Genomic DNA, 144,179 nt, shown 5'->3' on the forward strand with positions numbered 1-144,179 from the left:
CTCCAAAAAAATTGTTCAGAACGAATTACTATAGCATATAGCTTCCATATAAACTGAACACATAGTTACTAAGAGAAATGCACCTGTGAAGGGTATTTAGCTTCGGTGCAACCGAAGTTAACGTTTTTTCTTTTTTTTTCATTAATTTCACTTTCACATAGGCGTTTCACACTTTCGTCTCTCAACTTATCAAGACTTAGCTTTATTTTAGGCTTACTTTTTTTAACTCTTTTTATGTATACAGTTTTAAATCAATCTACTTATTATAAAAAATGTGACTAGACAAAAATAAACATATAAAGTCAGGTACAATTCATGAATATTAATTACATTAAAAATATAACATTTGAGCAATTCACAACCTGTCGTACAGCATCATAAAATCGTAAAATTATAAAAAAACAAACGTAAAAATTTATAATTTTACGATTTTATGATGCTGTACGACAGGTTGTGAATTGAACAATTGACAATATATGTCAAAACAATCAACTGGAAACTATTTAAACAAAAACCAAAATAAATATAAAAAAATAAGGTACAATTCCATTGTATGTATACATTAACAATACAAGTCAAAACAATCCACCTTTAATTATTTGAACAAAAACTAAAATAAATACAAAAAAATCGGGTACATAGTTTTTACACAAATATTATATAAATATTTTTTTATAAAATTGGAAACATTTAATAATATATTGATACAATAATTAATATTTTGGACAAAACTGATTAAATTTAATATTTAGGACTATTATTAATTTTAAAACCTAACACGGCAACACACTATGGCAGATTTGAGGAATTTTAACATTTTAGTAGTAGAATATTTGGGGGCAACCCGAACCAAGTGCCTAATTTGTAGTAGAATATTTAGGGGCAACCCGTACCAAGTGCCTAATTTGTAGTAGATTTTTGCGTATGTGTTAGTGAAAAATGAAGGATTGGTTACTTGTAGGTTTATACAATGCACTTGTTTTCAGTTTTTTGTATTCTAGACCCTAAATGAATAATATGTATATATTGTATAGTTTATTAATATTCCGTTCACAAATTTTAAATTTCAAACTAAATTGAATATCACCTGATTGTTCTTGTTCGCATTGCCAACAGAATTAATTTTTAAGCGAACATATGAAATAAGTCAAGTACGTTTTATTTGTCCATGATTTAGCTATTAGCTTATGATGGCTAAATAAAACACGGCTGTTGAATATGTGCATCCATGTGACTTTTGTATTTTCAACAAAAATCAATTCTCATTCTCACGCAATTTATCGCGCTGATCCTTCAATTTATCCCACTTATGAATCACGTTCAGTTTTCAGTTGATCGCTTTTATTCTTTAACGAAGCTACAATTTCGGCAATGCGACTTTGCACAACATCCGTTTCCGTCGTAAATTGTCAAATAAATTCTTATCCTCTGCATATGTATATGCAGTAAAAGGAAGACACAAAGAAATGAAATTAGGAAGTGAACGAATGAAATAATTAAAATATTGAAAAACATTTAAACTGAACTAAATCGAATATTATAGTAATGTATAATAAAAATACTATCAGGCATGTGCTGCAATTCGTTTTCGCATGAAATTGTCATCGAAAACATGGCAACAAGTGCTGAATTTCTCTGTTCGTTTTCGTTTTCGAATTCGCCATTTTTTTTCGTTTTGAAATCGGTCGGTTGTGTCCACACGAAAAATATAATATATTTGATAGTGAAAAGTTAGAAAAATTACAATACTGATTATATTTTGTTAAAATGTATAAGAAATCGCTTACTTTTAGGGGCAAGCATAAAACACAATCACAAGATGAACAATGATGTTACGAGCTTTTGAATGTACCAAATTGCATTTTTTCACCGATGTTCCAACATCTGGATTGCGATATGGTGTGAGCATGTTTGTTTTTAAAGCATAGCCAGAGTCCCCCAACAACTATCATAATTAGATGATAAAGATCGCTTTATAGTACTTCATAAATTAAAAATAAGAGAATCATGACTTGCCCCGGGTGACACGCATCTACAGCATTTACAACCATTTTATAGTCGCATACCTGTAAACATCCCAATTGGTTGTATGCACTGGTAATTATTTAACTTATTATCATTGCACTGATGCTAAAACAGTCTTTTCTATTTAAGTACAAATGTTCATTATCACGAGGTTTTAACAATTTGATGTGCGTTCCGTCGACGCAACCAAATACTCTAGGAATCCTAAATTTGTTATAAAATATGTTGTTTCTTTTCTCTTTACTGGCGTAGACACCGCTTACGCGGTTATAGCCGAGTTAACAACAGCGCGCCAATCGTTCCTTCTTTCAGCAATTCGACGCCAATTCGAGATACCAAGTGCAACCAAAATTGTTATTCAATGTCAGTTGTTTGACTATCAGCTGTTTCTAATTTAAGTTCGAACCAGAACAAAATCAAGTGAATTTCATCAGATCTAAAATCAATTCGTGCGATTTGCTATTTCGGTATCAAAATGGAATCGCGCGATTTCCAGCACATCGCTGAAACAGGCATTACAAAGTTTTCAAAACTTCAGTATAAGTAATATGTTTCGAAAACACCCTTTCATCATTATCCAAATGACCTTGTTCACCATCGCTACTGATATAAAATTTGAACGTAAAATTGACCATGTATGTGAAAATGGGCGAAATTGAACTTCAAGCACGCCTCTTTCCATATAACACAGTTTTAAATGCCTTTTGATCCTTTCACTTTCCAGTACACAAATCAAGATATAATTAATTAATAATTAATTCCTTTAAAGTATGCCACTTTATTACAAAAAATTGTCTGTTCAAGCACCTAGTTTTGATCGAAAATATCGGTGAAAGTATCGAGTCAGCTATGTATGGGATATACAATTGAAATCCAGAGAGACAATAAGAATTATGTGTATCAAAAATGGGTTGAATTGGCTCAAAACTTCCCTTATATAAAGATTTTCGAACTTCTAGATGACTTTATGCTGCATTTATCGGCCAATATTTGAGTTATCTCAATGAAAATTGCAGAACATGTTTTAATCATATATCAGTATATCCTTGTGCCTAAAAAGATAAAAAACTTGATCTAGCCCCATATAACTATTACCAGGATTTTCGAACATCCGGCCGGCTTTACTCAAGGTGCCTTAATGAAAGCCATGGATTTTTTTTTCTTTTGAGGCATGATAATACTTTCGTTTTTCTAACAAATCTTTTGCCAAATTTGTCGGCCAGTATATGAGTTTTATAGAGTATGATTCTTCCAAGTTGAGAGAGTATTAAATATTCGGTTGCACCTGAACTTTGCTTATTTACTTGATATATATTCTGAACTGGATTTTCTATCAGCTTTATGGCCAGTTTAAAACATTATGGAGTGTCTTTTCACCAATCCAAAGTGGAAACAAATGCACAGGAAATACATCGAAAATAAAAGGAATTAAATTTACGAATTATAGCCGTTTGCGTCAATGTATTCCATCAACCTACATACATGGGATGACAAGCAAAACACATTTGCTCTTGTAACATGGGACTGAATTTCACGAATAACTTTATCAATAACAATTACGCTGTTCATTAGTTTCGCTATCATAAAGATCATTAAATAAATACGCTTCTTCAAAAGGATCAAAAATATCGAGATCAGCATATTCTGGCATTATTTTAGGTGTAGGCAAACCTAGTGAAGAACTAAATAAGGAAGGTACTATCTTCTATAAGAGAGAACTACAGGCGTACGTCGATGACATCGATATCATTGGCCACAACATCCGCGCCGTTAGTTCTGCTTTCTCCAGAATGGATAAGGAAGCGAAGCAAATGGATCTGGTAGTGAACGAGGGCAAGACGAATTGTCTCGTCATCAAACAAACAGTCATCCCCCATAGCGACTAAGCTCCCACGTCACTGTTGACTGTCATAACTTCTAGATAAGATAAGACAGACGATCTTGGAACCACTATTAACACCAACAACAATGTCAGCCTCGAAATCCGAAGCTGAATAACTCTTACCAACAGGTGCTACTTTGTACTGAGTAGACAATTGAGAAGTAAAGTCCGCTCTCGACGAACGAAAACAAAACTCTATAAGTCACTCATTATTCCCGTCCCGTTATATGATGCAGAGCCATGGACGATGACATCTGCAGGGTCGACGTTACGAGTTTTCGAGAAAAAGGTTCTACGTCAGTAATGAAGAAGAAGAGAAAGACAAACCAAGTGACGTACATGCAATATTATATGATAACAAAATATACTCCATTTCCAATAATGCTCTATCGATCTAACAACTACACTACAACGAAAATCTTCGCATATTTAAGGCAGAAATAATTGCAAACAATTTACGCATTTGTTTTGCTGAATTAAATGTCACAACTTCATTCAGACAAACTCTCCACTCATTATCGTTGGACGCAATTCTTCTATCAACATCCTTCGATAAATGTGCTATGAACAATTCCATTGTATGTATGCACGAACATCTTCATATGATTTTGACTCTTTTACATGCAACAAACGCAATCTTAAATGGAATAGCTTGATTTCTTTTTCTTTTCGTCTTATACAGAACAGCGTCAAAATGTACTACTGTATACAACGGTATTACGCGTAAAGGAGAAATAATATCGACCAATGAAAACACCCCACCGCGCTTATAATTAATGTTGTCATTAATTTTCCGGCATACATTTTTGCCTGTGCTCCTGTTGACGTTCATGCGAAAAAAGAACGTTGATCACGTCTGCACGTGTTCTTTCCAACGGTATAAAGTGAAAAATGGGAACTCAAACTTTTTGTTAGCGCAATTATTGGGTAGATTTTTCGTAGATGACTTTATAGTCGTACATACATATACATATATGTCTCCAGTGCTACCAATCACATTGTGTCATACCATATAACTAGTATGCAAAATTAAATTCGGGAAGTTGAAAAAAAGTTCAAAAATGAGTGAAAATATGAAGGAATTCGCTATATTTTGAAATTTTTGTATAAAAAAGGGAAGAATGCCACGCAAGCTATTAATGAAATTTGTGAAGTTTAAGGAGACGATGCTGCATCAGTCCGTGTAGCACAATGGTTCAATCGCTTCCGTTCTGAAAATTTCGAAACTTGGATTTACACTAATGAAAGTTTTACACTGATGGAATAATGTCTCCAGCGGAAAAAAGGCGAAAGTGGTCGACCAAAATAGTACATATTTGTTTTTTTGTTTATTATTATAAATATAAAAAAGATAAGTTGAATTTGTATAGGGGTTTCAAAATGCGTCGGATCCCAAAAAAGCTGTTAGCGCATGAAGCTTTTTCAAGCAGATAGTACAGATCACTAAATTCTCAGTGATAGACCATCAATTGTTTGCCAATTATCTTTCAAGAAATCAGGAAAACCAACCAGAGAAGACGAATCTGTTCCTCACGACAATGCGAGCTCTCATACATCGCCTGAATCAACCGTATTTTTGAGCACTTGAAACATCGATTTGATGAGTAAAGCACCGTAAAGTGTTGACATGGCATCGAACGACTTCTTTTTATTCCCGTACGAATAAAATAAACAAGGTCAACGATTTGCGACATCTGAATTCATAACCTGTGTTCATAACGCAGATACCTCAATCAAAGTGGCAAAAGTGCTTCGGCAATTGGTTCAAACGTATGAGAAAGTGTATATATCTTAATTAAAATTTATTTTTCTTCTCTAATCCTATGATTCTTTTTCCCATTCTAAAAGAATTACGTCATAAGATGGCGGCGTAGTGCAAGTAATACTTGTCGTAATCTTGTCTTCTATTATTTTTGCATATATCGACAATATCTTTGTAGCAAAAACTGCTAAAGCAATTAATTATGACTATGAAGCATCGTTTGCCTATTCAGAGGTAAAATAATTTTAACAAGAATAATGACTGAAATATAAAATGATATCTGAGCTTCCAAGAAAAATCTATCAAATTATATGATTCAATTCTTCTGACACATTTATAATTAACGCCACATTTTTATTACGTCCAGTTATTTTTGTGAACACAGATAAACTAGGTTTGGTATCATTGTATTTTTAATTAAACTGTTATTTTTTATAATAAAAATTAGCATATACATTGTATTAAAACTGCATCTCTTTAGTATTATGAAAATATTATGCACTTTTGTAGCTAAATGTTGCGTCATAAACATAATTTTTATAGCCTATTTCTTACAAATACATTTACAATAATATGCTTTTTTTGCTTTCGTCACAATCTTTATAATATTCATAATCATTGATTATCTCCTTTTTATATTAAAACACATTTATATAAATATGCAGGTTATCTACACTTCTTTCAATAACTTTTCCGTATAGCACCTTGGTATCACGTTCTTTATACATAATTTATTTTATTCTTTCTTAAAACTTCATCAATATTGTTTTAACACCTAATAAATTTCGAACGCTGTCGTTGTATTTAATTAAAACAACTTTTGAAGCGCAAATGTTTATTTTTTCCCCAGCGCACAAAAGTTGCAAACACGTTGCTCTTTCCAAGAAATCTGACATCTTAAGTTCCCTCATCAGACTTTTGTGTGCGGAAGATGCTGGTGAAGAAGATGGATATATCTAAACACGAAAAATATAAAACATGTTTCAGAATTTTAATGATATTTAAACAAATAATAAATTACCTTGTTCAAAAGTGTATCTTTAGATTTGACTTTTAGTAAATTGCACAAATCACTCAATAAAACCCATTTGTCAGTTCCTTCATCTTTTAGTAAATATAAGGGTGGTAGTAAAATATCAGCTTCTTCAAATTCAAATATTTCACCCTCACTATCTGAGTTCTCCACTAAAAATTCCGGTTTGTTGTCATTGTACAATCGAACGGAGTTGAATCGATCAATATTGTCAAGCACGACTGCACAACTTTCCATTTTAGTCTTACAATTATTGCCCACCTCTACAAATGAATTTAATTGTTTTTTGTTCGTTATCGAATTAGATACTGAACTTTTTCTAAGAGCTCTGCTCATATCACATGTAAAATTCGGCGCTCCTCCGAATATATCATAACCATATATTGACGAATCTGTAATTAAGAATTTACATATATATTATTTTATTTGTTTTAAGTCGCTTTGACGGCGATTAAATTTCTAGTAATATACCGTAAAGTAGAAAATTTTAATGTTAAAAAATATATAAATTTTGTATGAGATTTTTTAAATAATGTACATAATTTTAATGTTTTAATAGTTGGTAAGCTTTCTTCGGAGGATGGGGTCATGTGTAGAAGTTCACGCAAGTGAGGAAAGTTCTCTGATCGCCATTCACTTGGGAGTGGCCAGAAACGATTCTTTTACATATGACTCAAGCAGCTCACGACTTCCGGTCTTTGACGAAGTATCCTCTGGGTAGCCTAAGAACATCCGTTCGAAGGTGAGCTAAAGTGAGAAGGCGAAACACCCCTGCATAGGGTTGTGCGCTGGGTTTGGGACCCGCCACGTAAAAAGCTCACCCCAATGAAAAACCAACAGCAGCCTCGGATGAGAGACCCCCCTTTTGATGACGACCATGGCAAATGAAAGAAGGACTATGAATTAAGGGCATGCACCTGGAATGTCCGGTCCCTTAATTGGGAAGGTGCCGCTGCCCAGCTGGTTGATGTCCTCGTAAAATCAAAGGCTGACATCACCGCCGTCCAAGAAATGCGATGGACGGGACAAGGACAGAGACGAGTAGGTCCTTGTGACATTTACTACAGTGGCCATATAAAGGAGCGCAAGTTTGGTGTGGGATTCGTGGTGGGAGAGAGACTCCGTCGCCGAGTACTATCATTCACTCCGGTGAATGAACGTCTAGCCACAATCCGCATCAAAGCGAGGTTCTTCAACATATCGCTGATCTGCGCCCACGCTCCGACGGATGAGAAGGACGATGTGACCAAAGATACCTTTTATGAGTGCTTGGAACGCACTTATGAGAGATGCCCCCGCCACGATGTCAAAATCGTGCTTGGCGACTTCAACGCCAGGGTGGGCAAAGAAGGTATCTTTGGCACTACGGTCGGTAAATTCAGCCTCCACGAGGAAACATCCCCAAATGGGTTGAGGCTGATCGACTTCGCCGGGGCCCGAAATATGGTTATCTGTAGTACTAGATTCCAGCACAAAAAAATTCATCAAGCTACCTGGCTGTCTCCGGATCGAAAAACTACCAACCAGATCGATCATGTTGTGATAGACGGAAGACACGTCTCCAGTGTTTTGGATGTGCGTGCGCTCCGAGGTCCTAACATCGACTCGGACCACTATCTTGTTGCAGCCAAGATTCGCACCCGCCTCTGTGCAGCAAAAAACGCACCCCAACAAACACAAGGAAGGTTCGACGTCGAAAAGCTGCAATCACAACAGACTGCCGAACGATTTTCTACTCGGCTTGCACTCCTGCTCTCTGAGAGCACTCATCAACAACTCGGTATAAGGGAACTGTGGGACGGCATTTCAAACTCCTTACGTACAGCTGCATCCGAAACCCTTGGTTTTCGGAAAGTGCAAAAGAACAACTGGTACGACGAGGAGTGCCGCGCCGCAGCGGAGAGAAAACAGGCTGCCTACCTCGCAACGTTACGATCGACCACAACACGTGCGGGATGGGATAGATACCGAGAATTGAAGAAGGAAGCGAGACGCATCTGCAGACAGAAAAAGAAAGAGGCCGAAATGCGTGAGTATGAAGAGCTTGATAAGCTGGCCGATAGGGGTAATGCTCGAAAATTCTACGAAAAAATGCGGCGGCTTACAGAAGGTTTCAAGACCGGAGCATACTCTTGTAGAACCCCCAAAGGTGATCTAGTCACTGATGCCCAGAGTATACTTAAATTATGGAGGGAACACTTCTCCAGCCTGCTGAATGGCAGTGAACGCACAACACCAGGAGAAGGAGAACCCGATTCCCCAATCGATGACGATGGAGCAGACGTTCCATTGCCCGACCAAGAAGAAGTTCGAATAGCAATTGCCCGCCTGAAGAACAACAAAGCGGCAGGGGCCGACGGATTGCCGGCCGAGCTATTCAAACACGGCGGCGAAGAACTGATAAGGAGCATGCATCAGCTTCTTTGTAAAATATGGTCGGACGAAAGCATGCCCAACGATTGGAATTTAAGTGTGCTATGCCCAATCCATAAAAAAGGAGACCCCACAATCTGCGCCAACTACCGTGGGATTAGCCTCCTCAACATCGCATATAAGGTTCTATCGAGCGTATTGTGTGAAAGATTAAAGCCCACCGTCAACAAACTGATTGGACCTTATCAGTGTGGCTTCAGACCTGGAAAATCAACAACCGACCAGATATTCACCATGCGCCAAATCTTGGAAAAGACCACGAAAAGGAGCTGCCTTTATGCCGCGATGTCTGAATTTGGTATCCCCGCAAAACTAATACGGCTGTGTAAACTGACGTTGAGCAACACCAAAAGCTCCGTCAGGATCGGGAAGGACCTCTCCGAGCCGTTCGATACCAAACGAGGTTTCAGACAAGGCGATTCCCTATCGTGCGACTTCTTCAACCTGCTTCTGGAGAAAATAGTATGAGCTGCAGAACTAAACAGAGAAGGTACCATCTTCTATAAGAGTGTACAGCTGCTGGCGTATGCCGACGATATTGATATCATCGGCCTCAACACCCGCGCCGTTAGTTCTGCTTTCTCCAGGCTGGACAAGGAAGCACAGAAAATGGGTTTGGCAGTGAACGAGGGCAAGACGAAATATCTCCTGTCATCAAACAAACAGTCGTCGCACTCGCGACTTGGCTCTCACGTCACTGTTGACAGTCATAACTTTGAAGTCGTAGATAATTTCGTCTATCTTGGAACAAGCGTAAACACCACCAACAATGTCAGCCTAGAAATCCAACGCAGGATAACTCTTGCCAACAGGTGCTACTTCGGACTGAGTAGGCAATTGAAAAGTAAAGTCCTCTCTCGACGAACAAAAGCCAAACTCTATAAGTCGCTCATAATTCCCGTCCTGCTATATGGTGCAGAGGCTTGGACGTTGTCAACAACTGATGAGTCGACGTTGCGAGTTTTCGAGAGAAAAGTTCTGCGAAAGATTTATGGTCCTTTGCGCGTTGGCCACGGCGAATATCGCATTCGATGGAACGATGAGCTGTACGAGATATACGACGACATTGACATAGTTCAGCGAATTAAAAGACAGCGGCTACGCTGGCTAGGTCATGTTGTCCGAATGGACGAAAACACTCCAGCTCTGAAAGTATTCGACGCTGTACCCGCCGGGGGAAGCAGAGGAAGAGGAAGACTTCCACTCCGTTGGAAGGACCAAGTGGAGAAGGACCTGGCTACGCTTGGAATATCCAATTGACGTAGCGAAAAGGAGAAACGACTGGCGCGCTGTTGTTAACTCGGCTATAATCGCGTAAGCGGTGTCTACGCCAATTAAGAAGAAGAAGAAGCTTTCTTTTTTGACAGACTTGAGTAGATAACTTGTTTCAAAAAATTTAGAGCTTAAGTTTTCTCAAATATTTAGGATTTTATATGGAATATGTATCTTTGACTAGAACTCGGCTTAGATATCTACGAGCTTCGCAGTTCAAGAGACTAGATGACGTATCAATTTTCACAACACTGGGTTCAATGCACCGGAACTGACCCGGCCAAGGACTGTTATTTCGGAGATCTAACCCCTTTAGATCGGTAAGTCTTAGTTAAGCTTGTCGCCACCGAATCCCCCTGACTCGTGCTGGTATTTAGTCCACCCCGGGACCGAAGGAATTTTTCTACTGTGTTTACGCTAAAAGACATCATCCAAACTTCACCTTGGTCAGGATGGAGCCATCTTAAGACCTGGTCAAGCCTTAAGACACAAAGGAAGTGGACCAAAAGTTAGGTGGCCATATGTTGCCATCGCACTACTGCAACATTAGCCTCTATGGCTGTGCAGCCTGCACCTAGTTCGCGCACTGCGCCGCCACTTCAACCGAGTGCCCAACATGAGGGCCTCAACGGTCGTCAATAGGAACTCAAATAGTCAACATGACTTCCATTCTGATCTGTCCCCCCAACCTTCATCTCGTTCTAATTGGAATATTACATCAGTCAAGTGCAATTCTTGTAATGGCTGGTGTCACCTGACGTGTTCCGGCCTAAGCACCACACGAGAGTGGAGTGTTTCGTATGTTGCCCCGTGCTGCAGGAGTCTGAACCCGCAACACTCAACAATAGCGTCGCCAACTAATACCACAGTGCGGAAACCGCCCCAGGATCACCCACGGACACCCGCGACAAACTCGTATCTTACAATTTAACTGCAATGGACTCCAGAGAAAAATCGAGGAGATAGTTGCATTTATGAGGCGGATACGTGTATCGATAGCTGCGATTCAAGAAACCAAGTTAAACAGCAGCTCAGATCTACTGAGTTGTGTCGGTTTTAACGTCTTACGTACAGATCGCGAGCGAGATGATGGCGGAGGCCTAGCCTTATGTTGGTGTTGTGCAGTATCAACACTGTGCAATATCGTTTAATCGATGGAGACATCGCCCGCCCCTAGAATGTCAAGATATACCTATCCGGTCAGGCCAATACGAGCGCACGATATTTAATATATACATCCCGCCAGTTACATTTTACCCTATAGGATATCACCCGAATATATGTAGGTGCGCTACTTCATGGTGAAAACCGTTTGGTACCAGGCGACTTTAACGCGCGCCACGATAGCTGGCGGAACAGATAGACGATTCGAAATTCTGAATGACGAAACCCCCACCAGAATTATGGGCACCTGTAATAGCTCGATCGAGAAATCTCACGATCCAAAATCCATTGGCCTTGATCGAATCAACATGCTGATGGGAAAGCATCTAGACTCGACGAGAGTAAGTTTTCTCACCAAGGTCCTCAACCTGACGTTGACCACTTTTCAAATACCCGACGTGTGGAAAGTCTGAAAAATGGTCTCACTACTGAAACCTGAGAAACTCGCGAACAAAGAGGAGTCCTATCGTCCGATAACTCTCCTCTCCCCTGTAGTGAAGACACTTGAGGCTTGGTACTCCTGACCTTCACTCACCACCTGAACCTAGCGATTCAACAGCATGGCTTCCGAAAAGTGCACAGTACCACCACAGCACTTAGCGTCATAAGCTCCTAGATAGTTCTTGGCCTTAACCAGAAACAACCCAGTGAGAGAACGATTCTCCTAGCATTGGACTTGTCAAAAGTCTTTGACCCAGTCAGTCACACAACGCTTCTACAGAACATTGAAAAAACTACGCTCCCTCCAGGACTGAAGAGGAGGACCATGAACTACTTGAGCGGTCGTCAGTCATCCGTACAATTTTGAGGTAAAAACTCAAAACTGGGACGTCGGGCAATGGAATCGATGGCATGCGTTCAAAGGTAAAAAGCTATCTCTGCGACCTTTCTTGCTTCCTCTCTAAAACTTAACACTCTCCCCCACTTAATGGGATATTCAAAAAAAAAAAAAATCTTTTTCAACTGCCCTCAGAAAACTTTTCCATCTTGGAAGAAATTTAGAGGCCGGGAGCGAAAGAAATAATTGATTAAAGGGAAATTGCTATTGTTTATAGTTATATCTTTAAACATCATCCGCAAATTTTTTAGATACGAAATATTTTATATTCTGCTTTTGGGAAGCAATTGCGATGCATCTCGCATATGCATTTGCCGGACGGGGGGCAGGATGCAGGTCGCGATTTCTATCTCAAATAAAAAATTCAATGGTATTCATATTTGTTAATAACTTATCTTCTATTTAAACTAAGAAAATTCTAAAAAAAAAATAGTGTACAATTTTTTAAAAATTAAAAAAAAAAACCGGTTTTTGAGCAAAAAAAAATTTACATTATGTTGTTTAAAAATAAAATTCAAACCAAAATAAATAGAACATAATTTAATGCCAAAGATAATAAACTCTGCCCCAATTCCATACGATGTTTAGTTTTTTTTCTATCCTGCCCGCCAATTAAGAAATATCGAAATAATGAAAAACCGAGAAATCGCGGTTCAAAGTTTTCGCTTTCTGCCCAAGCGCTCATATAATTGCTAACCTATTACACTAGCTTCGACAATATTTCGAATTATCGTCTATAACTTTGAGGATATAGTATCTATGGCAAAACTTCCTGTTCGCATACTCCTCCTAGATGGCTTGCCCGATTTCAATGAAATTTTCAGGGGTGATTGGGGTCTGTTTGGAGGGTGCACATAAGAAATTTAATGTGTGTATCATTGCACGTTGTGCAAAAAAAAAAAACAAAAAACGAAACAACTGGCGGATGTTTACAATTAATAAAAAGCATTGACATCGCATGTTGATCGTTTTTGCCTGTCATTCGTTCTTTCTATGGATGACTGTCAAGCTAACAAGACATACAGAACGTAAGTGTTCCGAATGCACTCAGTGTATCAAAAAAAATGTTTCAACATTGTGTGTATTTTTCTCAAATTTCAACGTGATTAACATTCTGCGTACAACACAAAGCAAGTGAGTATTGTTGTGGTTTCATATGTGATGCCATGCGGTTCGATTGTCGCTTGAAAATGCGCGGTGTGTGTAAAACATTGTGTGTTTTTTCCAGATTTAATTCCATCGATTTGCTACTTATTCGAACCGATTTTGTGTTTTCTGCTGACCGTGCAACACACAAAAAGCAAGTTAGTATTGTTATTGTTTCGTAAGTGCTTCCATGCGGTTCGCAAATACACTTGTTGGGTCTTATTGCATACGCGTGTGTTGGTAAAATACATAGTTTAAGATGTAGTTTTAGGTTCATTTTTATTTATGTACTTCAAATATGCATACTCTAGCACGACCACCGGGGACAACACTAACTACCTTTTTCGAGTTGTGTGAAAACGATGAATTTGCAAGAACATTGCTATATTCCGAAATACCACAATATTTCACTTGGAATCCATCATCGAAAACATTTCAACGACGAAAGCAAGGGGAGCGTGTTGACGGTTATCCAAATGTCCGTAAAACCGATGCCTTAAGACGTATTTACACCATCCATCCGAACAACACCGAATGTTTTTATTTGCGTCTGCTATTAGTCAACGTGCGCGGACCAAATTCATTTGCTGATTTGAAAACTGTTGACGGTCAGTTGTGTGCGACGTATCGTGAAGCATGTCAGCGATTGCATTTGTTAGAAGATGATATGCATTGGGACACCGCACTTCATGCCGCATCACTCACATCTCATCCAAAACAAATACGCGTACTATTCGCCATAATAACATCTACATGCCTTCCGTCAAATCCGCAATAACTGTAGAATAAGTACAAAGACTGCATGACCGAGGACTTATTAATTTTGGCGCGTAATCGAGCATCGGACGCAGACTTGCTATATACATTACAAATGTATAATTCTGCTTTGATATTGGTTGAAGATCTGTGCCTTACAATTGCGAATAAGGCATTAGCGCAACTTGGCATTACTGCGCCCAATCATTGACCATGAGCTTCAACAACAACACGATTGCAATGAATTGCGTGCTTTCATACAAGCTAACATTACCAAATTGAATATTCAGCAGAAAAATGACTATGATAAGATTATACGAGCGGTTGACAATAACGCCGGTGGATTCTACTTTCTTGATAAATTGCGCTGGCAATTGCTTCGTCAGGCATCGCTGCTACTCTACTTGATGGCGGCCGAACAGCACATTCTGCGTTGAAATTACCGTTGAACATCCAAGTCGTTGAAACACCAACGTGCAACATATCGAGGAATTTAACAATGGCAAAAGTTTTGCGAGGAGCTGGAATAGTTCTATGGGATGAGTGCCCAATGGCTAACAAAAAGTCATTAGAAGCATTCAATAGAACAATGCAAGATTTACGCCAAAAGTAACAAATTTTTGGCGGAGCATTAGTCTTATTATCCGGCGATTTTCGGCAAACTTTGTCAGTCATTCCTCGATCAACTCCTGCCGATGAAATAAACGTATGTTTAAAATCGTCAGTTTTGTGGAGACATGACTCTTACCATCAACATGCGAGTCCAATTGCAAAATGATCGATCCGCAGCGGCGTTTTCGAAGCAGTTGTTGGACATTGGCGAAGGCAAAATACCAATCGATGATACCGGTTTGATCACATTGCCGAACATCTTTCGTACACTTTTACAATCGAAAGAAGAATTGATTGAAAGTGTATTTCCGAATATTGTTCAACACTATCAACGCCATGATTATTTAGTGAATGCGCAATATTGGCACCAGAAATGTACACGTCAACGAAATCAATTTTGCCATTCAAGAAAAACTGCCAGGATAAGCTACAACATATATGTACATCGATTGATAGCGTTTTAAATCAAGATGAAGTAGTCAATTATCCAACTGAATTCTTGAATTCTTTGGATCCCCCCGGTCTGCCACCGCATCGTTTGGACCTGAAAGTCGGTTGACCCATTATACTTCTACGAAATCTGAAGCCAGCGACTTTGTGTAATGGCACAAGACTTTCAGTCAAAAAATTGTGGCCAAATTTCATTGAAGCAACAATACTAAATCGCAAGGCAGCAGGTGAAGTTGTACTCTTACCACGCATTCCCATGATTCCAACGGACATGCCGTTTGAATTTAAGCGCTTGCAGTTCCCAGTATGTCTTGCCTTTGCGATGACCATCAACAAATCGCAAGGGCAAACGTTTCAAGTGTGCGGCGTCAATTTGGAGGAACCGTGCTTCTCCCACGGCCAATTGTTCGTCGCATGCTCGAGAGTGGGAACACCAAGGTGCTTATTCATTTACGCGGCAGGTGGAAAAACCAAAAATGTTGTATACCAATATGTTTTATAAATGAGTAACAGTTTTACAACAATAAATAAAACACAAAGTAAAAGCCCTTAAGAGTTTTAATCGATTTAGGTGTAGCGAAACGCACAGGGTAACAGCTAGTTCTTAGATAATTTTTAAAGAGATCTGAGCTAAAAAAAATCGATTTTTTGTAGCTTCTAGCAGGATCCTCCCTTAAAGAAAGATAATGCATAAATACGTGTTCGACGGACTTTTATGATTTTTCTTAGATCGAGTGTTTTTAGATTAAAAGTCGTAAATACTAATTTATTTAAAATGTCTAAGAAAAAAGGGTTCAGGTAAGTTTTTAGCAAATTAAAGCCCAAATGCTCGCACTTCTTGACTATGGGGAAATCGTGAATAGATTAAAATCAAGTTTGGTATCATATTAACTTATTTTAAAAGCTTCCTGAGTTTTATTACCATATTTTACTTATGGTCAGCGAAAATTATACTTAAATCATCCTCAAATGAGGTATATGTTTTAGAGTCAAGGGGGAAAGTCGGAAATCATTCTATTGGAGGCAGAGAAATGAAAGAACTGATTGCATTAATTCTTGACTTTGCTCAGATATACTTGAGATCTTAGAGGACCCTGTTCACACGTTGCTACAGGTAACATATGCATTAATTATGAACTATTCAATACAATCAATTGTATTTATTAATAAAAATAAAAACGTTATTTCCGATGTAAGAATCCACGGCGTTAAAATTTGAACATTACGTCCAAATTTGAAAATGATTGATGAGTAATTTTTAAAGTTATTAGTTGATAACATTAGATATAAATAAAGATGGTAGATCATTCTTCATTTATTAAAATAATATTTATAGTTTTTAATTATAACAATTTTCAAACTCAATTTAATTCAGGTCTATTCGTATCGTACAATCTAATGTGGCAAGAGGATCGTTTCTCTTTTAAATTTTCCAGTCAAAATAGTTGCTACAATAATATTTCCTGTCATCTTTTTAATTCCCAATCGTGTACCGTTGCATACTTGAGGTGGATTAAAATTAGGCTGAACAATATATGTATGTATGGTGAAACATTTTTCAACCCAAGATTATGTGTTGTTTTTATATATCTAGATAATTTAATTTTCATCAACAACAGTAGCGAATGATTTAAAATACATCTGTTAGCATGGCAACAGTTTTTGTATCTGGAAAATAATTTCGTCAACATCTACGCTAATGTAACCAAATTACTGAGCCAGTTATGATCCAACCATTTAATTTTTATTTTCAAGAATGTGGTATTAATTAATTAATTTTGTCGTGAAGAAATTGTCTGGCATCTATGTATTTGGCTGTAGCTCGATAATATTTCTGAGCCATTATGATCATTTCCAATTATAGTTGAACTTTTTATCAACACTACATCTATTCTGCTATTTTTAATGTTAGATGTAACTTTCTGTTTGTAATAAATGCCAGTGCGTCGCAAACTATCAATGCGATTTTCTGTTGCGTTATTAAATATGTCTTATCGGTTCCACGTGGTGCATGCTAAAAACAAACAGAATTGTTCAGTAGCAACATTCAGTATAATTCATGTACTGTGAATACTTCCAACGTTGAACGTGTTATTATAACGCAGTCTTTAATACAACAACGCGAAGTTTAGTTACAGAATGCAAGGCTTATATTAGAGTTTAACTTAGTATAATAAACAAAAACTATGCTAGTATTTTGTTTGCCTTCCTTTGGACAGGAACTCACTTAATCTTCAAGGCACGAATTTTACATTTTTCTAAATTCTGGAGAGATTTTACTCATTCTTCAATCAAGGTCTTTTTGGATCGTGCTTCCTTGAAATGTTTTCCTACCTGATTTTTCATTCAAGGTGCTTTCAGGATTTAGGTCTGGGGACTGCATAGGGTTATCCAGAGCTTGTGGTGTTCAACATACCAGGCACTTACTAACAATTTTAGATTTATGGTTAGGATCAATGCTTTTGAAAGATCCAATTCTCTGTTAGTCCAAATTTTTCAATATCAGGAGCTCTGTTACTTCTCAAAATCCCATACATAATTATTTTTTTCATCGCGGATTCCCAATACTAGATGCTGTCATACATCCCCAAACCGTAACTGACCCTCCACCGTGCTTTACGCTGTTGGTAACACACTATCATCAAAGTCTATATTTTTCGATCTAAATTTTTCGAATTTTCATTAGAGTACAAAATGTTTTCCGAGAAGTTTGTAGTCTCATTCATAGACGTTTAAGCAAAATTTCAAACGGTTCTGTAGATTCTTGTTGATTACACACCTTTTTTCGTGGTACTCGTCGATACAGACTACTTCTGCTCAAAGTTTCCCTGATTGTTCTAGCTTTTATAGGCTTACCCGGTGCCTCTACTGTATATTTCGATATTTGAACAGCACTTTAAACCGGATTTGCTTTAATTTTTCGTTCTATCGATCGCGCTTCAATGTCAGCAAGGCGATCTATCAAAAACATTTCTTATTTGCAATGGTTTCTTCCAACAATTTCTCCGATTTCACGCCAAGATTTACCTTACAAATTTAAATTTAATGACTTTCATATTTCAGTGGTTGCTTTCTTACCCATTGCAAAATTTGATGTTTAAATACAAGTGCTATTCGAAAATATTTTTTAATACACTCATTCGCTCCACTAGTAAAAAGTACGCCTCTCCAATTTACATCCAAATCGTTTCAGCCATTATTGAGTTATAAATAGTGCAACTAATGTCAGCCGATCGTTTCTAAATACTGATATTCAGTAAGTTAAGGTTTATGGCATACTAACTGTCAAATCTATTGCCATTGCCGTTGCCAAGTCTGTATGTGGGCATTTGTTATCATAACATAATTATTTGGGAAATTCGAGCTACTATACCGCATGTTTTGAGCTCTTGAACCGTTTACATTTTTATATGGATGAAAAAAATTTAAGTGCAAAATAAAAAAAGTAGAAATGTACTATAATAAGTGTATGTAATTTTTATATACCAATTAAATTAATAAATTTAATATGAGCAATGATAATTTGACTTATGCTTGTAAAAGTTTAAATTTAAGACTTCGCTTATTTCCCAATCCATTTTGTATAATTTTTCTGCAAATTAACAATATTAAACTAAATATTAATTTTTTGGAAAAATAATAGGTTGTCAAAAACGTCTTGCGGTTTTTTCGTTAGTTGGCGCTGAAAGCGCGTAGTTCTAGTTTTATTCGTCGCATCGGGTCATGCTATACCTTTTTGGAAAGCTCATTTCACTCGCTAACAAGTGTTTGATTGATTGTCGTTTCTTTTAAGTCGTTCGTGAGTTATAGCGTCGCAAACATGGAGCAAAATAAAGAGAAAATACGGCATATTTTACAGTACTACTACGATAAAATCAAAAATGCCTCTCAAGCCGCCAATACAATTTGTGCAGTTTATGGACCCGATACAGTTTCCATTTCCACCGCACAACGATGGTTTCAACGTTTTCGTTCTGGTGTAGAGGTGGTCAAAGATGCGCCACACTCCGGAAGGCCCGTCGTCGAAAATTGCGATAAAATCGCTGAATTGGTTGCAAGAGACCGGCATAGTAGCAGCCGTAGCATCGGTCAAGAGCTGGGCATGAGTCATCAAAAATTAATTTCAATAAAAAACAAAAAAAAAAAATTCAATAAAAATACCGCAAGACTTTTTTGACAACCCATTATATTAAATTATTTAGAAAATGTACTCATAATTTATTTTTATTATTTAACACAACCGTCTTAATACTCACGCTACTAAATTTTAAATTACCGAAATGAAACTGCCGTCGATATATGTATATGTAAATGAGCCGTGTTGCCTTTTCGAAATTTTCATAGAAATGAAAACTGATCTGTCACACTGCTGAAGTGACAATTCATTGCCTGCAATATATGGCATACAAATTATTATGGTGTTTAACCGTTAGGCTTGTTGAAAGTTCCCCACTACCTCTGGTTAAGGTCTAATTTTTCTTTAAAGAAAAATTTCGTTGACGTTGACTTCTCACAACACTGAATCGGTTTAAAACATAAACATAATTAAAATTGGGAATAAAAAAGCACGGAAGGAACCACGAAATGAGCTGAGCATTAAATCCTCACGCAAAATTCTAAGGATGTCAGATGATGTATCTGTTTAATTTTATGTAGTGTACAAGTACATATTTTCTTCTTTATTGGCGTAGACACCGCTTACGCGATTATAGCCGAGTTAACAACAGCGCGCCAGTCGTTTCTTCTTTTCGCTACGTGGCGCCAATTGGATATTCCAAGCGAAGCCAGGTCCTTCTCCACCTGGTCCTTCCAGCGGAGTGGAAGTCTTCCTCTTCCTCTGCTCCCCCGGCGGGTACAGCGTCGAATACTTTCATAGCTGGAGTGTTTTCGATATTCGCCGTGGCCAACGCACAAAGGACTATAAATCTTTCGCAGAACTTTTCTCTCGAAAACTCGCAACGTCGACTTATCAGTTGTTGACATCGTCCAGCCTCTCCACCATATAGCAGGACGGGAATAATGAGTGACTTATAGAGTTTGATTTTTGTTTGTCGAGAGAGAACTTTGCTTCTCAATTGCCTACTCAGTCCGAAGTAGCACCTGTTGGCAAGAGTTATCCTGCGTTGGATTTCTAGGTTGACATTGTTGGTGGTGTTTACGCTAGTTCCAAGATAGACGAAATTATCTACGACTTCAAAGTTATGACTGTCAACAGTGACGTGAGAGCCAAGTCGCGAGTGCGACGACTTTTTGTTTGATGACAGGAGATACATACTTCGTCTTGTCCTCGACCACTGCCAGACCCATTTGCATTGCTTCCTTGTCTACTCTGGAGAAAGCAGAACTAACGGCGCAGGTGTTGAGGCCGATGATATCAATAAGTGAGGAAAGTTCTCTGATCGCCATTCACTTGGGAGTGACTAGAAACGATTCTTTTACATATGACTCCAGCAGCTCACGACTTCCGGTCTTTGACAAAGTATCCTCTGGGTAGCCTAAGAACATCCGTTTGAAGGCGAGCTAAAGTGAGAAGGCGAAACATCCCCTCTGCAGGGTTGTGCGCTGAGTTTGGGACCCGCCACGTAAAAAAACACCCCCTATGAAAGGAAGCCTCGGACGAGAAATCCCCCTTTGGTACAAGTACGTATATTATAGAAAATATAGCAGAAGTGCAACCAAACGCTAGTCTCAAGGAAAGATTTAGATTTTGATGAGTTCACGAAATCAATTCTTCATTAATTATAATGATTTCGATAAGAATATGTGTATTAAAACTATTATTGGAAGTTATAAATATGGTGTTACAAATTAAGAAAAGGAATTTAAATTTAGTATATGGTATTTTTAGAGAACTGGAAAAAAATAAATGTTTTTAACCTCAGTCGGAGATAAATCCGCGTCCGTCAAACTACTCTTGCTTTATAATATTAAATTTATATACTAAAGGTCGTTTCCAATGTCTGGTTAGCAGCCTGTCAGTTAAGTTCTGGTAAACTTAACCAAGACACCTTTCCTTAAAGAAAGGCATTAAGAAAACGGTCCCAAGAGTAATATTACTTACCTAAAATCTCCCATGGTCCCCTAAAATGCCAAGGTTTTTTATCTGACTCAACGTTTTGGACATCACTCAAGTGATTATTTAGAAGATCCCTCATAGCAGTACTTGAAGCAAGCATTAAAGGCGTTTGACCTGTTCACAAAATCAGATTTGTATATATAGAATTGAACATATTATAAAAAAATATTAAATATAAAATGTCAACGAACCTGAATACGTAGCGAGCAAAGGATCGGCACCATAAGATAGCAGTAACCTTACAATTTCTTCGTGATCATTTTCACTTGCCTCGTGCAACGGTCGTATGCCTGAATGAGCCGCTTCTGAATGATTCGCACCGTACTGCAAGAGTGTTCTAGCAATCTCAAGCCAACCTTTTGTACAAGCTTCATGTAGCGGGGTATAACCAGCATTATCTTTCTGATCTGGATTCATACCCATACGGTCCAAGCAGTAAACAACAACATCTATGTAACCTAGACGTGCTGCTTTATGCATTGCACTTTGGCCAACGCTTTTGTTTAGCACCCATTTATTTATTTCACGGCACACATCACTCTCGGTCTTCACTTTCTTTTCATACTTTTCTTCCTCCGTTTTCCTATCTAGTTTGGCTAACATTTGCAAATTTTGAGCGGAACTCTGGTTCCCGGATAGAGTTGAATTAGGTTTCTTTTTTTTACGTATGTAATCAAAACCGGAGCTTCCTTTACGCCGCAGATACTTTCCCGGCCGTCTTCTTCTAAAACCAGATGCTGTATTATCTATTTCAGGCGTGGTTCGGTTAGCAACTTTTGAGTTTAGGGACGTATTATCGTCGGTTTCAGGTACACCAATACTTGCCAAGGTGTCGTCCTCATCTTTAATATGTTGGTTCGCTGTCGAAGTTGATGCAGAAACTGAGCCCGGAACAGAATCGTTAATGACAATGTTTAATTGTTGTAAGAATTGTTCGTATTTCTGTTCGAATGTCATTTTGTCATTTCCATCTGACATCTGGGATATTATTTCTGGTGGAGCAGATGCTGGCCGATCATCGCCTACGAAAATCTCTCGAATAATTTCTTTTCGTTGTTGCATTTTAGACTCTGTTCGTGTTTTAGTTTTTAAGACAGTTGTTTCAAAAATACTAAAATGACGTTTCTTTCCATCACTAGATTCTTCGTCAAAATCTTTTTTCACAGGTATAGAAAATAGTTCTGTAACTGAACTCGATTCTGCACTGTGAGAAACATCGCTATGAATTTGGCTCGAAACACCATAATGGTTAACATTTTTTTTATTTTTGGGCTTTGTACTGAAAGCAACGTTTGTATTTATAACACGCGAATGCAGCACATCAATTATTGACCGCCTTTCACGACACAGTTGCTCTTCATGTTGGGTTCTAGTAGTTAATAAAGACTTTTTGCTGATATTTGGTGTTGACTTCTGAAGCAATCTTTCTATAGATTTTGCAAATTTAGTGCTTCGATTAGTACTGGATAGTAAAGAATCTTGTTCACGCTCTAAGTCTGGTAGTGAATTGGCCATTTTCAGATTATGTGGATGATCTATAGTAATTAAGCTGGGAGGAATTTTGAGCGAACGTTTATAACGGTAAGCTTCTAAAAGCAATTGACTTTCTTTATCTTTAGGCTTGCTATTTTGAATATCACTTTTGTCGATAGCCAATGCTGCCTTATTCAATTTCTTACAACTGGAATCAGGTACCTTTTCAGTTTTGCCAGCTTTCCCCGACTTCTCATTTCTAGAACGCAACCGCATTGAAAGTTCGCGATCACAGTGCTTGTTTGAGAGCTCTTTGCAAATTGTCGATGTAGAGCTCTGATTGTTGGCAAATTTCCGCACATACTTTCGTTTGATTGACTTAATTTTGGTAGTGGAATTACGAATAATTTTATCATTGCGCAATACTTTGCTATTCGCCAATTGCAGTTCCATTTCCCGTTTCTGCTTGGAGCGTGTCATTGTGTTTAAACCTACCATTAAATGCACTTTTGTTTTTTTTTCAGCTTTCTTTTCTTCGATGGCTTCTTTATATTTAGAATTATTTTGCATCGACGTTATCGCTTTACCCTTTTCTGTTTGTTTTTCAATGTGCGTAATATTATATGTCTCCTTTTCCCCAATACTCTTTCTGACTAATTTTTGCGCATTATCGGGAAATTTTGATTCATTGATTACAGAGTGGATATTTTTAATAGCATTATTTTGATTTAAATCCGCTAAAGTCGTTATATCCTCTAAATTATGCAGTTTTGGTGATAACTTTTCCTGTATAACTTTGTCATCGTTTCCTTGAACATATGTTTTTGTAGTAATGTTTTTACCGCTATTATTATCATTACTCTCTGAAGAATCGCAGCCGCAATCAGAAAACTGATTTGTATCAGTATGATTGCTTTGTCGAGCTTTAATTTTCTTTAGTGGTTTCTTCGAACGATCCGATTTTCTTTTAATAATTTCATCGTCACTCTCCGAACTGCTTTCCACTTTCAAACGAGCAGCAATACGTTTTTCTTGCTGTAATCTCATTTTCCCCCTTTCTTGTTTACTTATCTTTTTTTGAATAACGATGTTACATGACTGTGAGGAATGGCCTTCCGGGGATTTGCCTGTAAAACGTTCTCCCGTCATGGTACTTTGAACCCTTACGTCAATTATATCACAAGATTTACTACTTTCTGTCGATTCAATACTAACGTTTGATAAATTATTTTCCATTGTTATGTCCCTTGTTTCTAAGTCTTTAATATCATTTGAAGATTTTTGACTCTCTACCCTTAAATCCGTATTCACACTTACAAATCGGCATTTGGCATTACTTTTTCGTGAACTTGTAAGTAACTGTTCCATAAAATCAGTGCATTTATTATTCCAATTGAAATCTAAAATATCAATCGAACCGTATTTTTCTTCTAGACCTGGAATGGACGGCAGCTCAGAGTTAAAAGTCGAACAAATACTTGGTTCTTCTTTTATTTTAATGGACTCTTTAATAGTACTGGGTACGTTTATTGGTGTACTGAAAGTAAAACCTTTCAGTTCCGCTTTAGTTCTAATCCGGGCTGCAATTATTAAATTTGCCTCCGTTTTTATTGGTGCAACTGGAACAGGTTGGGGAATTGTGGGTGGTGGAGTATCCAATGTCGGCGTTAATGGCTCTATTTTACAAATAGGTACATTGTTGTTAACAATTATGGAGTTTTCCCTTTGACAGCATGGAACAATTTCTGCATGTATTGCCTTTTCAACTATTTTCACATCTAGTTCTCTTTCCTCACTTACTACTCGGTCATTTACAGTTATAACCGCCGTTGAAGTGGAAGTTATAGGTGTTATTATAGCTTTCGGTTGAACGATATGCTCCTGATATCTTTGCTTAACGACGGGTTCATTACGTTGAGAATTTGAGTACTCTTGAAGATGGCGCTTACGACCAAGATAATTAGGATTCCGCTGTTCTCGAACTAATGTATTGGATGAAGAATTGGTATTTACTAGAGAAATGGGATCAGCAGTTTTTATAACTCCACCAGAATAAGCTGGCGAAATAGTAAGTTCAGAGCTAGTTCTCGATACGGTCCCCATATTAGTAGCTGGTTTAAAGTGTTCGACTGTTGCAGGCACATTACTACCAATCACTAAAGGTGGTTCAGATTTTATTGTTTTTACTGTCGCAAAAGGATTTGTTTCTACAACACTTGGACGCATCTGACATATTTGTAAGCTTTTTTCCGAAGTTTTAAATACCACAGAATTTGTCTTCAGGTTACTGATTGAAGTTGGGCCCATCCGGGGTGAGATAGCGCAAACTTTAGATGAAATATCAGGGGGAAATTGCTGCAAATTCTGTTTTAATTCTGGTTGTGTTGTAATTAACTTGCAATCAGCAGGCACTATTACTGGCCTTGTAACCTCCGATGAACTGTAGAATTGTTCATTTTGTTGGCTTTCTATTATTTTAGACCCCTCTAATCTCTCATCCGAGTGTAACGCAAAATTTGGCGTGAAATCTACTCTCGGCAGGGTGTGCCTAAAATCAGTTTGGGAATTTTTTAAAATTGCTTGATTATATCGATACTCAGTAGAATCAGCCTTCGTTTTAACTGTACGCATCGATAAATCTAGAGGCGATGGAGTTAACGGCTCCTCTATCTTGATTCTCTGATGCAATTCAGGTAAGTTTGCATCGTTACAAACTTTAGCTATATTGCGTGTAGATATGGGTGGATTTTCCACTAAATACCCATTTTCTATTGACCCAGCCCCATAGTCCTTAGATATTGAGGCATTAATGGGCAGTGATAAACAGCCGTTGTTTATAGGAGCTTCGCTTTGAGATAATTTGTCCACAGGTGAAATTCCTGTCTGACCTGACGCTGAGTTTAAGGCTTTCTTGATTATCTGTAAATCCAATTCTTTTTCCGATGTAGCACTTCTCATTGCGACTACCTGGTTTATAAGTTCCCTGTAATTGGTTTTTTGGACTTGAGTTTTCTTTACAGCATTTTGTTTTGGTCCTTGGTTCGAGAGGTTTGAAATTTGTTTAGATTGCATCTGTGGATCCATCGATTGCGACTGCGATAAAGTTTGGATAGTCAGCGAATGAGAGGGCAGTGGCTTGGAACTCTGGGAATGTCGTTCAAAACCACAATAATTCGGATTTGGATGAACTGCGGCGCTTTCCTGATGTGCACGTGCGGATGACCGATGACTTTCAATTTGACTGTGATGTTGTTGACGAATTAATTGTGTATAATTCGACGGTGATTGTGATTGGCTCTGAGGGGTTAGACTTGTGTGATGCATTTGTATGTGAGATGGCGGCGTTGTGTGCGAAGGTGACGGCGAAGCCGCCACAGCAATAGATGGCGACATATAATTTGTATTATGCGTATTGTTTTCATACTTTATATGCTGTGCTTCATAAAAATATGGTTGAGCTTTGTATCCAGACGAACGGTGAACAGGAGTAGGAGGAGGGGTATTTTGATTTTCCGTACAGAAACTGTTTTTAGTGACTGTCTCTTTTGCTATTTTACTGATTTTGAAATAACCATGCTGTACATTACTTTCACTAAAGCTATTAGTTATACTGTTATAAGGGGAAGTTACGTCTTTACAACAGGTTTCCAAAGGCGAGGACGTTTTATATGGATTAGTATATAAGTCATTATTTTGATGATGCATTGTGTCGCTATAAATTTCTTCTTTATTTTTAAACACTAAATCATGAGTGGGCGTCTTCGTTGGGTGACGAGGAAGTGATAATGAATGCACTTGGGAGGGTGATGGTAAGGCTTTCTGGCTTTTTGAATACTGACTTATAATTTGCGTCTGTTTTGTTATAATCGGTGGCTTTTCTGAGATGGTAGGTATTTCGGCACCTTGCATATAATAATTTTGACTTCGAGACAAATGTGGTCTGACATTGTTCAATAATGTTTCTTGGTGCTGAATATTTAACTGCGACTGTTGCAATGAGTTCTCCTGAACATTATGATGATAACTGTTACCACTACCATGCTGTGAATAATTATTAGTAGAAGGAATTTGCAATTCGTTCAGCTTCACCTCAGAACCATAGCCACGAACTTTAAGTTCTGACTCATGTAAAATTGTTCTTTGCGCATGAATATTACTGAATTTATCCGAACTAAATTGTGGTGTCGACATATATAAGCTCTGATGACTTGTATGCGTGTTGCTGTGATCGCTGTGTGCAAAGATTTGCGGACATTTTCGGGCATAGTTTGGGCTTCCTTGCTGTTCCTTCAAAGCTAATGAGTTACTTGGATTTATAATGGTACTAGCATCCCTTTTGCTGTTATGTATTAAGTCCATTGTTGTTGCAACTGTCTTTTGACTCTGTATAACCTCACTGTATATTGTTGCTTTTTTCGACCCGTGATCAGGAACCGATGCATGGTAACTCACTATATCGTCATATATACTGCCTTTAGGATAATTGCTTATTGCACTTAGAAGTTGATGGTGGTTTTGTTGTAGTTGTTGAGGTGGTAAATTTGTTGCATTGGCGGTATTCGAATGCGTTGGCATTTGTGTAAAGTTTGGCGTCTGCGAATGGTGGTGAGATTGTTGATGCTGAAGTTGTTGCTTGAAATTACAATTCGACTCCAAGGCACAGCTTTTATTAGACACTGAATTTCTTTCTTGTTGCAATCCTACAATACTTCTATTGGTAGGCATTACTTCTGTACCGTATGTTACGTTGCTATTTGAATGGAAAAATTGCCTACCATCGTGTGGATATATTGAATTTTGATTGATTTTATCTCGCGATGAACCTGATTTTTGAAAATCTACTCTTAAAGAGTGTTCTGAATTCCAGGCTCTATCTGCTGCCGATGGACACGCATTGCACGTAATATTATTTGACATGTTTGGGCACCCACAAGATTTATTATTAACAATAACTCTCTCATGCGAATAATATTGAGTATTTGTACGACCATCATTGATTCCTCTAGTAAAATACATTGCACTTTGTCCTTCGTCATCGCCACCAATGACTTCGTGATGTCTATTTGGATCCATAATATTCCTTAAAGAATCTTAAATGATAATAAGTATGTAGACATTAATCAAGTGTTCATCGCAAACAAATGGTATCAATATAGGTTCATAATAAGATCAGAAAAGGCTGGGATTTAGAACAAAATCCACCGATTTGAACTGAGTAGGAGTTATTTTTAAACTATTTAATAAAAAATAAATGATTAGAAACAAATTAATTAAAAATGTAATGTAAAAAATTCATTATAAATCGAAGAAACACGCACTTTATATAGTTGATTTTTTTTATTTTAAATACAAATACATATCTAAAAAAATATAAGTCAGCGGCACCCATATACATATATATGTTTCTTAATCTATCCGAACATATCCAAAATCGGTGGATGCTATTCTAAAATTCCCCCGCATAAAATTTAAAATTCCATTAATTATGATTGAAAATATATACATACATATAATTTCTATTTCAAACAATATATGTATAATGTAAAATTAGAATTTCTAATAAGCCTTGAATTCATTCTATACTCAATATGCTTTTTTAAATTTATAGTTTTTGATATAATTTTTCTTTCTTCCGACACTTTCTTCGGTTTACCCATCGAAAGCTTTGTGCTTGCAGCAAGGCCTTCGAGGCATTATAACTGTTTTTATCTGTATGTGTGTTGAAAACCAGTATTTTATTTCGGTGTGGCGCTTTGCTATGTAAGTTCGAATTTCACTTGCTTTCTTCATATGTAGTGTAGTTTTGTTTCATCAAATTATGTTTTTTTGTTGTAACTTATGTTTTTTTAACAAACGTATTCTACTTCTAACTCTGTGCACTTTTACAACAGGTGTTATTATTGAAAAATGTAATTATAATTTATTCATCTTATTGGCGCTAAAATACGCATTTACATTGTCTTTTTGATTGTATTACCAAGAAAAAACATATAACTAATACTTTGTTGGCCCTTGATCCAAATCGAGGAAACAACTATATTTTGGCAGGATTTTAAAACATAGATTATATATAATACACATATCTTCCGAAAAAATTATTTGTATAACAATAACATTAACAATTGGTATCACTTATACTGCCACAATACTTATTGAATAATCATTATAAAGAACTGTATATATGCACGGGATTTGAGGACGAAACGTTTTTTCTATGAATTATTATTTTTGCTGTTGTATCAGCAGAAAAGATTCCCTAAAAATCCTGGTCGGTTTAGTACACCTGACTGTGTCTGAGAACAGGTTTACATTTTTTTATATTTTGTATTTAGTTTAAATGTTTATATACTATATGTGGTAAATTTTCGGCAATTCAAATGAATTAAATTTGTTACATGATTAACATGAGAAAATCTGTACCTCTTATTTTTCAATAAATACAATATGTATACATAACCATATTTTAAAGAATATTGACGATTTAAACAAGTGTGTATTCCAAATAGCGGTGCTAAATATTAATATCACCTTGCACAGATGAATGTGGTTTACACACATATACTAAAAATTACATGCGTTAATAGCTTACTGAAACAAAGAATGTTCCGATTAATAAAATTTAACACTACACCTTCCCAATAATGGTTTGTTGGTAGGTATTTTTACTCTTGCTTCAACCCGCCACCATCAGCTCTCGACGCAAGTTTTGATTTCCACAACTTTGCTGTGTCAGCAAGGAAGAAGTAGGAAGTAAAGATTACCTATTTTAGTGGTGTTAACAGTGATAATTTTAAATAAAGTCTGATGATCTTCAAATCTTTCTATTATTTTTTTTTTTATTTACTCATTTTGTTTTTAATCCATTGACTAATCATTTTTGTTTTCTTCTTGCTTTCTTTAATTAGAATTCACTTTGCACATTATAGTTGAGTACTTCCACTTTCCTAATTACTCCTTGCTTTGCATTATTTTTCGTTTGCTTTACGACACAATTACATTACAAACCTCGACGACTCGTTTAGCTTTGCATTTACTTTTGAATTGTCTTTGCGTTGGTTTTTCTTTGCTAAGCTGTGCATAGACTTGCTACTGAAGAAAATTCAATGACCAAAAGCAAAAAATTTCTACTTCTACTTGTCTTCTTTGATCGGGTGCTTGCCTGCTTGTCTTGTTGTTTGGCCTACTTTGGCGACGAATTTCACGATTTACTCACGTACGATTGTACTTATTTTAAATACTAAAGCAACAGTAAATAAAACAAATATTATGTACAATACGAATTTTAAACAATATTACAAATTTGTATATATATTATCATTTTCTTTACTTTTTCTTAAAATCACTGCTTCATTTTCACCAAACGAGACAACGACGACGAGATATAAAAATGAAAATGACGACAGTGTTACCAATGTGCGCTTACGTACATCCTAACCGTACAACCCTGTTCGAACTTGGCATTGAAAAGTATACATAAATAATATGGCCTTTAGCTCGAGAATTATTGCAATAGGAAATTAACATTTTAAATTTCTAAACTTTCTAAAAATACTTGTGACTTTTTCCAAATAAAAAATTCTAATATTAGTGAAAATATATTGCATCCAATAGAATACGAAATAAATGCAACAGTGTCGTACGTGGTGAATATAAAATTTGTCAGGGTTGAGGAATTTATTAATTTCGAACACAATAAAAATTTCAAAAACTATTATTGCGACGTTAAACGATTAAGTTGCAATGCACTCAGCCTTGACTCGTTACTTCCAAACTTTAACACTCAAGCACATGGCTGCTAATCAAAGTTTGTGAAAACCGCCCTAACTGTTTGAACTTTAACTCAACTTAACTTTGACATCAATTTTTCCAATTAAGCAAACGAGCCAACACGATACTCGAGTCAAAGCTGCCGATCACTTAATTTTGCAAACATGTCACGGCTACCGAAACCTATTTTAACAGCACGTTGAGAAGTAAAAGCCCTGACAGGCGGCAGCGCTAATATGCATTAGCGGGCTTAATTTACATTTACTTGCGCATTTGACCCATTTAACAGGCGATACCAGTGTGACACTTTCAAAATTTTTTTTTTTTTTTTGCTTTTTCGATAGTTTATATATTCAAAAATATCCTGTGAAATCGGTAAGGTCGTATTTTGAATAGTTTTTGAATGGCAGCGTTCTAAACAGCGACCGCTGAGAGGTGCAAACAGATATAAGTGAAACTTTGAACGCGTTTTTCTCGAAACGAAATTATTCAAAATTGCTGACATCATAACTCAATGAGAAATTGACCGATCGACTTCAAATTAAAACTTGGTATAGTTGAATACATTTGCTATACAATGGACTACGATCTTTTTGATTGGTGGAAAATTGTCATTTTGGCATTAAAACAACGAAATTTCTTTTTGTAAAAAAACGATTTTTTTTCAAATTACGCTATTTTCTTAATTTTTGATATTTTTTAAAGATCGTAGTTCATTGTATAGAAAATATATTTAAGTTTAATAAACATTTTGAATTTTTTTGTTTCAGCTACTCATTCGACCGGAATCATGCCAGCAGTTGAGGCACTTTTTTTTCGGCACCTCCGCTGACAGGACATAACTCCGTAATTTTTAATATTTTTGTAAAAAAAAAAACTTCAATATAGCTAAAATATACTTTATTACGTCCATAGAACGTCGAAACATTCAATTTAGTACTTTCTTTAAAAAAAATTCACGAAAATCGCCTAATTTTTCAAGCGTCACACTGGTATAGCCCCTTAATGCAAGTTTGTAATGCACAAAAATTTCCAGCATTTAGCTGAATTTACCAAATTTGAGTAGGCAACACTGCCCAAAATTGGGTAGTTTCTGCCATTGTTTGGCAGATGTCGCTTGAAATCTGCCGCCTTGTTTGTGTTTACAGCAGGGTTCTCATTTACTACTCCGTAGCAGCAAAATTTCTAAAATTATTGCTATGCTATCGCTACCACTCTCACTTTGCCGGGAGTCACAGCATAGCCTTAGCATAACAATGTAAAGTATGTGCTCTACTCTGCTCCGAGTTTTGTTAGGTAAAAAACTATAGCTGGAGCGGGAGCAAAAAATTAAATTCTCCGCTATGCTCTGGCGTAGCGGTAGCACAGCAGAGCTAATGAAAAATTTCATGTGCTACAGCTCCCGCATGTGTTTGTTGTTTTTTTCTTTTTTGCTATATTCTGTCATTTACAAGTATGGTACGAGTTGGTGTATAAAAGAAAGTCGTTTATAACTCAAGAACGGCTCAACCGATTTGGCTTAAAATTGGTGGGGAGGTAGCTTAGAAGCAGGGTAAGGACATAGGATACATTTTATCTCTTTATGCTAAAATTCAATATCAAGGCACTGCGGATACTTTGCTAGATTATTGGTCAAGGACGCAAATGCATTCATAACAAACCAAACGCGATATCTAACAAAAAGATATGGCGGAATAATTGGAGTGTTGATAAAAAGGTTTATTATGATTTTAGATATACAGAAATCTTTTCGATTCTTTGCAATATTCATTGAAGTATGTACTTATATGCGTACAATTTCAAACTGATTCTTCCTAAAAAATGATAAAATTACTAAATATCGGGAATGGTAGAATAGAACTGTAAATACGCAGTGCAATGGATTAAAACTGGCTCGGTAATCAGTAAATGAATATTAACCACGTGTATTCCAAAAGACTGATGTTATAGCCTTGCCAGCCGAGAACCGTTTCATAATATGCAATCCACTAGGACTGGGACTGTCGATTGGACTTGGTTGATTTCACTGGTGCACAGCCCAAATTCAATGCTCCCAAAAACCAATGCTTTATTAACACACGAAATGTTTTTTGATTCAATTCTTTTGTAAACTAACACAAGTTCCTTCATCAAAAATGTTATATCTCCTTAACAAATAGTTATAATCTAACGAATAGAAATCATATGAACAGTATTACTAGGACTATCTATGTATCAGCCACAGTGAAACGTGGACGGGTCCTCTAATAATATTTAAATCGAAAGAAATAAATTTAATGATAATATTTTATTTAGAAACAAAAAATCTAAATCAAAAACTTATTTTATTCAGTCAGTGTTTAAATTAAAATAATACAATAAAAAATAATAAAATACCTCTGATCTGTAGGAATTTAAAGATAAAAAATCAGGATTGTAGTGTATTTTCTATGAAAAATTTTTACATGCCTCGGTCCAGTTCTTAATATTAATATTTAGGGTTAAAATTTTCAGGGAATTTTTTTTGGGGTATTTCCAAGGAAATTTCGTGACGGGACTGAAAAAAATTAATAGTTCTCAAAAAAAAAACACCCTAATTTATATAAAAAGGGGGAAAGTATATGTAGTTAAAATTAATTCCGAAAATTCATAGTAATTGAGTATTGTAATACATTTGGAATAGATGATGTTTTGGTAATATAAAAATGGTAAATATTTTACATAATAAAAAAAAAATTTATAATTTATTTAATTATTATCTAATTCACTTTATTAATATATTTGTTAAAATATTTGATTTTAGATTTGCCAAAATGATTTGCATAACATTTTTTTGTTTGAATTATTCAATTATAGTGCCCATACACGAGCACACAAGTGCGTTCGATCGGTATGAATTCGTTTGCCCATACACGACACACAAATCCATTTTGCGTTCGTCCTTCGCAGAGTTAACATGTGCGACAGGCAAGCGGAACATTTCTTGGAATTTATTTCTAATGTAGCATTTTTACCTATTTCATTGTATTTCGTTAATAAGTTATTCCAACTTTTATTTTTCTTGCACTATGTACATATACATATGTATGAGCGCTTAGGCAAAAAGCGAAAACTTTGAAGCGTGATTTCTCGATTTTTCATTTTTACGATTATTCTTAATTGGCGGGCAGGAATGAAAAAAAACTAAACGTCGTATGGAATTAGGGCAAAATTTATTATCATTGACATAAAATTATCTTATATTTAAACTAAAAAAAAATATTAAGAAAAGTCAAGTTTTAACATATTTTTAAGCAGCATAAAGTGAAATTCTTTTGATCAAAAGCCACTATTTATTCAATTTTTAATAAAATTTTAAATTTTACACTTTTTTTTTGGAATTTTCTTAGTTTAACTAGAAGATAAATTAATAAAAAATAGGAATCTCTTTGAATTTTTTGTTTCCGATAGAAATTGCGACCTGCATCCTGCCCGCCGTCCGAAAAATGTACATGCGAGATGCATCGGGTAATTGCTTCCCAAAGGCAGAATATCAAAGATTTCGTATCCAAAAAATTTGTGAAAGATGTTCAAATATATAACTATAAAGCCTAGAAATTTCGCTTGAATCAATTATTTCTTTCCCTCCCAAAAAAATCCTAAAAAAAATCGATTTTTTGAAGCCTCAAAACCAGGCTCTCCCCTTAACACTTGCTATTGTCCGCGATCTTCACTGTTCGGCGACACGAGAGAAATGAGATTTTGTGCGCCGACAACGCCATACACGATAAACATGTTCGCGCACCGATCGTAAAAAATCGAACATTTTCGCGAACATGGATCGGTACGCGAACAAGCCCATACACGATAAACCGCAAGCGCACACATACCGATCGAACGCACTTGTGTGCTCGTGTATGGGCGCTTTTAATTTAAATATTATGACAGAAAATAGCAAAAAAGAAAAAAAACAACAAACAACAAACACATGCGGGAGCTGTAGCACATGAAAATTTTCATTAGCTCTGCTATGCTACCGCTCCCAATTTTTTGCTACCGCTACGCCAGAGCATAGCGCAGAATTTAATTTTTTGCTCCCGCTCCAGCTATAGTTTTTTACCTAACAAAACTCAGAGCAGAGTAGAGCACATACTTTACATTGTTATGCTAAGGCTATGCTGTGGCTCCCGACAAAGTGAGAGCGGTAGCAAGAGTAAAATGAAATGCTACGAGAGTAGCGTAGTTTTTCAAACGCTGGTTTTCAGCTTCAGAGGTAAACAGTTTTTATATTGCTAATTAAATTATGTGCAAGTATATTAACAAAAACAAATTTTAATATTTTTAGATGGCAGAAAATAAACAACGCACAGTTTACTATCCATTTATCCAATATTCTTAACTTTTTCGCACACTTTTATTCCACTTTTTTTTTAATAAATTCACTATCAGCTGTCTAAATGCACAAGTCTGCCGTCTGTCATAAAGTAAACGAAGAAATTGTATATTTTCTGAATTTTGTTTTTGTCGTGCGTTGTTTAATGTCATTATAAATGGGTACAGGTATTATTAATAAATAATAAATAATGTGTACATTTGATGTAAAGTTGTCGTTTTATGAGCTAAACACATAGAGAGCGACACGACATGACTGCACGACAGTGAACTGTACATGGTGTCGTGAAGCCTTTTACATGAACATTTCTGACGCCTGAAATATATGTATGTGCAGTATTCTGCATGCGGATCTGCACAATTTTTTCCAGCCAAAATAAGTATGTATGTGTTTGTCAATCAGCTGATTGCAGTAAATAATTGATTTTGAAATTAAAAAATGGAAGTGGAAAGAAATAAGGATGGACACAATTGCTTTTACTTCTAGCAGCCAAAAATAAATGAATTAATCTTTTATACTTGTGCGCATTAAGTGATAGAAAACAAGGGTATGGACGATTCCCGGGTTTTTTAGAGCTTTGAATAATTTTACATTTTACATATAAGTGGCATTCTCTCCTCTCCTCTCTACTGTCGTCGGCAAATTTAGAAATATTTTTTAAATTAGCGAGAGCAACAACTGAGAGCCTGCTGTCGTGTAGTCGTGCAGCTGTGTCCTTAAGAACGTGTGTATTATAATATTTGAGAGATTTCGCTTGAAGTCTGTCGCTCTCTATGTGTTCAGCTCATTATTTAGAGATGTCGCGTAGGCTTTAACTGTGAAGTGCTGAACACATAGAGCGCGACACGACATGGCAGCACGACAGTGAACTGTAAATGGCGTCGTGAATTCTTCTACATGAACATTTGTACGAAGGCAGCGACATAACAATTGCCGGCGTGTACACAAGACAACACAGCTGTCCATTTTGCATGTATACAATTTCGTTGTGGCCATACTAATGCCCTTCATTTCAATGAAATTTTAATATTTTGTTCAAAGTGAAATTTCGTATGCAAAAAATAAGTAAATAGGTAAATTTATTTGTTTTAATTATCAATTGTTATTACAAATTATATAACAGAGCTATTTTATGCTTTTATTTGTAAAATAACGTCAGAGCTTTGATTAATTTTACATTTTACCTATTAGTGGCATCACACCTCTCTACTGTCAACTCTACTGTCGTCCTATTGTCGTTGGCAAATATAAGAATATTTTGAAATTAGTAGTGCAGCTGTCTAAACAACTGTGTCCATAAGATCGTGTGTATTTTAATATTTGACAGATGTCGCTTGCAGTCTGTTGCGCTCTATGTGTTCAGCACTTGAGCGGTAGAACGCGTCGCTCAGTCCTTTATTTATGTACTTCAGTTAAGGTTCAATTGAGAATTCTAACTGAAACTCTAATAAAGGTTGTTCATTGCTTCCTTACGAGAAGACCGTATTACCTTATTCTTTAAATGGATTGGAGTTTTGGTAGCCGTGACTTGCGGGGTACTTTCCAATGTTGGGCGAATCTAAGACAGCTTATATATGCAAACGATATATTCCGATTAATACACACTTCAGAACCATTTTTTTTAATATTACCCTTCACCGCCGGTAGCTTAACTGAAAGATAGCTTTAATTGCTCCTGCGAATGGTAGGCACCTTGTCGCGGTGCAGGGGCTTAAACTGTGGGCGGTGCTGCATGGCATCTCTCCTGGGGGTTTGCAGAAGCTGCATGTGTGCGACCAAGAGCTACCCCCTCCTAATCCAGGGTGTTATGCGACTCCCGTGCCCATTGGATGATTTGCAGCCAGGAGGTTAATTCGGCTGTATTCGAACGGAGCTTTCCCAACATCGGGCCGCCTTGGGAAGTAACGGTGGCCTTACCGCGTGAAAGGGGTCTGGCGCGGCGGACCTTTGTGTTTCCTCTTTAAAAAGAATAGACCAGTAGGCCCACAAATATGGGCTGAATGGTCGTAAGAAACAGAATGAGCAACAATAACAAATTACAACAACAGCAACGACAACCAAAACAACAACAGCAAATACTTAGCTGCAGCACGAGTACCGCAGGTAAGAGCGCCCTCACAACCCCCTTGAACAGGATCGACTGCGGAGAGGAGGGTGGATTCAAAAAAAGTTGAATCGAAGGGCGAACGGGAGAGGAAAAGAGGAAAGCGAGGAAACATTCCACGCACCCCAGAAGCAAAACGCCCAGGAAGTCGTGACGACCCACGTAGAGCGGGCATGAGTGATGCCACACTCAAGTGGTACTTGAGATACTTGCAGGACGGCATGACACCAGAGGCAGCAGAGAAGCGGTCTCTGAGTAGGAGCAGGGGCAGCAACCTTGCTCCTAACAATGCACAACGTGCAGGTGCTAACGCAGCGTCTGCAACCAGACGCAGAAATCGGAGGCGTCGCCGAGCCAACGCAGCCTCGTCGGAGGGACGGAGCAGTGAAAGGCCAGCACCTCAAGATGCACCCAGCGGGTCCGAGAAGAGGAAAAGCGGCTAGATAACTCCTCAGGGGCCACCAAGGTCGAAGAGGATTAGAGAAGACGAACCACAGAAGGTAGGTAAAAGACGCTCCAACCCAAACCCGCCGCCGGCGAGAACTGTACATCGCAAGCACTCGGAGGCTTTAAGAAGCATCCGAATGGTGGTGGTGCCCCGCAACACCCGGCGGAGGTCCTGAGGTCTGAAGAGCAAGCGGCTCTTCAAGACTGCCTAGTAAATGCGCCATTCATGGGAGATGAATACACCGGCTCCTTCAAAGGCATTTATTTTAAGGGAGGTATGCTATTGGTCCGTATGCCATTGGCCGGTCGACTGTCAAGACGAGAAGTCGGCCACCAGGCTAACGGAGATCACGCCAAAGCTGGAGGGTTGGAAGGGTCCGGTCCTGTGCGTAAGGAGAGGTGAAGACATATCACAATTGCATAACATGACGGTATTCTTTCCCCTAAGTGCGGATAAGACATACGACTTCGCGCTTCGTTTAGTAAAGAACCAAAACGAGGGCTTAAGTACTTCGGCGTGGAAGGTGGTAGCGAGCAACGTTGAGGGGTCAGGGTGGAACCTCAACATTACAATAGAAGATGAATCGTACAAGTTCATACGGCAGAAGGGATTCCGGCTGAACTTCTGATTCAGCAAGGTAATGATGCGGTCAGGGAGGCCCAAGGCAACGCCTACGGTGAGCCAGGAGCCTGTGACGGGGACGATCGAATTACTGACTCGATCCGAAGCCAGTTCTGCTGTGCATGATGCGACTGCTTCTGTGGTTGCAGGAGAGCGACACGAGTCCGGAAGAGGTTCATTTCGGATCCTCTGGGCATCCTCTTAATCCAGGAACCATGGGTGTATAGAGGAGAGGTAAAAGGCCTCAATTCGAGAAACAACAAGGTAATCTGGGATCTCTCTAACGAGAGACCCCGTTCTTGTGTAGTTGTTAGAACCGATATAGATTTTTTCTGTACTTCGGAGTTTCTAACGCAGGACCTGATGGCGGTACAGGTGAAGGACAGGGAAGGTTCAAACTTCGCCCTTGCATCCGCTTACTTTTCAGCAGAGATGGCCACTAAACTCCCCCAAATGATTCTCAGTCTGGCTGACTATTGCAGAGCGAATAAACTTCCCCTCACTCTGGGATGTGATGCCAACGACTGCAACGAGAGGAGTGAGTCTCTTCTTGAATTCATTATTAGCAGTAATATAACCATCGAAAATGTGGGTTGTGAACCCACATTCGTAACCAGTGCTCGTAGGGAGGCTCTTGACATTATCTTAAGCAATGAAAACATGACCGGACTGTTCTCGCAGTTGCGGGTGTCGACAGAGCCCTCAATGTCGGATCACAGGATCATTCGATTTGCCCTGAAGGTAGAAGTCGAGGATACGTATCCCTACAAATACGAACTGGGAAATTTTCAATGAGGTTCTAGAGAAAAATATGAGCGGAGTGGGGCAGGCAGATGATAAGTCCACTGCAACTGGATTGGAGAGCAAGCTGAGTGCCATAAACCAGCCCATAATGGACGCCTATCATTGTGCCTGTCCACTAAACGTGGCTATCAGAAAACAATTCTGTCCCTGGTGGTCTAACAAACTCTCGGTCCGTAGGCATAGGGTGCGCAGGCTGTTCAATAAAGCCAAGCGCACGGGCAACTAGAAGGAATACAAGCAACACATAACAATCTATAACAAGGAGATTAGGTTTGAGAAGACAAATAGTTTTGGGAAGTTCTGTGACAGCGTCTCCTCGTCCCCAGAGGCAGCCCGACTGCACAAGGAGTTGTCGAGAGGCAAGACGGACACGGTATTATCCATCAAAAGGCAGGACGGGACCTATACGACTAGCGCGGAGGAGAGGGCAGAGACACTCCTACAAGCGCACTTTCCGGAGACGGTTCAGGCTGACAAAACTCCAGGATCGGTCAAAAGCAGGCCGGATCGTCTGGACTAGCTGATTGCAAGTTCAGTCAGGATCTTTCCAGCTCTTTTGCAGCAAGGTATGGAAGTTCTCTTGCCACACCTGCTAGGGCTGATGAGAGATAGCCTAGCGATGTCGCATATCCCAGAGCCATGGAGAATTGCGAAAGTAATCTTCATCCCCAAGGTAGGTAGAAGAGACTTCTCATTAGCCAAATCATTCCGGCATATTAGTCTCACATCTTTCATGCTAAAGGGGATGGAGAATGTAGTAGATAACCACATAAGATCGGAAGTGCTGAAAATCGCAACCCTACATGCCAGACAGCACGCGTACAGAGCGGGCAGATCCATTAGCACTGGGTAGTGGGGGAGAGCAAGATCCGTCTTGGCACCACAAGGGGCTGCCCACAGGGTGGAGTACTATCCCCTCTGCTATGGAGCCTGGTGGTAGATGAGCTCCTTGAAAGGCTCACCTGCAACGGAATCCGTTGTCAAGGGTACGCGGACGACATTGTCATAATGGCCCGAGGTAGATTTGAGAACACTCTCTGTGACATTGTTCAAAGGGGCTTAAATCTAGCAAAGGGATGGTGCAACACGGTAGGGCTAAATATTAACCCGCCAAAAACTACCGTAATCCCTTTTACTAAGCGTAGATCTCTACCGGGTTTGAGGCCCCTAACAATTGGAGGCAGGGAGGTGGAGATGTCGAAGGAGGTCAAATTCCTTGGCCTCACTTTAGACTCATCCTTACGGTGGTGTAGACCTTTGGACTTAACGCTGTCCAAAGCAACAAAAGAGGCCGGCAGATCTTGGGGATGCAAGCCAAGTATCATTAGATGGCTGTATACCATGATGGTAAGGCCAATTGTCACCTATGGAGCGGTTGCCTGGGCCGCCAAGGCAGCGCAATCTTCGGTGGACCGGAGACTATCAAAGCTGCAAAGGCTTGCCTGTGTCTGTGCTTCAGGGGCGATGGGCACATGCTGCTAATGTCAGCAGAGGGCTGCAGAAGAGGAAAGCTAATGTCGTCTCGACAGATGGAAGCACTAGCGGAAAGCACACCGCTAGCCCTTTTCCCAAGGGACGGCGCCACGAAGAGGATAAATTTCATAAAGAACTTTAGAGTTACTCTAGGCAGCAAGACAGAGTGAAATGATTTCATGCTGGAAATGCTGCTGAAAGACAGTACCATCCAGTGGTACATTGACGGCTCAAAAACACCGGAAGGTATTGGTGCAGGTATTGCGGGACCGCGTATCAAGCCGTCCATACCAATAGGACGCTTCCCAAGTCAGGCTGAAGTTTTTGCTATAAGTCAGTGCGTAGAAATTAACCTCCACCGCAACCTCCACCGCAACCAGCGCATGGCCATTCTCAGCGATAGTCAAGCGGCACTAAAAGCGGTCTCAGCATATGAGATCAAATCGCTTTTAGTAGACGAATGAAAGGCTGAACCGCTTTTCGTTGTGCAACCGGGTGCACCTAATCTGGGTGCCAGGGCATAAAGGGTTAGAAGGAAATGAGAGGGCCGACGAACTAGTCCGCTCTGCGGCAGCGTCCAAGATGATGGGACCAGAATTATGCATCGCGGTGGGATCCCACTCTCTTAGGGAGCTGCTCCGCATGGAAGAGAAAGCGGAGAGAGAACAGCGCTGGCAGCATATAGGTATGCGCCATGCCAAGCTGCTTCTAGGGGGGTACAATCTCTCCTGGTTCAAAGAACTAATTAACCTCTCCCGTGACAAATTCAGCATCATCGACGCGCGCTACACAGGGCACTGCAAGCTCAGGAAGCGCTTGTCCAACATGGGCATAGTCTCCTGCGCTAACTGTCGGTTCTGCGACCTGGAACAAGAAACACCAGCACACCTAATTCTGGATTGAACAGTAATTTCCAGAAGAAGGTTTAAGGCCCTGGGTTCCATATACATTGACAGGGATCACGCCACCTCAGTAGCGCCTAGCAAACTCCTGGAACTTGGTGAATACTCGTGATATAGTAGAGGGCACAATAGACCCTAGGTCGCGGTACAATACTCCACTAATAATAATATCTATCTATCTATCTAGCTTTAATTGATAAATCCGGTTTCGCTAAGTTGTGGATAGCTTACTTACAGAAAGTCCCTACAAGATGGGTAATAGTTACGTAACTGGTCACCGATAGGTTATCAGTAATTAATGCCTTCGTTATACGATAGGTAATTTTTGATCTGGCCTCGGGAAAAAGTAACCTTTCCTTTTTTTCACTACACGTCGGTGTGATTAGCTTATTCGCTCTCTCTCATTGATTTTAAAATAGTTTTTTTGATAATTATTATGGCCATTCATTGGTCACAGAAAACTGGTTCAACGGTCATCGCGCAACTTGCTATGGGTTATTTGTTGGGTTATTCATTAGTCACCACTGTCTATCGTATCAGTCAACTTTTTTATTCTGAATAAAACAATTGAATTTTTATATCTTTTTATTTAATTCTTTTTTGAAGTTTACATGTTTATACATAGCAGTTACATTTTTCCTTTCTATTTTTATAAATTTCCAGTAATTATTTAGGAATAGCTTTTAATTATTACCATTTATATATACATACATTACAAAATAAAATGTCCTTCTTGCAATCATTTTTACAAATTTTTCGCATTTGTTTTAGATTAGCTTTTAAATATCGATATTTATATATACATATATGTATATATTACAAACTGAATTTTCTTTTACAATAAATTTTTTGGAAACATTTAAGTATGATAATTACTATATTAACATTATTTTTTTTGGTAAAAAGTTTATATATGGTTTATATTGATATACTTCGTATAATTTACAATACTAAATAAATTAATTTCGCATTCGATGGAACGTTGAGCTGTACGAGATATACGACGACATTGACATAGCGAATTAAAAGACAGCGGCTATGCTGGCAAGGTCATGTTGTCCGAATGGACGAAAACACTCCAGCTCTGAAAGTATTCGACGCAGTGGCGCCGGGGGAAGCAGAGGAAGAGAAAGACCTCCACTCCGTTGGAAGGACCAAGTGGAAAAGGACCTGGCTAAGCTTGGAATATCCAATTGACGCCACGTAGCGAAAAGAAGAAACGACTGGCGCGCTGTTGTTAACTCGGCTATAATCGCTAATTAAGAAGAAGAAATAAATTAATTTACTAATTCTTAATATTCACAAAAATGGTACATTTGTAAGCTAAACTAACAATAACATATTAAATGAATTAATTTAGAGCTATTAGTATTGAGTTATTTAATAGCGGGATTCTGTAACCAGTCTCTATTTGAGACATTTTGAGCTAAACCGTGCGATTCTGTACTGTGATACAATCTCAAGTCTCTGAATTTGAGATTTTAATAGCGGGATTCTGTAACCAGTCTCTAGTCTCTATTTGAGACATTTTGAGGCAAAGTCTCAATTTGAGACTTGTTACTATTCACTAAACAGTCTCTAGCGTTAGTCTCAAAATATTGAGACCTGGTAGTTAGCAGGTCACAAAACTAAAAGAACTCTTGTCTGCCATTTTGAATATACTGAATAGAGATCATCATAGATATTAATCGATTGTCGTTTCTTTATATTTTGTAAGCAACTCAAACACGAAAAGGTTAAAAATAAATCAATTTTACATAAATTTCGTAAATATTATGAAACAAAATCAACATATATTTTTATTTTCATTGATAATTATGTTTTTTGACTATGTTATAGAAAATTTAATATTTGTTATCGACATATTTATTTTCATTCAAGTGTAAAAACATCTCTGAATAATGAAATGTAATAGATTTTGTGACTGTCACTTACAGAATAGCAATATCATCTCAAGTCTCAAAAATTGTCTCTAACTTAAAATCTCAAATTTAGAGACTTGAGACTGTCTCAAGTTACAGAATCGCACGGTAAGTTAGAGGCAATTTTTGAGATTTGAGACGATTTTACTATTCTGTAAGTAACAGTCACAAAATCTATTACATTACGAGACTAGAGAGTGGTTACAGAATCCCGTTATTTATTGAAACCGTAAATCACTTCTCAAAAATTAAAATAAATTATATATATACGGCAACACAGCAAGATCTACTCCGTTTTGAGTCAATGTAACCCTAATAAGTTATTGTCATTGAATGTCAGAACGTATAAAAGAGCTTCCAGTTTTCACCTGCATATCATTTTTCCGTGTAAAGACGGTTTTAAAATATATTTTAATTCTGCAATTAAATTACGCACTTTTGCCGGTTTTGCCTTTGTGATTCTTTAAACTGTTTGAAGCTACTCTTGGAAAATATGTCTAATCGTGACGCAGCCACAAACCAACTAATCGACTATAAAAATAATTTGTCGGTAAGTGTTGTGCTAATATCGAGATAAGGGTTTTATGAAGTTAAAATCACCTAATTTTAAAGATCAATTAAAATTTAGTTGGGTTTTCAGTGTATTTGGTAGATTTTATGGAAGGATATGTACTTATACTTCTGTACACTTTTTTTTGTCATTTTAACCCTTTAACTATGAATATTACAACTAAATTAAATATGAGTAGAGCTTCCGTTATATTTTAGGTATAGATTTTAGATCATTTTTTGAATTTAACATAATTATAATATTTAAATACGTATACTTTTCTTAACTTAAAAAAAAAGTATGCATAACACTAGTTTTTATAACATCTGAGTTCCTATACACCATTGCTAATATTTATTCCCAAGCTTTAATTGAAGCTATTTAATATATTTATACGAAATTGGTCTTTTGTAAAGTCTTTTTTTTTTTAAATCCTCGCAAATTGCGATATGTATTATCACAATGTGCCTCTTAAAGCCCTAGGTGCGTCGTAAGACAGCCATTTTACCTACCAGCATATATATACGTAGGTATATACATATATATATTAGAAGTATATGTATAGGCATACATGCATTCTTTTTCGAAAGGCGTAATAACTATTGCAAAAGAATCAATTTTCGCACCTTAATAGTTTATTTTTTATTTTGGTAGAGCTTCGCAAAAATTCCTTTTAGATGTATAAGCTGATTTCTCTCGTGTTAATTGCTTGAATCTATTTTCCATTAACAGTCTAATTATGACTTGCAATTTATGCATACAAACACCACACTACTATTCCATACTTTGTCATTCATTATAATAAGTATATAATTTTGATTTCATAAGAACAATCAATGAAATAATAAAAATTGTAATCTTAACCTCCGTTTTTAACTTACAGCGGTTTTTATATACATATACTTATGTATATTTGCTGCTAACTTTTGGTTTTTGAATTATATACATTTAATGTTTGAAAATTTAAAGTGCGTGTTTCTCCTTTTATATTCACTAGCACTTCATTTATTCGTTTATACCCATTTATTAATATGAAATAACAGTTCAAAAATAACTTTTATTTAATGTATAATCAATTATTTTTGTTCCCACAATAACAAAAGTGTTACGTTCTAGCATATAAACAGTCTTCTATATATGCATTTTACAAGGCCACCAAAATAAATAAAGAAAATAAATAATGCATCAAAGGCAGGAAGTAAATAGCTCATTATTATTTTCTTCATGTAGAATTCCTGTCAGCATTGGCGGTCTTCGGCCGCGCTTCAAAATATACCTTGGTTGGACCAAACGGCCTTAAAAAAATAACCCTGTTCGAACCAACACCAAGATTTATCTAGAGAAAACAAATTCTGAAAGATTTTGCGTTACTAATCACAATATAATGAATTTGTATTGACCGTATAATCCTTTTTTTTATTTTTTTTTTCTTTCGTCTATAAGTTACTTTTACCATATACATAATAGCTCATGTGCCTTTTTGTTGTAGATGTGTTTGATACTTGTTAACGCCATATTTTCGCCGGAAAAATTCGATAAATTTCTAAAGTATAATTACTATAAATAGTAAATCCTTATAATATATGTACATATGTCTAGATATCATAAATTTAGTTTGGTAGGCATAAGGTTTTAAAAATTTTTTTATCAGGACCGCTGAATTGCGCTATTAGTTCAGTAGATACAGTAATGAACCTTGGGTTTTGTTGTTTTGTTTGTTGATATACCATATGTATGCTGAATTTTAGGGCGTTGTGAAAAACTTTTTTTATTCCTACTTTTGTGGTATTGTGTATCTGAACATTTTAAGAAAAAAATTTAAATTTTAAGTGTGCTTAAATCGGCTGTTAATAGCGGCTACTTCTATTTACAACAGGATAACGACCCAAAACACCCATCTTATCTTGTAGGTGCAGGGTTGTTATGGAATTAAAAATAACTCCATAGGTACCGCATTCACCATACATTAATCCGATTCAAAACATCTGGAACTTTTTGGAAAATCGAATTCGAAAACATCGAATTTTATCAAAATAAGGCCAAAAAGCTGTATAATGTACTTAGTGGGACAAAATATCCGGAAATAATACTAGAAATTGAGTTGGGAGCATACATCGATGTCTAGGGACAATAATAGCAACAAAATGTAGGCCAAGAACCGCTAAAACTATTGTAATTACTTTTGATTTATATAAATAATCATTAATGTACGTAAACTTTTTGATATAAATTATGTCCATTTTAAGCTTTAGCATTATTTTTTTTATTTGCGTAAAAAAAAATATTTTGATATGCTAAATTTAATGTTAAATATATATCTTTTGAAATGGATAGAAAAAACCACAAAATTTATTCATTTTATAACATACAAACGTTTCGTAATTTAATAGAACTAGGTGTATGTAAGCCTTATTGGTCCATTGTATAAATTTTAAAGCTTATGACCAACCCTTTAATAAATTTTATGTCCATGTAATGCAAATTATTACTTTATTAAATTTATTATTTTGAATTACTTTGCTTATTTGTTCAATACTAGTTGGATATTACTTGTTATTTGAAGTTATATCAGTTATTGGGTAGTCGAAAAAGCCTTTTCGTATTACTAATAAAATTTTAATTAATTTATTTTATTTATAATAATAAATAAATAAACAAATATGTACCATTCTGGTCGACCACATTTTGCGATTTTCCGCTAGAGACATTAGTTCATCAGTGTAAAACTTTCATTAGTGTAAATCGAAATTTCGAAAGTTCCAGAACGAAAGCGAGTGAACCATTGTTGTGCTACACGTATTGATACAGCATCGTCTCCGTAAACTTCAGAAATTTCATTGGTGGCTTGCGTGGCATTCTTCCATTTTTATACAAAAATTTCAAAATATAGTTAGTTAAATGAAGCTTAAATCTCAGATGCTCTAAAGATCCCTTATTAGATAAACGTTATTTTTTTCCATTAAATATTTGTGCGGACCATCAGGATCATGTAAGTTGATTTTTTCTTCCTCTGGGCCCGGGTTTGACTAGGAGTATGCGGGGCAACCTTGCTGCAAGGAGTTGTTCAGTGACAACACACTTAATCTAAATCTCACCTATCCTAACGGGTATTAGATCACGGAAAAAACAGGCCTTGGCCGGATAAAATTCAGGTCAATTCTGGTAACGTATAACCGGCTGTAGTGGAAATTCCTGTACGTAAAAAATAAACTAAGACGTCAACGTTTTTCGACACTTGAAGAGGCCGATGATACGATCAGAATTAGGGTTTTGAGATACCTCGATCACATTGACAAAAGTGCTTCGACTATTAGTCCAAACGCATACAAAAGTGTATAGATCTTAATGGAGAATCCCGAAATTTAAAACGCAATCCTTGTTTAATAATCAGCCCTTACCAAAGGTTTACGGATGAAGTCTGCATTCGCAGAAATCCTTTTAGAAAACGCAAAATTTTGTTAAGGGAAATAGATATACCGACCCGATCAATGCTAAAACTAAGTCGGTCAACTGATCAATTTCTCACAGGCGCATGATAGTATCTTTTTTAAAGATCAAAAAATGTTCACTGTTAAAAAAAAATTTAATAAGGGAAATGACAAAATCTACGCAAAAACTTCCCAAGAGCAAAAAAAAATGATATTCCATGGTCTCCATCCAGGTTCTATAATGGCGTTACACCTTTTCACTTCTGTAAAATAGGAGTTAAAACTGATGTTTTAGAAGGAGTGGTAAAGCAGTAAGGCGAAACTATTTTCGGTAAAGAACATTGGATCTTCCACCAAGATTCTGCTCCAGTATTCGAGCAGCGTCGTCAATATCAAGAGAAACTGTGCGTGCTGCTATTAATCAATGTCCGAATCGTTTGAGGTCTTTTGTGAAAGTAAAATGTGACTATTTCGAATAAAATTTTGTATTTGTACATACATATGTATGTAGTAAACGTCAGTCATGCAGAAAATGTAGTTTTATTTTGTTGTACTCAAGTTTTAAGCTATGTGTCCAGAAGTTTTGCATTTATTGTTTAAGGGGTCTTTTAAATTATGTACACGTATTAATAAAAAAATATCCAGATAAAACTTTAATTGGTTTTCCTGGTCTTTATATGCAAAAATTCCATGTTAAAATTACGCATAAATGTGATTTAATTTGGTACAAGATATTACACTTAGTTCAAAGTGAAATAAGCAAAAATGTCAGATTTCCTCATATATCCTTGTGTTCTTATGCAAGTGCACACAATAATATAAACAGAAACCTGTTGAATATATACATATGTACATTCATCTATATACCCGTATGTCTTTGTGTAAAATACATGGTCATATGGTGAAACCTTTTTAAATTAAAGCAAATAATCAAATGTATTATACTATATATACGATGATGTAAAACCTTATGTGGTATATTTTAATAGTCATAGTTCCATTGAATGCGCAAATCAAAGCCACAAAAGGCACCTTCGAGTACTCTATATTTCAATGAAGCATGGCACAGTTTATACATATAAAAGTCAATGCACTTCATTCCACGATTGTAAAAACTGGTATGAAGTTATTTTCGTATAATCACATTGACTGCCAGTGGTGTATATGTGTAAGTAGAAATGCTAGTGTGCACTGCTATTGTTGCTGCTACAACTATACTATAACTCCTTTCAATTAGCTTAATGATTCACGAATTTGTTCGCGTCCGAGAACTGTACCCTGTATTCAGTATGTGTGTTAAAATAGTTTTCTTCCGATATGGCTTGTAATAGATGTTATAGGACTTGCTTTGAGAAACACATGGACATAATTACATAACATACCACACACTGTTAAAATTTGCAGTTTTGGCATTGTCAATGCACGCAATGAAATTTCGAATGGAATCACGTCTTTATAAAATTACATACACATGTATATATGTATATAAGAACATGCCTATGCGTACTTAGTCGCAACGAAATTGGTTTTACTACAGCTAATTATTTGCATTTTGACGCATTTGATTGAATTTGGCGAGAATGGTAAATTACCTAACTACGATGCTACGTATACATAAGTATTTAAAAGTTTAAATTTCAGAATACAACCTGTTTATCAACGGTGTAACCTTCGGCTGTTGTTCAATTACATTTACAACTTTAAACAATTTGCATCATTTTCTGTACATACGTACATACATACATATGTATATGTAAAGTAGTACATATTACAGTTAATTATAAATTTTGAGCGAAGTAAAAATAATAAAACAATGAGGTACACTGGACTGAGTTGCACCGAAGTTGATAAACCCAGCATTACACATTTTAATGGGTGAAATAAAATGAAATAATACAAAATTTTATAAGTTAAAATTCTATATCGCACCAGCACTGCTGACGTTTATTTTAAATTACTACAGTATACTATATAATGCATATATGTATATATGTATGTATACTGTGTCGGAAATGGAGGCAATAATTGCGTATTAGATACAATCTAAAATATGGAAAAACATATACATACAACATGTACATATGTATGTACATGGTACATTCGTATAAACAATTTTCAGTATTTCTTTGATTTATTTCCAAATACTAGCATTTATTGTTATAAAGTGAAATTATATCTTACTAATATATGTACGTATTTAGTGGCTTAAACAATAAGCTAGAAAATGAGAATATTTGTTATAAGATTTTAATAAAATCGAAGTACAAATGTTTCGTTACATTTTTGCAATGAAAATACAATTTTACCTTAATAATTTACAAAAAATTGCACAAACTTTAATATTTATAAAATTAATTATTTCTGCAAGAGACCAAGTTAAAAAATATATAGTATAATTCTTTATAGATAACATTTTCCAGTACTTTTAAATGAACTTTGTATTAACGGCAACGCTTCTAGCCTTGAACTTATGAAAGATGAATGCAGAGCACAAAGTCAAAGCGAGATATTGAATTTTAGTATTGGATTTAAAATGCATGCAAACAAACGTATGTACGTTTGTACCTAAATGTGTATTTATACATATATGTAGGTATAGAATTATCACTCGGAGGACATATTCATAAATAAGTAAATAGAAGGTTGGGTGTGTAATGAACACCACTCTTATCTTAATGTTTTCAATGTATTATCTGAACATGTTATCTGCCAAAATAAGCAAAAAGCATTGATATGGAGGTGGAAAAAATAAATTTTTATTTTAGATTTTAATCACAAATTTAAGTATTGTATAATGTATGTGTGTTTAATTTCGTGCATATGTATGTACAGTTGTGGTTAAAATAACAGTAGTAAAAAAATAAAGAAAATGTCGGTTTGTTATTTGCTAAATTTTTATTTTGCAACTTTTGATATTTAGTATTATTTGATCATGTTTAATTTCGAATTAATTAAATTAATAAGAATATAAAGACTGTCAAAATAATAGTAAATATAATTCAGATGAGTAAAAATGTTTCTGGTACTAATTTAAAAATTAAAGATTTTCATAGCAAAATTAACTTAAGTATATGACAAACTAAATAATTCTTAGTAACGTGTACTTTGTTGGCTTTTACAATGTATTGAAACAATAAGTTTTTCCAATCGTTCGATTGTTATTGAGTTTCATGCACGCCCAAGAGTTTCTCAAAGTTGATTATTATTAGTCGGATTAGCATCGGCAACCACAAATTCTATAGGGTAGAGATTTGGAGATTGTGCAGGCCACTCTAATCCTACTTTTCTAAAACCACTGCTGGGCCAACTTGCTTGTGTGCTTTGTGTCATTGTTGAAAGACCCAAAATAGCGGCATTTTTTCACGGGAATATGGTAGCATTACTTCCTGTAAAATTCGAACATACACAGTACGATTCATGGTTTCTTTAATCCAATATATCGGTCCAACTATATAAATTTAAAAACATGCCCAAACTTCCCATATTTAATTATTTTGGTGGTGTATTTTTGATTGCACTCCGAGTTGGTTAGTCATCTTATTGATATTGACGAGATCGCATTGCACCGTATAGCACGATTATGGATTTATCTGTCCATCAAATGTTTCATCATTTCGCTAGGGGCCTATCAAAGTGCATTTGCTAACTTCAGCCTTTGAGCCGCATGTTTTTTTGATAACAATGGCACATTTCTTGGGCTTTGATTTTCTAAATTACAATCTACGAATTGTTTCTACACTTCTGTCCAGAACCAGTTCTTTTTTTAATTTACGTTGCAGGTGCAAAAGAATTCTGCTTTGATAATATTAGTAATATTAGATATTAGTAAGATTAGATAATATTAATTAGCCTCTTTGTCAGTTATTTCCCGAAGACGTCCACGTGTTCCAGGATTCAGTTTGTATTTTAGGGCTATTCGAATCATCATATGTAGGTGAACAACCAAATAATTTTTTAACTTCTTTATAAAATTAATAAAAAACTCAATACTTTTCTGAAAATTGGTTATCAAACTACATATTTTATTTTTGTGTTTTGATAGCTTAATCTATGCACTACTATTATTTTGACTGTCTTAATAGCTCACACTTATGGAAATAAAGGAAATTTTAATAGCAAGTGCTAATCTACATAGTTAAAGTTGTACTTTTTATACATAATAGTGCTTTGAGCACAACATCAAGCAGATAAAGCAACATAAAAAATTATAAACGTAAAGCTATATGCCGTTTCCACGAAAGTCGGGTAACCGGACGGACGAATTTTTATCCGGCCAAGAACTGCCAACTCGGCATAATGCTGGAGCTATAACAACCACTAAGCTACATGCATGTCCGTATCCCGAATAATTTGGGCATACATACTTTCTTATGTATGTACATTTGAAAACAATTAGTATAAATTTACATATGTATGTATATATGTACATGTATTCGTATTGTATTTATATATAAAAATTACTTGTCACGTTGTTTGTCTGCGATGGACCCCTAAACTACTGAACCAATTTACTAAAACTTAGATAGGATAGTCAAAACAATTCATAAATTAGAAATACAGTGAAAGCTGCATTAAATGGACGCTCTATTAAGAGGACATCTCCATTAATATATTGACCGTTCCCACAATTTGTTGATATTTATTACGTACAATCTATTAAGCGGACAACTCTAATAACTGGACAGAAAGGCTGGTTCGTCAGTGTTTGTTTATGGGATATTTCCCTGTATATATTTCTAAACGTACGCATGTATTCACAATCCTCAAAAAAATATAATATAGTTGAACTTCAATAACTCAAACTTCTATAACTTGAACTCTTGAATTAACAATAGAAGTCAAATTGCATACGAATTTTCAGCCATAACTCGAAGTTTTTTGTGGATTATTGTGATTCGAGTTAGGAAAGTTCAAATGTTTAGCAGCCATTTGTCACTTAAGTTCTTAGCCAAGATTCCTTCTTTCGGTAAAGAACGTTTTTTTTAATAGAACTGACAGATGCTGTTAACCTAAGTGAGAAAACAGCCTTAAGTTCCTTTTTTTTCATTGACATTTATTTGTATGAACATATTCAAAGTTAAACCTCAAGTAAAATCACCTGGATTCTTGTACCGTTAAAAACGGTTTCGCCTTTATTCGTTGACATTTTCACTGTATTGAATAGTTTATTATATGAATAATAGTATAAAATATATACCACAGCAACGCGTGGCCGATCCTTTATTATAATATATATTTGAATATTAAAATTTCATTCCTTAGTTATACTCATTCTTCTTAGTTTTATTGCATTTAATTAATTATTTTTGTTTTTGATACTTTTTTCTGTTTAGAAACCTCCTGGCACAATTACGACAGGAGCTGGGAATCCTGTTGGTATTAAGGATGCCACGCTGACTGTGGGGCCAAGGGGTCCAGTATTGTTGCAGGATGTCAAGTTTTTAGATGAAATGGCTGCTTTCGACCGTGAACGTATACCAGAGCGTGTTGTTCATGCCAAAGGTGCCGGTGCATTTGGATATTTTGAAGTAACACATGATATTACAAAATATTGCGCGGCTAAGGTATTTGAGAAGGTACATAAACGTACGCCGATTGCTGTGCGTTTTTCCACTGTGGGTGGAGAAAGTGGATCAGCTGATACCGCTCGTGATCCACGCGGTTTTGCTGTAAAATTTTATACTGAAGACGGTATTTGGGATTTGGTGGGCAATAACACACCCATTTTCTTTATTCGCGATCCGATTTTGTTCCCCAGCTTTATCCACACCCAGAAGCGTAATCCGCAAACTCATTTGAAAGATCCTGATATGTTCTGGGACTTTTTAACTCTTCGGCCGGAAAGTACTCACCAGGTATAAAGGAAACATATGAAAATATAAGTAAAGAAGGGCTAAATTCGGGTGTAACCGATATTTTATACTTTCGCAATTTGCCTAGGTTAAAGTGGGAGAAATAATTCGATCTACTATATTTGATTAACCGTTATTTTCGGTAAACAGTCAGTTATAGGCTCTCAGGCCCACGTTTTCAGTGTCTGCGAACTTGATAACTTATGGTCTTATTTCGACCATTTTGAGACGATAGATGTCATAACTTTATGGAATTATTTGTATAAAGTTTTCTTCCGATAACTCCATTGTGGTTTGGGTAGTATACTGTAAAATGAACGATATGTACGGAATTTGAAATTTCGCTATATAGAGTGTAGGCGTGATTGTATTTCGATTTCGCCTAATTTTTTACTAAGATAACGTCGACATTATTGTGCAAATTAGTCAAAAACTTCCTGAGGTATAGTTTTTCACCTCAAGGTGGGCGGTGTCATGTCCATTGTTCAAATCTTATAACGGCACCTATGGAGCCCTTTAATATATCATCTTGCCGACATTATATATTAAATAGTGCCCATGCTCACTTTGATTAATTTCCAGCCTACAGGTGCTTCTTACTACTGCGATACCTTGTACCAAATGACAATTTTGAGCTTAGTTATTGCCGTTATATGTTTTCGCTTAGCGGAATTTGTGGGTGTGGCAATAGTCCAATAATTCTAATGTATAATTAAAAGTAGTAAAGTAATTTAGTAAATTTTCTTCAAGATATCAGACAGACAGTCATTCCGAAGCCAACTGGTCTTGTCATTCGGATCATTTATTTATATATGTATGTATAAATCCATATCTATCTTGATTAGTTTAAGTGTTACAAACAAACGTTAGAAGTAACATGTTGCGAAAGTATATTCGTCGTTTCGCACAGAAGTTAACTGATCAATTAACCGGAGTTTGTTCGATTAAAGCGTTAATTTAGATTGATTTACTTTTCAAAATAAAATGATTAATTTACTGCATTCATTTTTAATCGCATTTTAGTAGAGTTGAAACTGAAATGCAACTCTGCGGGTAGTTCTCCAGGTTGTAAAATTGGTTTTGTGGATTGATAAAATAGCAATCAGTTTATGAATTTTAATCAATAGAAAAAACACAAAATGAAAAACAAAATCATATATAACAGGTGATCGTTAAACGAGCTTACCGTTAATCCAGTTGACGGCTTTGTGAAAGGCAAAAATTGGTTTCTTGATTATAATCTGAATGTACTAAATTAATTCGGCTGTGTGTAAAGGCTATACAAATGTTATACTTAATTACATAATCGGATGTCTTTGCAGGTGTCCTTTTTGTTTGGCGATCGAGGTATTCCCGATGGTTATCGCCATATGAATGGTTATGGTTCTCATACCTTCAAGTTGGTAAATTGCAAAGGTGAGCCTATCTATGCCAAGTTTCACTACAAAACTGATCAAGGAATCAAGAATCTCGACCCTAAGATTGCTCAAGAGTTGGCAGCAACTGATCCAGATTATAGTATTCGTGATCTATACAATGCTATTAAGAATGGCAATTATCCCAGTTGGACATGGTATCTGCAAGTGATGACATTTGACCAAGCTAAGAAATTTAAATATAATCCTTTTGATGTGACAAAAGTGTGGAGCCATAAGGATTTCCCACTTATCCAATTTGGCAAGATGGTACTTGATAGAAATCCGACCAATTACTTTGCTGAAGTTGAACAAATTGCCTTTAGTCCAGCGCATTTGGTCCCAGGCATCGAACCATCACCAGATAAGATGTTGCAAGGTCGACTTTTCTCGTACTCCGATACACATAGACATCGTTTGGGCCCTAATTATTTGCAGATCCCGGTGAATTGTCCTTATCGTGTTAGTGTAACTAACTATCAACGCGATGGCGCAATGCGTGTTAACGATAATCAAGGTGGTGCTCCTAATTATTTCCCGAACTCGTTTTCTGGACCAGACGAAAGTGCTCGTGCAAAGAGCCTTATGCCGTGTTGCCCTGTGCAGGGCGAGGTTTATCGCTTCACCAGCGGCTTCACCGAGGATAACTACAGCCAGGTGACAGATTTTTGGGTTTATGTTTTAGATGAGAAAGCACGTCAGCGTTTGGTAGCTAATATTGTAGACAATTTGAGTAATGCCAGTCAATTTATTCAGGAGCGCGCTGTTAAGAACTTTACTTTAGTTCATGCTGACTTTGGTAGAATGCTTACTGAAGGTTTAAACCTGGCCAAATCTGCCAAAATTTAAAGAACTAAAATTTTCATTGTATCTGCATTGTTTTCACTTTTTACATTGTTATACATGTAATAACCACTTGTTTTGAGGTTACGGGTCGTTTTGAGAAACTTGTTCTTGAAATATTATTACTACATCAAGGGCTGTTATCCAGTCTGCCAAATGGCAAAACCATTATATTCTTTATTTTTACTGGATAAAAAACGTTATTTGAAATTCAAATTGTATTATTGTTAAATGGTTAACACGTTAAAAATTAAATACTTATAATCTTTTAGGAGAAGATTAGGAAATTTTCGGAGGCCTTATTATGTTGTTTATGTAATAACATCGCAATTCCTTTATGTTTATATAATCATATTATTATATAATATTCTGTGTTTAAACAATATACATATATGATTTTTTACTTATTCAATAAAATTTGATACTTTCATAAAATAAAAATATATTACAGTTTTTATTTGCAATAATAACGAGAGTAGTACTAACTTACATTCACTAAATTTCGATGAAACTTTTTTTGCTCTTAAATATTACATAGTATACTTTGAAGGAGGGTTGCGAATTTTATAATTAAAAAATGTTCCATTAAAAATTAAATTTTCATTTTTTAATCTAGATTTTTATTTTTTAAATACGACACTACAGAGTATTATAGTTTTGTTCACCTAACGCTTATACGTATCACCTAAAACTAATCGAGATAGTTATAACATATATATAAATGATCAGGATGACGAGAAAAGTTGAAATCCGGGTGATTGTCTGTCTGTCCGTCCGTCCGTTCAAGCAAGCTGTGACTTGAGTAATAACTATAGGCACATGTGCGTTAATTATTTGGAAAAATCTCTTAGCACACCTTTCCGGCACTGTAAACTTATGTCCACTCGGCAAAATTCTGCAACAACAACACATCCCCACGACAGTTGGGTCTACGTAACCGGAGCGGACTTTGATTTTTTGTACAGCCAGGACTGCCAACTCGGCAGAATTCTGCCGCTACAACAACAGCAAAAACTCTAAAAATTAATGACATCGGAAGATAACCCCGTCCACTGCCCGTGTAACGGCACTGTTAAAAACTACTGAAAGCGCGATAAATCAATAACTAAATACGACAGAGGCATACAATTTTACATCCGAGATGGTGGCACCGCCCACTTTTAGGTGAAATCACATATATCGGGACCCGCCCAAACGAGTTAACCAAATTTGGTGTATGACATTCTTCTCACATTCCTATGTATGCGAAAATGAGGGAAATTGAACAACCACGCCTACTTCCCATATCACAATTTTAAATTCTATTTGATTATTACTTTTTCGGGATACAACTTTGCTCAAATACTGCCTTTGAAATGTGCCAAATCGAACCGAAACTATTCAAGCCCTTGTTACCGAATAGTTAAACTTTCGCATAGCACGCTTGAGAGGGGCTTAATCTGAAAGTTTAGTTTTCTCATTTTTACAGTAAAATGGGGAAATAGATCTGAGGTGAAGCTGAAGAATATTGAATATTTTTCCTAACAAATGAAGAAATCAATACCTCCATTAATAACATTGAAATCAAATGAATGGCAGTGAACGGACCGTCGATTTTCAAGTGATTTAAGGTTTAATAGCAATAAACGAGATTCATAAGACGGTATGGGGTCAACAAACTTTAAGAAGTGGAGGGTGAATTTAAGGAAAATCTTTTTGAACACTTTAAATCCTATTAACTGAGAATAGATAACATAGTCTTCAGATGAACATAGCATATGCTAAGATAGAAACCAACAATATACGTTAACAATAATTTTGACGGATAGTAAGGGGTCGGAAAATCTGGAAGTAGCAAGCACAGAGAACGATTGAGAGTTGATGCGAATATTGAAAGAAAAAATATATTGTCAAAGATTAGCCAAAGATTTAGGTTAGACATTTTAGGACTCAATTAAGGTAAGCTTTAATTTCGGCCACCAATCATAAAAACTATCAATATCCCATTGAAGTTTATTTACAACTTCAGAGTATTTTATTATTAAGTATATTTTTAAGTATAAAGCGGAAGGAATGCGAGTTATAGATTTCACAAATTTCCAAAAAAAGACTTAGATGTCAACTCCGTGCTATCAAAAAACAGATTATTACAGATTATTTTATTCAAATTATTAAACAGTTTTGTGTAGTGTTGAAATTGAACGAATAAGGCATGAGTTTATGTTAAAGAGAGTTTTCTGTAATATTTATTTTTAAAATTTTTCAACCGTTTAAGGTCCTTAGTATACCAAGGCAATTTATATGGTTCTATATTTTTAACGGGGATATTATAACGACAAAATTCTTGAATGGATTTCTTACAAATCGAAAAACTATTAGCTGAATCTAATCCAGAAAATAAATTATTACATTTAAATTTAAGGAGCAGATGGTTAAGTTTTGTGAAATCACACAAAGTAAAAATAAAACCTAATCCCTTAATAGGTTTGACAGGAGCGAAAAGATAAGTAACAAACCTTAAAGGATAATGATGAATGGTATGGATGAACACTAAGTCAAGAAATCGATCAATACTATTTGAACAAAAGTTGATTTGAATCAGATTGAGACTATGGTAAAGAGGCCTTCGATGCGATCTAACTCGTGAGAAGGCAAAACAGTAAAGGGAATGAGAGCAGGACTATAGTAGCAACTGGACCAGACAATAGATTAAAGTCATCAATAACACAAATATTTTTCGGTCTAAACTTATTTAAAGCTAGTGAGAAAACTTTATTTATACAACTCTAGAGGACTATTAGGAGGGATGTAAGAAACAACAATGAACAGATACGCATTTCTACAAACACATACATATGTAAGTTCATAGGTTGTTGAGAATATAATCATCATTACTAAGTAATATTAAATGAGAAATAAATTTCTGATGAACTGCTTGCACCGCTAAGATAGCCGGTTATTTCGGAATCTCTATCCATACGGAAAACAAAAATAGAATTTGTCGAATTACTCACTCTCGTAGTAACTAGAATTAAGGCAGGTCTCAATAATAACATACAGAATAATAATAACAGAATCATCAACATTGGAGGGAGAAGTATTTGTACCATCAGCAGCGGCAGCGTTGAGAGTGGAGTTGACAACAGATGGAGCGGTAGAGTATGCATTCGATACAGCAGGAGCGAGATAATCCACACTCACATTGTCAGCAGAAGCGGCAACGGTGGACGGAGAAGTATTTGTACCAACGACAGTGAAGGAAGTGAGGGTGGATCTGGAACCAGATGAAGCGGCAGAGAATGCATTCTATACTGATGCAGAGAATTTGCCGTCGTCAGATAATGTGGTCTGAACATTGCAGATCTCTGACTTCAATTCGTTAAGTTTGCAAACAAGGAATTTCGGTCATCATACATATAGTTTTTGATTAATGAGAGCTTCGAGTTTGTATTTCTCAGTGAAGTAACTTCAGCAATAACAGAATTAAGCAAACAAATTTACCTTATTAAAATAATGCTGCTCCAACAAAAGCCTTGTTGATTCCTTTTGCAACTGATCAGTACTTTTTTGATGTAAATTTCTAATGGGAGTACTGAAAAGCTAAGCTCCAAATAAAAGCTGCTCTCGTTTCTCGCTGCAACTCGAGCTCTTCGTCTGCAAAGGGTGGTGGTTTGACTCCAAGTACGTCATTCACTGAAAGAGAGTCGGTGAATGTGTTGATGGCTCCACTGTGAATGGCGGTTAGTACTCCTAGGGGACGGAAATTAAGGCGGAGTCCCGCGATTCTTCCAGCTGAGATGAAGCGAGCGGTAGCTGCTGCGATTACTTTGCGGAATAAACGTTCGCCAACGATTACGTCCGTAGGAATGGGTAAAACAGTGAAGGTGTGGTAAAGCTAACGAAGGTGCGGTTGTCCGCAGAAATAAAGTTGGAAGGTTTTTCGAACGAGAAGGGTTGGCATAGGTCGCCAGGTAATGCTAATTATCAGACCACCGCCATAATTCTGGTGGGTCTTCGTCATTCATTGTGTAGGTTGTCAAATCGTATATCTGGGCCCGCGTTGGATTCAATGCCAGCACGAGTCAGGAGGATATGGAGCAACCCTGCTGCAAGGTGTTGCTCCAGTGACGAAAAACTTAAACTAAGGCTTACCGATCTAAACAGGGTTAGATCTCCGAAATAACAGACCTTGGCCGGATGAAATCCGGGTCAATTCCGGTGCGTAGAAACGGCTGTTTGGGAATTGAATAAATAACGATCATTATGTGCGATATATAATTGAAATTCAGAAACAACATTGGTATGTCTGTATGTTAAAAATGGGTTATATCGGGTCAATACTTCCTTTAGCTCCCATAAACCTAATACAACGATTTTTGAACTTCCAGGTGACTTTATACCGTATATATCGACCAATATACAAGTTATCTAATGAGAGAGCGTGTTTTACTCATAACATTATATCTTTGAGCCTAAATAGGTAAAATTGGGTGAAAACTTGACCTAACGCCCATATAACAAACATATAACATCCAAGTGACTTTACTCCATATGATTGGTGAAGGTATCTTAATGAACCTCAGGGAATGTGGCATATTATTAGTATATAGTATTGGCAAAAATAGAATAAATATATACATATGTATGTATGCTTTTCGGTTTTCGATCACACCCAAAACCGATACTAATTTTGTTTCGAACATCAAATTTTTTTTGTCGATTTCAATTCTGATTCCGACAACTATCATATTTCAACACCCCTGATTTGTTAGCCTCAATTTGATATTGAATAAAGGCAAAATAATGTTATGACTAGAAACTAAAGGTGAATTTCCAATTTTGTCCGTCATATTATATCTCGAAGGCCTATCTTTCTTGTTCATATGGTCTGGTATTGCTCTGCTATCTGATAAATAACAATTTGTTGTGAAAGGTTGACAATTTTTCCTTTAATAAGAGTCATTTGATATTCCTCATTTCTTTTATTGAGCAATAGTCACATTTTATATATAGTAAAACATAACTGTCTATAAACAATCTCTCTTCTTCAACTTTCTAACTTGATTTACATATTACAATAAACTATAAAATTTTATTAGCTAAATAATTCAAGAAATTCTTGTTCGAGTTGAGATAAAAAATTTCCTTCTTTGAGTTGAAATACTATTGACACTTTTGAAAAATGAAGGTCTCTAATCATATAGCATTTTGAAATAATGTGAAAGCGCTGCTGACACTTCAAAGTCTTTGTCATCATATTAATAACATATAATTCTACAAAATAACAGTCATCCATGCGATTTTTCGGTTCTGTCAACATCATCGGCAATACTATACTTGTACATACATTAAATTATAACATTTGCCGACTATCTTAAATGTTCATTGTACAACATGTACACAATGTGAGGCAGAGATAAAGAGATCTCTCATTGGAAATGAGAGAGCAATTGCTAAAGCCAAAACCTTCTGAACTTTGTCAGTTGATAACGTTTAGCAATCGGAAACGAGAGACGGCCACATTGAACTCCTACCATAAATATATGTAAATGGAGGGATCTGTTGAACGGCGGCACTAATAAACAACTAAGATAATCGGAATCTTAGCAATTTCTTAGTAAAACGAAAATCATTATACGTAGTATATAGGGGGTTTCATAAAGGTACTTTACATACAATCACCAGTTTTTGATGCACAGAATAACTACTGTCAGGAAAGGATTTTGTCTGAATTAAAATTGTATATCTCACACATTAAGCGATATTTTCGGTCAAAACACAACCATAAATACTGCGTCCACATATTCGGTACCTAGAAGTTTGAACAGTTTAGATTGGATTTGACAAATTTTTAGTCATAAGATGGAATAGTACTTTAAAGGATTATTAGTGCAAAATTGTATAGTCTTCTTCGAGTTGACAACAGCGCGCCAGCCAGGTCCCTCTCCACCTGGTCTTTCCAACGGAGTGGTGGTCTTCCTCTTTCCCCGGGTACTGTGCCGAATACTTTCAGAGCTGCAGTGTTTTCGTCCTTTCGAACGACATGACCTAGCCAGCGTAGCCGCTGTCTTTTAATGTGCTGAACTATGTTAACCCTTTACCTGGTCATGTGACAGAAATGTTACAAACCCTATTTTTAACTGTAATTTTACCATTCTTATTTAATATAGTCATATTGGTTTTTGTAACACAACTGGTACAAACTGTGAATAGTATAAAAGTAATAAGATAGAGCGAGACATCCCTATTGTAACGTATTTTTGTGCCAAAAGTGTAGTGCATTAAGTTTGGTGATTTCACAACAAGTGCTGAAATTGGTGACGAAAAGCGGTTTTTGTGAATGTGAAAAACGTGTTTGTTTTTTATTTAAATTCATTGGGTGAGCATGTAATTTAGTGATTTTACTAAGTGCAATCGAAAAAAAATTTCATTTGTCTTTTCTATATTGTATTTATTGTTTGTTACATATACATATGTCACATTGCCTTACAACGCGAATATATTTTTAGCAGAATGTCTAAAACTTTGAGCAAGGGTGAAATTCGAGAAATTCTTGACGAGAGTGAAGATGGACTCGATTTTGATGATGATGATGATGTGGATGATCCTAATTATAATGAAGAGTTGGTACATGCTGATTTTGATGAAGTGGTTGAGAATATATTAGAAGATATTGAAAATGAAAATATGGAATTGTGTGCAGATCCGTCGAACGATGTTCCGCCCATTTTGGCAGAGAGAGCACAAAAACAAAAAAAGGTTACAATGACATTCTCTGGAAAAAAAAAAATTTAGTTTTGGAAGAGCACCAATTGCGTTTTACAGGCAATACACCATTGCCCTATGATATAAAGATTATCGAAACGCCAATTGAATATTTCTTGTACTTATTTCCAAAAGAATTGATAAAGTTTATTGCCAATGAAACAAATTTGTATGTTGTCCAAAAGGACGTTAATGATCCATTTCGTGTATCAGAAATGGATATTCAGCAATTTATTGGAGTAGTTTATATGATGTCCTTAGTACAACTTCCTAATGTACCCAGTCACTGGAGCAAAATTGGTACATCCATGATACAAGAAGCGATGCCGCTGAAAAAATTTGAAAATTTACGACGTCGCATACACTTTAACGACAACAGCAAAAATTTGCCGTCGACTGATAAAAATGTTGACAGAATGTACAAAATACGCCCGATCCTGGATGAGTTAAATAAGAATTTTGCAAAAGTGCCTCTTGAACAACATCTATGCGTCGATGAACAAATATGTTCCACCTTTTGAAACGCTACCTGCCAAACAAGCCTCATAAATGGGGCTACAAAATATTTGTTCTCTGCGGGACAACTGGATTTGCTTACAAAATTGAACCGGAAACTGGCAAAGAAAATATCGTTGGGGATAACGAGCCGGATTTGGGAGCCTCTTCCAATATAGTCATGAGACTGTCACGTATGATTCCACGAAACCAAAATTTCAAACTTTATTTCGACAATTATTTTACTTCAATTCCACTGCTCGTATACTTGGCAAATGAAGGTATATTCAGTGTGGGAACAATTCGGAGGAATAGAATTCCCAATTGTAAGCTAGCAAGCGAAAAAGAAATGATGAAAAAAGAGAGAGGATCTGCCGTAGAGTACGTGTGTCAGGCTGAAGGAATTGACATTTCAACAGTTTCGTGGAAAGATAGTAAGATTGTAAATCTCGCATCGATTTTCCTTGGTGAAATACCAAAACGTAAAGAAAAAAGGTACGATAAAATTCAAAAGAAGTACGTTGAAATTGATCGTCCGTCTATTGTTGGTGAATACAACGCGCATATGGGTGGTGTAGACCTTATTGATTCCATCATGGGAAGATATAAAATAAAACTTCGAAGTACAAGATGGCAAGTTCGAGTATTTTACCACCTATTAGATTTAGTGATGGCAAACGCTTGGCTTCTATATAAAAAATATCGATCCAATAACACAGAAAAGTTGTTGCCTGCGGCAGAGTTTCGCTTACAGATCGCGGAAACACTTTTAAAATACGGACAAAAAATCAACGTCAAGAACACTAGATCCCTCGAGCCACAAATACAAGCGAAAAAACGTAAAGGACCAGCGCAGCACGCCCCTCCACAAGCTTTACGACTTCATCAAGTTGGTCATTGGCCAATATGGACGGAAAAGAGGATAAGATGCAAGATGCCTAATTGCCAAGGAGTTACCCAAACAATGTGTGAAAAATGCGGAATTGCATTGAGCTACAACAAGCATAATAACTGTTATCGTGCATACCATTTGACATAAATTTAATTTTCCCTTGCCAGGCAATGTAACATATCTGTCAATAAAAAATAAAATCTAAGAAAGTTGTATTTTTATTTTGACTGACGCTACCGAAAAACAAAAAAATATTCAAAATTTGTGGCCTTGCCCGATTAAGGGTTAATGTCGTCGTATATCTCATACAGCTCATCGTTCTATCGATTGCGATATTCGCCTTGGCCAACGCGTAAAGGATGGATTGGGCAGAGCACACTTAATTTCCAATCGTTGGGCATGCTTTCGTCCGATCATATTCTTCATGGTCGGCCAATGGAACGTCTGCTCCATCGTCATCGATTAGGCAAACTTGTATCCCGTTATATTAATTACTTCTTGATTTGTGTTCTGGAAAGTGAAAGAGTCAAGCGAATTTAAAATTATGTTTTGTGGTATGTAGGCGTGGTTGTAGTTCTATTTCGCCCTCCTTTGACATAGGAATATGAAAAGAATACTACGTACTAAATTAAGTCCAAATCGGTCGATCGGGTCCCGAGATATTTAATTTCTCGAAAAAGTGGGCGACGCCGTGCTCATTGTGCAATTTTCATACCCATAAATCCCTCTCATACCATCTCGGACCTCCGACTAACCTAATGACCTAATTAGTTATTGATTTATTGCGCTTTTGGTAGTTTTGAATAGTACCGTTATATGGGGAGTGAGCGGGCTTCCAACTTCATACATTTTCATGTCTGTAGAAGTTCTTATTATACTTGCGCTGAGCAATTTTTTAGCTTTAGTAGTTTAGGAGATATGTACATTAAACTGTTTCATTTTTTTCCAGAGGTGCCCCTTGCTATCTTAATTTAGTGCTTAGTTGTGGCACTTTATAGATTGTCGGTTAATGACGTTTTGTGGGCGTGGAAGTTCAATTACGCCCTTCTACGAACTCGTAATACCAAGTTTCATCAAGATATCCGAATTTCAACTTTTCTCGTCATCCTGATCATTTACAAATGTTATTATATATACTTATATAACCCTATATCTCGTTAAGTTTTAGGAGATACATACAACAGTTAGGTGAACAAAACTCTGTAGCAACTGGTTGCAAGAGTATAAAAACGGAAAGTAATGAAATTTAAGGAAAATGCGCAATTTAAATATATATGATGAATCGTTTTGTAAAGTGACGCACCATAGTATTAATTTTCCATGGAAAATGATTAAAAATATTTATTAATTGAGAGCTAACAACAAAATACCTTTATTAAGTATTGAAAGTTTAAAAGTCAGTTGTTTTAATATACAATAAAAAGATTTAAATAGTTCCCCATATATTAAATGTATTAAATTTTAATTGTAATAAATATTGGGTGCTTCAATTTAAATGCCCAAAAATTATTATTTTGTCCAATCTGGCTATAAGGGAAAATATTATAAAAAAGCTCATTTTGAGACGTTCTCACGCTGGAATAAGTCGGACATCCGTTTAATTTTGATGTGTGGTTTTTTAGAGCTTAATATTAGGGAAGCGAAAATAACCATTCATATTATTTTCCAACCTCCGAAGGGTACGTTCACTATAATAATTATTTAAAACTCTTTTCAATTTTGGCTATACAAAGATGCTTAGTACTGTTAACAAAAAATTATCTAGATAGATACAAGGTGCGTTCCAAAGTGAACAGGATTTAAACAAAAAAAAAGAATATATGGTTTTTTCGGCAAAATCAATTTATTTTATTCAAAATAGTCTCCTTCTGCTTCAATACAGCGTTTTGCACGGTCCAAAAGCATAATCGAACGAGCGTTTTAGCTCATTGGCCGGTATGGCCGCCACTATGCCGGTGCAAGCCTTTTGAATGGCCTCTACGTCACGTCTGCATAACGCTTTCCTTTCATGGGCAAATGCATTTATCCGAAAAGGAAGAAGTCGCACTGTGCCATATCAGGTGAATACGGAGAGTGGTAATGGTTAAAATGATTTTTGGTCAAATAATCAGTCACAAGTGTCGATCGATGAGAGCAATTTTTGGTTGTCAGTCAATTTGTGCGGAACAAACCGTGCACACACCTTTCGTAAGCCCAAACGTTCGATTTCAATTCCATTTCCATGAATTTCAATAATAATAATACATATTGTAACAGAATTTGGTATTACATATCATACTCGTATTAATTCTTTTGATCAATAAAACAAAACTGTCATTGTAAGATATATGAAGACTAGACCTGTCCTTAAAATTCAAAATGTATTCTATGTTTACAGAATGGGTTACTTTTTTTCCTTTTTATGTAAAAATGTTAAAAAAAAAATTTGGGGACAATCGGATGATGGGAAGACGGCGCGGAAACGTTTTAAATTTAAAAATTTTCTTCCTATAGGAAAAAACAAGTTTTATGTATTCAAGTATCAATTTTTCTTTTAGTGTATTATTTTTCTCCAATTTTTTGCATTATATTAACTTAAAACTACTACTTAAAGGAAATATTTTTATTCATATAAATTTATTTAATACATCTAGAAATATTAAAACTTAAATTAATTCTGATTTTTTATAGGACTTATATTTTTTTTGTATTCTTCAACAACTTGAAGGAGGAACTGTTTTTCTTCTTCTTTCTTTGTAAGAATAGTATTGAAATCCTTTGTAAATTTAATACCTCTTTCCGTTGTATCATTAGTAACAAGAAATTTGTGGCATATTGTGCGACCATTTTGGAATTTCTCGTTTGTTTCCCAAGACTCTGGATCCAAATACAAAAAGTTGGTTGACAACTTGTACTTCATAAAAAATGTTAAAGTTCTTTTGGATACAAATTCGCTTAAATCCGAATTGCCTAAGTCACTTAATTTTTATACTCTCGCAACAATGTTGCTAAGGAGAGTATTATAGTTTTGTTCACATAACGGTTGTTTGTAAGTCCTAAAACTAAAAGAGTCAGATATAGGGTTATGTATACCAAAGTGATCAGGGTGACGAGTAGAGTTGAAATCCGGATGTCTGTCTGTCCGTGCAAGCTGTAACTTGAGTAAAAATTGAGATATCATGATGAAACTTGGTATACGTATTTCTTGGCTCCATAAGAAGGTTAAGTTCGAAGATGGGCAAAATCGGCCCACTGCCACGCCCACAAAATGGCGGAAACCGAAAACCTATAAAGTGTCATAACTAAGCCATAAATAAAGATATTAAAGTGAAATTTGGCACAAAGGATCGCATTAGGGAGGGGCATATTTGGACGCAATTTTTTTGGAAAAGTGGGCGTGGCCCCGCCCCTACTAAGTTTTTGGTACATATCTCGGAAACTACTACAGCTATGTCAACCAAACTCTACAGAGTCGTTTTTTTCAGGCATTTCCATGTACAGTTCAAAAATGGAAGAAATCGGATAATAACCACGCCCACCTCCCATACAAAGGTTATGTTGAAAATCACTAAAAGTGCGTTAACCGACTAACAAAAAACTTCAGAAACACTAAATTTTACGGAAGAAATTGCAGAAGGAAGCTGCACCCAGGCTTTTTTTTTTAAATTGAAAATGGGCGTGGCCTCGCCCACTTATGGACCAAAAACCATATCTCAGGAACTACTATACCGATTTCAATGAAATTCGGTATATAATACTTTCTTAACACGCTGATGACATGTACGAAATATGGGTGAAATCGGTTCACAACCACGCCTTCTTGCAATATAACGCTATTTTGAATTCCATCTGATGCCTTTTCTGTATAATACGAGTACTATATACATGTGGAACCAATGATGATAGCGGAATAAAACTTTACAAAAATACGGTATTTGAAAAATATGTAAATGACGTATAATGAAATCTCGATTATCACTTTATCATGCGAGAGTATAAAATGTTCGGTGACACCCGAACTTAGCCCTTCCTTACTTGTTTTATTTTGCGATTGTTTTGTAGTTTATTAGTTGGCTCTTCTGATTTTAAATTTTTTACCATTTTTTTCTTAACATCTACAGAAACATTGAAATCAAAGAAAGCCATTGCGACGTTTTCCTCTGACAAATACCACATGTGTTGTTGCATTTTTCTCAGCAATTCCGAAGAAATACTTGGGTTCACTTTTTCATAATTAATACATTCTTTTGCAAAGTTTAAATCATGCAGGGGAGAGGTAATTGCATTAGAGCATTTGTACCAAGCTTTTTATATATAAACGCACTAAAAAAACGCAAATGTGACTTAAACCTTTTAATTCAGCTTTACTCAAGTGAAATTGATCACGAAAAAGAAATATTTTCAAGGAATATATTCCCTTTGACATCCAACGTGCATGACTTGTAACTCCGGGTGTTTTAAATTTACCACCATTATCACCAAGAAATGTAAGTACTAGATGTAAAAATTCTTTGTAGTCATCACGAACAAAAGTTTTTTGTAATTGTGAATGACAAAATTGTTTGATGTCATTGCAGATGCCATCACTTATATGAGATTTTATATCTTCACAGTTGAGCCCACTCTTAAATGATAAAGTGTCAATATTGGGCTAGGCTAGATATTCCATTTACTAAGTGTATCAAAAACGGCTGTAGCTATATTTTCACCAGTGGCAGATATAAGTTTTGGAGCGCCTAGAAATTTGGATTCGCCATTATACTTAACTAACAAGCACTGCAATTCGCTCAACTTTTATTTTTCCAATTAGATCTGGCAATACTTCACCATTCCAGTGGACGACCATTGCTTGTGTATCACTTAGCTAGAATAGAATATTATTAGTATTTAAATAACCTATACGTATATTTTCAATCATGGTATACTTTGTCAATAAAACTCTCTTGAATCCTCTGTGTTTCTTTTCTGCGATGCTCTTCCCTCAGTCTATGATGAGTAGAACGATTGACTACCAAGTCGCTAGTGCAATGGCCCAATGCTTCTGCAGTCGCCATCAGAATGTGCATCGCCTTTCCATCGCTTACTTTGGCGCTATCAAGTGCTAAAAGCAATCGTGGTGTGATAAAATGTTTTCTTCCCCTGTTAATACAAGTTGAAGCAGTTTGTTTTGTATTTTTTTTTCACATTGGTTTCCGCTACTTCAGGCTCACTGTCACCAAGATCTTCTTCATAGTCCATACCAAAATCGTCTTTGAGTTCGACTACACAATATCATTTTAAAATTGACCATTACCACTATAAATAAAATTAATTTCATTTGATAAACTTACGATTCACTTCCGACATTTGTTGATGTTTCCTTTTTCTAGACATTTCTTTCTCAATGCGGTGATCTGCTCTGTTTTGTTGCCGATACAATACCATGCCAGCACCGGCCATGCTACCAGGGCGACCTTTTTGCCTTTGTAGAATCAAAAATTCCTTGTCTTCGCTAATACTAATACGCATGTTTTGTAAGGCATCCCATCATCCGATTGTCCCCAAATTTTTTTTTAAACATTTTTACATAAAAAGGAAAGAAATTAGCCCATTCTGTTAACTTAAAACACTATTTCAAAAATCTCCATATAACGTAGAACACCTCTAGTATACATATATGTATGTGCAAATTTGTGTGTATTGTAAATATATATTTTATTTTTATTGAATACTTCAAATACCAATGCGTGGGACTTTTGTAATTGCTTACTTTCACTGTATGACTTAAGTGCAGCTAACGCAACAACTAAGGTTCTCAATATCAGACAAAATCCCAAACGCTAATATTATGATAATAACGTTCGCTTTTGAGTTTGGCTTCCTTTACACAAACCATCTTAATAGTGAAAAGTTCCTTTAATTGTTTTCGAAACCAAATAATAACTAATTGAAGAAACGAAAACTTAAACAAAAATGCTCAAAAATAGAAATAAGCCTGAATTGAGGCATCATATCATTTTCAATAATAAAGGGGACTAATACAAGCTTTGAAAAATCGTATTAATCCGAATGTAGTTAATTGTTTACTATGTAACTTTCCAATTCTTGCAAAAATTCAGAATAGAATTCTCACTGAGTTCCCGGCAATTAAAATGCGGCATACAAAAAAACTCATAGATATCTTCAACGAGGACGACGAAAAGGATATTTTAAAAACAGAGCATAACAGACCTCATCGTTACTCAACGTTAGAACATGCAACAAATTTTAGAAAATTACTATGCGCACGCCAATATCAAGATGCAGAATTTGTAGTCAGGCCAAGGCATCCATCAAATCCAGGAATTGCTTTAAGTCCTATTCCAACATATTCTGGAGAAAATCTCTATGTAGATATGTACTCCCCCGATAAAACATTTTCTAACTTCGTAAGATAAATTTTGTAAGTTTGCTTTGTATTTGTAATAAAACCAAGAGATATAAAGGGTGATCCATTTCGAGGTTCCCTACTTTTTTAAAGAAAAAACACAGAAACTTCAAATTTAATGGGGATTGTTTATTATCATTCAAAAGAACATTCTTTGGTATTTATTTTTTGAGGATTATCTCTCTCAAATATTGGCCGCGGCTACGTCTCAGATGGTCCTTCCATTGAGTCCAATTTTCGATGCCTCGTTCGAGCATTTCGACTGGTAACTGGCGAATGGCATGCGTGAATTTTTGCTTCAAGGCTTGAATCGAAATAGGATTATACGCGTAGACTTTAGACTTTACATCTCCACAGGAAAAAGTTTAACGGTGTGATAACACACGATCTTGGTGGCCAATTGACCGGCCCAAAACGTGAAATTATCTACTCACCGAAGTGTTCTCTCAATGAATCCATTGATTGATGTGATGTGTGGGAAGTGGCACCGTCTTGTTGAAACCATGAGCCAATTCGAGATCACAAGCTTCAATTTCACGCATAGAATAGTCGGTTATCATGGCGCGTTAACGGCCGCCATTGACGGTTAGAATGTAACCGTCATCATTTTTGAAGAAATATGGACCAATGATTCAATCTGCCCCACACCAAATCGTTGTTTTTTCAAATGGCAGCTCTTCAGGTTGCTCTTCGTCCCAAAACGCGGGATACATACCAATTGGCGCCCAGAAATGGAAGGAAAAGGTCGAATCTTTAAACTTTAGTTCCAGAGCCAGAAATGAGCGTCATCGCTGAACAAAATTTGAGAAAAACGTCGAATCTTTAAGGTTTAGCTTGCGACAATTTATGTTGATCCCTAAATTCCGAAACAATTAAGGCAATACTGAAAAATTATTTTGAATAGGAATTTACACGACACCTCCCGCTCATAGAACTATCATACGACTATCTTACGAAAATAGAGCGCTGCGAGAAACTTAAGAGATGTTATTATAACATCAATAACTCTGCTATTGGATGGTGTTGAGATCGGTAGCTTACTGGCTGAGCAACACTCTTCAGATATAAGCATAAGTGATTTATGGTCAAATTCTACAATTACGATATTTCAAGATAAGCAATGCATTTATTTTGTGATTAAAAACCCCAAAATAGTTAGGTTTTGCAATAATGTATAGTTGCTACCCGTCATTCACGATGGGAAAATAAGCTCTCCGGAAGCAGACGTTGTAGCCGAATGTAATAGAAGTTACATCCTACTCTACAACTACAAGGAAGCCTAACAGCGAATTTGTGCCAATGTTACATTTGCTTAATAAACATTCAGCAAAATGTAAAACGAAATCAGCCGATATTATCGTCGCAATTGAAGAAATCGAGGATGGTATTATCGTAATCAATGACCAACCAGCATTTATACGAACAACAAACGAGACCGAATTAACGAAAGGATTTTTTATAGTAATGTCGAGATAATCATCAATGTCACTAATTAACTGGGACAGATTAGCACGATCACACCTTGAGGCAGCACCCTCACAAAGGATATTTTTTTACTGAACATATTGATTTATTGTCACTCCCGTGTTTGCAGAAAGTAAAATAATATTGGAAGACTGCATAATCTTATCAACATGCGTTTGTTACAATAAGAAGCCACACTTCTCCTACTCCCATTTGTTGTTGCTATAATCGGAAGCAACCATACCAAAACGAAGAAAGGCCAAAACCGTGGTATTGAACAAGATCGGAAAGAAGCTGAGAACGCCTTTAATTCAAGTGGGAGGGTATTAATACCAGTGATTGCTGAGCATTCGTCAAGAAGTCAACACATGACAACAGGGGCGTCGCGAGGGGGGGTGGGAGGTGTGGGGGGTGTGACATCCCCCCATCTATGAAGGAGTCGGCATTTTCGGCCGTTTTAATATCATAACTAAAAATTTGAAAGTTCATTTCTTCAATTCCAGTAAGAGTTGCCAAGTACCCGGAAATTTGTTGTCAAAACTTATTGAATATTTTTAAGATTTTCATCAAAATATATTATTACCCATTAATTTTTACGTCATATCCATTGCGAATTCACTAGCCGGCATTTATGAAAATTCTAACTTCAGTAAAACGCAATAAATTGCTCAATAATTGCGGAAGCAAGCTTAAAAAGACACCTTTTCGTAATTTCCACGAGGATTATTAAAACACTACACTCCACTCCAGCTAACAAAAGTAATATTACAATAGAATCTATACAATTTGTTGTGCAATTGGAACCTAAGTTCTTCAGTGAAGATCTAGATTGTATTTTTGCTGAAACACAAATTCTTTTTGATTCATGTAAAGAGTGTAAATCTTTCGATGACATTTCTATAGTAGTGTACAAATTGAGAAAGGTCATTCCTTCTGCGTACAAAATTGTTCATTACATAATGACTGCTCCTGTCACGTCAGCTTCATGTGAACGTTCTTTTAGTAAATTGAAATTTGTTTTCAACGATTTGCGTACAACAATGGGGGATGAACGTTTGAATTCCTTGATGCTGCTTTCTTCTTCAAAGGATAAAGTAGACGAAATCGATCTGCGCGATGTTGTTGGAAAATGGTCAATGTTGAAACATCGCAGAGTGAAAATATAACTCAGAAATTTATATTTTTTGCAATTCAATTTCTTAAGAAAATCTTGTTTTTTCCCGCGTAACACGTCGCTGAACAATATATGTATTTTATATTAAGAGAAACATATTAAATGATGATTATACTAATATGTACAATACTTATTTGAGAATAAAATAATGAATTATGCTATTATGTTGTCAAACTTCTCCGTAATACCTTATCAGAAATGAAGATATCCTTATTTTATATATATTTATAAACATATACATTAAATCGGCAAATTCTTGAAATCAGTCGGCATTTCAAAGGGACTCACCAACAAAAAAAAAAACAATTTAGTATAGACTTCTTGATCTCAAATTACATTAGTGAATTTATAAAAAATGTGAATTATAAAAATGTACCTAACTCGTCAACTCTCAAAGCTCTATATGTTTTTGTGTGTTTGCATTATTGTTCACGTTTGTTTTATAAATAAATCTAAAGATACTTTCATACAAATGAGGTGTGTTCAATGGTCTTTTATTTTAAACCAGCAAAACGTAAATAAATTTTAAGGGGAAAACTATTGATATTATTTTTCTAAACTATCCATTGGTGCGATTATCGAAAATTTTGCAGCTCTAGTAGGTGCCAAAAAAGCGCAACAGAAAATGTGGCTGAAGTTAAGGATGCTGAAAATGAAATTGATTATGAAGATGGAATATGTATATATAATTTTTTCCCAAATTTTTTCCCAAATTTTTTCTCCAAGTTTTATTCAGGATTGCATTTTATTTTTATTATTTATATTTCAAGCTGTTTTAAAGATAAAATAGCAGAAACATATTTATAAGACTCCAACCAATCAATTTGAACCAGGTCCTTTATCAAACATATGATTTTCAAGTTGTTGTAAACTTTTCTCCAGGAATATCAATAAATCCTGCCTCAACGACTTCTTCCAGCCCCCCACCGAATGACACCATTTCTTCTTCTCCTTTCTTCTTCTTCTTTATTGGCGTACACACCGCTTACGCGATTATAGCCGAGTTAACAACAGCACGCCAGTAGTTTCTTCTTTTCGCTACGTGGCGCCTTCCAACATATGATTTTCAAGTTGTTGTAAACTTTTCTCCAGGGATATCAATAAATCCTGCCTCAACGAATTCTTCCAGCCCCCCACCGAATGACACCATTTCTTCTTCTCCTTTCTTCTTCTTCTTTATTGGCGTACACACCGCTTACGTGTCAGAATACTTTCGCTAGCTTGGAGTGTTTTCGTCTATTCGGACAGTCAAAGTAGCACCTTTGGCAAGAGTTATCCTGCGTTGGATTTCCAGGCTGACATTGTTGGTGGTGTTTATGCTGGTTCCTAAACATACAAAATTATCTACAACTTCAAAGTTATGACTGTCAACAGTGACGTGAGAGCCAAGTCGCGAGTGCGACGAGTGTTTGTTTGATGACAGGAGATATTTTGTCTGGCCCTCGTTCACTGCCAGACCCATTTGCTTTGCTTCCTTGTCCAGTCTGGAGTAAGCAGAACTAACGGCGCAGCTGTACACTCTTATAAAAGATTGTACTTTCTCTATTAAGCTCTGCAGCTCGAATTATTTTCTCCAGCAGCAGGTTGAACAAGTCGCACGATAGTGAGTCGCCTTGTGTGAAACCTCTTTTGGTATCGAACGGCTCGGAGAGGTCCTTCCCGATCTTGACGGAGCTTTTCGTGTTGCTCAGCGTCAGTTTACACAGCCGTATTAGTTTTGCGGGGATACCAAATTCAGACATCGCGGCATAAAGGCAGCTCCTTTTCGTGCTGTCGAAAGCAGCTTTGAAATCGACGAAGAGCTGGTGTGTGTCGATTCTCCTTAGGGTCTTTTTCAAAATTTAGCGCATGGTGAATATCTGGTCGGTTGTTAATATGCCAGGTCTAAAGCCACACTGATAAGGTCCAATCAGTTTGTTGACGGTGGGCTTTAATCTTTCACACAATACGCTCGATAGAACCTTATATGCGATGTTGAGGAGGCTTATCCCACGGTAGTTGGCGCATATTGTGGGGTCTCCCTTTTTATGGATTGGACATAGCACACTTAAATTCCAATCGTTGGGCATGCTTTCGTCTGACCATATTTTACAAAGAAGCTGATGTATGCTTCTTATCAGTTCTTCGCCGCCGTGTTTGAATAGCTCGCCCGGCAATCCATCGCCCCCCGCTGATTTGTTGTTCTTCATATGGGTAATTGCTATTCGAACTTCTTAGTGGTCGGTCAGTGGAACGTCTGCTTCATCGGCATCGATTGGGGAATCGGGTTCGCCTTTGCCAGGCGTTGTACGTTCACTGCCATTCAGCAGGCTGGAGAAGTGTTCCCTCCATAATTTAAGTTTGCTCTGGGCATCGGTCACTAGATCACCTTTGGGGGTTCTACAAGAGTATGCTCCGGTGTTGAAACCTTCTGTTGGCCGCCACATTTTTTCGTAGAATTTTCGAGCATTTCTCCTGTCGGCCATTTTATCAAGCTCTTCATACTCACGAAATTCGGCCTCTCTCTTTTTCTGTCTGGAAATGCGTCTCGTTGCCATCTTCAACTCTTGGTACTTATCCCATCCTGCACGTGGCAGTCTGTTTTCTCTCCGCTGCGACACGGTATTCCTCGTAGTACCAGATGTTCTTTTGCATTCTCCGAAAACCAATGGTTTCAGTTGCAGCTGTACGTAAGGAGCTTGAAATGCCGTCCCACAGTTCACTTATACCGAGTTGTTGACGAGTGCTCTCAGAGAGCAGGAGTGCAAGCCGAGAAGAAAATCGTCCGGCTGTCTGTTGTGATTGCAGCTTCTCGACGTCGAACCTTCCTTGTGTTTGTTGATGTGCGATTTTTGCTGCACAGAGACGGAGACGTGTCTTCCGTCTACCACAACATGATCGATCTGGTTGGTGGTATTTCGATCCGGAGACAGCCAGGTAGCTCGATGAATTTTTCTATGCTGGAATCTAGTACTACAGATAACCATATTTCGGGCCCCGGCGAATTAGATTTTTTGACCAACTTCAATCAAACATACATAACACTATCTTGACATGTTACATTATGAAAATGGGCCCTGCTAGAATGCAACCAGGCCTACTTCTCATATAATACAATTTTAAATTCCATATGTTTCTTTCTCTTTGCAGAATACAAATCAATGAAGATATTGGAAAAAAAAACGTTGCTTAAATAGTGTATTTAAGATATGTCATTTCAAGTCTAAAATTGTCAAAATTAGACTACAAGTGTTCACGAATATTTGTGCTCCAATATCTATCTGAATTTTTACCGAAAATCTTGGTCAACCCGTGAGATATATATTCGGAGAGAATGTTTTTCTGATAATAATGTACCTATACGACAAAAATTCATAAAATCGGGTAAATTTTATCCTCAGCACCCTTATACCCAATATAAGGATTTCAGAGTTTTGGTTGATTTAGATATCTTAGCAAAATTATGTGAACGTCTAATATTGAATATACTATATTAAAGTTTAATAGAAAAAATTGTAAAATTGGTCAAAGGATTATCCCAGCATAACTACATACTAAATAATTATTTTTGCTATCCTTGTAGACTTTATGAGGCATACGTCTCTGTAATGATTTCCCTTTCTCTGGCCGATTTTTATCGTACAAGGTGTGTTCCATAGTAAACAGGACAACAACGGCAAAATTAATTTATTTTATTCAAAACAGTCTCATTCTGCTTCAATACAGCTTTTTGAACGGTCCAAAAGCATGTCGAAAGAGTTTTTTAGCTCGTTGGCCGGTATGGCCGCCTGTATGCCGGTGCAAGCCTTTTGAATGGCCTCTACGTCTGCACAACGCTTTCCTTTGATGACCAAATGCATTTTTCCGAAAAGGAATAAGCTGCACGGGGCCATATATGGTGAATACGGGGAGTGGTTATTGGTTAAAATGTGTCTTCTGGTCAAATAATCGTCCTTCGAATGTTGGATTCTGAGCAATTTTTGGTCGGCAGTCAATTTGTGCGAAACAAACCGTGCACACACCTTTCGTAAGCCCAAATGTTCGGTCAAAATGCGATAAATCGATGTTTTGGAGATGTTCAATTCCATTTCCATGAATTTCAATGATGATTTCGGCTGATTTTTGATGAATTCAGGCACAGTTTCGATGGAATTTCCGGTGGTCACAGATTTTGATTGGTCCACATGTTGATCGTCATTTATGTCCTTACGACCACTTTGAAAACGTTGAAACCACTCGTGCACTCTGCCACGGCATAGGCAATCATCGCCTTAACTTTTTTCATCAATTGAAACGTTTCGGTAAAAGTTTTACCAATTTTTAAACAAAATTTAATGTTGGGTCTTTGTTCTAACACTTAAAACGCAATAACTTCACTTCCAATCGATGAAATGACATGAAATTCTCACTGGACAATCAATAAAGATAGCAGATTCTAACGCACCAGTCGACAAATAGATGGCGACACCAGGGGGCACTAGATTCAAAAAGTCCTGTTTACTTTGGAACACACCTTGTATATACCCAAAATATTAAGTTTAGCCTCTTTGGTTGGGCTTATATCAACACCTGACAACATTTCTCCACCTTTGAGTCACAAAAATTGCAAGAGTATAATATGATCGGTTACAACCGAACATAGTCCTTACTTGTTTTAATATACAGTTTTTCTAAAATCTGAAAATATTTTCCCGACTTTGATAGTAAAATACGAATGTATAAAATGTTCGGTTACGCCTCGACTTAGCTCTTCCTTACTTGTAAAGTTTGGTCTACACCTGAACGTATTTCTTCGTTTTTGATCCTCCAAATTAGGAGAAAATAAATTTTCGATTTAAACCGATCTTAGTTGGCCCTTCTTCACTTGTGTACTCAAAGAATATACTTACTGCATTGTTTTCTTCCCAGATAAAGCTGCATAATGTTTGTTATTTTACAGTTACGAGTTGAAAAGTTTTTTATTTTATAAAATATCTGTTCCATCTGGTTTTGATACTCCGATCAACTAAATAAATAATTCTGAGTAATTAATAAGAAAATAGTTTTTGTGCCTTTATTTGTTGTTTAATATTATGACTGAATATATAACGATTACAATACTTACAAATTTAAAATTTTGTCAAAAATTTATAAGTACAATGTTGTGCGAAAATAAAATAATTTTGTATCCTGTACTATAACAAATATCTTCCAATTTTAGACTCTTTTGCACCATTTTTCAGTCTATTTTTTAATATACAGTCTACATATAAATATTTGTAACACGCACATATACTATATATTGCCAATAATTAGTACACTTGTTGCATTTTGTCAATTCCAAGATCGCTTACTTTTAAATATAAAATGTAAATATTATAAGTGTATTTTATATTTTCACATTTGACTATTCATTATAAAACTATTCGTACTTTCAATTCTTTCTACTATAAATGCAGTGTAAACGCATAAGTAACATATATATGAGGTTTACAGAAGTCACAATTTGTTGGCGTTGTTCTTTTTGATTTAAAACTGGATGTATAATTATCAGAACAACTTTTTCAATATATACAGTATTATATAATAATATAACATACGTACATATATGTAAATATCGGTATCAGTTTAACTTTCATTTAAGTATCCAAATTCATACAAAATATTTATTATACTCGTATAACATATATAATTGCTATGCGAGTGTGCAATCTGTTTACATCAAATTTTATTTTCATCAACTTGGGTACTAGATAAAACAGATTTTAAGAACTTAGAAACCTCAAATTCAAAATTGTTGTCATAATCGGTACTTAATTGCTTTGCCTAACGAGGATTAAGGTGACATCAATATGTAGGCACTTTTGTTTATGCGGTAGCAAAAGCTAATGCTTCTTGTAGACACTTATTTTCTTTCAGTTACTTAATGACGTCACATTTTGTATATTTGACATAAATATTTTTTGAAAATTTAGATGATATGTATACATCGCATACCATAAAATCTATACCCAAAAGGCAGCGTAGACGATTAATGTGTAGTTGCATTTAAAACCGGTGTGATCGCCCATTCGGGGAATGAATTCAAGTTAGAGTACACCACCGCACCCCACGTGAGACTGAAAACGTACAACACGACTATACTGATGACTGTTGGACCAATACCAGCGATTGCCTGTACAAATTTAAACTCATTTTAATCTTAATTAAAACAATGTATAGCAATATTTAATTCTTATAATAAGCGCCTTTTCACTGAAATATTTAATCCTTGACTTATAAATATTCATCATTTTCATAATTTATTTAGAAGCGACAATAAACTTTAAAGTTATTCAATGGAATAATGAACTCCGAACCCATATGAACATACTACTAAGCATGTATTAAGACAAGAAATAATGGAAGTATTAAAAATCGAATGTTGAGAGAGTGTCATGTTAAATTTGGTCGATTAATTAGCTAATTCAAAAATGAATTCACATCAAAGCTTGCCCTATAATTATTGTAGATAAATTAGAGTTATAATGTTTGGAACTATTCATTAGATATTTGATATATTTAATTTAAAACAAGCTTTATTAAATAATCATACCAATATGATAACTTTTATTACTTACCATGTCTTTTGATCTAATATTTGCATAACCGGCAACCAGTGCGTTAGGTGGTGTACTCACTGGCAAATGGAAAGCCATACTGCAGGCAAGACCAGCCGGTAATATCAAGTATAGAGGATGGATTTTAATTGCCACTGACTGAAAACATGTAATTTTTATAGACCTAAGGATTTTCTAATTTTTTTAAGGGGCACACCTAGTGTGAAACTTCGATTTATTTTTTATACACATTGCTAATCTCTACATTAAAAAATAACACACTATAATTTTAAATTATTATTTAGCTACAGTGTTTAAAAGTGTAGCTGCCAATTTTCAATGTAGGCGATCGGTCTATTTTTAAAGAAGTTTTTCTCAAAATAGCATTTTTCGAATTTGTTGGGAGGTAAATAATCCGATCACTATATACATATATATAGTATATATTTTTTTATACAATCAAAAATCGAATTTTGACAGGGCAAAAACTATCAAATTTTTGGTAAATTTTAACTTTTTTGAAAGCACGGACAATATCTGCTATTCGATATATATTTACATATATATATATATATATTTGGTTTCATCAACGAACTAGACCGGAATCACCCCTGTGGTAAGGACCCTATTTAGTCCCGTTAGAGACCACATTTACCTCGAATTTCAGTGTGTATTCTTAAACTATGTACCTCTAAATACACCCTTGAAACTTTAAAACAATTGATACAGTAGTTTTTTTGTTTCACAAATGTTGCTTTTTTTCGGATGTCACATTAGGTGTGCCCTTTAAACAGATCGACGCTTTTACCATTTCAGCTAATACGGGAATAATAATATTTGCGATTGCTACGTTAGAGCTGAACGCCGTCAAAAACACAGCCACTAAAATCACTACCAATAGCAGAACGGGGTGGGGGAGGCTCTTTAACACAACCAGGGCGTTGCCAATCATGGAGGCCATACCGCTGACTTTGCTACCCTCAGCGAGTGCGAAACCGCCACCTATGAGATATACGTAAGCTTTTATGTGAGTATAATACTTTAAATACAAAGATCAGTTGTAATATGCATTCACACTTTTTGGCTATGTGTATAAATTAATTGCACATAAGTAATATTCTGGAAACTATAATTGCCCATAAAAAACTTACCAAGCAAGAAAATAAGACCCCATGGTACCTTTGATTGAATAAATTTCCATGTAACCAACGATGGCGTGGGAGCAGTAGTGAACGGACCTGTTAATTAAAGAGAATTTCAAAGTATGTATATTTAAGTACAAGAAACTAATTAACTTACGTTTGCATAGACAATATCGTAAGAAAGCATAATTTGCTGGCAAAACGAAGCACATGACTACTACAAATATCGTTGGCATTGAATTACGAATATCTCTGAGAAGATAAAATAACTATTTATTATAAAACAAAAATTATTATAGGCAAAAGTTCAATTACTTTGCGTTGAGCCAGTCAGCCCAACCAGGAAAAATTCCGGGCTTACGTGTAAAATACATAACAACCATGAAAATGAAAAGAATCATAACTTGAATTTCATGCGCTTTCATTGGACCCAATTCCTTATAACGTTGATCGATAACTTTTTTTGCAACATCAGCGCCATTCTGACCCATTCTAACTTCCTCAGCTTCTTTGCTTTTTGGACGGAATAACCCCATAAAGTGCCATTGTAGCCAAACGAATGTCAGACCCGTGTATACCAACATTGAGGGTACTGAATAGAACATGAATGTGGCGAAGTCCATTTGCTCCGAAGATGTTGGGAAACGACTGTGAAGTGGACATTTTAAAAATTATAAAAGAAAATAATTTTCAAAAACATGCAATGTTTACCCATCATAAATGCCTTTAAAAGTTAAATTTGTTGCTGTGCCAATAATAGTGCCACATCCTCCCATAGACGAAGCATAAGCGATACCCAGAAAGTAGCACAATGTCATTTTGGATGGGTATGGTGGTCTGGAAGAGATATATATAAGCAAATTTAAACAGATTGCAATATGCTCACAAATATAGCTAAGTATAGTACAATACATTAATCAGCAGTTAACAAGTAAGGAAGAGCTAAGTTCGGGAGTAACCGAACAACTCTTGTAACTTGCAAAGATCAAAGACAGGGAAGTACCTTCAGGTACATAAGGCCTGTTATTTATATGGGTTTAGGACCAATTTCTTCATTCTAAGCACAAATATGCACCGTTGTAAGAGCAACATGCTCTCTTATTTTTGTTAAGATAACTCACATATTGGCCGATATATTTATATTTGCGGTAAAAAGGCAACTATAAGCACTGGTTCCACATATTCAGAACATAGGGGCTTGAAAAATTTTAGTTTGACTTACGCAATTTTTGTTATAAGGTGGCTCACCTCAAATACACTATTCGCGAAAATTTTTCTTCTGATATATTCGTTCATTCCTGATTTTTATACTGGAAAGTGAAACTTTCAAATCGAATTTAAAATTGTGTTATAAGGGAAGTAGTGCACTTTGACGTAGGAATGTTAAAGTAGTGGCAGGTATCGAATTTGGTTGAAATCGAAAGAGCAGATCACGAGATATGGCTTTCACTTAAAAGAGAGCGATGTCACGCTCATTATCTGATTTTGATACTGGTTCTTATAAAGCTGTTTAATACTTTCTTGGTTGTACAATTAAATATCTTTTTTTCAAAATTTTTAGCCCACAGGTGCCCTTTGCCACTGCGATCCCCTGTGTCAAATCGCAGTTTTATATATGCTTTCTTTTAATGGCGTTTTGTGGGCGTCACACTGGTCCAATTACGCCTATCTACGAACTAGTCCTCATTTCTTTGCCAAGGATCATATGTACCAAGTTTCATTACATTGCCCCATTTCTATTCAAGTTGCAGTTTGCACGGACGGACGGACAGACAGCCATTCGTCTCGTCATCCTGATCATATATGTAAATATATGTATACCCCTCGATTAGTTTTAAGTGATACATACAACCATTAGGTGGACAAAACTAGTATAGTATAGTACTCGGTAGCAAAATTAATATCAAAAATAATGGAATCTCCATTTTAAAAAATGCTTTGAACTTACTCTTCTTCTGCAGTATTATTCTTTTTTCCGACAATTTGATATTTAGGCTCCTGTGTCATTTTACATAATCCTTGCTGATTGCGAAATCCAAAACAGATACATATGTATATTAAGTATTCATTTGTATTCAATAAGTATTACCGCTTGAAGTTCTTCCAAAACAGCTTGTATAATTGGGCACATCATTGCTGTGCAGGCAGCATTGGAAATCCACATCGATATAAACATTGTCACGGCAATAAGCCCAAAATGTAATCTTAAAATAAATCGTTTAAATAACTATATTACTTATAACTTATTTGCAGGCGAACATTTGTATTATCAGAGTTATCATTTAACACATTTTCGTTTATACAAAGTTTATTGAATATATCACACGCATACATACCTTCTTGGACTGCAACCAACCAACTGAATAACTCGTAATGCCAAGCGCTTATGTAAATTTGAATACTCGACTGCAAGAGCCACCATAATGCCACCCATGAACATCACTAAGGTATCCTTGAAATACAACCGGCAAGTCTGGTCTGAGCTCTAGAATTAAAACGAATTATGCAGCCATCGCATACATCCTTTTTGAATACCACCTACCATTATCCCCATAATGGGAAACGCGACTATTGGTATCATAGAGGTGACGTAAAGTGGCAATGCCTCAGTAACCCAATAAACTGCCATAACCAACAGCAAATACATGCAACGATATGCCTAGAAGAGTTGAGGTTTGTTATTCAAGCCTGCTTGTGTTTTTATAGTAGTTTGAAACGAATTGTTTTATTTTAAGCACATTTTCTTAGCAATGGAAACATAATTTTCAGAGCAGATTATTAAACTTTTAATTTTACTTACGGGCGTGTTGTCCATCAGCATGACAGGGAGGGCAAGGAGTGGTGTTAGGAATACGACTAAACCCTTCCAGTGAAACGAGAAGAAATTTTTGGCATTTTCGCTATATGAGGTAGGAGGCGTTGAGGGATTCCCCACTTCACTATAATTATATTGTAAATGATATTTAGATATTTAACTGAAATACAAGTAAAACAAAATCGAATATTACATTTCCATTTTGAGCATTTATAATCCCAAGGTTTTGATCCTAAAAAGAGAAAAAAGGATAATATGTGTAGTTGGTAAAGTTATTCCAATATCTGTCATAAGTATTGTATGGTATAACTAGTAGATATTGAATATTAAATGAAAACACTCCAAGAATGTCTCTGATGAATTTTCCACAGTTTTTAGGAAAAATTACACTTCAGAAGGAACCCAAAACATCAATTTGTAAAATTTGAATTTCGAATGTTTTTCCTTGCTGTAGTGACAAAACGCTTGGGTCAGTAAACTGTTAACTCATGCTTTTGCAAATTGAATTTTTCGGGCACAATGAAGTACATAAAGTGCATTCGGCGACTATTGCGATGAGTGAAATTCTCAACAAAGAAGGTCCATTAAATTTTTTGTGCGAAATCAAATTTCTAGTGCCAAAAGTTTATAATGTTGGAAAAAGTCTTCGGTGATAATTGTTTGCCGCGAGCAAGTATTTTTGATTGGTACAAATTATTCAGGACGGCCATTAACATCAACTGATGATCAACAATAGAGGAATCGACGATTAACAGTTAGAGATCTTACTGGCTTTGTTGGAATATCGGAAGGATCAGTAAAAACCATTTTGAAAGATCATTTGGGCCCAAGAAAAGGGAATAACCGATAGGTTTTAAAATCACTAAATTTTTTCGGAAAACAGTGTCTCGTTATTGTATGTGAAACAACGCTATGTGACTACCAGGATGTCATGAAACGAATTAATAATGGCGATGAGTCTTGGATCTATGAATACTTATTACCCGGAAAGAGACAATCAATCGATCGAATATCCTAGCAGGTCAAAAATCAAGGTTATGCTGACAGTTTTCTTTGATTATCGAGGTGTGGTGCCCTCCAAATTCCTTTTGACCGGCCAAACTGTCAATAAGGAATACTATTTGAGTGTTTTGCGTCGTTATCGCGAAGCTATTCGTAAAATGTGGCCGCGTGACTTCTGGCTATTCAGCAAACTCAAACGACTGCTCGGGGAAATCGTTTTGAGCCGATTGAAGACATAAAACGTGAATCGTTATACGCATTGAAGGCTATTCCAAAAAATTAATTTAACAGCTTTTTCGAGGATTGGAAAAGACGTTGACACAAATGTATTGGGTCCAAGGCGATTACTTTGAGGGGAAGGACATATATTTTTAAGAATAAATTAAGACTTTTAAAATTATGAACAAAGTCTTACTATTTTTTGCTTATATTAGTAAATTATCAGGATGACAATACGAGGAGTATTGTTAATTTAGCTAGCTATCAGAACATTTTTAAATAAAATTTTGGAGACTTAAAGCGTTACATAAGAAAAGCAAAATCATACAGCCAAATACTAACACTGCTATTTTAAAAGAAAATTTCTTCAACGTGTTAACTTTATTATACTCTCGCAACATTTTCTACAGAGTATTAAAGTTAAACAACACTTAACTGTTGTTTGTGAGACATATAATTAATCGATATAGCTATCGAATTATATCTACATATATAAATGGTCAGCAGCTGTACACTCTTATATAGCAAAACTAATACGGTTGTGTAAACTGACGTTGAGCAACACCAAAATCTCCATCAGGTTCGCGAGACCTCTCCGAGCCGTTTGATGATATTGACTTCTTCAATCATCGCTGCCTCTTTTAACAGCTGCTGGCGTATGCCGATGATATTGATATCATCGGCCTCAACACCCGCGCCGTTAGTTCTGCTTTCTCCAGACTGGACAAGGAAGCAAAGCAAATGGGTCTGGCAGTGAACGAGGGCCAGACAAAATATTTCCTGCCATCAAACAAACAGTCGTCGCACTCGCGACTTGGCTCTCACGTCACTGTTGACAGTCATAACTTTGAAGTTGTAGATAATTTTGTATATTTAGGAACCAGCATAAACACCACCAACAATGTCAGCCTGGAAATCCAACGCAGGATAACTCTTGCCAATAGGTGCTACTTTGACTGAGTAGGCAATTGAAAAGTAAAGTCCTCTCTCGACGAACAAAAGCCAAACTCTATAAGTCGCTCATAATTCCCGTCCTGCTATATGGTGCAGAGGCTTGGACGATGACAGCAACCGATAAGTCGACGTTACGAGTTTTCGAGAGAAAGGTTCTGCGAAAGATTTATGGTCCTTTGCGCATTGGCCACGGCGAATATCTCATTCAATGGAACGATGAGCTGTACGAGATATACGACGACATTGACATAGTTCAGCGAATTAAAAGACAGCGGCTACACTGGCTAGGTCATGTTGTCCGGATGGATGAAAACACTCCAGCTCTGAAAGTATTCGACGCAGTACCCGCCGGGGGGAGCAGAGGAAGAGGAAGACCTCCACTCCGTTGGAAGGATCAAGTGGAGAAGGACCTGAAAACAACTGGCGCGCTGTTGTTAACTCGGCTATAATCGCGTAAGCGGTGTCTACGCCAATTAAGAAGAAGAAGAAGATATAAATGGTCAGGATGAGGAGACGAGTTGAAATCCGAGCGACTGACTGTTCGTCCGTCTGTCCGTTTGTCCGACTGTCGGTGCAAGCGATAACTAGAGTAAAAATTATGTCGATTTTTTTAAAAATAATGTGCTTTAGTGCTGAATACGAATTGAATCTGTTAAGACCTTGGCCTAAATCCCCCATACCTATTATAGTGACTTCCGTTTATTTAGTTGACGTTTTTTCATATACTCCATACATCTCATGGAAGTTATTAGCCTGATTTTAAATCAAATATTTCGAGCAAGAAGCACAAGAAGAATATATTTGCATGTACATATAAGTTAATAAAATATCAAATTTAATTGTAATTCATTCGGTTTCTTCGAATAATGAATGTTCAATTCAGGGTTGCGAATTTTTCAACCCAAATTAAATTTTAATTTTTTAATCCCGATGTTGGGATTGGGCAAAAAGTTTGTTATAATAGCGAAAATCATTATATGTGACCTGGTCTACGAAAAGGGAGCTAACGTGCGAAAACTAGTTTTCTGGGAAACAGCTGTTAAAAAAATCTTCCATCCGAATCAACTAAAAAGTGAAAATTGTTTTTTTAACACCTAAGCCCCTTTTCCGCAGACCAGGTCACATATGTTGTTGTAGTTGGGATGATCCGATGATCAACTGTAGATATGTGATTTCATTTAAATATAAGCGGTGCCACACCTATAGTTCCATTTTAACTCCTGGTCCGCGTCATTTAAGATGGAAAATTTAATGTCTCTGCTGCATTTAGTTACTGATTTATCGCACTTTTAGTAGATTTTAACAACCTAGTAAAAAAGAAGGGGGTTTGCTTATCATCCGATTTCATCTATTTTTATGCACTCGCAAGAGGTATCGAAATTATTTGCCACATTAAAATTGCGATTGGGCTAGATCCACTATTTATAAAATTGCAAGCCACAAGAACTCCTCGTTGCTGCGATCATAGTTGTGTATCTTCATTTGCCATTTGGTTATTTAGTCTTTTCTGGGAGTGGTGGTGGTCCGATTGCGGCCATTTACGAACTCGTTCTCACTTTTTGCCAAAGATCTAAATTTTACTTAAGTTACATCTTGCAAAGACATCTTGATTTCAACTCGTCTCAGCATCCCGATATTTTATATAACTCTATATCTATCTCGTTTATTTTTAGGTGATACAAACCACCGTTAAATGAACATAACTAGTAGTCTCTGTAGCAATTTGTTGAATGAGTATAAAAATTGTATAAACTAAAGTTGATAAAAATGCAATTTCAACTAAATTGTCCTTATTTTTCAAGGTTGTGCCATCTATTTATCCTGTACCACAGTTTTCGCATTTTAAGCCTTATTGCTTGTGTAACAATGAATTATCACCTTAGTTTACACAATTATAGAATACGAATACATGTGTTAAGTAACTCTTGCAGATACGGGGTTTGTCCGGAAAGTAATAGGACTGAGTCGATTTAAAAAAATTTATTGAACCAATCGTTAAAATTCTTTAAAAACTTTCAAAATAGGCTACTTCTGCGTCGATGCAGCGCTGCCATCACAATTTCCAAGCATTGAAGGCGTCATGGAAAGCATTCTCCGGAATAGCCTTGAGAGCCAAGGTGCTTGCCGCTTGGATCCCTTCTGTCATCTCAAAATGGTTGCTCTTCATCTTTATATTCAAAGATCCATGACTCGACACATGTGATTGCGTTATTAAGAATTGGGAGTCACTTTTACACATGTCCAAATTTCCTTGGCACACTTCCACTCGCTGCAATTTTTGGTCGTCAGTGAGCACTTTGGGACCATCTTCGTGCACACCTTGCGCATGTTCAAATTTTGATAAATTTAACATCTGGTCAATTAAATGAATACTTAGTCGACGGTCTGAGTTCAAAACTTTGCGCACATGAGTCACACTGTCGGTGTTTGTTGAAGTCGCAGGTCTTACGGCCCTCCAAAGAGGCCTGGTGCCACTGAAACACTTGCTAAAGCAACATCTAGGTAAGCCTGCTTGATAATATCAAACATCACTGTCGCAGATTTACCGGGTTCCATACAAAATTTAATCGCGTACCTCTGCTCTAACGAATGTTGCATTTTTGGGTTGCACCACTTACAGAAACACGTCGCACGAAAATGTTTGTTCTGACTCTCCAGGTTCTCGGAGACAACTGACCAGCCGCTCGTTCGTTAGCTAGGAACGCCATCTGTCGGATGCAGTCGGTGCGCGCACACTTCCAAGTACAGTCGGGGAGGAAGAAAATAAGTCCTATTATTTTCTGGGCAAACCCTGTATATTCTGAATGGGGAGTATATCTTTTTTTTTTATAATAATTATTAACTATTTGGATAACATTAATTAGACTGAAATATGTAAAGATCTATTGTAGGCTCGTACCGAGGTGGAAAAAAGAGCATTGAAGTTTGCAGTTCCGAGAATTCATAGAAAACCAGGTGATCATCTTTCAAATATTTGAGGAATTTCGTTCAAGACTTGCAGAGACGAAAATAAAAGCTGGAATGTTTATAGGTGCTCAAATGGTTTAGCGAATAGAATAAATGGAATCGGTCTACAATTTGGTTTTTCACCTAATCATTATATTAAATTTATTCTTAGGTTGAGTTTATGTTACATTATCTCATGTGAATGATTTTAATATAATTTTCGTTAACCCTAAATTATCATATAAGTTAGTAAGATACAATTTTGATTGTTTTGCCAACACCAAAATGAATTTTTCCACCTTTGATCCTTGTAATTTGCGATTGTGCAAAATATCCGAACTTAGCGCTTTCTTACTTGCTTAGATTATTCACTTGAAAGAAAAATTCAGGAATATAAGGTTTTAATTTCTTGTAGCGTTAGAAAATGGATACGATTTACATGCAAAACTTTATTAATATCTTGATCTTGTCATTCTCTTAACAAATCGACATGCTGCTCAAAAATCTTGCTTATACCTGTTCTTGAAAATTTTGAAATGCAATTCTCACAAACAGAAGAACTCTTCAACAATAACTCCACGATTATCCTCCTGCCGCCCAATCGACACGATGGCCTCGATACCTACATACATACTCGAGAACTCGCATATTGTAGTTTTGTTCACCTAACGGTTGTTTGTAACACCTAAAACTAAAAGAAATAGATATAGAGTTATATATAAATGATCAGCATAAAATGACGAGTCGAACTCTAAGTGCGTGTCTGTCTGTCCGTCGTCAGTGGTATACGGTATACGGCAGTTGAAGAAGTATATTCTAATGGTTCAACACGATCACCATGTAGCTGGTGCATTGGCTTTATGGGGAGTCTCCTGCAAAAGCACTATTTTTGGATTTGTCCTTTGATTTTTTCCTTCTGGTTATTGGTGATTTTTAACTAGTCTTCAAAATGCGAATTTTATTCAAAGCCTGAATATATACGAGTACTATAGTTTAAATATTTATGTACATAACAGGTATGACTGGTAAATATTGAAGTTATTATTCGTTTTTATTATAAATTTTAAAAATATGAAAATAAATGTAATATAAAAAACCGTAATTACGAAAAATGGTTTCAATGATATTTAGACGTAAATCGCAGAAATTATGTAAACTTTTTTGACTGACTGGTAAGAAAAATATGACAGCATATAAAAACTGTTGGACATATTAGGAGGTAAACAATCCAATCAATTTTGTTAAGTTCATCGAGATATAAGTATATATATTTTCGATCGTATTTAGAAAAATTTATATGAATTTCCATACATACATGCATTTGTAAAGTTATATTTATACTATATATGTATAGTTCATACTTACATAATGTATAAACGCATGTGTTACTTTATGTGTAGATATAGTTAAATTCCCACAATTATTCATTAAGGTCATCTTAATTGGGCTTTCGATCGGAATTTTTTTCAATCACAAACCAATTTATTGACCAGTGGCAAAAATATCGCGACAAATATAGACGCATATTTTACATATGTATGTGTGTACATGTGCATAACGCTAAATAAACTTGACTGCATATAACTTGCTCCATTCAGTGATAATTGAAAGCACTATTTAATTTAAATGAATGAACGAATGCATATTCCATTTTTTAAATTTAAATGCATTGCATATAGATAAATACATATGTATATAATATATTTATAAAAATATAGACATATTTACATACAAACATTCATATAAAAACTTCTGTAATATTAATTTATTTGTTTCGTGCTAGTTGTCAAATGTGTGTACAATTCATAGTGGATAGCCAGCTAAGTACGTACATTTAGACAGGTACCCCGCCAGTATGGCTGAACAGTGAAATACTAGAAATACTAGTTCATTAGCCGCTGGTAACCATCACTGGTTTCCTTTCCTTCCTTGTTTATGTACCTACTTTGACTTTATTATTTTTTTTTACCCCTTTTAAATGAAATTAACATTTTCCTTTCTCCATTCTGAAGCCGAATTTAAAATTAGTTAAGTTAGCCTCTCCATTTTTTAACACAGTGAGTAATGCTTTAAATGCCCCACATACATATGTATATTTAAATGGAGTGGTTATGCAATTGCTTTTCGCAATTTGTACTAACTGTCACGTACTCTGTCAATATTACTCCCATTTTTTTGTTTACTAGATGCTCTCATATTTGCAAGAATTTATTCAGAGTTTATATGAAACATAACGATATGTTCGCTCATTATCTCTCGTGAACTACTGATCCTCTGGATTACCTCAGTGCCGTCAATGCACTAGTCATTTTTTAAATGTAAAATCACTAGTAGAAACGCACTTAGTTATATCAGCCGCACCGAAATAAGTACATATGTACATACATGTGTAAATATTTACAGCGCGTGACCACTTAGTCGTCACATCGATTCCAATATATTGTATAAGCATATCTCTTGATGTGTATATCTGTTGACACCTGCTTACGTATCTAATACCGAGTGAGTTTTAAAAACGACATATCTACAAGAATCCTCATACGATAAAATATGGAAGTAACTACATATATAAATAGATACATATAAATGTATAAAATACACTGCACGTTCATAACTTCTTATATTTTTATTTTGACTGATTATATAATCAATCGATGACGGTGGCAAACTCGTAAAAAACTAAGTTCGAAAATACTTGTACTTACCTAAGAACACTCACCGCCAGCAGCGAGGACAATCAGTTGCTATATTTATGCTGGCGGTATAAAAAGTATAAATAAAAATATTAACACAAATATCAGACGGTCATTTTTGTATTAGTGAATGTTTTTAAATGGGCACGATAAAGGGTTACGTAACTGAACAATGCTGATGCCCATTGGAACGTCGATTACGCACATGACAAAATGTGTATATATATGTATATATTTATTTATTTAAGTATGTATGTGTGCTAATAGATAGGGCTGCTGTCAGCTTAGTAAAAATTGTTAAGATATTGTTTTGGAAATTGGTTCATGAATAGATAGAAAAAAGGCTTGTTATGTGCAGAGGGTGTGCTTAGTAAACAATACAAAAAAACTAAGAATGGAATGCACTTTGCTTGGCAGTGGTACCAATAAGTTGCTGATTGCTGTAAATAATTGGATAGTTTAAGAAGGGTAGAAAACGTGTTGAAAATAGCTAGATCAACACTGGATCAATTTGACCGGCGGAGTTAAAGGGAGCAATGTAACGTTTAAATCGTTGGAAAAGAGATATCAGAAAAGTTGCAAAATAAAATATAGTCGATTGCGTTAATATGCTGGACATGACAAACTTTACGTGAACGAAAGAGTTTAACATTTCGAAAAGAATTGAATAAACATTTTCTGCTCCTTCACTAGATGTTTTCTATTGAATTGGTGAAGATAACTTCTTTGGAGAAAGATGATGGATTTAGTACTCATTGTTTGCCATTCAATAAGCAACGATAATAAAGCAATGAAAGATCTTCATCGTAGCGTAAGCTTTTCTCCAAAGAGCTAGCATCATAGATAACTTGATCAGAATCTCTTTTCTTGCTCTCTCGCTTGTCAGCTAGCAAGGCACCCTGATCTGTTTTCTGACCTGGCAACAAAACACAATCAAAGTGCCGTCAACCAGCAGTTAGTGAAAAAGGCTGGATGCCAGAAGAGCCGCGCTATAATTACTTGACGAAATTAGTGTGAAATGAAATTTCATTGAACTGTGCGAACATATTTTGGCAAAATAAACGTTTATGTAAATTACTTAATAATTTTGCATATTAGCATTTATATATGTATGCATTTTCAAAGTGTTTAATTTAGTGTTTTGTATAATTTATTAAATACCCATATTAATATTTTTCAGCAGTGGCATCATTGGCAAATGTTATAAAAAATGCGAGTTTTGACAGCTCTCTCTCGAACCAAAGAGTCTCGTATCAAGTTATCTATGGCTAGCATAACAAGTAAAGAAGGGCTAAGTAAGTGTGCAACCGAACATTTTATACTCTTGCAACTTGCAGGAATCAAAGCCAGGGAAATACCTCAGTGTAGTATATACTATATAGTACACTAAATAACTCATACACTGACCGACATAATCGACATAAGGTTTGTTAGAAAATTTAAAACCATTATATGTAGTATGTGGGAGTCGGGGTAGTATCGACATGATTTAATCTATTTACCATTAACATGCCACACGCTAAAATTATTTTTTCTTGGATGTCAAAAACTACCTCAAATATAAACATTAATCATATGAAGTAAAGTCAGCCGGATATTCGAAACTCCTGATATTAGTCATATAGGGGCTAGGTCTAGTTTTCGCCAACTTTTATACTACTGTGATCAAATTGAAAGGTTAATTTTGAATTTATACTTCGCGTGTTTTTCGAATCGATAATTTTTCTCTTTAAGTTGGTAGTACTGTTAGTAATGTCTGAATTCATTGAACAAAGAAGTGCGATAATGCACCATCTCATACCACATTGGTTATTCGTGATCATTTCGCCACATTTTCAACTAATATCGTGCCGCAACCACCGCATTCGCCTGGTTTACCTTCGTGTATCTTCTGGCTATTCAGCAAATTCACATGACCACTTCGAGGACACCGTTTTTACTCATTTGAAGATATAAAAGCTAAATCGAAGAAGGTTCTGATGGCCATCACGACGGAGGATTTTTCCAAGTGGTATGATGACTGGAAAATTCGTTGGTATTGCAGATCACAGTAGTAGGTTTAGGTGATACTAACAACCATTAGGTGAACAAAACTATTATACTCTGTGGCAACATGTTCCAAGAGTATAAAAATAAACCAGAGCAAATCTTTACGAAATCTCTGATAGTACCATAAATTGTGAGCACAAATATATCCAAAATCGATCTTATATTTAGGCTAGGGATGCAAAAAAAAACATCGATGCATCGAAGAAAACCGAAGTTTTGGACCTTCTGATATGCATCGATATATTTTTCGATTGTGATTATAATGTACTTGCACTATTTATAACGTTTTCTAAAGAGTATTTGAGTGCATCGGCTTGTGATAGAGAGATAATTTATAAAGTTTTTTGAAACATATTTGGAGCAGCATATACTAGAAAATAATACTTCAATAGCAACGTTTACAACATTATATTACATCTATAACTGCTTGCACTTTATTACTAGGATCGCGCTAGGATTGGCAGACCACCAAAAAATTAGCAAAAAAGTATATGTGATTACCCCTCCATTGACACTTTTTCACTATTCAGATCTGAAAACAACGTAAAGTCACTTAACCTTGGTAGCACATAAATTTCTCGTACTTGTATACCTCATTTTGGTAAAAGAAATTTTCAGTCTCACGAAATTGCTCTACTACGATTAATTTTATATATTGTGTTAATTAATTATGATAGTTTTTCGCACACCAAAGAGATAAATTTCGTTACAGATGCAGGTAAGCGTACTGTAAATATACTTACATATGTATGGTAAGTATTGTACCTGTAACGGCTTGACTATGGCGCTATTTATCAACATTTTGTGATGTCGATAACCTTCCTCCCTAAGTACAATTAATGTGTTCGATGAACGGCAGCACATACGGACAAAAACGCAAAGAAATATTTATATTTATAAACATGTGGCATATACTCAATTCAGTTCAGTTATCAATCTCAATTACGACCTCTTTAATAACCTTAAATGTTCGTATCATCGACATTTTAAAACCTACTGATTGTTTATATGGCACGAAATTCTTGATTGCTTTTGAGTGGACGTAAACATTAAAAGATCTGTATTTTGTACTGGGAAAAGACTTGTTATTAGAATCCCGATTAGATCCCGTTAATTGAAATCTATATACCGCAGAATGCAAAGCACATGAGTACACATAATTCACGTAAGGTAAGACTAGATATTTAAACACACCGGTAGTAACTTTTATCTGCCGATCTGGTTAACAAAAAACAAAGCTGTGCTAATAAACCATAAAAACTCAAATAAAAGCCACTTCTTGGCTTCTTGGCGAAATGTATAACTTGACTACACGTGTCTAAGTTTTATAAATCAATCAGGTTCATACTAAGCAATTCGCGTGTGTTCATACTATTGAGAACAAAAATTAGGAAGTGTGAATATTCTTTTTTTTCAAATTTGGCTCTAGGTGATAAAGCAGACATTCCGAGCCGGAATTTTATAATTACTTTCTTATATTAGCTCATTTATTACAGAATAAAATCAAGATAGTTTGTTAGAATGTTATTATCACACCTTAATTAAGATCTACTATTTGAAGTGATATTGCCACCGTCATAAGTACTAAACGCGTTTTTCCAAAGTCTTACAAGAATAAATTTGAGTAAAACATTAAAAAATACACATCTAAGCAACTCACTGAAAGCATTTGTTTAATTATGAGATAAGAAAAAAATCATTTATAATAAAATTTAATTCATTTTCATTAGTTCTGCGCACCAAGTATTATGCAATAGCGTTGGCACACGCGTTTTAAAAAGTCTTCTAAAGTTGAGCATGCTAATTTTCGGTGATTGAAATATCACCTCATACGCAGTTAATAATAAACTTGTTGCCAAATACATGACATTATTATTAACATTTTCCATTTAGTGTATTATCAATAAATCTAGTTTTTTTTTTCAATTGTTGCTAACGCAGCAGAGTAATTTCATTTTCAACACTTATATTTGCAGGGCCGACGCATTCATTGATAAGATTGTAAACCAATTTCTTTACAGAAGATTGCGAAAACTTTTGATACATAAAGTAGACAGCATACAGAGATACATATGTATGTATAATTGGCGAAACGTATGATCTATTCGCAATCTTTTAAACTGATATTTAAAACTGGTGACTTGTGGTACAAATGCATATATATGTACATTTGATTACCCACACATTTACTTACTGATGTCATTTATTTATATTTCTTTGTACTATAAGAATTGATTATAGTCTGATTTGTATGTCAAATATAGAGTTCTACGTATAGAATGCCTACTCTATGCTTACTTAGAGCAAGAAAGAAATGACGTAGCTTACAGTAATGTTGAAGATTGAAATCTACTAGCAATTATGTCTACTCAAATTGAAAAAGATTCCTTTTTATTATTATTATTATATCTTAAATCTTATCGATTTGGGTATATGGATAGGTAGCAAATGGGTTATCAGCGTGTACCTCTGGCGTCATATGACAGCAGAAGTGAGTGATATTCACGTAAGATAATGATTCCTTATTTCACCATCATTGCTTTGATATGCTCAGCGTTAATGACTAAGTTTCATAACAGTAATATTACAATAAAAATACTCAAACACACAGTATTTTTCGAGCTTTCTACATAAAGTTCTGTAGTCTGTCTGCAATAAGAATGAATCTTATTGCGACATATGTACAAATGTACGTATGATTTGCGTTATACTTGAGTTATAGAAATGTCTATATTCATGCATGTGTGCATATGTAAAAGAAAAGTGCCGAAAGTTTTCCTTTAAAAGTATCCGGGTGTCCGCAGAGTGGACGCTGAAAGCCGAGCAGAGCGTAAATGCGCGTGTTGCGTAAACGGGAAACCTAGAACCCTAACAAAATAAATAAAAAAGCAACTGAAGTATGTATGCACTATACATATATGTATGCATTATGTACAGATGTCAAACAGATGCTGTACACTGTGATTACAATATAAACCCTTGTACTATATATTGAAACAAGTCTTCCCTATGTTCGGGTGTAACCGAACATTTTATACGCTCGTAACATGCAACGAGAAAATTATTTTCAAATTTCAATAATTAGTTTTGCTCATTATTACGTTCAAAATATAAAACCGTTATATACGGAGTGGCTAGCGTTATAAATCGAATTCACCCATTTATGTGGGGAGGGTAGGGATGCCAAAAATATTTGCCTTGATCGATTTGGTTCTTATAGCTTAAATAGTTTAGGAAATATGTTTATTAAACTTATTAGTGAGCGGGGCCATGCCTACGTAAAAAAAGTTTCTACCATAGAGGTCCTTCTTATATCGTTATTGTGAAACTTAGTTATGGCACTTTATATGCCCCGGATAATGGCGTTTTGTGAGCGTTACAGTTGTCCGTACCCATCTAAGAACTCGTCCTTTTTTAGCCAGGGAACACGTTTCATTACGATATTTCTATTTTTACTCAATTTACAGCTTCCATATTCTTTCTATATCGATTAGTTTTAGATAATACAAACAACCGTAAGATGAAAAAAACTATTATACTATTTATCAACATGTTGCAAGAGTATAAAAAAGTATGATAGTGAATTGAATGAGGTTCATTATTTTACGTGCATTATTTTATGTGCATTAAAAAACTCTGTGAATATTTAGTTAAGGGATCAATGATCAAAACCAGCAATACTTTAAGCTGTGCCTGCTTTGTTACCGTATCGTAAATATTTGATTTGCTTTGTGAATATAAATAAGGTGCATTACAAGGATTTATACCGCGACTGCCCCATGCAGTTAAGCGTCTGAACTATATTTTAACATTAATGCATGCACGAATGTATTTTCTTTAAAATATGCGTACGAAGTGCCGTTGGTGAGTAGTTCCTTACCTAAACCAAAGGATTTTAATGAATAGAGAAGGCGCAAATATTACTCAGTGTATAAGTTATATTCAATATAAAATAGAAAATATATTCTCGAGTATACCTGAGTAATGTCACAAGTTTGTGCAATCAGCCTAGACTTTTTCTGCTGTTAATTGATCCTTTTTAGTGATCGGAATATCACCTCCCACCTCTCCTTAAACAGTTAAGGTTGGTCCAAATATGTGGTGTTTTAGTGAAATTAAGCGAAAATTCTTGCTTAAAAATTATGTGGCTTAGCGCTTAATGTAAATGAAATCGATTTAAATCTTGGTGCAAACCTCACATCCCTAATGAATTCCGATCCTCTAGCTGAATTTTTGCACATCATTTCAATCTCAACTCTTTAATTGAGTTTATGTCAGATATGTCTTGTTTATGGATGAAATATATTTCGCTGACGGTAAGTAAAATATAGTAATAAAACTAACTTAGTCTATGACATACTATATAACATAACACATAAACAAATTTTGTTAGAGTTCATTTACTATTTCGTTACATTGATGATATTGATATCATTGGCCTCAACAACCGCGCCGTTAGTTCTGCTTTCTCCAAAAAGGTCTAGTAGCGAACGAGGTCAAGACGAAATATGTATCTCCTGTCATCAAACAAACAATCGTCGCACTCGCCACTAGGCTCCCACATCACTGTTGACAGTCATAACTTCGAAGTCGTAAATAATTTCGCCTATCTTGGAACCAGCATTAACACCAACCACTATGTCACCCTCGAAATCCGACGCATAATAACTTTTGCCAACAGGTGCAACTTCGGACTTCGTAGGCAATTAAGGAGTAAATTCCTCTCTCGATGAACCAAGACCAAACTCTATAAGTCACTCATTATTCCTGTCTTGCTATATGGTGCAGAGGCATGGTCTTTTGCGCGTTGGCCACGGCGAATTTCGCATTTGATGGAAAGATGAGCTGTATGAAATATACGACGACATTGAACTAGTTTAGCGAATTGACAGACAGCAGCTACGCTGGCTAGGTCATGTAATCTGAATTAACGAAAACACTCCAGCTCTGAAAGTATTCGACGCAGTATCCGCCGGGGGAAGCAGAGAAAGAGGAAAACCTCCACTCCGTTGAAAAGAGCAGGTGGAGAAGGACGTGGCTTCTCTTGGAAACTCCAATTGGCGCCACATTGCGAAAGGAAGAAACGATTGGCCCACTGTTGTTAACTCGTCTATAACTGCGTAAGCGGTGTCTACGCTAATAAGCAAGAAGAATAAAAAATTAGAGTATATAGTACGTTTAGTGGCAAACCGTGGAAGTAACGGCGAGTTCGTTCGGAGACCGACCGGAGCTACATTGTGTTGTTGGGTCTGACAAAATGATGGCAACCAGAGATAAAGAGAGGCCCAACTCTCCTGGAACGGGTAGGTTTTGGCATTTGGTAAAATACATTTTTTACCCGGAGAATTTAAATACAATTTCTTAAAGAAAAATTTATTGAATAATCATATTTTGCTCGAAATGCATTTTAAGGATCGGAAACCATAGCATATGTATTCAGCTATTTGCATTTTTGATCTATGAATGAGATAATTTTAACTCCCGGTTTGGCGGCTGATTAATTGAGCATTTCTTCAAGTTTTAGTAAACAATGATTGATTGATGAGAATATAGAAGAAATAAAATAAATGTGATAACTTTGTACTTTTGCTATCCACATTCCTAGATTATGGATGACACACCTAAATGAATGTATGTGAAAATTGATTTTAAAGTATGTAAATGTATTTAACATTATATCAAAGTTAAAATACTTAATTAAAAAATAGTCTGATACTATTCATTGGATTTTAAAACTTGAGAAAATGAAACACCGATATTATAATTCAACAATATATAATTAACAGCAATTGAAACCAAATATAATTATTTAAAACTTTAAACAAATCACTGCTTAATAATCCAGTCAATTTACAATATGTTCAAGCATGTTAAAAGTAACATACTGAAAGTCCACATTATTCCGGTAGGTTGAAAAGTTTTAATCGGGGTCAACGATTAAATTTAAGACGTTTTAAGCAAACAGTTGATGCAGTCAAAAAAAATATACACATTTATTTTCCAATTTTAAATTGAGCTGTTCTTACTTATGAAATGTTCTTTAAGAGTAGAACCATTCAATACTTTTACGCCATTTTATTTCTGATAAGCATTGAAACAGCTGTGTAATTAGAAGAACTGTAAGTTACAGGTTGGCTAGAATTCTTCAGAAGTTTTTTCAGGTCTGTTTAAGTAAGTATTTTAACCAACACTGAATTCACAAATTATAAATATTTTTAATTACATAGCACAATGTTATTCATTTTCTATTTCAAGAATTATGTTTATTAAGTTTTGAGTTAAAATTCAAAATTTAGCTGTATAGGGAAATACCATTCAGAATCAAATGGGCGGGGCAGCAGCTCCTTTTGATCTTGATATGAAGCCTTGTAAGAGACTGGAGCGAATGGAGCCAAAATAAGTTAGTACAACATGCTTTACCAGTATCGTACAAGGGATCCAAATTAAAGGTTAAAATTAAAATAAGAAAATTCCGAAACACAGCAATTGCAGTGAATAATGGCGTGGTTTTCTTCACACCTTCCAAGTGCTTCTCAAAAAGTATATTTCTAAGAATTCTAGTGTTTACTGTAATAAAGTGCTAGTAAAATGACACCAACAAAATGCAATGCTTTGTTTAAGCGTTTCCCTATTAAATTCACTTAATTTTGTAGATTTTTATGTAGGTAACCTACAAAAATTATTCGAGCTGCAGAACTTAATCGAGCAGGTACAATCTTTTATAAGAGTGTACAGCTGCTGGCGTATGCCGATGATATTGAAATCATCGGCCTCAACACCCGCGCCGTTAGTTTTGCTTTCTCCTGGCTGGACAAGGAGCACAGAAAATGGGTCTGGCAGTGAACGAGGGCAAGACGAAATATCTCCTGCCATCAAACAAACAGTATTGCTCTTGCCAACAGGTGCTACTTCGGACTGAGTAGGCAATTGAAAAGTAAAGTCCTCTCTCGACGAACAAAAGCCAAACTCTAAAAGTCGCTCATAATTCCCGTCCTGCTATATGGTGCAGAGGCCGATGAGTCGACGTTACGAGTTTTCGAGAGAAAAGTTCTGCGAGAAAATTATGGTCCTTTGCGCATTGGCTACGACGAATATCGCATTCAATGGAACGATGAGCTGTACGAGATATTCGACGATATTGACATAGTTCAGCGAATTAAAAGACAGCGGCTACGCTGGCTAGGTCATGTTGTCTGGATGGACGAAAACACTCCAGCTCTGAAAGTATTCGACGCAGTACCCGCCGGGGAAGCAGAGGAAAAGGAAGACCTCCACTCCGTTGGAAGGACTAAGTGGAGAAGGACCTGGCTTCGCTTGTAATATCCAATTGGCGCCACGTAGCGAAAAGAAAAACGATTGGCGCGCCGTTGTTAGCTCGACTTTAATCGCGTAAACGGTGTCTACGCCAATTAAGAAGAAGAAGAACCTACAAAATAATTTAGTTACTCTAGTTTTAGGACGATCCACCAGGTTGATTACTTGCCTTATATTTGAAGTGGGAACGTCGCGCTTCAGTTAACTTCGAAATGTTTGAAGTATAAGGAAAATTCACATAAAGGTGACATAAGTTATAAGTTTCAATATTTATATTTTAATTTATTAAAAAGTTTAACATTTTTTACTTACATATCACGTAGTCATATATTTTATAGAGATAAATTTTGCAGCAGTGGCAATCCCGCGACGAAAGTAAGTAAATATTAAAGTAGAAGCTACATGTATTTAAAGAACAAAATGTACCCTTGCCCTATCATACGTTTGTACAGACTGACTATTATAATACATACATATAAAAGTGCACAAATATAGTATATATAGTCGTATTTATGGTACATATATTTGCGCATTGCTTACGCCACAAATTGCCGCAGAGCGCTTTTCAATACAGCCGGAGAATATATGTACATATACAAATATGAGCATTAACGACCTCAGATGTATTTTCTTACAAGTATCTGTACATACTTTAGTAACCAGTGAACTGAGTTTGTTAATTCTGAAGGTATCTAAGTATATGTATTCTTTTTAATAACTTATTAAGCATTTCCTATGAACGCAGTAACGGAATTCAATATATTCAATAGTGCTGCTGATTCAAATAAGCAGGCTCTGCTGTATAATTGCACGTATGTTTATACTCATATTGGTATATACATATGTACATAGTATATCAATTTGTACAATATGCAAGTATATACCTAGACATATTGTAGGTAGACATGCACAAATCATAATTTGTGTAAAGCAAACATACACGTGCCACATTATGTGATTCATTCAGATAAATAGAGGATACAAATGGAAAATAATATTTCAATTAAAAATACAATAGCCATATCAATTAAGTAACACATATTTTCCTGATCAAGAATTTCTCACATTAGCATTTGGTATATGTATAGTATATATGTACATATATAAAGTACAAAATCATGAATGTATCGCGGAAAATGCTCAACAATGTATTTTTTCTGTTTCATCAAGTAAGAATTTTTTGCCATACATATTATTTCACAATTTAACACTGTCTGGGCAGCCATCACGCACGTCTCATCGCCAAGAACAGCTTTTATAAATCAAATGCACGTTTTCTTTAACTTTACCAGTCATGACAAGTATTTTTCACTGAAAATTATACTTACTTGCCGCTTTGTATCGAATAGGTATTGGTGCGAACGAACGAGCACTTCTCCACAAATATCACTGCACTTTTTCACAATATTTCGACCAACTTGTTGGACGCCAGGAAATGTATTTTTACTAAAATTTTGGAGGGAAGAAATGTTAAAATTGTGTTCACTTCAGTGGCAACACTAAACGCACCAAAATTAAACAAGAAAGCTTGACTTTTTTAAACTGCTTGAATAGAAAAATGCAAACAACAAAATGCCCCTATATTATTACACTCTTTCTGTTTTGCGGGTACACACGAAAAGCAGGAAATATTTGGAAAATGAAAATATTTACCAAACGTCAAACTAGCTAATCGTAATAAAAGTACAGGTAGACGACGTACGCGGATGTGGTTGCCAATGTAGGCGATGATTCGGTGTCGACACCAATATCGACAACTGCGAAGGCGACGGCAGTTAGCGAAGTACTGACTGGTGGCACTGGTGTAACTAGCAGTGGAGGTATGGCATTAACGCGGCATTTGCTGTCAGCTGTTGCTTCGAGAGTGCGCGAGAATTCCTCACAAGAGAACTGCAAAAGAAAGAAAATAAATGTAGTATAGTATATGTATGTATTAGGGTGCCTCAAAAAAATTATTGAATTTTTTTTTTTCAACTCTTACCCCCTCAAATGTTATAATGTTGAGAGTATATAAAATAAAAAACGTTTCTGAGAATAATATTTTGTCGCGGGAATTTTTAAAGTTTGAAAATCTAACTTTCTGAATATGTGATGGTTATTTTAGAGAAACGAAAATTCATTGCCGAAATTTTAGTTTAAATGAAAAAACGAAAATTCCTGTGTTAAATGTATAGAAAACTAAAATAAAAAAGAGACCCCTTAGAGTTAAGCTACAGCGGCCGGCTTGAGGAAGAATTTTTTTTTGTCAATCACTAACATTTGAGAGGGTAAGAGTTGAAAAAAAATTAAAAAATTTTTTTTGAACCACCCTAATATGTATATTCGAGTCACTTTGATAACGTTATGATTCTGTTTGTTTTCGCTTAAGAATATACATACATACGTATGTGTGTGTTTGAATATTTGTACTTGAAAGTGATGTATATGTACATATCTATCTATTCAAAAATACCTATACATATGTACATAATCAACATATTTTTTGGAAAACTTATTTTAGTGTAGCTTTGATCTACGAGTATGCGGTTAAATACCCTATAGGAATACATATAATAGATTGGTAAATTTGGTCACATATGTATAAAATTTAGTTTATTACGGAAAATCTGATCCGATCTGCAATCAGTTTTTGAGATATCTGAATGAAATTTAATAACTAGATGAATTTTGAGATTATTTAAATCATTTGTCGGAACCGGCCAGATTGAACAACTATATCATATATCTCACATACAACCGATTATTCAGTTATTTTATTTTCCGGTTGCTTGCCTTTAATTAAATAGTACGAGTTGGTAGTTTTGCAGAAAAGACTTATACTTAACAATGACAATAAAAAAAATTGGTCAACTTGTTGATAAATTTGTATAATCCCGAACAATTAAACTCCACTTCGCTGGCCTGAAACCGGTTTTAGACGCATATTCTTTTGGGCAAAGTTGTTCACAATTATCCGTATAACAATTCCCGCATACGCAATTTTATAGAAAACAAGTAAGGGAGGGCTAAGTATAGGTATAACCGAACATTTCATACTCTTGCAACTTGCAAGGATTAAAGCTGGGAAGCACCTTCTGGTACATATAGCTTATTAGTTATATGGGGTCTAGGACAGGTTTTCACTCGATTTTATTAATTCTAAGCACAAAGATGCACCGTTAGAAGAAATAATTTCATTAAGGTAACTCACATATTGGCCGATATATGCGATATAAAGTCAAGAAGTTCGTAATTGTTCATAATTGTTATATGGGGGCTAAGGCTATTGATGGTACAAGAGTATTTTTAACCCATTTGTTGCAAACATACTTACTACTATCACGAAAGGATTCTCTTTGAATTTCAATTATATATCTCACATATTGACCGATATTTACGGTAAATCGTCAACTATAAGCACTAGGTCAACGTATTCGTTATCTAGGGGTTAGAACAGTTTTGTTTCGATTTGCATAATTGTTATTCACAAGGTGGCACACCGCAAATGCACTATTGTGCACAGTTTTATCCTCATATATTAATCATTCTTGATGTGTATAATAGAAAGTGAAAGTTTCAAATGCATTTTAGAATATTCGATTTCGTCCATTTTCACACTGTGACATAGTGGGCGGTGCTAGGCCCATAGTATAATTTTTACTGCGGCTGCATTAGGGGCCTCTCTTACCATCTCGGAGGTAAAATTTAATGTCTCCGACTTATTGAATTGTTTATTTATCGTGCTTTTAGTAATTTTTCCATTACCATTATATGGGAAGGTGGTTTGCTTATCACCCTATTTCATATATTTTCATACTATCGGTAGGAGTTCTTATAATATTTGCGTTTTGGTTGATGTAGCTTTAAAAGGATGGAGCTATATGTAGAAGTTCACGTGTAGGAAAGTTCTCTGAGCGCCATTCACTTAAGAGTAGCCAGACACGATTCTTTTACTTATGGTTCAATCATCTCACGACTTCCGGTCCTAGACTAAGTATCCTCTGGTTAGCCAAAAACACTTGTTTGAAGGTGACCTAAAGTGAGAATCCCCACCCAGGGTTGTGCGCTGGGTTTAGGACCCGCCACGTAAAAAACAATACAAATTAAAAAAAGAAAACAGCCTCGGATGAGAGACCCCTATTTTGATGGCGACCCCTGTAAACGTGTTAAGAATTAAGATTTAAGGGCATGCAAATGGAATGTCAGGTCCCTTAATTGCGAAGGTGCCTCTACCTAGGGCATCAGCGCCGTCCAAAAAATGCGATGGACGGGTTTCAAATGCAATGTCCTTGTGGCATTTAGTACAGTGACCATATAAAGAAGCGCAAATTCGGTATGGAATTTGTAGTGGGAGAGAGACTAAGTCACCGAGTCCTGGAATTCACCCCGGTAGATGAACATCTAGGTACAATCTGCATCAAAGCGAAATTCTTTAACATATCGCTGATATGCGCCCATGCCCGATTTCAAAATCGTTCTTGGCGACTTTAACGCCAGGATTGGCAAAGAAGGTATCTTCGGCCCTACGGTCGTAAATTCAGCCTCCACTATGAAACATCCCCAAATGGGATGAGGTTGATCGACTTCACCGGGGCCTGAAATATGGTTATCTGTAGAACTAGATCCCAGCTTAAGAAAATTCATCAATCTACCTGACTGTCTCCGGATCGGAAAGCCACTAACCAGATCGATAATGTTGTGACAGACGGAAGACATGTCTACAGTGTTCTTGACGTGCATGCACTCCGAGGACTTAACATCGACTCTATCTTGTTGTAGCGAAGATACACACCCATCTTTGCGCATCAAAAACGCAGGTCAAGGAACATAAGAAAGGTTCGACGTCGATAAGCTATAATCTCAACACACATCCGAACGATTTTCTATTCGACTTGCACTCTTTACGACATTTCAAGCCCCTTACGTATAGCTGTAAGCGAAACCATTCAGGTCAATGTAAACAGCTGGTACAATGAGGAGTGCCGTGTCGCAGTGGAGAGAAAACAGACTGCCTACATTGTAACGTTACAATCGACCACAACACGGCGGGGTGAGATAGATACTGAGAGATGAGGTGGGAAGCGAGACGCATTTGCAGACAAAAAAAGAAAGATGCTGAAATGCGTTAGTACGAAAAGTTTGACAACTGGTCAACAGGGGTAATACCCGAAAATTCTACGAAAAGATACGGCGACTAACAAAAGGTTCCAATACCAAATCATACTCTTGTAGAACTCCGAGAGGTGATCTTGCGACTGATGCCCAGAGCATCCTAAAATTATGAAAAGAACACTCCTTCAGCCCGTTGAATGGCAGTGAAAGCATAATACTAGGAGATGGTGAACCCGATTCCCAAATCGATCACTATGAACCGTATGTTCCATTGGGGGCCATTACGTGGTTCGAATAGCAATTACCCGCCCGAAGAACAATAAAGCGGCGGGGCTGAAGGATTGCCGGCAAAGCTATTCACCTTCAGCTTCTTTGTAGAATATGGTCGGTCGAAAGCATGCTCGACGTTGGAATTTTCCCCAATCCACAAAAAGGAAGACCACACAATCTGCGCCAACTACCATGGGATAAGTCTCATTAAATCTCATCGTCAACAAACTGATTGGACTTTACCAATGTGGCTTTAAGCCTGGAAAATCAAAAACTTACCAGATATTGATTATGCGCAAAATCTTGGAAAAGACCCATGAAAAGAGGATCGACACACACCACCTCTTCGTCGATTTCAAAGCTGCTTGTGACAGCCCGGAAAAGAGCTGCCTTTATGCCGCCAGGTCCTTGAGCAATACCAAAAACTCCGTCAGGATCGGGAGCCGTTCGATACCAAATGAGGTTTCAGACAAGGCGACTCGCTATCGTGCAACTTCTTCAATCTACTTCTGGAGAAAATAATTCGAGCTGCTGAGCTTAATGTTCTTTAAGAGTGTAAAGCTGCTGGCGTACGCCGATGATATTAATATCATTGGCTTCATCATCCCCGTGATTAGTTCTGATTTCTCCAGACTGGGTAAGGAAGCGAAGCAAATAGGTTTGGTAGTGAATGGCGGCAGGACGAAAAATCTCCTATCATTTAACAAACAGTCGTCGCACTCGCGACTAGGCTTCCACGTCACCCGCTTTAGCAAGCATAGTACATATGTATATGCACTTAAGAATTTATAAAAATAGAATATCTTTAGTACCAAAGACTATATAAAGCCAATAATTGAAAATTCAAAATAAACTTAGAATATTATTGTTTAAGATGTTTAACAGTGGTATCTTATTTGTAAATGTATGTTTTGCATGCATTACTGATCAAATATTTTCTGTGTTTTCGGTTAATTCCAATGAATTAATATGGGCTTCCACACAGTGAAAGATTCTTTGTAAAGTGACTACAAATCAATTTTTGATTTTTGGTTTAAATCTGCTAATTATTGATTCAATATGAAGAAAACAAATAAGTTTTAAAATCGATTTCAGTTGTTTTTCAAAATCATTTTAAATTTTGTAAAATGTAAATAAATGAAATTTGTAAGCAAATCAATACATGCAGATATATTTAAAAGTATTGATAATTTTTTCTGAAAAATTTAAATATGGATTATTATTAAAATATTGGATGGCTTTGAAACAAAATTGTTAAGAACTAAAAGAACATATACAAATAAATAATTAAATACAAATTCACTTTAATTGAAATTCTGCGGCAGTTTATATTTAATAACTGTATTAAAGTAATATTTTCTTTGTATATCAAATTGTGTCTTTTCGAAAAACTTAGTACAAATTAACTCTCATTTCTCTCAAAGTTTTAATAATAAAATGAAAGAAATGTAATACCTTTTTTTACGTAAATTAGGAGGTATTTAACATCTACATAAGTATTAAAAATAACAGGGAAGTGTAATAAATATTAAAGGTTACGACATTTTTGTGCTTTTTTAGCATTATCGAGAAAGCCCGTGTCAGCCTTTTTGAAGCCTTAGCGACACCTGAAAAATCTTTTTTTGATTATTTGAAATTTTAAATGAAATTCATATGTATAAGCGATCCATATTTCAACTCAAAAGCTATAAATAAGCCGTAAATACATATGTGTATCCATACTATAAATGATATATCAAATTAAGCTCAAATGTATGTATGTGTTTTGCTTGTTTTTCATTCGATCTAGCTAAGCTCGAATTCTACTCGAAAAGGGTCAACAAAGGGAACTTATTACATATCAATTTACATAAATACAAGTTATTATTTTCTCATACATTCATAAGTGTATAAGTTAAAACGATTTTCTATTATAAACAGCTGTATAAATGTTGGCGACCAATGTGGTTGGTTAAATGTTCTCACTATAACTCAGGATCTGTCAGCTCATATCTACTTGTATGTTCAGTTGTTGTTCGAAGTCGGTTTAATGGTTGTAAGTTAACATTAAGACTATATTAATCTACTTAGAAATTCTTACACACACATAAGTAAATGCGTCATATAGCACATATACAACACTATTGCATATGCCTCTTTAATCAGTTCAAAAATATATGACTTTAAATTTTAATCACAAATTTAATAGATTCAAGTAATTAGGTACTTTAGTAAAAATTTGCATATATGTATTTTTTTGCATATTTGTAAATAATATTCATATGTAATTATAATATATGTATATGTATATACGTATAATACTTTTTATCTACATTTGAATGTACAGTATCTGCCAAAACTTAAGCACCAAGTGCGTTTTTATATTCTTGAAACATGTTGCCACAGAGTATAGTAGTTATGTTCACCTATCGATTGCTTGTACAACTTACCTAAAACTAATCGAGTTAGATATAGAGTTAAATATATGTGTATAAATGAAACGGATAACGAGACGATTTGAAATCCGGGAGACTATTTGTCCGTCTGTTTCCCTGTGCAAACTGCAAATTGAGTAAAAAATAATATATCATGATGAAACTTGGGATACATGTACTTTGGCAAAAAAGTAAGGTCGATATTGCAGATGGGCGTAGTCGGCCACAATGTATCGCATTAAGGAGGGCATATTAAGGGAAAAATTATTTGCGGGAGATCTGAGGTCGGGAAAAGAAGGGGTGTGGCTAAATTACTGAATGGTTTACATCGATTTTCGGTAAACTACGAGTCCTATAGAAAAAGAGTATATTTCAAAGACTTTATTAATGAAAAGATCTTTAACTTCTGCATATCCACTTTTCTCATATAATCTCAAAATTTACGAAAATTGCGTGAAAAATTCACACAACCAAATTTTTGGGTTTTTTAATTTTTATCTTCAATTATTATCAAATCAATTCAAACAAAAATAGAATAGTTGATGGTATTTAAATAGAATATCAGCAACTTCAAACGAATTCGAATTATCGCTAAAAAGTTTACTTCTAACCCTTTGTAAGATGAAGTCATTGCTTTACAATACTCTCACGGCAGCACTTATGTTCGTTCAGAATAATTTAAATTTTTGGTAAATAAAATATTTACATATCAGTTGAATAAAAAATGTCATTTGCTTCAAACAGCCTTTTCGATGTGAAATATAACGTCTACGAAATAAACAAACTCACTTAGTTTGTTAAAACGAAATCACATCAATTTTGTTTCTGGAACATGCCTGAATAGTTCTTTTTTTAATTTAAAACACATGCTCATAGTTATGTATTTATTTTTGTTTTGTATGAACTATCCTAATTTTAAATTGAATACAGCGTGCTAAATTTAAACAAAATCGGTTCAGTAGGCGTAGTTTAAAAATATGAATTATCGGTTGAATGGGTTGTACCCATTCCGATCAATAGAACATAAAAATTCACATACGTATAAAGTTTCATTCGGATATCTCAAAAATTGATGAACAAATTTTTATGATCCCTAAAAAACTTTGCCTTAAAAATCGCTGATTTGAAACCGGTTTTAAGTAGTAGTAGTCCGAAGAAAATTTCGCGATTTTCCCGTTTTTTTGTCTCCCAATAAATCAACCCGATATATGTAATGTACCATGTATACAAATAGTACATAGATATATGTTATATTATATGAAACAATCAAACCGTTCACGGTTTCGTTAAAGTTGATCAAGTTCATGTATACAGATATTCAACTTTGCATGCACTCTTCTCATTTGAAATGTTATAAACGTGAGAAATGTATGCACATTTATATTTATATGTGCAAGTGTGGGCCAAAAGTTAATAACAGGTTATTAAAATTTTGCATTATATAAATTTGTATATGTATATAAATATGTGTGTAAGTATGTGTTTACCTGTTTTTCTCGCTTTAACAGGAAAGTAAGAGATACACATACTGAAAAAAATTGGTGAAATTAAACCCTTTTATCTTTATAATAGATTGATTACAATTATGGATATATTTTAAGCTCATTATATTTGAAGAATTATTCTTAAACACATATAAATTATTATATAGAAAAAATTTGATGATGATGCCACATATCATATTGGTTGGAAATAAATGAGTAATGCTATACCTTTTTGGAAAGCTCATTTTACGGGCTAACACGTGTTTGATTGATTGTCGTTTCTTTTAAGTCGTTCGTGAGTTATAGCGTCGCAAACATGGATCAAAATAAAGAGAAAATACGGCATATTTTACAGTACTGCTACGATAAAGGCAAAAATGCATCTCAAGCCGCCAATAAAATTTGTGCAGTTTATGGACCCGATACAGTTTCCATTTCCACCGCACAACGATGGTTTCAACGTTTTCGTTCTGGTGTAGAGGTGGTCGAAGATGCGCCACGCTCCGGAAGGCCTGTCGTCGAAAATTGCGATAAAATCTCTGAATTGGTCGAAAGAGACCGGCATAGTAGCAGCCGTAGCATCGGTCAAGAGCTGGGCATGAGTCATCAAAAATTCATTTTAATTTCAATAAAAAAAAAATCAATAAAAATACCGCAAGACTTTTTTGACAACCCATTATAATGCATTGGATTGAGTCAATACAGTTCACATTATAATGCATATATCGGTCAGTATGTGAGTTATCTTAATGAAATTGAGAGAGTATTATAACATTGTATCATTGTGATTAAACCGGTTAAAATGGAGTATTAACCGTACCTAATATCATGATTTAACCCTGAATTTAAATGAAATTGAACTAAGCCTTGGTATCAAATTCCATATCTAATATCTGTCTATCTCTGGTTGATGTTATTCATCACAATATATTTAGTTAGCCTTCTCGGCTGAGTTTATATAACATACATCTCATTTAATAGTCATACTACCTAATATATTTATTGTTAAAACGAAATAAAATATAGCAGTAAAAATAAGTGGGTTTATCATCTACAATATAAGTTTCGTCGAATAGTGAATCTTAAAATATTTCGAAATTTTTTATAAAGTAAAGTTTTGCCAAGACTGATTGATTTTCTCCGTTTTTAATCCTTGCAAATTGCGAGAGTATACAATTTTCTCTTACACCCAAACTTAGTTCTTCCTTACTTGTTTAGGAAATATCAAAATATTTTCTAATCCTATAATCGAAATTAAAATTGTTAAAAAATAAATAGTTAGTTTAAGTTCGTCAACTACTGCTCTGGAGTAGGTGTTCCCACACTATAGTTCAATTGGGTTCGATCTGTTACCATTGGGTTTTATCGATGTTCTTTGGTGTGGCTCGCGAATTAACCTTTTTGGTCACCCCAGCTATAGAGAATTGAAGATCTTGATTTTTGGCCAGCTTTGGTTCAAAATGGAAGATCACGAAATTTGGAAGCCCGTCAAAATATAAATTCCAAAACAAAAATAAATGTTTATATACTTTGGAAACTCTGTACATACATATTTTACTGGAACTCTAAATAATTGCAAATAATAAACTTGAAGGGTAAGGTTAAATAAAGGGTACTTTTATAACTACTTACTTTTATTTAACATTCAGAATATAAAAGATAAATTTTTAAACAGTATTTGAAAAAGTTTTATTTAAAAATTTCCGAAAAATTAGTTATAGTAACTCGATAAAATTGACATGAGATATAAAGAAAGCAACCAAACGAAAATTTTCATGAATTATTTCCACTTTTAGAATATTATTATTTCATACACCATAAATTACATTCGCGCGACAAAAATAATTAAAATTAAGGTGAGATTTCATTATAATTCTGCTTAAAACCCAACCCTTGTGAAGAGAACCAATTCCCTGGAGAGATTTCATTAATCATATTCGGACTAAAAAACTAAATGCAAAAGTTGATTATACTATATGTCAAACAACCACTTTCTCATAAACAGAAGCTTACAAAATAATGAACACGAAAAAAATGGTTTTGGAAAAAGTCGTCGAACTTGATTTAATTTTTGCGTAAAGCTTCCGACAGAGTCAACAGCTAAAGCAAAAAATAGTCGATGCAAAGCGTAAATTTAAGATACGAATTGTAAAGTTTAAAAATAATTTCTGTATATGTACCTAAATATATTTCTAAATAAAATAAAATAAATACTCTTTCGGAGTAAGCATGTACATAAATAGGAACATACATATATACATATGTATGTACCTGTATGTATGGCCGTATGCACCTTACATACATTACCATAATGATGTTTAAATTACCTAAAGGTGTTACTAGTCACGATGTCTGATTCCTAAATTCTTCAAAAAATATAATTATCTTAAATAGAAGGAGGTAATTGGGCTCAATGGAATGTATATGGGTCAAACCACGTCAAGTGGTCCATGAAAATTTCGCAAAATCACCGGTTTTGAAAAATAGCAGTTCATTAGGAAGGGGATGAGACGCATACCCCGTGATATAAATGTTTCTTTAAATATTCTTTTTTTGTTAAAGTTATTTAAAGTAGAAATTTAGTGCACTATAAAATTGTAAAATTATTTTCTCATAAGCTGCTATGTAGAGATAAATCGATGAAATTTTTTGAAGTCAAAGTAAAATGTTCGTGCTGCATTATAGATATTTTTTCACGATCCATTTGTTTAAATAATAATATTTAACATAATATTTTGCTAAACAATTGAAATTTTTCATGTGTTCTTCGCTCTAAAAAAAACTGAAAAGTATGTGACACAACGTGGAAAATATTCATCTTTAATAATCTGCAAAAAAATTTTTGTTCATTCATACCATTCCAAAGATATTGAATTTTTAGTCAATGTGCTTATGCTTTTCTTGCGGCACAGATGTCGAGAGCATACGACAAGAACAAAGAAGCGTAACCATAAAAACAAAAACAGGATCAATGCTGGAGAAATACCTTCAGATGCTTATGGTTTGTTAGTTATTTTGGCCGATATATGTGGCATAAAGTCAGCTTAAGTCAATTGACATACGGATACGTATATATTATTACCAAAGAAACATTTTCCCCGAATTTTAATAGCATACGTATCTCTCAGATTGTCCATTATTTTCTATAATAAGTTACTATACGCACTGTGATTCACATATTCGGTATATAAGGGCTTGAACAGTTATAGAATTTGACATTTTTACAATAGAGATGGTACACCTCAAAATCATTATTACAATTAAGTTGTATACGAATATATTCATTGTTGCTTGATTTGTGTACTGGAAAGGGAAAGAATCATATGGAATTGAAAATTGTGGTATATGGGAAGTAGGCGTAGTTGTAGACGTATTTCACTCATTTTCCCCACGAGGGATGTCAAGATGAAATTAAATTCGAAAATTAAATATGACATCGGTAGGAGAACGCAGGATTGTAACCTCATTTCATCCATTTTCACACTGTCGGTAGGAGTTCTTATAGGAATTGTTCTAAGCGAATTTGGGTATTGTAGTTTTAGTGGCTTTGAAGAAATGTACATTTAATCTGTTAGTGGGCGGGCCATGCACATTTTTTCAAAATTTATAGCCGACAGGTTTTCTTTTTTTATTGCAATCTTCTGTACCAAATTATAGGTTTATATCTTAATTTAGTGTTAAGTATGTCATACTTGTAATGGAGCAGACGTTCCATTGCCCGACCATGAAGAAGTTCGAATAGCAATTGCCCGCCTGAAGAACAACAAAGCGGCAGGGGCCGACGGATTGCCGGCCGAGCTATTCAAACACGGCGGCGAAGAACTGATAAGGAGCATGCATCAGCTTCTTTCTAAAATATGGTCGGACGAAAGCATGCCCAACGATTGGAATTTAAGTGTGCTATGCCCAATCCATAAAAAGGAAGACCCCACAATATGCGCCAACTATTGAGCGTATTGTGTGAAAGATTAAAGCCCACCGTCAACAAACTGATTGGACCTTATCAGTGAAGCTTCAGACCTGGAAAATCAACAACCGATCAGATATTCACCATGCCCCAAATCTTGGAAAAGACCCGTGAAAGAAAAATCGACACAAACCACCTCTTCGTCAATTTCAAAGCTGCTTTCGACAGCACGAAAAGGAGCTGCCTTTATGCCGCGATGTCTGAATTTGGTATCCCCGCAAAACTAATACGGCTGTGAAAACTGACGTTGAGTAACACCAAAAGCTCCGTCAGGATCGGGAAGGACCTCTCCGAGCCGTTCGATACCAAACGAGGTTTCAAACAAGGCGACTTCCTATCGTGCGACTTCTTCAACCTGCTTCTGGAGAAAATAATTCGAGCTGCAGAACTAAATAGAGAAGGTACCATCTTCTATAAGAGTGTACAGCTGCTGGCGTATGCCGATGATATTGATAGCATCGGCCTCAACACCCGCGCCGTTAGTTCTGCTTTCTCCAGGCTGGACAACGAAGCACAGAAAATGGGTCTGGCAGTGAACGGGGGCAAAACGAAATATCTCCTGTCATCAAACAAACAGTCGTCGCACTCGTGACTTGGCTCTCACGTCACTGTTGACAGTCATAACTTTGAAGTTGTAGATAATTTCGTCTATTTAGGAATCAGCATTAACCCAACAATGTCAGCCTGGAAATCCAACGCAGGATTGCTCTTGGCAACAGGTGCTTCTTCGGATTGAGTAGGAAATTGAAAAGTAAAGTCCTCTCTCGACGAACAAAAGCTAAACTCTATAAGTCGCTCATAATTCCCGTCCTGCTATATGGTGCAGAGGCTTGGGAGATGACAGCAACCGATGAGTCGACGTTACGAGTTTTCGAGAGGAAAATTCTGCGAAAGATTTATGGTCCTTTGCGCATTGGCCACGGCGAATATCGCATTCGATGGAACGATGAGCTGTACGAGCCAAACACTCCAGCTCTGAAAGTATTCGACGCAGTACCCGCCGGGGGAAGCAGAGAAAGAGGAAGACCTCCACTCCGTTGGAAGGACCAAGTGGAGAAGGACCTGACTTCGCTTGGAAAATCCAATTGGCGCCACGTAGCGATAAGAAGAAACGACTGGCGCGCTGTTGTTAACTTGGCTATAATCGCGTAAGCGGTGTCTACGCCAATTAAGAGAAGAAGATGTCATACTTGTAGGTTTTTCGATTCGTTTTGTTAGCATGGCAGTGGTCCGATTGTGCCCATTTACGAATACGTTCTCACCTTTTTTTCCACGAAATGCGGGTACCAAGTTCGATTAAGATATTTTAATTTTTACTCAAGTTATCGCGTGCGCGGGCGGACAGAAAAATGGTTGCTACAATATTGTTTCCAGCTATCTTTTGGATTACCAATCGTGAGCCATTGCATAATTGAGTTGAATTGAAATTACACTGAATAATAATACTGTAATTGAACAATTCTCAACTGATGATTATATGATGTCATTCCGGGATATATCTAGATATTTTTCGTTTTCATTTTCATCAACAACAGTATAGAATCACTTAAAATACACCCATTTGCCTGAGGACAACTCATTAAATTTCAAAAATTTTTAGCCAATAATACGAGGGCTGCTATAAATATTCTGGCCTAGGGCAACACTAAGTGTTGCCAGGTGCAATCTGACATTTCCATTGGAAAGTTTGACATTTTTTAGCATAACATCACTCAGAACGTTTTATCATTTAATCGTGAATTGTTTTATTTACAGGGAATTAAAAAATTCATCTTCGACAAGAGTGCATCGATGAACTAAAATCTTTGTATGGCTATAAAGCACCATCCTATAGCACTGTGAAAAACTGGTACAACGAATTCAATCGTGACCGATGCTCGCTCAAAGATGAATTCCGTGAAGGTCGTCCAAAAACAGCCGTTGTGCCAGAAAACATCGATGCCGTACGTGAACTGATAATGCAAGACCGTCATGTAACATACCTTCAGATAGAGGCATGCCTATGCATTTCTCCCATCACCATACATTCGATATTGCATGAACACCTGGCCGTAAAAAAGGTTTTTTCTCGTTGGATCTCTTACAATTTGACAATCGCTCAAAAAAAGGCTCGTGTGGATTGGTGTAAAGAAATGCTGAGAAAATACGATCGCGGTGCTTCAAAAGACGTTTATAAGAATCATGGATCTATGCGTATGAGCCCGAAACAAAACAGCAATCGACAAGAAAATAAAAAAAAATAATAAAAAAAAAAAACGAAAAAAAAAATAAATAAATAAAATATAATAATAAATGTATGTAATGTAATGCAAACAATTAATTTTTAGTTTCGGTTCTATTCAGTTTTATTCTATCATTTCCAAAATACAGAAATTTTTGTTCGCACATATTTATGGTTGTCTTAGGGTAAGAGATGAATGACAATCCCCGACAGTGGTAAGACATCACCACCTAACATTTTATCGTTTAAGGCTTGCATTGTTCTGCACTTATCTCAAATTATAATTGTAATTTTTATTTTTGTCAACACTGCAGCTACTCCGCTATTTTTATGTTAGATTTAGCTGTTGGTTTGTTATGAATGCTTGTGCATCGTTCGAACATAATCTAGCAAAACAGCTTTAATTTTTTTGTTTACACAAAATTCAAAAATGCTGCCTCGGCGTAGCTGTAATTAAAAAGTAAGCAAAGTAAAAACTAGAAAAATTGGAAGATGAAAACGTAAAATTGCTATTGGAAAGTAAAATTAAAAATCGAATAAATGATAGCTCATCAAGAAAGGGGAAAACATATCGATGGAACTAATAAAGATAATTTATACTACGTCAAAAAAGTTTCTCGGAATATATAGAGTTTGTCCGGAAAGTAAGAGGACTTTGTCGATTTAAAAAATTTATTGAACCAATCGACTTCTATTAAAGGCGTCACGGAAGTCATTCTCCAGAATAACCTTGAGAGCCGAGGTGCATGCAGAGCCGAGGTCCGGGGGCCACTGAGCTGTAGGGCGGCTGCGGAAGCGTTGGCATGCCGGCCTAGGTTTGGTAGCTGTGCACAAGAAAGGCGGTGTGAGCCGGTGCAACTTCCAATCGGCTGCGATGTCTTGTCGGACCCAGTTGACTCTTCGTTTGAGTTGTAAAACTTAGCCTTGACGGTTTGTCCAGGAGGAACAAATTCATGGTGGACGATGCCTTTGATGTCAAAAAAGACAGTGAGCATCGTTTTCAGTAGGGATTTGGTCATTCATCATGCAGGCCTGGTGCCTCCGAAACACACCACTTCTTGCTAAAGCATCATTTGGGTAAGCCTGCTTGATAATGTCAAACTTCTTTGTTGCAGATTTTCCGAGTTTCACACAGAATTTAATCGCTTACCTCTGTTCTAACGAACGATGCATTTTTGGCTAGCACCACTCACAGAAACACGTCGCGCAAAGATGTTTGTCTTGACTCTCCAGGTGCTCGGAGACAACTGACCAGCCGCTCGCTCGTTGGCTAGGAACACGCTCAATCGAATCCAATCGGTGCGCGAGTTAATTTTTATCAGAAGTAAAAATGAGTCAAAAGAATATATTTTGAGCTGCACCGAAATGTGTACTCTTTATGTATTTATACTCTTAAGACTTACTTATTACATCATTCTTACTTCTATTTATGCTAACTATATTACTAGTTGATAGTTTGTATAGATACAGATTATATTATTTGTTTAGGTTTGTTTGCATATATATAGTATATATTGTTTGCTTAGATATATTTGCTTTGTTGTCAGATAAGGTTGTTGTGGTATTCAAACTCAATGTTGTTTCGATACTTGTTTGATTAGGATTGTTTGTTGTAGTGATAGTGCATTTCAATTGTTCCAACTCAAGGTCCTTTTGATGCATTCTGTTTACTGTTGTTTTGATGTTTGTTACTATCAGAAGAAATACGTTCCTTAACTCTCTCCTGTCTTAAAATGAAATGTCCTCATTTCAAAACATCTAGGCTTGAAGTCGGCTTATAATAATTAATTATTGTATGTGTTTGATTAACTTTTCACGTTTATAATTAATACCTTTTTATATTATTTAGTAAATTATTATTTTTGTATGTTTCTTATGAGCTAAATTTTTTCTTATAATTTAGTTTTTAATTAGCGTAAATTTTCTAGAAATCTACAACCATTTTCCTTTTTGGCATGCCTTTGGAGCCGTTTTTTTGGAACTATTGGCTGTGTTTGTGGAAATTTTCACTTTTCGTATGTGTTTGATTATTTTTTTTATGTTTATAATTAATACATTTCTATATTATATACTTAATTATTTTTTCGTGTTTCATAGGATGTTTTCTTTTAGTTACTTTTTATTAGCGTTAATTTTCTAGAATTCAACAAAGATTTTCCTTTTTGGCTTGCCATGTTTTCGATGCCTTTTTTTTGGAATTATTGGCTGTGTTTGTGGAAATTTTCACTTTTCGATTGAGTATAATCTTTGCATAAATTCCTCTTGTTGCTTGTTTATAATTACCATAAATGCAGTTACTTGTGCTTGGGGTTGAGGCATTTTTGCTTCTTATTAATGAATAATTAACTGTCCAATGTTTCACGATTTTTCAGGTTCAACGTTGTCCGCTGTTTCGGGGTCTATTGCGAATCTTGGTGAAAGTATTATCCATTACTTCAGGACGTATACTTTTTTACCTTCTTCCACTTTTTCAGGAATTGTCGATGTTTGCTGTTCCAGGGTCTTTTGTGAATCTTGGTGAATTCGTCGCTGTCCGTTTTTTCAGGATCTGCTGTTGATTCATTCTGGAAGTATTGTCCGCTGTTACGGGACTTACAGTGGACCAATAAAGTTTACATACACCTAGTTGTATTAAATTACGACACGTTTATTTGTTTCAAAATTAATAAATTTTGTGGTTTTTTTCTATCCATTTCAAGATGTGTATACTTAGCATTAATATGCTATAAAAATTTTAAGTGTGCTTAAATTGGCTGTTAAAAGCAGCCATTTCTGTTTACCACAGGATACCAACCCAAAATACACATTATATCTTGTACGTGCAGGGTTGTTATGGAAATAAAAATAACTCCATAGGTCCCGTAATCACTAGACATTAATCCTATTCAAAATATCTGGAACGTTTTGGAAAATCGTATTCGAAAACATCGATTTTCTTCAAAATAAGGCCAAAAAATTGGATAATCGACTTAGTGGGTCAAAATATCCGGAAATAATACTAAAAATGGAGTGGGGAGCATACGTCGACGTCTAGGGACAATAATAACAACAAAATATGGGCCAAACCCGCTAAAACTGTGGTTATTACTTTTGATTTAGATAAATAATCATTAGTGTATCTAAACTTTTTTTATATAAGTTATGCTCATTTCAAGCTTTATCATTAATTTTTTTTATTCGTATAAACAAAAAAATATTTTGATATGCTATATTTAATATTAAATATACATACATCTTTTGTAAAAAGAAAACTAAAAATTTATTCATTTTATAACAAATGAACGTGTCGTAATTTAATAGAACTAGGTGTATGTAAACTTTATTGGTCCACTGTATTTTGTGAACGTCTTTTTTATGTTTAGTTGAAGTTTTAGTTGTGTTTCAAGAAAATCCAGAAATTGGTTTGTCTTACTTTTAAGGTTTGAATGTGTTAAGCTTATCTGCAGAAATGTGCAGATGTCTGTATAATCGAAAAAATACTAAGGCCGTTTAAGTTGTCCTTTTGTCTATTGTGCTGTGTTGGTCTGTCTTCGTCTTTTGTAGCTGTGTATATTTTTGCAAAACTGTTAATAAATAAATATCTAAATTTTGTTTATGTTTCCTTTGAATAATTTTTGATGTAGGTTCTTCCCATAAGTATGTGTTTACACGCCTGCATATTTTTAATATATGGTGCACAGAACACGGAACCAAAGCAGAAAAACTGACGAATTTGATTTCAGTTGTGCATGGGAATATTCAAAACAACGGCTACATTACAGAGTTGAGCGACCTGTCGAAAAAAGTTGAGAACATCTGTAAAACAATTTCAACTTTTTGGAAGAATTATAAACGCAAAAAATCTTCAGTTCTTCAATACCAATCTGGTTGGCTGAATAAAAAGGAATCGATTTTGTTAAAATGCACGCAGTGTAAATCGCAGCTGATGGAGGAAAGTACTCATCGTGGCCATCCTCAACTGGATTTTGCTGACTCTTCAACGAGAACTAAGCGACGTCGCACAGTGGCACCGCTCCATACATTTCTTGGAAAAAAATAGAAGGAGTGGTCGTACAACAATGAAACTTTGCAGAAACACTTCTCTGGACTAAATTATGAAATTTTGAAAAAATCGTGGAAAACCGCCCACTGCCACACCCGCCTCCCATATAACTGCAATTGCCAAAATTTTTATTTTTGGACGTAGGGACTTGAAATTCGGGACACTTCTTAATTGAGTTCTCCTGATGAAAAAAAATTAAACTTAAACGCAAAGTGACGTTATTTATACCCTTACCTTGATAAAAATCCAATATAACTTGCAATGTTTTAATTGAATATGTAACAGGCGAAAAATTGTGTTAGTTTTTATTTGTAATATTTTATATATATAATATTTGTCTTGTTCTAAGGAAATTTTGTTCGAATGACGCCTTAAGCTACTTATGTAAGGATCCGAAGTTATAAGAAGTCTGTTGAAGACATCAGTATTTGTGGAAATTAAAATCGATTTTACTAAAAGGGACGGTAATTGGCGGTTGTTTTTTTTTTTTTTTTTTAATTGAAAGTACAGACTCGCAACTTTCATTTTTTGATAGTAAGAGGGCTAAGCAAGGCAAAGCACATACAGTTTTTTTCCATCAAATTTCATTTTTTAGTATAATTTTTGAAAAATTATAAAAATTAGTTTACTTTGCCAATTTCAATAAATTTTTTTTTTATAAACAAGTAGGTGCTATATTTTCACTAAAAAATAAAAGAAAAGCCATAGATGTAAACTTACACACAAAAAAAAATCTTTATTTCGACAATAATTTTAATCTGATTTTATTGAATAACTTTCCGTCGACTTCTGTTAGTTTTTTTAACTATAAAGTTTCACTTTTTATAAAAAACCTTGTTGAATTTTTCTTATCCAAATATTTCTTTACGAAACAAAATCATTAAAGTTTTGAAATTGGAAAGTGGAAAAATCCTATTTTTTCCGCCGAAATGCCACTGTGCGTCGTATAGCTCAACTGAGTGAAATAGATGAGTCCGCTGTTTCTGCTCTACGCAATGAACATCAGAATCAAAAGATTCTGCCAGCAGATCCCATTTCACTCTTAATGGAGACCACCAGTATTTGCTGATAAGAAATTTTGTGAACAGCAAAATTTCCTTTGATTTGTTTCCAAGCTATCAAAAAATACAAAATTCAAAAAAAGTAGATACCCAGACAATATTTTTGTATTGAATTGCAGAGCTTACTTAACAGTACAGCATCTAGTATAATAGAGCTTCAGACCAACTTAATTGAAAGTACTTACCAACTTAATTGAAACTATTCCTGAGAATGCAGTTAGCAATCTAACTTTAATTGGAAAATGGGGCTTTGACGGAAGTACGGGGCATAGCGAGTATAAGCAAAAGTTTTCATCCAGTGATTTGAACGATAGAAGCCTATTTGTAACATGATACGTACCTCTCCAACTAGTTTCGCAAATAGATGATCAAATAATTTGGAAAAACCCCCGACCATCATCGACTCGTTACTGTAGACCGATCAGATTTCAATTCAAGAAAAAGACAACCGAACTATCGATTAAAGAAGAGAAGTATTTTAAAGAAAAAAAGGTGTGTGGAGTCCCTACGCGCGGATGAAGTTATACTTCTTAGTGATATTCCAAGAAATGCATATCATTTTGTATGAAACAAAACTAGAAAACTTAAATTCACATTTTATAAATTTATTATAATTTATTATCTCCCCGAGCATGCCTTTGCCAACAAGTCGTCTTTTCGTGACGATGGCAAAAGCTAAACATCATAAATTGCACAACTTTCTGGTGCTTCTCGCAAAAATCTGCGTCGATATGTATTCACGATCATACGTATACATACATACATATTTACGCATGTTTGTAGGCGAAGCTGCTACAGCGGCAAGGGGTGACAATCGGCGGTCATTACTTTACTTATGCCATAGAAATTCTATTGCTACGAATATGGAAATGACAACGAAATAATGCAAATATGCATATTTCTAAAGGTCATTAATTTCTTTGAAGAAGTATAGTCTTAACTTTTCAACGGCCAACGCAGAGCATTTCAACCAAAAGGAATTCATTCATTAAAATCACCACTCAGAAGTCGTTTTATCCGTCTAATATGCCACAAGACAAAATCAAAAATGAACTTCTTAAACCTCACGCTGTCAGATAAAACGATATACCTCGTCATCGCGGGTCGATTTCCAAAAAATGTAAATGAAGACTAACTACAGAAATAATCCTGGAAAGTATAGCCATAATTTTTCAACGGCCAATGCAGGGTATTTCAATAAAAGGGCACATAAAATAGTTGAGAATTCGCAGAAATGAAAGACAAAGGAAAGAAAAAGGAGTATAACTTCAATAATGAACAAGCATACAAACATACATATGCGCAGCAGCAGCAGCAAGGAAAGAGGTCACAATCGGCGATTCATTGTATATTTCTTTCATGCATAACCAAACCATAATTAGGACAACGCAATTCTAGTGTCAATGGTGGTGTTGGTGGTAAGCGCTTCATAAGTGACGACGAGCACGTAGGTTCGAGTCCCAACAGAATTTATTTTAAACTAGCCGTTGTCCTGCGTGAAATTATATGCTTTGAAATGAAAAAAAGTTGAAATTACATTGTGTCGAAAATGATTTATTTTCGATTTTTCTACATTTTTTTAATGTAGCGCAGCTTAATAAACATAATTTTTTGGATTTCTGTTCTGGTGCGTAAATATACAAAGAAGATTCGTTTCCAACTCGTCAACACGCCACATATATCTGGTCAATTTTCCTTGGAAATTGAATACGTTTGAAATGAAATGGCTGTCCCTTGTATTCGATAACTGCGTCATAATTAGTCGGGTTCCATTACACAGTTTCGGCGCATGAAGATTGTGAAACATAATAATGACAGATCCAACTTTGAGACGCAAATGATGCTGGGGCATACCAAGGCTCTCCAAAGAATTTGGAAATTCCACTGGATAATTTACAGTTTCGTCTTTCTTGTCAAGACGATCGATCGATTTATATGAGCGCAAACCTCCCGAAATTTGACTTTGAATCTTCCAGTTTAAGTCATTAACGTCGGTATTTTTGGCAACTAAAATTGCGTGTGCACTCAAGCAATTGCAGTTACGATAATTTTGCCAATGTGCGGATAAACATTCGTGATGAGTTCATCTTCCGTTGAAGTGAATTGACAAAAGGGATGTGAAATTGATATCAAACCACTGGAAGTATCAACCGAAATTTGCCCATTTCCAATTCTTAGCGAATACAATGCAAAATGTCATCGGCAATGTCATTTTTTCGTATCCCATAATTAACGCGAATTTGAAGGCTGATATGTCGAAATGATCTTCGCGAAAACTATGCGAACTTCAGTAAAATGCGAAGTAACTATTGCATTGTCCTTCGTCTGTTTCCAGTGATTAGCATGTTCCAGCAAACGCAACTGCTGGCATACACAAAGTGCTTTATTGCGGTTTACATATCGACCCATTTGATACTGCTGATCTCATATCGTTCAAGGCCAATAACCGCTATGTTGCTTTCTTTGGTGACGTACTTGCAAACGTATTTGATCGATTTCACCAATCTATAATATTCAACATTGACATGAGTTTTGAATGTGAATTAGACAAAAGTGACGAATATGGTACGATCCATATGTTTTCAACTTCGATGTGTTGTTAACGTCGATATTCACGCCTCTAAATGCTAAATGTTCTGCCATTGTCGTCTGGTGAGCGACGCCGATACAGTGAATATCCATCATTTCCCATTTCCGTTTCCGAAAGAAAAGCACATGAGTAGTGTTTCGTGCATTTATTGTCAGACATACATACAAACCAAAGTGGGATTGTAAGGTTCCCAAAGTCCATGAACCATATTGGTTTTCACCACTTCGTATAATTCTGGATCTATCTCTGAATCAGGAATTTCCGCTGAAATGATTTCATCAATTTGATCTGGTGTAATCACCATCCGCATCCAAGAAGAATGTGTGCGTACGCAACAGAATACATTCAGCATCTAACAGCACCATATATACCATAGGTTGCTTCAAGATAAAGACCGTCAAACATCGCAGCTATTGTTTAAAAAGTCGTGCTGTGATATCGTTACGATCGCTAGCTGATTGACCGCGATCCATAATTCCGCACGTATGTCATCGCATTTTGGGAGTACTTCTTGATGGCAAAAAGAACGCCGACAAATATTAGCGCGACCTCTTCGTGGCTTCGTAACAAATTTCAATCAGTAATTGATCACTTCGTCTGAAACACACATAAAGTTTTCACTGAATAATTTTCAATAATTTTTCCTTTGGATAGCCGGAATAAAAAAGCAAGCGACCGCAATTGAACGATTCAAATAATTTACAAATCAAAATATTGAAAAAACAAAACAAACGAAAATTGAAAAAAATGTGTATGAAAAATGTTACTTTTTGGAATTGTCCAATTTTCCGAATTCTCCTCATGAAAATTATAAGGTATTTGTTTCTAAACCTTTCCCGATCCACAACAAACAACCTTTAAAAATTTCATCAACCGTTCTCTTAGTGTTACTAACAAACAAACATTAATTTTTATATATGTATGTACATATGTATGTATGTAACGTTTGTATGGGGAAAAGAAAAGGGCTGTTTTTAGGGGTTTTCCGGAAACTATTCGAATTTTTCTCGCCGTAAAAACTATCTTTGAACATCAGCGAACATTTAAGAAAAAGAATTGTCCAAATTGGTCCAGGCGTTATTGAGTTATGCGCGTACATACATTTTTGGTATTCATTTTTATTTATATAGATGTATATACAGTGAGTGTCATTGAAAATCGTACAGCCACCCTTTTTAAGTATTTTAGTGTCCAGTCCCTAACTACTTCAGATAATTCCAATTAAATATACTATTAGGCGTTTTATATTAAAACTTAAATTCATTTATTCACAAAACTTAAAAACATTTAATAGAAATAACTAATAACAGCTCATTTTAATACTCTTGGCTAAGTAATATTCAGTCAGTAAAAATCGTACAGTGCATCTTTTTTCATTTTAAATGTAGAAAAATGATACAAAAAATTAATTTCATTGCTGTAAACTAATATTTAATATTTAGTTGGAAAACCTTTATTAGTTTCAGCAGCTTTTAGACGTTTGGGCATTGAATCAACCAACTTCTTACAATAATCTGGGGATATTTTACACCATTCACTTTGGAGCGCATTTTTAAGGCAGAAATGTTTGAAATTGGCAGAGCCCTAATTTTTTGATTCAAATGATTCCATACGTGTTCAATGACATTGAAATCTGGAGACTGAGCTGGAGTTTTCAGCACTTTTGGACAATTATAGAGTGCCCACATTCGTGCCGAATGTGCTGGCTTTGGGTCGTTGTCAGCGTACAGCTTAAATGAACTTGCAATACCCATTTTTTCAGCGCTCTGCTTAAGGTTTTCCTTAAGTATATTCAGATATTTCCACTGATCCATACAACCATCGATGAACACCAAATTTCCCACACCAAAGGAGGACATGCATCCCCACACCATGACTGAACCTCCGCCATGCTTGACTGTCGGTCGCAAATTTTTAGGATCCATTGCAGTGCTGGGTTTTCTCCACACATTTACTTTTCCATCGGACATAAAAATGTTAAACTTAGACTCATACGTGAATATAACATCATTCCAGAAGTCAGCAGGCTGCTTAAGATAGGTCCTTGCAAATTCAAGACGAATCTTTCGATTATGTTTTTTAATTAAAGGCTTGTTGCGTGCCACTCTGCCGTGGAAATCATTTTTTCTAAGCACTCTACGAATAGTTGAATCACTTACTTCCTTTTTTAAGTAAAATTTAAGATCTGTGGCAATTTTAGGAGCGGAAATGGTTGGGTTCTCCTTAACCTTCCTTATGATCCATCGTTCGTCAGTCGCAGTCAGCTTCTTCTTTTTTGATTTTTATACTCTCGCAACAAAGTTGCTAAGGAGAGTATTATAGTTTTGTTCACATAACGGTTGTTTGTAAGTCCTAAAACTAAAAGAGTCAGATATAGGGTTATATATACCAAAGTGATCAGGGTGACGAGTAGAGTTGAAATCCGGATGTCTGTCTGTCCGTCCGTCTGTCCGTCCGTCCGTGCAAGCTGTAACTTGAGTAAAAATTGAGATATCTTGATGAAACTTGGTACACGTATTCCTTGGCTCCATAAGAAGGTTAAGTTCGAAGATGGGCAAAATCGGCCAACTGCCACGCCCACAAAATGGCGGAAACCGAAAACCTATAAAGTGTCATAACTAAGCCATAAATAAACATATTAAAGTGAAATTTGGCACAAAGGATCGCATTAGGGAGGGGCATATTTGGACGTAGTTTTTTTGGAAAAGTGGGCGTGGCCCCGCCCCCTACTAAGTTTTTTGTACATATCTCAGAAACTACTATAGCTATGTCAACCATACTCTACAGAGTCGTTTTCTTCAGGCATCTCTATATACAGTTCAAAAATGGAAGAAATCGGATAATAACCACGCCCACCTCCCATACAAAGGTTATGTTGAAAATCACTAAAAGTCCGTTAACCGACTAACAAAAAACGTCAGAAACACTAAATTTTACGGAAGAAATGGCAGAAGAAAGCTGCACCCAGGCTTTTTTTAAAAATTGAAAATGGGCATGGCCTCGCCCACTTATGGACCAAAAACCATATCTCAGGAACTACTAGACCGATTTCAATGAAATTTGGTATATAATATTTTCTTAACACCCTGATAACACGTACGAAATATGGGTGAAATCGGTTCACAACCACGCCTGATTCCAATATAACGCTATTTCGAATTCCATCTGATGCCTTCTCTGTATAATATATGTATACATTAGGAACCAATGATGATAGCGGAATAAAACTTTACAAAAATACGGTATTTGAAAAATATATAAATGACGTATAATTAAATCTCGATTATCACTTTATCATGCGAGAGTATAAAATGTTCGGTGACACCCGAACTTAGCCCTTCCTTACTTGTTGTAATATGAATTATTATAAAGAAATAAAAATAAAATAAATTAATTCTGAATGTTATTACAACCTTTTGGATCAGTTGAAGGAAAAAATTCGTGAACAAAGACCCGGTTTGCAGGACAATGCACCGTGCTACAAGAGCATTTTGACAATGGCTAAAATCCATGAAATAAAGTTCGAATTGTTGGAGCATCCACCGCATTCACCAGATTAGGCCCCAGTGACTTCTATTTGATTTCAGAACTTAACAAAATTTATGCGTGTCAAGCCTTTTTCATCAAATGAAGAGGTCATAACGGCTGTTGAAGTGTGTTTTGCAGACCTTCCGGATGCTCACTTCTGGGATAGGATCCACAGAGGATCGTTGGAGCAAATGTATTAATGTTCAGGGAAATTATGCTGAATGGTAAAGTGTATTTTGAATCATAAAATTATCATATTTTTCTTATCAAGCGGCAAAACTTATGAACAACCTGGTATATATATGAAAGATCAGAATTACGAGACAAGTTGAATTCCGCGTGACTGTTTGTTTGTTCACTGCTGCGTCCACAAAACCCCATTAAACTAAAACTTACAAAGTCCCGCAACTAAGCACTGAATTCAGATACAAAACTGTAATTTAGCAAAGGGGATTGCTGTAGCAAGGGGCACTTGTGGCCTAAAAGTTTTGACGTCGTGAACCCGCCCTCTAAGGGGCTTAAATCATTTAAAGCACTATAATTAAATTTGCTCAACACAAATCTTTCAATCATCGCTAGCGATACCGTAGCAATTATTAAAATTGGCCAAATGTCAACCCCGCTCACTCCATATACAACGGCTAAGTTAAAAACTACCAAAAGCGCGATGCATCAATAAATAAATACGTCAGATACATTAAACATCTGATATGTTACAACAGGGCTTTATAGGAGCCGGGATCAAAATAAGACGATGGGCGAGGCAGAATTCACATTTAGGTGAAAAAACACTTATCAGGACCCGCACTACCGATAACCACAATTTTGGTATGTATGTTATTTTAACATTTCTCTGTTCCATTGCGAAATCGGATTACAACCACACCTACTTTTCATTAACACAATTCTAAATTCCATTTGATTTTTTCACTTTCCAGTATGCAAATAAAGCGCACCAATGGCTGCATTGAGTTAAAATTTTGCGCGAATAGTGCAATTAAAATAACTTTATGACCAAAAATTGTCAAGACCGAATTACAACTATTCAAGTCCCCAGATAGCGAATTCGTAAAGCGAACATTTTTTCTAGAATATTGGTCGATCTGTAATAGGACTGATTTTCTTTCGCCGCGACTGTACTTCAGAGCGTGCGCGAGTTAAGGAGTGTATTCCTTATGATAGTAGCAAACATCAAAACAACCTTTTGTTTCAGTAAACAGAATGCATCAAAACAACCTTGAGTTGGAACAATTGAAATGCACTATCACTACAAAAAACAATCCTAAACAAACAAGTATCGAAACAACATTGAGTTTGAATACGTTGTATCTTATAATAAAACAAAGAAAATGTATATAAGCAAACAATATATACATATGTAAACAAACCTAAACAAATAATATAATCTGTATATAAACAAACTATCAACTAAGTAAACATACTAGTTAGTATAAATAGAAGTAAGAACAATGTAATAAGTTAGTCCAATATAAAAAAACAATAAAAGAAAAATTAAGGAAACAAAAATTATATAGAATCATCTAGTAATTCATAAACAGATTTCAACAAAGTCGACTTGTCTTTTTTTGGAAGTTGTCTCTGTCCTGTTATAAAGGGACCTGAGCGCAATAATAATGCATTAATGACATCTGTGTTTGTTAAATCCGTGACACTTTCCGACTGTGCTGAAGTCTACATTTTTTTTATTTCCTTGTTATTGGACTCTGCAGCTTCCTCCGAAAGCTCTCCAATCGACACTAATGCATGCTCTATCACAGCAGAACCATGTATTAAAACCTTGTGAACGGTTGCCGGCAAATAGTACCATGGATATGCAGTTATCAGATCTTTAGCTGTATCCAGCGCGTAGAGTTTAAATTTCTCCGCATTAATTTTATACTCCGATGCCATGGCTTGCAATAATGTTGCACACCTATGAATTAAACATTCATCAATTCCTGTGATTTCGGAACTCAAGACTGCATTAGAAAAGAATTTTTTTGCGATATTTCCATCGTTGGACGATCCTCTACCTCCATCTCTAGGTTTGTCCTCTATTATACCCATTTTTTCGCGAAATTCCGTCTGAATTTTGTTTTTTCTCTCCAATACTTTACTTTTCTTCTCTGTGTCTCTTACTTGCCACATTTTGACCTCTAGTTTATATGAAACATGTAAAAAGTATTCAAAGAAGCGTATGTATGAATGCAGTGGAGATAAGCCAAATTCATAAAATGTTGTGCGAACTTCTTTACTCAAACATTTTTGAACATCGTTCATTTCTGTTGGCCGTGCTGAACATATATAACACTTTGCAGCGGAAGATTCGCTGATCGCGTTGCACACTTTTCCATCTACCATAGTAAGGTGCAAGCTATGTGTAATAACTATTTTTCTATTAGATGCGGTTAATTGTGTTCGCTTCAAAAGGCTAATTTTTGAAGTTATACTTCTTATACGAGTTCGGAAAAGGTTGCGATAGATTCAGGTTGCGCAACCTTGTCTGCGAAGATGTTCGAGCAGCAAGCGAAGCGGTGACAATCGGCGATCGCTTGTTCGTTTCTTTCGGCACAGCTCGGCTTTTCTACCAACAACACAATGTTGCCATGCTTATGCTGTTGTTGTTTTTGTAGAACAATGTTTCAATTTTTGGTTGGTGACATATTCAATCTACTTATGTATCTACTTACAGTTAGTGTCATTGAAAATCGTACAGCAAGTAAAATTTTAAGTTTTCTTAACTATCTCTATTTTTTTTTCGCAAAATCAAAAATTTCATCCTTGTTATCATTTGTAATAGAGTTAAGAGCAAAATGCAATGGGAATTATTTCTTAAGCTTTTCCCGTTTTTATGTCAAAGGAGCACCATTGCCCAAAGTTTGTCAAAGGGGGTGTCACTGAAAATCGTACAGCTGACTAATGATTTGAAAAATTCCGTTATTCTTCGAATTCAGATCAAGAAATTGGAACGTACTGATTTTAATCGGTTTATATTTTCTATTAAAGAGTTTATTGCAGTAATTTTTTCATAAAATATACAAAATTTTTGTAAAATGAAGCAAGCCACTGTTGATATGCGCGAACTGGCAATTAATCATTACAAAAACGGTAAATCGTATGGAGAAATAGCCAAAATAATAAATCGGAGTCGAAGTACTATTCAGTTTATTATTGCAAGATATAAAAATGAAAATCGGGTAGCAAATAAGATAAAAACAAGTAAGGAAGGGCTAAGTTCGGGTGTCACCGAACATTTTATACTCTCGCATGATAAAGTGATAATCGAGATTTAATTATACGTCATTTATATATTTTTCAAATACCGTATTTTTGTAAAGTTTTATTCCGCTATCATCATTGGTTCCTAATGTATACATATATTATACAGAGAAGGCATCAGATGGAATTCAAAATAGCTTTTTATTGGAAGAAGGCGTGGTTGTGAACCGATTTCACCCATATTTCGTACATGTCATCAGGGTGTTAAGAAAATATTATATACCGAATTTCATTGAAATCGGTCTAGTAGCTCCTGAGATATGGTTCTTGGTCCATAAGTGGGCGGCGCCACGCCCATTTTCAATTTTTAAAAAAAGCCTGGGTGCAGCTTCCTTCTGCCACTTCTTCCGTAAAATTTAGTGTTCCTGACGTTTTTTGTTAGTCGGTTAACGCACTTTTAGTGATTTTGAACATAACCTTTGTATGGGAGGTGGGCGTGGTTATTATCCGATTTCTTCCATTTTTGAACTGTATATGGAAATGCCTGAAGAAAACGACTCTGTAGAGTTTGGTTGACATAGCTATAGTAGTTTCCGAGATGTGTACAAAAAACTTAGTAGGGGGCGGGGCCACGCCCACTTTTCCAAAAAAATTACGTCCACATATGCCCCTCTAATGCGATCCTTTGTGCCAAATTTCACTTTAATATCTTTATTTATGGCTTAGTTATGACACTTTATAGGTTTTCGGTTTCCGCCATTTTGTGGGCGTGGCAGTTGGCCGATTTTGCCCATCTTCGAACTTAACCTTCTTATGGAGCCAAGGAATACGTGTACCAAGTTACATCATGATATCTCAATTTTTACTCAAGTTACAGCTTGCACGGACGGACGGACAGACGGACGGACGGACAGACAGACATCCGGATTTCGACTCTACTCGTCACCCTGATCACTTTGGTATACATAACCCTATATCTGACTCTTTTAGTTTTAGGACTTACAAACAACCGTTATGTGAACAAAACTATAATACTCTCGTTAGCAACATTGTTGCGAGAGTATAAAAAGAGTTTTATTATATCGGGTGATTTTTTAAGAGCTTGATAACTTTTTTTAAAAAAAAACGCATAAAATTTGCAAAATCTCATCGGTTCTTTATTTGAAACGTTAGATTGGTTCATGACATTTACTTTTTGAAGATAATTTCATTTAAATGTTGACCGCGGCTGCGTCTTAGGTGGTCCATTCGGAAAGTCCAATTTTGGGCAACTTTTTCGAGCATTTCGGCCGGAATATTTTATCGACAAATTTTGTTCAGCGATGAGGCTCATTTCTGGTTGAATGGCTACGTAAATAAGCAAAATTGCCGCATTTGGGGTGAAGAGCAACCAGAAGCCGTTCAAGAACTGCCCATGCATCCCGAAAAATGCACTGTTTGGTGTGGTTTGTACGCTGGTGGAATCATTGGACCGTATTTTTCAAAGATGCTGTTGGACGCAACGTTACGGTGAATGGCGATCGCTATCGTTCGATGCTAACAAACTTTTTGTTGCCAAAAATGGAAGAACTGAACTTGGTTGACATGTGGTTTCAACAAGATGGCGCTACATGCCACACAGCTCGCGATTCTATGGCCATTTTGAGGGAAAACTTCGGAGAACAATTCATCTCAAGAAATGGACCCGTAAGTTGGCCACCAAGATCATGCGATTTAACGCCTTTAGACTATTTTTGTGGGGCTACGTCAAGTCTAAAGTCTACAGAAATAAGCCAGCAACTATTCCAGCTTTGGAAGACAACATTTCCGAAGAAATTCGGGCTATTCCGGCCGAAATGCTCGAAAAAGTTGCCCAAAATTGGACTTTCCGAATGGACCACCTAAGACGCAGCCGCGGTCAACATTTAAATGAAATTATCTTCAAAAAGTAAATGTCATGAACCAATCTAACGTTTCAAATAAAGAACCGATGAGATTTTGCAAATTTTATGCGTTTTTTTTTTTTAAAAAAGTTATCAAGCTCTTAAAAAATCACCCGATATAAATACATAAACGCAGCACTGGCTACGAGGCCTTCAGCCGTCTTATAACTAGGTGAAAAATTCTAATTGCTAAGGGTTAGTAAAGATGTAAGTTGCTTAAATATATTTTAACAAATGGTTGGTTTTTAAGAATCTATATACAATCATCACGTTTTTTTCTGAAGGTTCACTTAGTAGTTTTATGAGATCAATGTTGCCAGAGTTGTGGGCTGTTGGGTGAAGCATCGGACATAGTGTGAGTAAGTGTTTGATAGTAGCGGTGTCATCGCAAAGGGGGCAAATGGATGGGCTTTTACTCGATAGTAAGTGGGCGTGTGTTATGATAGTGTGTCCAATCCTTAATCGAGTATATGTCTTCATTGCGCTAGTTGGAACTGTTGACGAGTAGATTATACGATTTCTGGCTGGGTTTATGACCGCGTAGTGATGTTTAAATGTTTTCCATTCGCTTGCGTTTTTTTGATGCCTTTTGTGCTTAATAAGGTTAAGAATGTCTTGCTTGGATGAGACGTAGTATGTTAAGGCAGGAGTCCTGGCTACATTTTTCGCAGCGAGGTCTGCAAAGTGGTTGCCTGTAATACCAGCATGGCCAGGGATCCACATTACTTGGATTTTCTGAGGGGCACCAATGACCGCGTCTCTGATAACTTCTATTATGGGATTGCGATTGGAAGGAGACGTTATTGCAGACATACACGATTTGCTGTCTGTACAGATGAGGAACTTTCCTTTAGTCTTTTTTGCGTAATTAACTGGATGAAGGATCGCAGATCCTTCAGCGGTAAATACAGAGGTCGTTGAGGGAAGAAGCCAATTGCAAATAATTTCTCCTGTGGCAGTGACAACTGCTAACGAAGTGGAATCGGTGGACTTGGAGCCATCCGTAAACAATAACTTCCAGCCATTATTTGTGTAATTAGATTCCAGTTCAGCAAAGGTTTGTTGAAAGACTTCGTTTGGTGTGTTTTGCTTGGACAGAAACATAAGCTTATTCTGTAGTATTTTATCATTGATCAGACAGGGAGGATGTCGAGTGGTGAATTTGCGTGTTGCGTTACGTAAAATATTATTTTCTGCAGCGAAACTTAAGCATCTCGAAATAGCCGATTGTATTCTTGGAATTTTTCTTTTTTTCGTGGCATGCGTGATAGTTGTATTTAGTAATGGGTTGGTGTTCTCAGCCGTTTTCGCAAGAATTTGAAGCGAAGAATCTATAATTTTATTTTGAATAGTTGGTAAACCAGATTCAGCCATTATCGTTTTTATTGGCGAGGTTGGAAAGGCCCGGAGACTTCGCCGTATTGCGCAATGGTAAGGTGCATTTAAAAGGTTGATACTGCTTTTGGAGCAATTGCCATAGATGGGGAGCCCATAATCTATTTTTGAAGTTAGCAAAGCTCTGACAACATTGACTAGTGTGTTCGGATGAATAAATGAATGCTTAGACGAAAGATATTTAACAATATTTAATCGTGACATTAACGAGTTTCTGACATATTTACAGTGAGCATTAAAATTATAATTAGAGTCAAAAATTAATCCTAGTATTTTCAGCTGTGTTTTACATTCGATGTTAGTTTGGTTGTGGGTTAGTGAAATACCGTTGCAATTTTGCTTCCTACATACATGAATGATTTGTGTTTTGTCTAAGGAAAGTGAAGCACCAGACTCCAGTGCCCAAGTCTCAATTCTGGCGAGTATATTAGTAAATAAGGATTGAGCTAAATTAACGTCAGAGACTTTTGTGTAGATTAGGACATCGTCAGCATAGATCTGGTGCTCAACTCCTTTGTAATTTTTTATCATCCTACTAATGTCATCGAAAGCAATAATAAAAAGGAGGGCTGAAAGAGGTGAGCCTTGCGGCGTACCATTAGAAAGCGGGAGTGTTGAAGAAAGAAAACCATTTACGTTGACTTTGAGTTTTCTGTTTGTGAGAAAGTTAGTAATAAAACGTATCATATTCTGGCCTATTTTTCATTTTCTTAGTTGTCGAATAATAATATGGGCTCCAATTTTGTCGAAAGCTCTGTGAAAGTCCAGAGATAGTACGAACACGTGGTTTTTGCTGGACAAAGCATTAGTAATGAAGTAGTCTAGTTGGATTAAAGCATCTAACATGCCTTGACCTTTTTTGTAGGCGACTTGATTCGGTGATATGAACTTGTTTCGCTGAGCATACCACATCAAGCGGTTAGCCACGATCTTTTCCAAAATTTTGCCCATACATGGAAGGAGGGAAATCGGCCTATAGTTAGCAAGTTCATCGGAGGATTTGTGTGGTTTAAGTATTGGTATAACACAGGACGTTTTCCAAAATTGGGGGTAGACACCAGTATTGAAAATTTTGTTATAAAGCTTTACCAATCGGAGCTTGAGGCTTTTTGGCATATGTCTGATAATTGGATAAGAAATTTTATCTTGCCCCGGGGACTTACCCTTAACGGTAGATGCAACGAACTCGAATTCAGACAGTGAAATGCTGGTTTCTATTTGTTTAGCTGAAAAAGAAAGAGGGGAGACAGAGTAGGAAGTGTCGGACAGTGTGGTGGTTTTAGAGGTTTGAAACTGTGTGCTGAATGAAATATCTGAGCTTGTTTCAGAATAGTGGTTTGCAAATAACTCGGAAATATCGGATGGATTGGTTACCAAACCTGTAGGCCTCTTTACGCATTGAATGGCTAGATTTCTAGGCACTCCAGAAAGTTTTTTTAAAGCGTTCCATATTAACTTAGGACTAGACGAAGGATTTATTTTGCTTGTGAAATCCTGAAAACATTAACGCTTGGCCTGTTTCGCGGAACGACGGAAAAGAGCATTGGCTTTCCTGAAAGATATTAAGTTGACTAGTGATTGAGCGCGTTTGTATTCATACCAAGCTGTCTGTTTTTTTGCCCGCAATTCAGCGATTTCTTTATTCCACCAAGGAACACTCTTTGGACTTGCTTTTGGCTTTGTATGAGGAATACTAACATTCGCTGCTGAACGGATAATTTTTGTTAACCTCGCACTTTCTTGGTTTGGGTTGTCAGATATTGGGGTATTATTGCCATTTATCTCGCAATGTGTCTGAAACTTCTCCCAATCAGCGTATCAGTTTTGAATACCTTATTTATTTTGTGGTTTTTAGTTGTTGAACCTAGGTGCAATTTTAGTACAATGGGCAGTGATCGCTTCCATGCAGGTGATCGAGTATACTCCATTCGCACTCTGTGGCAAGTGTGTCGGTGCACATTGTAAGATCTACATGGGAAAAAGTGGAGTGAGTGGAAAAGTGTGTCGCGGATCCGTTATTCAAACATATTAAGTTAGAGGAAAGTAAAGTGTCTTCAATGCATTTGCCCCTCTTGTTGGCTATTGGAGAGCCCCATAGTGGACTCCATGCATTAAAATCACCAGCGAAAATTAAAGGAGTAGAAGCTTGGTTGATTAATTGCAGGATGTCTGTACTGGTAAAATGTTCATCTGGTGCAATATAGGTGCAGATAATGGTGATTTTTTTAACTAAGATAATTTCGATCGACATAGCCAGCAAGTAGGATTGAATGGCATTAATTTTGTGTGGAATATCTCTTCTTATGAGAAGCGCAATACCTTTTTACCTGTGCTAATATGTGGAAGATTGTGAAACATGCCAATGTATTGCTTCGGAGTAAAAGCCGACAAATTGAAAGAGATGTGAGTTTCATTTAAGAGTATAATAGCTGGGGAATGATCTTGTATTAATATTTGAAGCTCATTGTAATTATTAGTGTAGCCGTTTAAATTCCATTGCAATAATGGAATCATAAGATCTATGTAGGAAAAAAAGAAAAAGGGAAACAGAAGAGAGCTAGAATATCAACTCGTATGAGCAGCCAGTTGAAGCTGAGTGTCACCAATTGAGTACTAGTTCAAAAGAGAGTAAATGCTAAGCGTATTTATTCAGAGTCAATTTCTATTTGTTCAGTATGTTGAGTAGAGTATTGATTATCGTTGGAATTGCTTGTTGTTGGAAAGAGATTTTCGTGATTAGGTGGATTAGACTGCACGGTAGTGTTGGTAGTAGTGTTGTTGAAGTCAGTATATTTATTAAGCGAGCTTAAGGCAGTGGTCGGCATGTGAGGATCTGTCACGGTGTTGGTGAGCACGAAAAAAAAGTAGCCTAGTGAGAAATTGAAATTAAAATTATTAATTAATTAATAGTATAATGAAAATTAACAAAATGTCTTTTAAGGATATATTCCCTATTATCTTTAAAAGACTTGGAACATAAAAGGCATTGCATGGCACCAAAGGCATTTAGAATCATAAAATATTTCTCACAGGGCATAATTGGTTTTGCGCTATAATCCCGCGCGATGTTAATTCGTTGCTGGCTCGACAACGACTGAACGATAGAGCGTAAGCGTACGTGTGAAGTTGGTTTGCACAATTGTGCTATGAAATGCCGACCACTGGCTTAAGGAGTTGTTTAAGTTAGAAATGAGAGAGGCTGTTGTTGGACTGAAAAGTTTGGGATTTAAGAAAGAGGCTTGTTGGGTACAGTTGTCGCTAATATTTTTAGCTGAATGTGAGACGTTGTTGTAGTCTGAACTGATCGATGCAGGCTTGTTGATGGAAATATGTTTGTTGTTGGCGTTTGATGAGTGATTTTTTCTAGTTAAAGAGTTTATTGATGAGTTGGGAGCAGAGGTGACCTCTGCGTTTTGTTTTGATGTACTAGGTAAGTCATTGTCGGCAATTCTATGAGTATTTTTAGATTTTGTGAAATTGTTGATGGCTGAAATTTTTGTTGGTGTGTTGGATACAGAGGATACCTCTTTTGTAGGTTGAAGCACATGTGCAAAGCTAGCAGTGAGGGAAGGGAGGGAAGTATTTTTCTATACTTTTTAAGGGCTTCGTGCATACTGCACTTTTCTAGTGTCTTTATTTTTAAAATTTCTTTGGTTTGCATATACTTTGGACACTTATAGTCCGAAGAACGATGCTCGCCAGAACAATTCGCACACATAACTCGGATGCAGTCATTATCGTGTGGAGAAGGGAAATTGCAAGTTTCGCATGTTGGGGAACCCTTACAATGTTTTTGCGTATGACCCAATTTTTTGGCATGACCTGCAGCGCATTGGATTAGGCACGTATGGTCGTACAGAGGTCATCCTCCATGCGATGTTTATTTTGTTTGGAAGGCAATAACTGTTGAATGATATTAGCATAACACCAGTAGGCTTTATAACACCTTCAACTTTGCGAGTGAACTTATAAACCGCGGAAACTTCGTAAGAACTCAGTCCTTCTATTATTTCGCTTTCAGGCACATCGTTTAAAAACGGTGCATAAATGGTGCCTTTGTTACAATTAAGATGTTGATGATAGCTAGCGCTAACAGCGCCAATGTTGAAAAGACATTTCGTTTTTATAAACTTTTCTGCTACCTGCTTATTTCTCACTAGCAGTAATAGGCTGCCGTCGCGTAATTCACTAATTTTGTTTATATCTTTGCCCACGGTAAGTAAGGCATTGTAAACACGAAAACAAGAAACCTTCCAAAGGGGTGTAGAATTCTCGTCGGATTTAATCACAATATACTTTGGATCATCACTTTTTATTGGCGGTAAGTCAGGAAAAGCATCTTGCAGTTTTTGATACGATTTTTTACGTTTTTGGTTGGGGACCATGGGCCAGCGCAGCAAACCTGTTGTCCCCGAACTGGAAGCCCGCCGGGGGCATAGTGGAAAAGTTATAATACACTGATATAAGTATTGGATTATATTTCTCACTTAAAATAAGTATTAATCGCGTTACTTAAGTAAGCAGACCGTAGTGCAAAAAAAAAAAGAACACCAAAAGAGAGCTATATGAATAGCTATAAACTCAGAGAAAGACGCTAACTCAACTGCTCAGTACGAGGTTTAGTCGGTGACTGTCAGAATTAATTGTTTTGCAAGTTCGCAAGTAATCCACAAACAAAATTTCTCTTGCATCCCAAAAAACTTTTGCCATAACCTTCTTGTCCGATTTCTGGGCACGAACTCATTTCGAAGCCGAACAGGATCATGGTGATAGACTCAAGTCTCATCCATAGTGATGAATCGACGCACAAAATCCTTTTTAAAACGCTCCAAATGTTACTGAGAAAGTCGCATTCGAATGTGTTTTTGTTCTATTGTTAGCGAATGCGGCACCCATTGTGCACACAGCAAAATATTGCTCATACTGCCTAATCCCATCTTCCAAAACAATAACCTGTGTTTTGGCTATGATTTCTGGTGTTGATGCGCTTTTTGGACGTCTTTCACTTGGATCGTCTTGTACGACCACGTTTAAATTCAGCAACCCATCTTTCTACTGTTCTAATTGTAGATGAACAATCATTATACACTTTTAACATTCGTTCGTGAATTTCTTTTTAGTGCTACACCTCTAAAAATAACAATTTTTTTTAAGGGGGTTGTCGCCCCGGGCGCAACGTCTTGGGGAGGAAAAGCATATTCGCTGCTTTTTAATATTCAGAAAAATACTTCAACAAATTTTTTTTTCAAAATTTATTATAAAAGATAAGGAGTTGTACACTCCCAATGTAATAATCTGAATAACAATGAAAAATATAAAGTTTTACTCGAATACTCTTCAGTCTTTGAATTTGTCTTATATCTTTTGGCTTATATCATTCTTAAAAATAGTGATAGAACTTAAAGATGCACTTTTCTAGCTTTGTCTAGCGACGTGTCACTCTCACAGTTACCTTATGCTTTAAATGTAACAAATACTTTTATTTCTCTAAATTTTCAAAAATGGTATTTAAAAACTCCAATTCGATTCAATTCAATTCAAATTGTGTCAAAAGGGTACAAGATATAGGGCGAAAATGGGTATTGTAGCGGGAGGGGATTACTTTAAAAGAAATGAAATGGACTAAATTAACCTTTCAATTTCATCACAGTAGTACGTTCATATGAAGAGTGTACCAACAAAACAAAAGAAATTTTGGGCTAGTAGCAACGCCCTCTCTTATCGAACGACAAAACTTATTGAACAACCTGGTATATATACAGAGGTAATCAAAAGTATTCACACAACGAACTTGTTTTGCACATTCAACAGAAATCGTGTTTTCTTGTTGCCGTTGTTGTTGCTGTGCAAAAAAGTACTATGTTGTTGTAGATATTGATCTATGCGCCAGCGATGAAGTCAAATTGGTAATGATAACGGTACATATGACTAAAAACAGAGAAAGTGAGCTGAAGCTTAACGGTAGTATTAGTAAAGTATTTACATACTATACATTTTTAGTGCGGCTAAAATATTTACACAAAATTAAAACTTCTTTAAAGTTTCTAGTATTCACTATCAATCATTTTTAAGTTTTGTTGTTTAGCCTGACTTACTCAGACTTGGCTCTGCGGGGGCCCTGAAAGTCCAACTTGCTTTGTTTCATTCAAAAGTCTCCTAGGTAACTATCCTTTATGACATGGAGCGTTGACGTTCTGTAAAATCCAGTCGACAGTTGGAAAAAACCGATTACCCGATGCAAGGGCATTGTTTAAAATTTTAGTATACCTGGACTGATTTAAAGTGCCCTCAATTGGAACAAAAAAGCCGTAGTAAGATACCCATCCACAGAACATCACTATGCCACCTCCGAATCTGTTTAGCGGCTGAACTGAATGCTTCTTCTTCTCACGTAGTAAATGCATAACATGTCTACTAAACGAGCACTGGAACTGAAATGTAGCTTCATCTGTCCACAATACATTGCATCGAAACTATGTAGGCTTTTGGATGTACTCTAAAGCAAACGATAGGCGTCTTGATTTATTAATTTTGGAAATGTCGCCCACTTTCCGTACAACGACAGTATTTATATTAATTTCTTTTAATCTCCGGCGAAGTGTAGCATCACTGACTTTTCTCCAATAAGTTGATCTGATGCTGCTGCAATACTAACGGCACTTATTGTGGAATTTTGTTTGATTGTCCCTATTAATTTTTGACATTCTCTTTGAGTCATCACTGGTTTCCTCTTTAAATTGTTCAAAGAATTAATATTTTCCTTCTTTTTAACTAAATTGTAAATCGTTTTCCTTGAAGTTTTGTAGCAATGTACTAACTCCGAAGCTGAAATGCCACTTTTGAACTTGGTAATAATCTCTATAATTCTAAAATTTTGTAGCACGTTTAGTTTATTACGAACACAATAGAAATGAACCACTGCCATGACTCAAACCAAATTCAAGGATAAATGATAATTCGCAATGTGGAAAAACTTTTGACTAACGTTAATCTTCAGTTCTTTATGCTATAGTGTTCCGATATCAATTGTTCTTTCAGATATTGCACCATAGCCTCAGGAAATAATCCATCCCTAATTTCTGGATGATATCTTGTCAAATAAATTTATTTTCCCTTTAAATACCGTTCAGCTTGTATCACAGCTATATGCTATCGTGATCCGAATTGAACAATTTCTTCGTTATTGTCTTTGATACGGATAATAAAACATTCCTAATTTCCTAAAGATGGGATGGAGGATGCAGTCATGTGTAGAAGTTGACGCAAGTGAGGAAAGTTCTCTGATTGCCATTCACTTGGGAGTGGCCAGAAACGATTCTTTAACATATGGCTAAAGTGAGAAGGCGAAACAGGGCTGTGCACTGGGTTTGGGACCCTCCACGTAAAAAAACGCACCCAATGAAAAAGAACAAGAAGAGTCGGATGAGAGACCCCTCTTTTGAAGACGACCATCGCAAACAATGTATGGATTACGATTTCAGAGCATGCATCTGGAATGTGCGGGGTGCCTTAATTGGGAAGGTGCCGCTGTCCAGCTGGTTGATGTCCTCGTTAGAGTGAAGGCTGATATCACCACCGTCCAAAAAATGCGATGGACGGGACAAGGAGTGAGACGAGTAGGTCCTTGTGGCATTTACTACAGTCATCATATAAAGGAGCGCAAATTTGGTGTGGGATTCGTGGTGGGAGAGAGACTCCGTCGCCGAGTACTGTCATTCACTCCGGTGGATGAACGTCTAGTCACAATCCGCATCAAAGCGAGGTTCTTCAACATATCGCTGATTTGCGCCTACGCCCCTACGGAAGAGAAGGGCGATGTGACAAAAGATGTCTTCTATAAGCGCTTGGAGCGCATCTATGGGACTTACCCCCGCCGCGATATTAAAATCGTGCTTGGCGACTTTAACGTCAGGGTGTGTAAAGAAGGTATCTTTGGCACTACGGTCGGCCACCTGGCTGTCTCCGTTTCGAAAAACCACCAACTAGATCGATCATGTTGTTGTAGAAGGAAGACACGAAGACACGTCTCCAGTGTTTTAGATGTGCGTGCGCTCCGAGGTCCTAACATCGACTCGGAGCACTATCTTGTTGCAGCCAAGATCCGCACCAGCCTCTGTGCAGCAAAAAACGCACGCCAACGAACACAAGGAAGATTCGACGTCGAGAAGCTGCAATCACAACAGACAGCCAAACGATTTTCTACTCGACATGCACTCCTGCTCTCTGGGAGCACTCGTTAACAACTCGGTATAATGGAACCGTGGGAACACATTTCAAGCTCCTTACGTACAGCTGCAATCGAAACTTTTGGTTTTCGGAAAATGCAAAAGAACAGCTAGTATGTATGACGGGAAGTGTCGCGATCGACCACAACACGTGCGGGATAGGATAGATACCGATAGTTGAAGAGGGAAGCGAGACGCATTTGCAGACAGAAAAAGAAAGAGGCCGAAATGCGTGAGTATGAAGAGCTTGACAAGCTAGCCGACAGGGGTAATGCTCGAAAATTCGACGAAAAAATGCGTCTGCTAACAGAAGGTTTCAAGACCGGAGCATACTCTTGTAGAACCCCCAATGGTGATCCAGTCACCGATGCTCAGAGCATACTTAAATTATGGAGGGAACACTTCTCCAGCCTGCTGCATGGCAGTGAAAGTACAACGCCAGGAGAAGGCGAACGCGATTCCCCAATCGATGACGATGGAACAGATAAGTCTCCTAACACCGCGTGTAAGGTTCCATCGAGCGTATTGTGTGAAAGATTAAAGCCCACCCCTGATTGGACGTTATCAGTGTGGATTTAGACCTGGAAAAACAAAAAACGGACCAGATATTCACCAAGCGCCAAATCTTGGAAAAGACCCGTGAAAAGAGAATCGACACACACCACCTTTTCGTCGACTTCAAAGCTTCTTTCGACAGCACGAAAAGGAGCTGTCTTTATGCTGCGATGTCTGAATTTGGTATCCCCGCAAAACTAATACGGCTGTGTAAACTGACGTTTAGCAACACCAAAAGCTCCGTCAGCATCGAGAAGGACCTCTCCGAGCCGTTCGATACCTAACGAGGTTTCAGACAAGGCGACTTCCTATCGTGCGACTTCTTCAATCTGTTGCTGGAAAAAATAATTCGAGCTGCAGAACTTAATCGAGCAGGTACAATCTATTATAATGGGTTTGGCAGTGAACGAGGGCAAGATGAAATATCACCTGTCATCAAAGAAACAGTCGTCGCACTCGCGACTTGGCTCTCACGTCACTGTTGACAAAGAAAGATTTATAGTCCTTTGCGCGTTGGCCACGGCGAATATCGCATTCGAGGGAACGATGAGCTATATGAGATATACGACGACATTGACATGGTACAGCGAATTAAAAGCCAGCGGCTACATTGGCTTAGTCATGTTGTCCGAATGAAACGAATGAAGACGAAAACACTCCAGCTCTGAAAGTATTCAACGCAGTACCCGTCGGGGAAAGCAGGTGAAGAGGAAGACTTCCACTCTGTTGGTAGGATCAGCGAGTAGGTAGCGAAAAGAAGAGACGTCTGGCGCGCTGTTGTTAACTCGGCTATAATCGCGTAAGCGGTGCTTACGCCAGTAAAGATGAAGAAGAATTTCTTGAAGATATCAGGTCAAATGAAAAAGTTTTGCACACAAGCTAACATGCCAATTGATAAACATTATTTTGAGATCTGAGAGCAAGAAATAGTCGCTGGGGGCCATATCTGAAGAATACGGTGGATGCGGAAGCAATTCGAACTCAAATTCATAAATCGGAATGAAATGATTGAGTCATGCTTCATCGATTAAAAAATTGGTGCTAAATACGCTTGAACATCTCAAAAAACTGCTCCGAATAACCTTCTCGTCTTTGTTTTCGGTCAAAAGTAAGCTTGAGCGGCACCCATTTTGCCAGAGCTTTCTCATACCCAAATATTGGAGAATGATATGATGTACACGTACATATCTTTAGAGTACCTACTATCTCGAACAGCTTCACTTTATGCTACTCCAAAATTATTTTGTGGACATTTTTCTCGTTGGCCGCCCCCCTTCCCCCCCTGCGTTTTCCGTCTTCGAGACATCGCCACTTTTAAACTTAGCCTACCAATTCGTGACAGTTAATTTTTATGGGTATTTCTCCCCTCAAAAAGCAATATTTTATTAACACCCGGTATTCGTCCAACAGCTGTCAGATTTAAACATGCTATTTTAAAGGTTAGGTGTAACTAATACCGTATTACTAATTCTGTACTGTGATATAGTCACAAGTCTCTAAAATTTTAAATTGGAGGCAATTCTTGACAAACATGAAAATCTCTTAACAGGTCTAGTCAGCCCTTACATTTCTTTATTTAGAGAAGATTTATACTTCATTGAAAATAAACAAGTCGATAACAATTTTTCAATTTTCCATAACATAGTCAAAAAGCATAATTACTAATAAGCTTATGTGATACACATTATATTTATTTTTAACTTTTTCGCGTTTGAGTTGCTTACAAAATATAAAAAGACGACAATCGATTAATATCTATGATGATATTTATAAGTGACTTGTCAGTATATACAAGATGGCTTTTTTGTTTTGTGACCTGCTAACTGTCAGATGACACATTTGAGACAATATTTTGACTAAAGTCTAGAAACTATGTTGTGAATAGTAACTTGTCACAAATTGAGACTTTACTTCAAAATGTCTCAAATAGTGTCTAGAGACTGCTTAC

The 144,179-nt window shown here is 36.1% G+C and overlaps 4 protein-coding genes, 1 long non-coding RNA gene and 1 pseudogene across 5 annotated transcripts; 3 read left to right on the forward strand and 3 right to left on the reverse strand.

Annotated features, from left to right (window-relative positions):
• Positions 1-5,989: 5,989 nt before the first annotated feature.
• LOC126762268 (uncharacterized) lies at positions 5,990-30,303 on the reverse strand. The gene is made up of 5 exons (XM_050478896.1): positions 30,250-30,303; positions 21,641-28,012; positions 21,435-21,563; positions 6,691-7,094; positions 5,990-6,625 (listed from the first exon to the last, which is right to left on the reverse strand). Exons 2-5 carry the CDS (start codon positions 27,993-27,995, stop codon positions 6,416-6,418), a joined length of 7,098 nt encoding a protein of 2,365 aa, XP_050334853.1. The 5' UTR covers positions 27,996-28,012; positions 30,250-30,303; the 3' UTR covers positions 5,990-6,415.
• Positions 30,304-43,645: 13,342 nt separating this feature from the next.
• On the forward strand, positions 43,646-55,845 carry LOC126762317 (catalase). Its single transcript, XM_050479010.1, has 3 exons — positions 43,646-43,864; positions 52,626-53,147; positions 54,467-55,845. Exons 1-3 carry the CDS (start codon positions 43,808-43,810, stop codon positions 55,406-55,408), a joined length of 1,521 nt encoding a protein of 506 aa, XP_050334967.1. The 5' UTR covers positions 43,646-43,807; the 3' UTR covers positions 55,409-55,845.
• A 6,049-nt stretch (positions 55,846-61,894) lies between these two features.
• LOC126762808 (piggyBac transposable element-derived protein 1-like) lies at positions 61,895-62,667 on the forward strand. The gene is made up of 2 exons (XM_050479852.1): positions 61,895-62,078; positions 62,177-62,667. Exons 1-2 carry the CDS (start codon positions 61,895-61,897, stop codon positions 62,665-62,667), a joined length of 675 nt encoding a protein of 224 aa, XP_050335809.1.
• A 14,895-nt stretch (positions 62,668-77,562) lies between these two features.
• On the reverse strand, positions 77,563-102,048 carry LOC126762309 (protein I'm not dead yet). The gene is made up of 14 exons (XM_050478998.1): positions 101,576-102,048; positions 83,264-83,302; positions 83,056-83,194; positions 82,798-82,914; positions 82,592-82,740; positions 82,345-82,459; positions 82,204-82,277; positions 80,967-81,092; positions 80,571-80,903; positions 80,413-80,507; positions 80,265-80,351; positions 79,922-80,115; positions 79,135-79,272; positions 77,563-78,689 (listed from the first exon to the last, which is right to left on the reverse strand). Exons 2-14 carry the CDS (start codon positions 83,278-83,280, stop codon positions 78,546-78,548), a joined length of 1,728 nt encoding a protein of 575 aa, XP_050334955.1. The 5' UTR covers positions 83,281-83,302; positions 101,576-102,048; the 3' UTR covers positions 77,563-78,545.
• On the forward strand, positions 80,044-116,905 carry LOC126762395 (uncharacterized). The gene is made up of 3 exons (XR_007667451.1): positions 80,044-80,140; positions 115,229-116,771; positions 116,830-116,905. It is a non-coding gene; the product is annotated as an uncharacterized LOC126762395 (long non-coding RNA).
• A 4,888-nt stretch (positions 116,906-121,793) lies between these two features.
• LOC126763820 (small nucleolar RNA U3) lies at positions 121,794-121,963 on the reverse strand (annotated as a pseudogene).
• Positions 121,964-144,179: the final 22,216 nt, after the last annotated feature.

This window comes from Bactrocera neohumeralis, chromosome 6 (assembly GCF_024586455.1).
Source record: "Bactrocera neohumeralis isolate Rockhampton chromosome 6, APGP_CSIRO_Bneo_wtdbg2-racon-allhic-juicebox.fasta_v2, whole genome shotgun sequence".
Lineage (NCBI taxonomy): Eukaryota > Metazoa > Arthropoda > Insecta > Diptera > Tephritidae > Bactrocera > Bactrocera neohumeralis.

Coding starts and splice junctions, on each gene's coding strand:
- LOC126762309 (XM_050478998.1), bottom strand. Junction 82,741..82,797: donor TTCCCATTATGGGGATAATG/GTAGGTGGTATT, acceptor TTTTAATTCTAG/AGCTCAGACCAGACTTGCCG. Junction 79,273..79,921: donor TTCCCGTATTAGCTGAAATG/GTAAAAGCGTCG, acceptor ACATGTTTTCAG/TCAGTGGCAATTAAAATCCA.
- LOC126762317 (XM_050479010.1), top strand. CDS start 43,808: ATGTCTAATCGTGACGCAGCCACAAACCAACTAATCGACTATAAAAAT. Junction 43,865..52,625: donor ACTATAAAAATAATTTGTCG/GTAAGTGTTGTG, acceptor TTTTCTGTTTAG/AAACCTCCTGGCACAATTAC. Junction 53,148..54,466: donor GGCCGGAAAGTACTCACCAG/GTATAAAGGAAA, acceptor ATGTCTTTGCAG/GTGTCCTTTTTGTTTGGCGA.
- LOC126762808 (XM_050479852.1), top strand. CDS start 61,895: ATGTCTAAAACTTTGAGCAAGGGTGAAATTCGAGAAATTCTTGACGAG. Junction 62,079..62,176: donor AAATGAAAATATGGAATTGT/GTGCAGATCCGT, acceptor AAAAAAATTTAG/TTTTGGAAGAGCACCAATTG.
- LOC126762268 (XM_050478896.1), bottom strand. CDS start 27,995: ATGGATCCAAATAGACATCACGAAGTCATTGGTGGCGATGACGAAGGA. Junction 21,564..21,640: donor TTTGCTCGCTACGTATTCAG/GTTCGTTGACAT, acceptor TTTTGTGAACAG/GTCAAACGCCTTTAATGCTT. Junction 6,626..6,690: donor AAGATACACTTTTGAACAAG/GTAATTTATTAT, acceptor TTTCGTGTTTAG/ATATATCCATCTTCTTCACC.